A 121,896-nucleotide genomic window follows, 5' to 3' on the forward strand; every position below is an offset into this window, starting at 1 on the left:
CCTTTGGGGTTTTTTTTTTTTTTGGCTTATTTTGCTTAGCATGCTATTCTCCAGTTCCATCCATTTACCGGCAAATGCCATAATTTCATTTTCTTTATGGTTAAGTAATATTTCATTGTGTGTATATATAACACATTTTCTTAATCCATTCACCTGTTGAAGGGTACCTAGGTTGGTTCCATAGCTTAGCTATTGTGAATTGAGCTGCTACAAACATTGATGTGGCTGTGTTTCTGTAGTATGCTGATTTTAACTCCTTTGGTTATACACTGAGGAGAGGTATAACTGGGTCAAATGGTAGTTCTATTCTTAGTTTTCTGAGGAATCTCCATACTGCCTTCGATAGTGGTTGTACCAATTTGCAGTCTTACCAGCAATGTATGAGTGAACACTTTCCCCCACATTTTCGCCAACAATAATTGTTGCTTGTATGCTTATATTCTTGATAATTGCCATTCTGACTGGAGTGAGAAAAAATTTCAGTGTAGTTTTAATTTGCATGTCTTTAATTTCACCTGACTTAAAAAACAATATATAAGCCCTACATTGGTTTTAAAGATTATAATTTAGGTAAATGCAAACAGTTCGACCAATTAGGACACAGAGGAAATCGATTCTGCAAAGCTTAGGAATTACAGCCTTAGAAGAAACTAGGTATTCATTTTTTCTTAATTTGTTATGTATGACAGCAGCATGCATTACAATTCATATTACACATATAGAGTATAATTTTTCATATCTCTGGTTGTACACAAAGTAGAATCACACCATTTGTGTCTTCATATATGTACTTAGGGTAATGATGTCCATCTCATTCCACTGTCTTTCTTATCCCCATACCTCCTCTCTTCCCCTCTCTCCCCTTTGCCCTATCTAGAGTTCATCTAATCCTCCCATGCCCCGCCTCCAACCACAATATGAATCAGCATCCTTAAATCAGAGAATAGATATTCAATTTTCTCCCAGCTCTATCTTTGCCTTCTAATTTCTCCTTTTCCAAACTTTTTGAGTTATTTTGCAGGAAAGATCCATAAACAGCCTTGGTAGGATTTTTTAACTAGGCAGACTTCCAGCATCAACCAGGTGAAAGTAAAAGTTAGTTGACATTGCTCTGGACAGGGTGGTGGCATGAGATGATCAGAAACCTCTGGACCTACCATATCAGGAAAACACAGAGAGTCAGCCTTGCATTTTATAGGTGCCAGTGACAGTGTCACACTTTGGGGATGCCATTTGTAGAACAAAGTGATGGCAAAACGCCCAGAAATCTTCACAGTGATGAACTTATTCACCTGGGGAAATAGAAAGGAGGGATTTTTTTGGTTGGTTTGTTTTTTTGCACAGAATTCCTGCTTTCATAAATCAAGTGGAAGTCAGATGTTTGCATATGATATTTGGAAGGAAATTTGGGACCAATGTTCACAAACAGTTTCAATCTCTTAGCTTAATTCTATTAAATCAGAAATGGGTTTTGGTTTTGGGCTGCTATGATTCATTAAGGGAAAAAAGAAACTCGAGTGAGCAGAAACAATTTTGCTCGTGAAGTGCCGCAGTCTTGGCTGGGCACAGAATCACGAGTCAATCAAGCAGGAACAAAACTTTATTTTGAAAAAGCCGCTAACACTCTCAGCGCCAGCAAGTCAAAAACCGGTCCTCCCACGAGGGTGTCCGACCGGAACCGCGCGCCGACCGGAACCCCCCCCGTCTCCTCCCACCTCCTCCGGAATTCCCTCCTACTATCCTTCCCCAACCAATGGGAACTCTCCAGCAGTCCCGTAAAGTCCCGTAACTTGAGTCCGGTAGCAGGCCAAGGTGAACAGCGGGAGTCCAGTTTGCATATGAATGTAAATTTTAACATAATCATCTCAGTGGCTAGCTGGCGTCACTTTACAACCAAAGGTGCCATACATCGTATATATGCTTGTGGCTCCTAGCAGTGAAGTCAAAAAGTCATGTCTTACAAAGAAAGTTGGATCCATTTTAAATTGAGAAAATGCTAGGCCAATTTATGGGTACCTCTGAGCCCTCAATTCTAGCCCTGAGACAAGGACAACCTTTCCTGTAAAATACAGTTGGTAACATCTGATTCGCTCAGCTTTGAGAAGAGCCGTTAATGGCTGCCAAGCGCTTAGACATTTTACAAGCCTTAATGTTACTGTGGAACTCATTTCAGTTGGAGAGATTTTATAAATGACAAGATGGAAAATTAACCATAGCCAAACAATTTCTTAAAATGTGAGTGAACATCTGGAGATGTGAAAAGAATACTTAAAAAGCTCCCTATAAGTACAGCATTTTAATTGAGTCAGGTGCTCTGAAGCTGTAAGGTTTAGGTACGAACTTTCCCTTGCTCCCTGGAGTCTGTCCGCTGAGGTCTTCTGTACTCAATAATCTACTCCATTAGTGATTTGGGTTTGTATTTTTGCAGAACAAGGGGTTGAACTCAGGCCTCATGCATGCCAGACATGGGCTCTACCACTGAGTAATATTCCCAGCCTGATACTATTCTTTTTTTTTTTTTTTTTTTTAGGTAAAGTAAGAGGAAATTCTGACTTCAGAATACTGGGAAATTTGCACATAGAACCTTGTCTGAAACTTAAAAAAAAAAAAACCTACTCTTTACTTTCCTAACCCTCTAGAAATAAGCAGGACTTTTTCTAAAATTACCATCTAAAAAATATATGTAAGACACATGGCCACCACAGATGATTTTTGTAAATCCTATGGGAAGAGACTTAGACATAATCTTCACACAAAAGCCTGGAACAGCGTTGTCCAGTGGAAATATAAATGTGAGCCACAAGTATGAGCAGTGGGAATAATTTTAAATTTTTCTAATGGATATGTTAAAAACAGAAAAAGTTGGTGAAATTCACTTTAGTTATATAGTTTACAACCAAACATATCCAGATGGTGGTATTTAAACAAGTAATACATATAAAATTATTAATAGAATATGTTACATTTTTTGTACTAAGTCTTCAAAATCTGCTGTATATTTTATACTTCTAGGATATTTCAGGGATTCAATACTAAACACAGCTCTGTATAAATGATGTCCTGGATGTTGGTTGTTCAGTACGCCACCAGCACAACCATACACAGTGGCCCTAGACTACTGCAGCCCATTTTGTACACACACACACACACACACACACTGACACACACACAAAGTAACTATATATAAATCAAGAAAGTCTAGCACAGAGATTGCAGACTAGCAACTCTGAAGTATTTGATTTGGGTCTCTCAATGTTTGAATTAATTGCTAATTTTCAAATAGCAGAATATTTTTTCCAAAGACTTTGAATTTCTAGGGCTTTTTTTCTCCTTTTGAATAAAAAAATAAATAAGCATGCCCATATTCCCATGTGGAAAGTCTTTTGGTCCTGAGTAGAGGCTGCCCTTCAGGTAGGAAATGTAGTTTCTACCTGGTAGGCCCACATCTAAGTGATCTGAGTCTGTGATCCTTGGTCCTACAGAGATACACACCAAGTCATCAATAGGATTAAGTCCTGCACAGTGAGATTGAGGGGAAGAGGCCTTTCGCCTGAACCTTGTATACTTGCCTATTTTGAAACTGTTTTTATATTATGCATGAAATGATTTCCTTTTTTTTTAAGAGAGAGTGAGAGAGAGAGAGGGAGAGAGAGAGAGAGAATTTTCAACATTTATTTTTTAGTTTTCGGTGAACACAACATCTTTGTATGTGGTGCTGAGGATCGAACCCAGGCCGCACGCATGCCAGGAGAGCGTGCTACCGCTTGAGCCACATCCCAGCCCAAAATCATGCAAGATTTTTTTTTTAAAAGAGAGAGGGAGAGAGAGAATTTTTAATATTTATTTTTAGTTTTGGTAGACACAACACCTTTGTTTGTATGTGGTGCTGAGGATTGAACCTGGGCCGCACGCATGCCAGGCGAGCGCACTACCGCTTGAGCCACATCCCCAGCCCAAAATGATTTCCTAATAATATGTTTTTTAAAAATTGTTGTTTAAACCAGCTGCTGCTTAGCAAGACAAACCCATTAAGAAAGGTCCAAACATAGTGTGCCAAGTGAAATGCAGAACTGAAATAAAAAGTCATAACATCAAGGGGTTCGTGTAGACAGCCAAACGGAGCAACTGAATCCTTCCAATCCTCTTTTCCCATAATAGCATATTTTAGAAACTCAAATTATTGTTGTGACATAAGCAGTAATCCTAAGAATGATAAATTATTAAATAATACCCAAATTTCAACTGGATCATCAAGTTCCCCCTTTAACGGCCACATCCATTCCCTTATGATTTTTCCACTTTTGTCGGTCACTATGCCGCCATCCAGATTAAACATCATTGCTATTATTTTCCTATGAAAAAGAAAGAAATGAGACCTATTTAGAACAAGAAAAATCTGCGGCTCATTGATTTGGCTGAGGTGGTAGAAGTCACCAAGATATAGCCTTTAAGAGTCCAGAAATCTTCCAGGTGCAGGAGTACACGCCTGTAAACCCAGTGACTCAGGGGACTGAGGTAATGCTACTGTGTGCCTCGCATTGGGCTGGGTCATGGGGGCGTAGTTCAAGGGCAGCCTTGGCAATTTAGGGAAACTCTGTCTCAAAATTTATTTTTTTCCTTTTAAGTGTTTGAGGGTATTGCTCAGTGATAGAGTGACCCTAGATTAAATCCCCAGTACCACTGGGGAGAAGTTTCAAGAATAACTCCCCTGCTTCACTCCTGCCTGGAGGATGGCCACTCTGCGCCTGCCCTAATATCTATATCTCCTGGAAGGGAAGGCTGGTGCACAGGGCTGCCTGATTAGAATGCTCCTTCCTGGAGCCACACCCTTTCTCCCCATAACCCCGTCTAGAGGGTTATAGGAATGAGATCTGCCAATCACACATGTCATGCCTTGGCAGCAGTTAAGTCAATCAGGGGCGGACATTTGACACCGTAATGTGTTCCTAATGGATGGAATAACATATGTAGAAGGCCATGAGGAAGGAGGTGGGCACAAAGAATTCTATGGATTGAAAGAAAGCCAGAGTGACTAGAGTTGAGACTGGAGTGGGTGGCAGTGAAGGATCAGGTATGCAGGAATCTTGGGCCAACTCATGAACTTTGTTGGATGTAGTGGTGCATAGGGAATTACAGTGTAATTCCAGTGACTCAGGAGCCCGAGGCAGGAGGACTGCAAGTTCGAGGCCAGCCTCAGCAATTTAGCAAGGCCCTAAACAACTTAGCGAGACCTTGTCTCAAAATAAACACTAATAAGGGCCGGGGATATGGCTCAGTGGTAAAGCACCCCTGGGTTCAATCCCCAGTACCAAAAAAGAATTATGAATTTTTATCTTAAGAGGAAAAAGACATAGAAGGGTATTAATAACAAAGTAAGGAAGTGATGTGACCAAATGGTTTGGGGAGGAACTGAAGCAAATGCAGAGTAAATAATGTATTGTTTAAGGAATAATGACAAGAAGAAAAGCCTAAACATATTTGGTACAGATGAGACGTCATAGACCTAACTACATTTTCTAGTCTTGGTTGGTTGAGTCTGTGGAGGCAGAAGCCAAGGGTCATCTGTAGTTTATCATGTGCCATTCCCAGTACAAAAGGGGTAATTTTGGCTTCGGTAAGGGGCCTGCACTTTGGGCTGGAGGAGCAAAGCCACAAAGCCAGTGGGAAAGAACAGAAACAGCAGTCCCAAATGAGCCCTGGACACCTAGAGCACGTTATTTCTTGATCAGGGGGGTGGGGGGAGTCTGGCCTCTAATTGTTCTCATTTTTTGAGGGGCCTCCGGGAAGACCCTACCCACCTGCCTGTGAGCCGGGCTAAGGCAGCTGTCTCCCTGTCAGCCTGAGGTGGTTGCGTAGGCACTGGATCTGGACAACAAGGGTCCTGCGCACATCCCTCCTGTGTCCACCTTCCTGCTGGCAGGGCTGCTGCGTCTCCATTAGGGAGGAGGACAGAACTCCCAGAAGAGGACTGGTTGATAAGATGACTCACAGTTAATAATGAAATGCCTTTGGGAGCAGCTTGATGGTTGTCCCTTCCTGTCCCCACCCTCCTTCCTTCTCTTTATTTAACTTCTGTTCTGCTGAAAGCAGACCCCAACCTCTGCCAAGAGACGTCCCATGGTGCTCAGGATGGAATTGCCCAAGGGTGAGGCTTAGCACTGGGTCTTCTGTGAGAAGCTTCTACAGACATCAGTAGATGCCGTTGTCCATCTGCTTAGTTACCATTCTCTAAGAAGTGAGGGGAAGGTGAGGAAGACAACCACCTCAGAGGGGAAAGGGTGGGAAGTTTTGTTACCCCCTGTTTTGTGGATATAATTCTCATCCTGGACATTTTATTTATGTAACCAATAGTCAAAGGGACCTTTTTTTCCGAATGAACTTCACTCTTGGGCAATATTATAGTTTGACTAGAGCAGCAAAGTGTCTGGCTCCAATCCAGAAAGTAAAGATTTTGGATGCTCCTTACTTTCCACTTTAATTTTGTTGACTTGCAATTCTGCATGTCTGTATGTAAAGTTAGTCCTAAAGGAAATCTCAGCAATCACTTGCATCAACCACCAGCAAATAATTTTTTTTTCATTTGTAGCTTTTTTTTTTAAATTTAAAATTAAGAAAAATGGATAAAGCCTCAGAGCCCCCTAGGGCACCAGTAAGCACATCAACATTCACATAATGGTTGTACCAGAATGGAGACAAGGGAAGCTGACAGAGAAAATATTTAAAGAAATAATGGCCTGCAATATCCCAAATTTGATGAAAACCTAATCTATACATTCAAGATGTTCAAGGTAGGATAAAAATCAAAGAGCTCCCCATCTACACGCTTCAGAGTCAAATTTTGAGAGCCAATAGCAAACAGAAAATTTTGATAGCAACAAGAGAACAATCAGCTAGGCAAAGCAGTCTGACACATCGTGGGTGCCCTCAAAATGTTAATCATTATTTTAGTCAGCTTTTTTGCTGCTATGACTAAAGCACCCAATCAGAACAACTGTAAAGGAGGAAAGGTTTTTTAGGGTTCATGGTTTCAGAGGTCTTAGTCCATAGAAGGCTGGCTCCATTTCTTGGGGTTCAAGGGGAGGCAGAACATCATTGTGGAAGAGTATGGAAGAGGGAAGCAGCTCACAGGGTGTTCAGGAAGCAGAGAGAGACTCCACTAGCCAGATACAAATATGTACTCTATAGCCACGCCCCCAGTAACCCACCTCCTCCAGTCACCACTCAATTAATCCCATCGGGGATTAATTCACTGTGTAGGTTAAGGCTGTAACCCAATCATTTTTCTTACAAACCTTGCATTATCTCACACATGAACTTTTGGGGGACACCACATCTAAACTCTAACAATCATCATGAATTGTATCTTAAAATTTAGAGAAGAATCTTGTGCAAAAATATGCACAAAATGAAAATGTCAACCCAACTTCAGACAGCGCCTGTTCTGAGCTGCTTTTGCAACAGTGAGGATAATATATTATCCATCGTCGAAGCCAAGAATAGGCCAACTTCAACCTATAGGACGAATGTACCTGCTACCTGTTTATGAAGTTTTATTCGAACCCACATTCATGCCCATTTGTGTGTGGGCTCTTCCTGCTTTTCTGCTTCAAGGGTAGAGCAGAGTTGCAACAGAAACTGCACAGCCCACGAAGCTTAAAATGATGGTCACCTGGCCCTTTAATGAAAAAGTCAGCCAGTTCTTGATCCAGGTGTCTGCTTCATTCCCTCCATTAATACCACTATGGCTTTGGAAAGGCTGCTGCCACCATGCACCTACCCAGCAGGTCAGACCCCCAGAAATTGCTGCTGACCTGAAGTTCCCTCTGCTCCACTGTCGTTGCCCATCCAGCATCCATTCCCTGTACCTCCCTAACAGATTCCAGTTTGCTCAGCTCATCCCCCTTTGCTCATCTCCTTACTGAGTCATTCCCCATTTACAGGGTAGAAACTGAGTAGTCTAGGTCACAGGATAATGGCATTCCTTGGCAGCTGCTTTTAGGTCAGGGTTGGCTCTGGAACTAAGTTGGCCTAAAGATACTGAAAAGAAAAACATTTGATTATTTATTATTATTATTATTATTATTATTATTATTATTATACCAGAGGTTGAACCCAGGAATGCCTTACCACTGAGCCACATCCCTGGACCATTTTAATTTATTTTTTTGCTAAACTGCTTAGGGCCTTGCTAAATTGCTGAGGCTAGATTTGAACTTGCTTCTTGCCTGAACCTCCCAAGTCACTGGATTTACAGGTATAAACCACTGTGCCCAGCTCATTTATTCTTGAAAAAGAGTTCCAGGCTGAGGGTGTAACTTATCAGTAGAGTAGTTGCCTAACGTGCATGAGGATCTTGGTTCAATCCCCAGCAACACACACCTACACACACATACACACACACGCACACAATTTTATTTTATTTCTTTTCCCTATTAGGCATAAAAGGAGCATGTAGCCAGTGTCACTAGTAGTCATCTTGTAAACACCTAACCACCTGGGGAACTGCTCTGGAAGGAAGGAGGCCAAAGATAACCAAATGAAAAGAACTCAGTCCTTGATGACATCACTGAGCCATAGTGCTGCAGTCTGGCTGGGCACAAATAACCAAGCCACCAAAAAGCCTTGTAGGTTCAAACAGCAACTCTTTATTCCGGAACTCTCACCGGCACTCTACACACACTTCCTGGGAACACACTCCCTCCACCGGGCTCCAAGCGGCAATTCTCCCGGAAAGAACTCCAAAGTAGCAGGCGCCCGAGGCAGCAGGATCCGCCCTAATCCTGGAACCACCCTAATCCCAGAGCAGGGTCACCTTTCAACCATTCCCTCTAGCAAAATGCCAGGTGTCATTCCGACTAAACTGTGGCTCTCAACACATAGATTATGTGACACCTAGAACCCTCTGATCTTTGGTTTGAATTTTTTTTCCTGCTATAGCAAAACATTGTAACTCTGCTTTTGTGGGAAAAAAATCATTCTGCTGCTTTGATTACAATGTTTATTGCTAGGTCTCTTAGAACACTGTTTGTGCCAGCATTTCAAATCCTAATCCTGCACCCAATACCAGTTCCTGATAGCTTGACACGAATCTTCCAAAAGTCTCGCTTACTCACTATTCAACTACGTAACAAATATTTATTGAGCACCACTATATACTAAGCAAGTACCAAGTGTTAGAGATAGAGCAGTGAACAAGATTGACATGGCCCCTCCTACCATCTAGCTCACATTCCAGTTTCATAGACTCAATAAATGAAATTTCAACTTTAGATGGTGATTGGTGCCAAGAGTAAGTAAATAAAGCTTTAGGCTACAGTAATGGGGGGAAAGGACAGAGCTCCTTAAGATGAGTGATTACATAATCTCTTTTGGAAAATCATCTGAAAGTTGCTCAAAAGGTTAAAAATAGAATTATTATGAAACCCAACAAAATCCAACTCTTAGGTTTCTACCCAAGAAAAATGTCTATACAAAAACTTGTATGTGAATATTCATGTGAGCATTATTCCTAGTAGTCAAAAGAGTGGAAACAACACAAATGTCTATCAAATGATAAATGGAGAAAGAAAATGTGATATATATACACAGTGGAGTATTATTCAGCCACAAAGAGAACCAAAGTAGAAACTTAAAAATACTATGCTACATAAAAAACCAATCACAAAAGACCATAAATGCATTATTTAATTTATATAAAACATACAGGATAGGCAAATCTCTAGGTGGGTTAGTGGTTACCTAGTGTTCGAGGTGGGGGTGGGAAATGTTGAGTGACTGCTGATTGGTACAAAGTTTCTTTTTAGGTGATGAAAATGTTAAAGTTAGATTATGGTAATTGGAAAACTCTGTAAACATACCAAACCACTGAGTTGGGGTTGGGGTGGTGGCTCAGTGGTAGAGCTCTTGCCTAGCATGTGTGAAGCATTGGATTCGATTCTCAGCACTACATATAAATAAATAAAATAAAGGTCCATTGACAATTAAAATTTTTTTAAAACCCCACTGAGTTGTATGCTTTAAATGAGTGAATTTAGTGAAATGAAAATTATGTCTCAATAAAACTATTTAAGATAAAAAGAAAAGTAAGAAAAAATTTCTTCAAGGAGTTGACATTTAAACTGAGACCTGATAAATAAGAAGGAACAGTCATGCAGAGTTGGGACAAGAGCTCTCAATCAACTGGAACAATGTGTGCAATGGTGGTAAAGAGAGATCAAAGCCCATAAACAAGGAGTGACTCATAGGAGACGAGATTGGAAGGGCTTCAGAGCAAGCACAGTCTTCTGAAACTCTCCAGATCACCAAGTTCCATACTGACACAAACTCTTACCAGGCAACATAATTCATAGGAAAGTCAGTGTGAAATACTTCATAGTGAAACCTGTGGATGAAGCAGCAAATGGAAAGTTGTCAGTCCTAGATTCCACAGCTGCAAAATGCCCAACTGGGGAGAAAAGAAGCATCATTGAGTGGTTTTATTTATTTTTTTTCTTTTGTGGTGCTGGGGATTGAACCCAGGGCTTTGCACATGCTGGGCAAGCACTCTACCACTGATGTACATCCTGCATCATCAAGTTTTAAAAGAGACAAATCTGTTGGCGAGGATGTGGGGGGAAAAGACACACTCATACATTGCTGGTGGGAATGCAAATTGGTCCAACTCCAATGGAAAGGAGTATGGAGACTCTTCAGAAAACTTAGAATGGATCCACCATTTGACCCAGTTATCCCATTCCTCAGTTTAAGCCCAAAGGACTTAAAAACAGCATACTACAGTGACACATCCACATCAATGTTTTTGCAGCTCAACTCACAATAGTTAAACTATGGAACCAACCTGGATGCCCTTCAACAGAAGAATGGATAAAGAAAATGTGGTATATGTACATAATGGACTATTACTCAGCCATAAAAAAAGAATGAAATTATGGCATTTGCTGGTAAATGGATGGAACTGGAAAATATCATGATAAATGAAATAAACCAATCCCAAAAAACCAAAGGCCAAATGTTTTCTCTGATATGCGAATGCTAATTTTATAAAAAGAGGAAGGTCAGGGAAGAATAGAAGTACTTTGGATTAGAAAAAGAAGAATGATAGGAAGGGAGAGGGAATGGGAATAGGAAAGACAGTAGAATGAATCAGACATTAGAATCCTATGTGCATATATGATTACACAACCAATGTCATTCTACATCATGTACAACCAGAAGAATGAGAAGTTATACTCCATATATGTAAAATATGTCAAAATACATGCTACTATCATGTATAACTAATTAGAACAAATGAAAAAATAAATAAAAGAGACAAGTCTTTCTTAAGTTGTTGTGATGCTGGAGAATGAACCCAGGGGTGCTCTGCCACTGAGCTACATCTGCAGCCCTCTGTTTTCTGTATTTTTTATTGGTACACTATGGGATTTGTTGTTACCTATTCATATGTGCACACAGTATAATAATATAATTTGGCCAATATGATTTCCCAGTATTTTCCCTTTTCTCTCCCTTTCTCCCTCCACCCAGTCAATTTCCACTACTCATCTTCCTTCAATTTTCTAAGGTCACTCCCATCTTTTTCTTTTTTCTTCTCTAGCTTCCTTGTGAAAGAAAACATATGTCCCTTGGCTCTCTGAGTTTGGCTTAATTTGCTTAAAATAATGTTATCATGTTCCATCCATTTTCCTGCAAATGACATGATTTCATTCTTCTTTATGGCTGAATAAAACTCCATTGTGTATATATACCACATTTTCTTTGTCCATTCATCCATTGACAGACACCTAGGCTCGTCTCATAATTTGGCTATTGTGAATTGTGCTGCTGTAAACATGGATTTGCATGGATCGCTGTAGTAAGCTGAATTTAATTCTTTAGGATAAATACTGAGAAGTGGTATAGCTGGATCCTATGGTGGTTCCACTCCTAGTAAGATATAAATGTTTTAAGCAACACTCATACTACAGCTGAAGAGTCCACTAAATCACCCCAACATTGTTCTAAAAACATGTCTAGAGACATTTACAAGCTTTGTAACAAGCATATGAAGAATTCACATTTCTAGAAGGTTCTGAACATGTGGGATTCTATAGAGTGCCAGTCAGAAACAGAAATCACTAAAGTAGCTGGTATGATTGGAATGTGTCCCCCAGCTTCCTGTGCTGGGTTCCTCAGCCTGGCAGTGTGGGGAGGTGGGCCTAGTGGGAGGTGTTTGGATTAACACCTCTGTTCTCACTCCAGAGGGATGAGATTAGTTACCACAAAGAGTAGTTATAAAGTGAGGCTGCCTTTGTGTTTTGTCTCCTCCCACACAGGCCCTCTCACCCTTCTGCTTTCTGCCATGAGTTGAGGCAGCATGAGGCCCTCACCAGACACAGTTGCCTGATTCTTGGACCTTTGTGTCTCCAGAACCCTCAGCTAAAGTGAACTTCTTTCCTTTATATATCACCCAATCTCGGTTATTCTTATTATAGCAACAGAAAATGGACGAAGGCAGCAGTATAAACATAACCTTGTAGTGTCTGAACTTTGTGAATGGTTGTAGGTGAAAGTCGTGAGATCTGAAGCAGCCAATCCAGGTTCAACCAGCAGAGGATGAAAAAAGAGATCAGAAAATGATGCAGAATTCCAACTAAGAATAGAAGGATATCTGGATCAGATCCATAAGGGAGAAAGTAACCAATCTGTACACATTTTCATCAACATCCTCAACTAACAGACTAATATTGGCCTCATGATCCACCTTCTTCCATGTATTTATGCTTCTCCAAGTCTACTATAAATGATTAATCAAAACAGAATTAGAGGTAGAAAATAGTAGGGGGATAGAGAGAGAGAAAGCCTAATTTAGATTCAGGTGTCTCCCTTGTAATTGATTGATTGCAAAAAAAAAAAAAAAATGACTGTAATATTTTGCAGCATCGCATAAGAGTAGGTATCTGTTTCTCTACCCCTGAATCTAGGTCTGGCCACAGGACTTGTTTTGATCAATGAACCATTGGCAAACGTGATGCCAGAGGAGTCTCAAAAAGTGCTTATGCCCTCGAATTCTTCAGTCTTCCTGCTTTTGGAGTCTGGCCACCATGCAGGCAGCCTGAGCCGGGATGCAGATACATGACCCAATTGCCCTGTTGCTGTGGCCCAAAAGCCAGACATGTGAGTAAGTGTGCCTAGCCCCACAGCTCAAGTTCATTGTTGCTATTACCACAAGGAATCCTCCTTACTCACAGAGTGTACACCGAGCTCCAGACATTTCTGAACATGTTAAAGGTTGGGAAGGGCAAAACTGAAAACTGACTCCAATGCTCTTCTCTCCCTTGTGACCTGGAAAAGGAATCCATCTTCTCTGAGTCTCAGTTTCCTCAGTTAGAAATTACACCTAATCATTGGGCTCCTGGAAAAAAATAAAATGACTTCTAAGAGTGCTCTCTCAACTTAAAGTGATATATACCAAGCAATGAATAAGGGTTGATATTTTAATCAAGCTCACCAGAAACAGTGTCCAAAGAACTCAACTTCAACAATTCTTGGACAACCTAAGTGAAATACATTTGTTCTTTGGGAAAGCAATCGTCACTTTTATGTCTTGACTACTGTGTTCCAGAATAGAATGTTCAATTAAAATGCCATAAAATTACATCATGTTTCTTAGTCTTTCTTTCGAAACTAGTGAGCGACTATGGTTGGAAGACGAAAGGCTTTTTGAAAGGAAGTGCTTTCTCAGCGTTTGAAATGCCTCCAGATTCTTTACCTTTTCATCTCAACATCAAAGTTGGGAAAGACTCTGACACACCAAAGGCAGGTGTTTACAAGTGGCTCACGGGGCACTTTGTTAGCCTATTAATCTGTCTCTCTCTATGGATTTGCATCTTCGAAACAAAGCATTAGTCTTTTATTTCTTTTAACTTTTTGCTGACCTGTCCCCTCTTTACTGGCAAGCTGCTGACACATTTTGACAGGTGACTTGGCTCATAAAAACAAGGGAAGAAAACAGGGAGAAGGGGCTTCACAAGAAGTGTGGTCAGTTTATATGAAACTCTGAATGGGGCAAAAGCCCACAAATGAATATTTACAAATTAGCTAAGAAAAAAAGGTTCTTATTCTCTGGATGACCTAGTTCTCAGCTCTCATCACCTCGAAGCCAGGAGAAGTCAAAATATAGGCAATGGGAAGGGATACAATTGGGACTCATTTAAAAAAAATCAAATTCTGTAAATCTGGAGGGTGAGTTAAGGCACCCCCACTCAACAAGAGGTGGCCTTATGGGACAGTTATCATATCAATCTCTTCCTCAAGCTCTGAGAGCCAGAAAATATTTTCCAAAGCCACATTTCTTGCTTATTTTTTTGTGGTTGTTTGCTGCATTTAGATATTTGCAATGCCTTTGTTGCAAATGTTCCATCTACGATGCTTTTAATGTGTTACCAACTAAATTGAAATTGAGCACATGGAAGACAGGTAGGCAGAGGAATGGGGCAAAGTATATCCCAAAGAAGAGTAATACAGAGAAATAGAAGTTATGGTGAGTTGAATCTGTGCCCCCTCATTCATGTCCCCTGAACATGAGCTTATTTTAAAAATAATGCCTTTGTGGATATAATTAGTTAAGGAACTCAAGATAAAATTATGCTAGATTTAGGATGGGTACTAAATCCAATAACTGGTATCTTTACGAAAAAGAGACAGGTCACAGAAGGACACATCGAGAAGGTAGAAATGGGAAGGCAGAAGCAAAGATTGGAGCGATGTGTCTATAGGCTAAGAAATTCTGGCAGCTAGCAGGAGCTAGGAGAGGGGCATGGGACAAATTCTCTTTGAGCCTAGCCCTTCGTTTCTTTTTTTTTTTTTTTTTTTTTTCTCTCTTCTTTTTGGTACAGGGGATTGAACCCAGTGTGCTTAACCTCTGAGCCACATCCCTATCTCTTTTCTTATTGATGGGATCTCTAGATATTTATACTTTATCTAGAGTTGCTTAAGGTCTTGCCAAATTGCTGTTTGAACTTGTGATCTTCCTGCCTTAGTCTTCTGAGCCACTGGGATTTCAGGCATGCACTGCCACACCTGGCTAAGTCCTTCATTTCTGTCTTCTAGCCCCTTGATCTGCGAGAGAAAAAAATATCTGTTGTTTTAGGCCATTCGACTTATGGTAATTTGTAAGGGCAGCCCTAAAATATGGATACCATGGATCAACTGGTATCCTGCGGCCAATGATCTGGAAGAGACCGGCAGCTCCTGCTAGCTGCTCTTGGTTGGCGGACATTCTGACATTCTCTTCTGATTCCTTTAGCCCATGTTTGACCTCACCCTGACTGTCAATAACACTTAATGCCATTCATTACCCTCTTCTCCTTCCTGAACTCTGAGATATGATAGAGAGGGGATGGAGTGGAGGAAGGATGTGGGACATAGTGTTAATCAGGAGTAGCTCTGGATCAAGCATGGGTTAGATTCATGTTGGCACAGGGATAAAGGATCAAGGTCTAGCATTGTACAGTCTATCTAAGCAAACTTCATCTGGTAATATTGTTAAAAGTCCAAAACATGATTTACTGGGAAAGGTGGTGCACTTTTGTAATCCCAGGTAGGTTCTCAGGAGGCTGAGACAGAAGGACTGCAAGTTTGAGGCCAGCCTCAGCAACTAGCAAGACCCTCTCTCAAAAAATACAGCTCAGTGGGGTAGAACACTTGCCTATTGTGTGCAAGGCTGTAGGTTCAATCCCCAGGACAACAAGGGGGAAAAAAAGGCATTGCAGCAGAGATGTTGCCAAAACCCTCATTTGGTGTGGGTAGGAAGAAAAATGACACATTCACTCCAAAGATGGCCATGTCCTAATCCTCAGAACCTGTGAATCAGGTCTTTACAAGGCACAAGGGATTTTGTGATGCCCCTCAAGACAAAGACTTTGATATGGGAGATGATCCTGGACTATTATATGGTCCAATGTTATCCCAAGTTTCCTTATGAAAAGGAGGTAGGTAAGTCGAAATAAGAGCGGATTTGAAAATATGCTGCTGGCTTAAAGATAGAGGAAGGGGCCAGGAGCCAAGGAACAGAGGCTGCCTCTGAAGCTGGAAAAGGCTAGAAAATGGAGCCTTACTCGGTATGTTGCTTGACAGTCCAACGAGGCCCATTCTGAACCTCTAAAAATGTCCACAACTATAGGAGAAAACATTTATGTTCAGTCACTAAGTTTGTGGTTATTTATTACAGCAGTCCTAACAAATTAATGCACCTGTCCTCTCCTCCTGGGCCACCAGCATGCTCCCTGTGAGGGGGGCTGGTCCCTGCTTCCCAGCCTTCATCTCCAGGAAGATCTTCAGGAGTAATCCCCAAAGATGCAGAAAACCCGCCAGTGTCATAGAGGACAGGAGAAGTGTCCCTGGTGGGTCCCCACTCTTGGGCAGCAATCTGCCTCCAAGCTGAACCATCTCTGGTTTACAAAGAAAACATTTTTTTGCTGGGACGCATTTCCTAAAGCAGTATAGAAGCTGCAAAATTTTGAAACAGCAACTTTCATGTCCTCTGTGACAGTCTCTCTCGGTCTTATTCCTACCTGTGGGTTGTCAGATGCATGTTTTCTCAGCAATGTGTTCCATTACAGTTGGGGATTCTCAAAATATCCACTCTATACACCATCATCCCCTGAGTGGCAGGAAGCCACTCAGAATCACTGCTTGTGAACCTTTCAGATTTTTGACCTCCTACCTATCTCCATATCTATTTAGCTAGCTAGCTATTGTCCATCTGTCTGTCTGCCTATCTATCTAGCTCTTTTTTTTTTTTTAGAAAAAGCTACTTCCTTAAAGAATGACTGACATACAAAAAGCTATATATAATGCATGCAACTTGATGAATTTGGAGAGAATACATCATCACAATCTATACCATAAAAATATGTATCACCTCCAAAAATTATCTTTCGTATCTTAGACCACACTAAGTACTTCCATGGTAAATTTTTAATTTTTTTAGAATTTTAATATTTATTTTTTTTAAGCTTTTGGCAGACACAACATCTTTGTTTGTATGTGGTGCTGAGGATCGAACCCGGGCCGCACACATGCCAGGTGAGCGCGCTACCACTTGAGCCACATCCCCAGCCCGCAGTTTTTCTTATTTAGTCTCACAATCACCCTATGGGGGCAAGAACAATGTATACATGTGAATTTTTAAAATAATATTTGTTTTCTGATAATAAAAATATTGATACTTCTATACTTCCCAGTTAATTGACTGTAAATACTGTATATAGACTGTGTGTTCTTTATTGTATGTGTTCTTTATCATAATTTCCAAGTATTAACACTGTAACACTGTTGATATTCTTATCATCCTGAATTGGCATGTAGTACATAATACAGTGGGAGGTATTTGCAATGTCTTTTTTCCTTTTTCTTTTTTTTCTTTTTGCACAGGGGATTGAACCCAGGGGTGCTTTACCACTGAGCAATACCCCCAGCCTTTTTAATTTTTTATTTTGAAACAGGTCCTCACCAAATTGCTGAGGCTGGCCTCAAACTTGTGATTCTCCTGCTTCAGCCTCCTGAGTAGCTGGGATCACAGGTATGTGCCACTGCACCTGGCCCACCCCCCCCTTTTTTTTTTAAACCCATGACCTTCTGACACTCGATCAAAGTCTTGGGCATCACCTATGGCTTCAGAAAAAGTTTATGAGAGCTAAAGTGTTAAATTCTTGGCTTTTGAGATTGAAAAGTTGAGATGTCAAAAAAGGACAAAAAAGATAGGAAAGAATATGTAATGTCAGAGGCAGGTTTTTGCAACCCAAAGAGGTGGGAGTGGAGAGTAGTGTTGGAGGGTCAGGGTGTCAGGTGCTGGAAAGTCCCTGAGAAAGAGTCCTTTGTTATCCTCCTGAGGTCAAGCCACAGAACAGGGGGAAGTTACCAGAAGCCCCAGATCAGAAAGCCTGGGCAGGTCGTGAGCATTAGTGCTGATGCTAGACCCCACATGACTCAAAAGATGGTGACTGAACAGATGTTGGTGGGGGCTTCTACACGGGTGGGTATGGGCCAGCCTCAGTTTCCTCATGTTGAGCGTAGGACAGGAGCAGCCTAGTGTTTCTGGTGCGCCAAGAAGGACATGGAAGTGGCTCAGAGAGAGCCTGTTCCTAGAGACAACTGGAGGTGGGGGTATGGTGAGGGACACAGTCACGTGATGCAGGGAGCAATCGCTGCAGACCCCTTGGAATGAAGGGGCCTGAGGAGTGGACGACAACCCCCCACTGCCAATGCAGGTCGTTCATCGGTCCCTGGACCTGAGATGAACTCAGAGAAATGATGTCAGCTGTAAGCTTCCGCTGCTCACTGGGAGGGTCTTACTGAGAAATTACATTGAGCAATAAAAAAGAAAGTGGTTTTTCCTGCTCTGCTGGATGTGTGGCCTGAGATGAGTTCCAGTGACAGCAGTATCTTGTAGTTTACTCAACTGTCCTCAACCAGTGGATCCTGAGATTGCCCTCCCCCGTCATAGGAAGCTCAGAAGCCTGAGTCAAAGCAGGGCTCTCCCTGCTTTGGTAAGAACAGGCTCGCCTTTGTCTTAACAGCAGGTTGACATTTTGATGGCATTTTCTGGGAGCTGGAATTCTACAGATCAGGGTTTTGTTGGAGGTGTCAAGCCTGCTCTTAATGAAGGGCTGTGCTCTGGCTTTTCCCTCCGCCTGAAATACCCCACCCCCCACAGCCAGGTCTGTCTCTCACTTCTCCTATTTCTGCTTCAATATCCCCTCATCCAACAGGCCTCCCTTAGCTGTTTAATATAAAATAGTAGCTCCCCATGCCCACCACCTCTAGTCTCCCTTACCTTGCTTTATTCCTTTTCTCCACCTGATATAGCTTATACTTAATTATTAACTTGGTTTCCTTCCCCCGAAATGTAAGGGCTTTGTGATCCAAACCATCCCTGGGGATTAAACCCAGGGCCTCACAAATGCTAGGCAAACGCTCTATCATTGAGCTACACCCCAGCCAGAACCTTATTTTGTTCCCTACTATATACTTGGCGCTTAGATTAGATTAAAAAATCTTTGCAGTGTCCACACTAGTCCATGCTTTGCAAAGATTTTTTAAAAATATTTTTGTTAGTTGTAGATGGACACAATACCTTTATTTATTATATTATGATTTTTTTTTTAATGTGGTGCTGAGGATCAAACCCAGTGCCTCACACGTGCTAAGTGAGGGCTCTACCATTGAGTCACAACCCCAGTCCTCTGAAAAGATTTTGAATCAATGAAAACAAATATCGTCTACAGATAGGTTTTTATTTCAATGTCTGTATTTTTTTTCTTTTTTAAAATATTGCCTTTGTTTCTCTATAACACAGCTCTTGACAAAGAGGAACCATGTCTCATGCCACTCTCCAAATGTCTAGAATGGAATAGGTGTTCAACAAATATTTATTAAAAGAAAAAAAGAAATGTGTAAGCAAATGAACAAAACATCACAGCAAAGGTGTGGCTAAAGATCGCCTGAGGCAGCCAAGTGACCCCACCTCTCCTTTCTCTTTCCCCATCCCCCTGTCCCACGTCAGCTAGCTCAGTGAAAGTTGTCTGGTTTGGGGACAGAGCTATAAAGAGAGGAATTTGATCTTCCATTTTCTTTTTGTAAGAATATGAGAACATTTTGGGAAGAGAGGTATATGGAAAGAAAAGATGAAAGAGACTCCTAAAACAGAAAGGTAATGAAAAAAGAGGACCCAGGAAAGGAAAACATGACATATTGACAGCATCGTAGGATAGATGAAGGACTGGAACATTTAGTACACTTTATATTCCATGCAAGTTGTTTATGTGACTGTGCCATAAATTCCTTGTGACCCAAACCATCAAGAAATTCAGCTACCTTCACAGAGGCCTCACGTAAGTGGTTTTTATGTGTGAAAAATCAAAGAAAGGAGCTAATTTTCCAACTGGTTCAAATCAAAGGAGAGCCAAAATAAATCCACACGTTTTAGACACAGAGTAGAGACCAAGATTCTCGAAGGATGGCAAAATCAGAGGAGAACCCCAGGTCATAATCCCTGAAAACTTTGCAGAAATCTTGAGAGGGATGTGACTTTTCCCAGGCGTGGGATCTAGCTACCCCTGGTTCACCTACACAGTTTCCGAGTTGTGTTGCCAGCCTTTGCACTCCTGGGACCTGGTCCTCCTACACTGGAAGCCCCTCTGCACTGGAGGGCCATAGCATGGCTAGTGGATGGCACAATTGGATTGCGACTCATGGAATTTGACCTGTGCTAAATTGCAAGTCTGTACAAGGAGCAGCTTTGAACACACGTCTATCTTTCAAAAGCATTTCCTGCTTTTCCAATTAGGCTAACAATTAAAAAGATCCCTTTTCTGCATTTGCCTTTGTTGGCATTTGGCTCTTCCCTGGACAGCATGCTTATTTATGGGTTCTAGTTTATCTCACATACCTCTTAGGTAAAGAAATGCTACCACAGCCCAAGGGTGTAAAGCTTCCCAGGATAACTGGATCTGGCAAGTCACTGAATATGTTGGTGTACACACCACCCCAAGGGAGGTCAGAATAGCTTTGGCAGACAGCTAGGCGGCCAGAAGGATAGATAAAATCCAGGTCAAGGAATTGATGTTGGTAAAAACACAATAATGCTAATAATATTTGTCCTATAGAAAGACATTAACTCTATCAAACACACATTCTTCTTTTTAATTAGCTATTTCCTTATAAGGCAGTCCAGAGAAGATGACTCTTTCTGGTGGTCACAGAGCATGGTGGTGGTAGGGTTAGACAAGCACACAGGCTTCTGACTCACAGTTCCTCGATCTCCCCCTGTGTAAATACTCCTGCATCCTTGTTTGGCTCCACCTTCTTTAAACCAATCTGTGAATAATAACAGGGGAGTCTGATCAGACGGGTCCTGGTAATACAGAGTTGTTGGAAACCAAAGCTGCTTAAAGACAAAGCAGGAGAGTCAGGTCTCCCATCAACACCTGTGGACAGGTAGAGATATGGCTCTGGGAGTGATTTTACAACATCTGTACCAGCCTCTACGAAATGGACTATGGTGGACTCTCAGGGACTTTTTCCTTTTGGATAGGTAGGAGTTGATTACAAAATCAATCTTCTCTCTAAGATAGATTCTCCAGATACTAAATTTCCATGTGGTTCTAATAATCATGAAAATGAATTGGGGAGAAGTCCTTTTCTCAGAACACCAGCTCTGGGAACTTCACAAAAAATGTCAGGGACCACTAGAGCTTCCTTGAAAAAGAAGGAAGTTTTGAAAACCAGGGAACTTTCCCCCACCTCATTTTTGGCCTGACTTGTCCTGCCCCCAGTGGGAAGGAAGGCCGACGCTCACCGGAAAGCATTGAACAAACACGAGGCCTGAGACCTCTTTCCCCAGTGCTTCCTGGGATTGATTTTCTGCTGGATGGAAACCCCCACCTGTCAGCCCCTTCCTTCACATCCTGCCACCTTCACCTTCCTTTCCCCTTGGGAATTTCATGAGGATATTAGATGAGAGAGGAACTGTCTACCAGGGCATAATGGAATTTCTTCATCGTTGGGTTGGTCTTCCTGATAATGGGCATCTTAGGCCTCCTCTCCAGCAACTCCAGCCAGAAACTCTGAGAGTCTTGGGTACCCTGGCTCTCCTTCTTGCTTTCAGCTTCATGATAATGGCTCAGGATAAGTTGTTTGTTGAATCCTTCTTTTTTCAGCTTGGCTTCTTCTCTTTTTCTGTTCAAAAGAAAACAATTCACAACATGGCTCATTTCTTGATCTTATCTGGCTAGTGACTCTCTTAGAGGCCTCTGCGGCCTACCATGATCGCTCATGTAATAGGCTTTCTTTAAATCAGAAGAACTGAATTTTGAAATAGATTCACCCTGAGTCCTTAGCCAAGTGCCCATGGTGTGCTTACTGTTTTAAAAGGGTTTCTGAACATCTCTTACGTGCAAGCACTATACCAGAGGCTATAGGAAATGTAAGGACTAGTATACAGCCCCTGCTATCACAGGAGCAGCACAGTGTAGAGCAGGCTTTCTGTGAGAACTGAGTTCAATTCCTGACTCTACCACTTGGTACTGAACAAATGAGGCAAATTACTTACCTTCCCTGAGCCTTGGTTTCTTTTCTTTTTAAAAAAATTTTTATGTAGTTGTAGAAGGACAGAATGCCTTTATTTTATTTGTTCATTTATATGTGTTGCTAAGGATCGAACCCAGTGCTTCACACATGCTAGGCAAGTGCTCTGCCACTGAGATACAGCTGCAGCACTGAGCCTTAGTTTCTTTATAAAATGGGGATAATAAGATCTTACAGATATGTAAGAACTCTCTAATTAATGCACATAAACCCCTGAGCATGAACCCCAGTATTTCGTATGCACTAGTTGTAACGCATACTAGTTGCAATTATTTCAATTTAGTAGGGAATATACATATGTTCATTTGAAAATAAGATGGCAAAGGAAAAAAGGGAGGTGAGATTACCTTTAAGTTTCAAACTGAGTCCTGATAGGTAGTCTCTTGGAACATTCATTTAATCATTCACCATTATTCACTAGGGGCCTTTTACAGGCAAAAATCCTAAGATTCTTGTAAGATGGGCACTATTTATCACCATTCTAAAGAGAGGTGCCTGATTTACCCTGAAAGGTGGCATACACCTGTAATGTCAGCTACTTAGGTAGATACAGGAGAATCACAAGTTCAAGGCAAGCTTCAACAACTTAGCAAAACCCTGACTCAGAATAAAAAAAGGACTGGAGATATAATTCAGTGGTAGAGCACTTGTCTAGCATTTGGAGGTCCCGAGTTCTATCCCCAGCACTGCAAAATATAAAAAAATAAATAAAAATAAAGAGAGTGCCTGAGTGACACAGCTATGTGGTAAAGCCAGGATTCAACGGCATACATGCCAATTCCAAACTCACTACCAGATCCACCAGGGCTCTGTATCTAAAAATCAGCTAAGGAAGCAAACCTTCCTAGTTCTTTCCTAGTCTACTTTCTTGCCCCCAACATGCACACATGTGTGTGACACATTTTTACATGTACACACACACACACACACACACGCGCGCGCACACACTTAAGTACCCAAACATGGCAAGCAGTAGTTGTGGGCAACACGCCATTAGAAGTCTCAGGAGTCAAGATGGCAAAGCAGGGGGGTCATATACTAAAGAGACTACGTTGCCTGTTTCCTCTCTGCAAGGACTGGCTGACTTGCCCCACCCCATGGTCCCAGCAATGAAAGGAGGACAGCTGGCCTCCTATTTGTTAAGATGGAAGCAGGGATGGACTGGGCCGCTCTCTCGAGAATAATCCAAAGTGCTAGGATTCTCATTAGGAGAAACGGGAGCCAGCTTCTCAGAGAAAAGTCAGCACTTCCATTGTGGGCGTAGAGAGGGGCTCAAAACAAAATTCCAGCAACAGCATGAAAAAATGTCTAAGACCGCCCTTGGCAAGTCCCTTCAGCCTCAAAACAGATTTGATCAGGAGTTCCCTGGTGTTTTCATTTTAAGATGTACTTCAAATTTCCTAAAATGGAGCTGGCATATCTCAAGGAGGCTTTTAGTGTGTTTGGGAGAATTGGTATGTGTGTGTGTATGTGTGTGTATGTGTATGTGTGTGTCCCTGTAGCAATGTTTAAATGCATGCATTTATTTGATGGGTGCAGGATTTGGGGAGTGGGAAAAGCTATGCTGAAAGGAAATTTTAAAAGGATTAAGAATAAATCACTGGAAATACTATAGCTGATTAATGATAGGAGGAAGAGGTATAATAGCTGGGGGAGGAACGAGAGTGGGAAAGGTGGGTGAGAGCCAAATGTGCCACTTGGTAGCTGGAAAATGGAAACACATCATTAGAACAACTGCTCTCTCTGTATCGTTTTGTCTCTTCCCTCCTCCTGCCTCTCCTTCCTTTCTTTCCCATGTTCTCATAAAAATGTATCCCACTGTAAAAAAAACAAGGTGAGTGGGCAGCATTTTTGAACAATATGACAAAAGCAAAGCATTCATAGATTGCCTGTCTTCCCCACACCGGAACACAAGCATGCCATGCTGTTTATAAGCTGGCAGAATGTCAGCTTAACAACACATATTTATAAACCCAACCAGAAACCTGAGTCCAATTGCCAATTTCCCAAGCTCAAATCTCAGCCCTTAAATTCAATGCTGCTGAGAACTGATTCTATTTTTCTGTACCTTTCTGCAAATGAACCATTTGGATTATTAAAAGAACAGCAAATATGCCCCTAGAGTGTAAATCTCTGCAATTATTGGGAAAAGAAAAGCCATGCTCCCTCTCCTTACCAAGAAGGCCAAAATTTAAAACACAAAAGCTCTAGTGCAAAAAACTCCAAGGTATAATCTCACAGTTTATAAAGGCCTCATTAATCCAATACTTGGAGTAGGCAGCCATAGTTTGGGAAAAGTTGCCCATCTCCTTTTTAAAAGCAATGCTTCCTTTTCTAACCCATTTAGTAGGACGAGGAGTCTTCTTTTTGAATAAATACCAGTCTCCAATGCCAACAAAAATTGTCTTTTCTCCACCTTTCTTAAAGTGTTGGCAGCACAGTACTCTTGCCCTCCTCTTGCCTGAGGGCCAGAAGTTGACTTGTGGATTCCCTAGCAGTTGATAATTTATCTCCAAGTTCATTCATTTAACAAAGGAGCCCTAAAACTTGCACCAAATGGTTTCAGAAGGCTGGGAAGTTTTATGAGATTGCTTGTTTTTAGGAAAAGCCATTGCTAGATTTAAGGAATAGTCCTTCTTTAAATCAATTGTTACCCAATTGTCCCAGCCTTCTGGTATTGGATTACTCTAAACAGAGGCTGGAATAGATAAGAAACCACATCTCAAGTCATCTCACATCAAATCAGCCTAAGGATCTAATGCTAAATGCAACTTTTCGAGGCATTCATTGAAGGCAGCAACTGAAGGATGTGCAGAGAATCTCTCATCCCGTTCTATAGATGAAGGAGCCAAAGTACAGGAAAGAGAACAATAATTGTAGTTGTTGCTTAGAGTATTTGCCATATTGCATAGATATACTGTGTTATTGAGCTGCATGATTTTACTTAATGCTTTCAACAACCCTATAAGATAGAGTCTAGTAGGATCCCCATTTACATGAGGAAAGTAGGGCTTTTTGAAACTAAGTGCCTCTAATCCCATGGTTGGCAAAGAAACTGAAAGTTCTGTTTTATTTAAAAACTGCATTTCATCCAGCAAGCTTCATGTCATCTCCACAGTATCTCTAATGCCAGCAATCAAGGGATGTTAGAATTTGACTGCTTTTCTTGTAGAAGTGTTTTGTAATATATGTATTGCAAAAGTGCATGTGCTAATTTTGAAACTAGGATTCTGTGTATGACAGATCCCTTAGGGACTAATTCAAGCAACTTTAACAATTCTCATCGTTAAAAAAAAAATTCCTTGACATGGTTCATTACCATGGGTCATGTGTAATAGTCTCTTACTCATCCTGGCTGCTACATGCCAAATCCTCTTTCTCCATCTTATCCCCTGAGTGTCTTCTTAGTCATAAACCCATTTGTTTTCAAAAAACTGTCTCTGATGGTACTGGGTTATGATTTTTAAAATGCCTTTTACTAGCTTAGTGCTTTAGTGTCTATAAAGCATGTTTATGTAAATTGTGTTGAATTCAGCTTTACAACCACCTGCTGTTGTACAAACAGAAAACATATCATTATCCCCAAATGATTGATGACACTGAGGCTCAGAGAGTCCAAGGACTTATGCAAGATCCCACACCCATTGACTAATGAACGTGAGTGTTCTGACTCCAACTTTGATGGGCTTTTCTCTCTCCCTTCAATTAAAAAATAAATAGAATTAATTTTTTAGAGTAGTTTAAGTTTCACAGCAAAATTAAGCAGAAAGTACAGAGAGCACCCACTTCAAGTCTGGTGTTCCTTTCATTGAAATATACTATCTGCTCCACATCTCCCTGGAGGCCTATTAAAGTTGAAAAATGAGTTCTCAATTCATTTAGAAGAATAATTTGGTGAAAATGGCTAAGATGCTCTTACATAGAAAGAATAACCAGAGAGGATTTGATATAAAAATATTAAGATAATAATTAAAATTTATTAAATGCTACTTGAGTTAGAAATCTTACAACCCTATATAGGTAGCTACTATTATTATGTCTGTTTTATAGGTGAGGAAAGTGATACACAGGGAATTTAAAGGAATTTCTCAAAGTCATGTGAGTGGATGGAGTTGGGATTTTAACCCATTCAGACAGGAGTCCAGGACTCTAACACCATTCTCTGACATCCTCTCTTATTATAGCATCTGAATAAATAAAGCAGCTGAAGTCTTAATGAGTGAAGATAAGATGAACTGAGAACTCATATCAGAAAGTCAAATAAAGGGTGTTCCAAAAAGGCTCTAGAGAGATAAAAGAGAATTGCAGTTAAATGCACTGGCTTTGGAATCAGACGGACCTAAGCTTGTATAGCCCCTCATCCACCTACTAGTTTTACAGTCTTGACATAAAGACAGTCTCTAACTTGTGGAGGTGTGTGAAGCGCTTTATACAGTGCCTCACACAACACAAGTGCTCAATAACTATTATTATTGGCATTCAATAAATACAAGCTGTCAGTCCTACCAGCACAGAGGAATAAAGGTAGAATCTCACCACTTCACACCACATGCATGATTTTCAGTTAAATGTAGAAAAAGAATAAAAAATAGTTTAAAGTAAGGGAGGTCTATCAAATCTCAGAATGAGGACAGGTTTCTCTAGTTAGCAGAACAATGGGAAAAAAATCATGAGATGAAATATTGACAAACAATAATAAAAATTAAAACATCTATGTGTTCAGAAGCAAACAAATTGGAGAAAGAAATATTTACCACAAATGACAAAAAATTAAAATCCCTAGTATAAGTAAGATACTAAAACCCATAGGCACTCAATGAGAGTAGTTTTTTTTGTTATTGTTTTGGTTTATCAGTTTAGCAAAGTTGCATGAACATTATAATTCTTATTAGTGCTAAGAACAATGCTGAGATGAGTTAACTGGCATGATTTTTCTGTAAAGCAATTGGAAAACACTTTCTAGAACCTTAAAAATGTTCAGATCCTTTGAATAAGTTCCACTTGTAGGAATCTAGACTTAAGAAAGAACCAAAGAAGCAAAAAATTGTTTAGGACACTTGTATAAATGTAGATATTAAAAAATGGGAGAATGGTTTTTTTAAAAAGTCATGGAACATCCATGCCTTCAAATTCAAAGCAGTCATTCAAAATCTTGTTTCTGAAGGGTTGGGATGTAGCTCAGTGGTAGAGTGCTTGCCCAGCATGTTCTAGGCCCTGAGTTCCATCCCCAGTACTGGAAAAAACAAATATACATAAAGGAGGGGCAGGCACAGACCAAAATCTTGTTTCTGAATAACTTAATAACATGAGGAAATGCTCATGATCAAGCGAAAGAAAAAATAAAAGCAGGACAGAAGTATGGTATTCAAAAGACAGTTTTAAGACAGGAGGATAGGAAATTTGAGCCCAGCCTGGGAAGTCTAGCAAGATCTTGTCCCAAAATAAAATAAAAAGTGCTGGAGGTGTAGCTCAGTGAAAGAGCTTCCTTGGGTTCAATCCCCAGTAACACTTAAAAACCCATAAAATAAAAATGATAATTTTTATTTAAAAGAAGACATTTTATAGATCTATATACACACAAAATGCATAGTACAAAATACAGTTTTATTACACATATAGGGGGGTGCAGATGGGTGCCTGTGTATGTATGTTAGGAAAAAAAAGAGCAGAAGGAAATAGCCAGAATGTAAGAATGGTATTCTCTTTGTGAACACATGTGGGAGGCCATCCTCACGCGTGATTTGAGTTACCTCCCTGGCTGGGTGAGAAGCGCTTAGGCACAGCTGTGTCAGAGCTTTCCCCACCCTTCTCCAGGTCTGAGGGACAAGGGCTTGTCCGTGCAGAGGCGTGTCTGGCCACTACCCCAAAGACCCAATGGTTGCCCCTGACCTTGGGATGCTGCCCCCCTTAACCTTCATTGGATGGGATTTTCTCTGGAATTTTTTGTTCCCCAATAAAAGCCCACTCCCTGGCATGTTCTCTCTCTCTCTCTCTCTCTCTCTCTCTCTCTCTCTCTCTCTCTCTCTCTCTCCTGTAAGCCTAGCTACCGCATTAGGTGGCTGGAGGCCAGAGCTAGGAGAAGCCATCCTGGAGCTGGTATTAAAGGTAATGAGAGTGTTGTCTCTTTAATTCAATACTCTCTAGCATTTACTCATGAATCGAACCTTGTTTCATGAAGCCAGTGCTGGTCGTGTGGCAAAAACATATATGACTTAAGTTTGATGCTTTTTTAATTTTTTAAAAAGTTTAAATACTAAGTGTGTATTACATTTAAAATACAATCCCTAAAGCAATGTGGTTATTTTCACACCAGAGTCCTGGCGAGGAACACAGGCAGAAACCAGTCACCGAGGGGAAGGACCAAATGGTGGAGTTGGATGGGTCTGCCCTTGCCTTTTTCTAGCTGTATGAGGGTGACACATCGCTACACCTCATGGCACACTACTACTTTCCTCTTCAATAAAATGGAGGTAGCAATCACACCGCCCTGGGGGCTAGTGTGAGGAGTGCAGATGACACGTGTAAAGTGGCAGGTCAGATATCTAGCACAGGGTCATTGCTTTGCCTGTCTATTGTTATCATCACCTCCTAATCTTCGGTTGATTGTAACTTGCTGAGATGTTTAGGTTGTGGGTGACAAGTTCCCTGAACAGGAGGACTGGTTCTATGTTCCTTTAGAACAGAGCTTTGCCTTCAGCTGCCTTTTCTTTCCCTCACTTCTTCTTTTCCTCCCTATTTCCTCTCTGTCCTTTGGACATATATACTCCTGTACTAGTACCTGAAGAAGATGATGGACTGATGAGTTCATGTGCCATAGAATGAATTTCCCTTGTGTTACCAGGAAAAGAAGAGTCTGCGTGTGCCTGCGCATATATATATATATATATATATATATATATATATATATATATATATATTTTTTTTTTTTTTTTTTTTCCCTCACATTATAGACACAATAGACAGGGTGATAGAGTAACAGGATGATAAACATGGCCAGGGCCTCCACCACTCTGTGTTTATTCTTGCCTACCATGCCATATGCCTCATGATGATAAAGATTGCAGAGGGCTCCCTACATTTGAGTTATGGCTTCTTGCAGTCTCTCCACAGCAGTACTGAGGACAGTCATCCATTTCAGAATTTCCAATTTTGAGTAGGGATGCTTAAAGATCCAACCTTAAAAAAGAAGACACACATGTTGAATGCAGAAGGGATACTTCAGAATATACACCAAGTCAGTGCTCACTGGGTAAATTCTGGCATCAGTCTACAAAAGCCTACTTTAAGAAAGGAACCAAATCCACTTGTGTTAAACTAGGCATAATTATCAGCTCAAGGATTATCTCTCCTCAACGGGTTTTACCCTAGAATGGGGTCAAAGTTTTAACCCAAAGCTGTCTTCTCAAGTATTTGAAGTCTTTCCAGAATGCCTACATACCAACGGGACCTGCTGGTTCTTCAGCACCCCACAGTCTAGGGATGGACTGTCTGCTAGAAAGAACACTGTATCAGGAGTCAGTCGGCTTGAGTTATTTCTGACTCTCCCCTAATGAAATGGGTACTCAACATCTCTGAGCTTCGGTTTTCTCATCTGTAAAAGGAGCAGATCGAAGAAAATATCTCGATGGCTCCTCTGTGCAGTAACATTCTTCTCTTGTAAAAATTCAACCTTTGTAGTGAACAAATGGAAAGATTCGCAAGCAGCTTTCAGGAATTTGGGAAAAGAAAATCTACTATTTCTTTATTTCATCTCACCAAGTCTAGTCCTTCCAATACACAGCTGAATTACATATACATGAAAATTAGAAAAATATAGAAGAGAAAGGAAAAAAAGGAGAACATGGAATCCTACCACATAAACACTGATAACAATTGGTTTATCTCCATCTAGAACTTTTGACCTCTACATGGGGAACACTCACCCGAGTTGTAATTAGGATGAGCATACTATACTCCCTCCCTAGGTCTTTGCCTTTGCCTTGAGCTCTTCATAACCAAGACTCCAGGTGAAACTCTGGATCAGGGCGATGTGGCTCCTCGCCATGCTTAGCCCCAACTTATCCCTAGATGAAGGACAGGCTGACCCTCTCTTCCAAAACTATGGAATGGCTTGCATGCCTTTTCTTGGGATATCATCCTATACCATCACATGTGACTCAAGTTGGACTGATAATTAACTCCCTTGCCATCTATGAGCCAATGTCCCAAGTCTGACCAATAATATTACTCTTCCAGGCAACCATGGTTGGGCCTCTTCATTTGAGTAGACCTAATCAGAATCATTACCTGGGATTGACACATGACATTGGGAGAAAAAAAAATTACTTTCTTTTTAAGCAGGGAGGCATGTGAATCAAGAGGTGGCAGGGACAATTTTCTTCATAGAGTCCTTGACTGCAAAATGCATTCCACCAGAGGTGGTCAGAGATGAGTTCCTGCAGTGTTGAGTCCCACATCCTTCCCTGGACTCTGTTGCTGAAGCTGTTCCTTTGATCTTGCAAGTTACTCCCAAAACATGAACAAATAGTCATCTTGTCACTTAAGCTAGAGTGAGTTGACTTTTTGACACTCACCACCAAAACAGTCCTAATACAACCGGAATCACATTAGGTGCATCACTACTGGATCATGAGAATTGTCATAGCCTTAGACTGGAAGATTGAACAAGCTCCATCTTAATGTCCTTAAGACTAGATAATATCCTAATTGTTCCCAGCTTCTCAAACTGGGATTAAATCCTGCCCTTCAGTCACCAAGGCCTAGTTCTTTCTAGTTCTACCAAGACCTAGACCTGGAATGACCACTGGCTTGCCATTTTATTGCCCGCTGAGAAACTTCCAGTCACCAGATTGCCTATCTGAAATCCCAGACGTTCATGTTGGAGTCTCTGGACACCCAATTCTACTTGCTCTTTGCTCCGCTTACTGAATTTTGTTCTTATTAGCTTACACACCTGGGCCAATTTCCTCAATATCTGGCTTACCCCAGTGAGACAGTGCCAGTCCTAACTACTGATCTCTCGGGCCAACAACTAGAAGTATATGTAGAGAATTGGGGAGGTAGAGAGGGGCACCCCCAAGCATATTCTTCAAATCAAGAATCTCAACAGTCCTTAAGGTTGTTTGCTCTATGACAAAACACTAGAAAAAGCTAGTCCATGAGCCCCATCATCCCTAACTTCTATCATTCCCTGGGTCGTGGAGCAGTTGGCTATATCATGACTATACTCCAAGGGGTGGCCTATATCCTACTCACTTTATAACCTTTTTCAGGGATAGACAGTATTCTTTCTATATCTGTGCAATTATAATTTTTCCTGGAAGATCTCCATTATAACATTTAATCAATTTAACAACAAAATTTTGCCTTTTAACATATGAGTCCTTCGTCCTGATTCAGAGTGGTTTACTTTTGTGATGATAGGGTCCTGAGCTTCTCATCTAAAAATAGGAATATCATTGTCACCAAATTTGGTTTCTCAAGTTTTTAAAGGAAAAAATCCTACGGTGTAGGGTAGAGAAATCAGGGATGGCTGGGTCAGGGAGATGCCTCCGAAAAAACTGACTTGAAATCTGAGAACTTCAGTGTCTGGCTCTGATTATGGCTGCACTAAGAGGATGGCTGGAAAGGTGCCAGACTCAGGGACGGAAATGACTCTCATTCTGGCTGCTCACCAGAGTTGTATTTGGGTGGGTAAAGGGATCTTACCGTTTTCCAAACAGAACTTGGAGGACAGTGAGAAGTGGATGACAACAGGCAGATTTGCCTCCCGGAAGTTCTGTTTATGGTTGACAAAAGCTAGGAAGCAAAGGAGAAATGTGAGGGGGAGAGGGGAAGGAGAAGATAAAGAGAGCATTTTGCTAGATTATCACCAACAGAAAACCAAATTGCCAGTATATAATATTCTTGCCAGAACATTAGCAAAGATTTCATAAACACCAACAATAACCCATGAGGTATTTGCACCATTTACTCTGGAAATGAGTCAGCTTTTTAAACTCAAAACTCCTCTGCATAATTTCTTATTCTTCTGTCCTAAGATCTGGCCTTCCATGTAAGAACTACTGATGAAGCCCATTGCTGATATATATATTAAAAAAAAAAAGGGTGTCTCAGGACACGAGTCCACCAGTCCTTGCCATTCTGTATCTTTATCAAGTTTTGTGCTAAAATATAAATCTAAAATAAGAAACTTTATTAATTTGTGAAGTGGAATGAATCCATCCTACGAAGAAAAAATATAGATGTTTTAAAAGCTGTCCAAAAGGGAATAAAGGTCCAGGATTGGTGGTGTGTTCCTAGAATCACAACTACTCAGGAAACTGAGGCAGGAGGATCACAAGTTTGAGACCAGCCTGGGCAACTTGGCAAGACCCTGTCTTAAAGGATAGAGAGTGAGAGAAAGAGAAAGGAAGAAAATAAAAAGGTAACTTGTTGGAAAGAAAGCAAGACTCATGAGACACCTTAAACTTTATATATAAACCAGGAGTTCTGTAAATTCAGGATCCCATAAAATAGGCTGCATCTAGAAAAAAATAATGTAAAAAATTATAATGATTAAAAAAAGAAGAAAAATAAGAATATAGGTGAAAATGATCACAATAACCATGGCATATTCATTGACCACTCACTAGATTCTAAGCACTATGCTACGTGCTTGTATACATTATATTATTTAATACCCTCAAGAAAATTCTATCATTAATCACCCTGATTTTGCAGATGATGATGAAATCAAGACAGATTTCCCAGATATCCCCAAAATGATTAGTTGTACAACTGGCAAAGTCTTTTGGAGTCTTTCTCATTCAAAAGAATGTCATTCCCCCACCATATCATATTGACTATCATTAAAGTTAAAAATATAACCCAGAGAAAATATTCAGTGTTTTTCCAGCTCCCCCCAGATGCTTAAAACTATTGAATTTACTGTTGCTATGATAACATTGGCTGGGGAAGAGGATTGGTCACATTTCTTGGTGATTCTTTTGGATTCCCCTGTGTGTTGTCCAGATCTTTTGAAAACCAGAACTAATATGGGACTAGACATATCAGGGGAAATGCCCGAGAGGGAAAGTGGGGTGGGAGGTGGAGGAAGCTGGGAGAACCTCCTCTTAGTCTGTGATGTAGATCTGACCTCCAGGTAAGGGGAGAGAGAAGGCAGGAAGGTGGGGTAGCATCATCTTATATTGTAGTGAAGTCTGTCAGCAAAGCTCATGGAGAGGTTTCAAACCATAGCTTCCCAATAAGGAGTGTCCCAGGTCTCCCTGAGTCCTGCCATCGTCATCTACAGATTGTAGTCCATGTAAAACATGATCTAGTACAAAAGCCATAATGATTTCTGAGCCCAGCAGTTGGGGGTCATGAAACAATTCATTTCCTATTTTCCAAGACTTGAGAGGTACATTTTCGTGGCCACTGCCCCCCTGTGAGGCCATTCTAAACCGCCCTGAAGTTGCCCAACATGTTCCCATGGAAACATACATGGTAAATGCACACCAAATTTAACACCAAATATCAATTTTCACCTGCTATGATGCCCCCTGTAAAAAAAAGAAAAAAGAAAAGAGAGGACAGAATGGATATATAGTGGAAACACTACATAAGAACATTTAAAACCAACCAACCAACCACACAAAAAAAACTCTCAAACTTCCTGTTCCTCAGACTTCTCTTGTGCCTATGAGCCTATCTGTTCTCAGCTACTAATAGGACTTCAAGAAGCTCTGTCCTCAAAAAACTCACCACCAGAAAAATATATAATCTAATCAGTAAATGGGCAAAGGAACTGAACAAACACTTCATGGAAGAAGAAATACGAATGGTCAACAAATATATTGAAAAAAAGTTCAACAATTAATTTGCAATTAGAGAAATGCAATTAAAACTACACTGAGCAAGGCACTAAGCAACTCAATAAGACCCTGTCTCTAAATAAAATACAAATTAGGGCTGGGGATGTGGTTCAGTGGTGAAGTTCCCCTGAGTGGATCCCCGGTACCCCCCTCCAAACAAAACAAAACAAAAAAACACTACACTGAGATTCCATATCACTCCAGTCAGAATGGCAATTATCAAGAATACAAGTATTGAGAAATGTTGGTGAGGATGTGGGGAGAAAGGTACACTCATACATTGTTGGTGGGACTGCATATTAGTGCAACCACTATGGAAAGCAGTATGGAGATTCCTTAGAAAGCTTGGAATGGAGCCACCATTTGACCCAATTATTCCACTCCTTGGCATATACCCAAAGGTCTTAAAAACTGCATACTACAATGGCTTAGCCACATCCATATTTATAGCAGCTCAACTCACAATACCAAGCTATGGAAACAACCTAGGTGTCCTTCAATGGATGAATGGATAAAGAAAATGTGATATATATACACAATGGAATATTACTCAGCTACAAAGAAGAATGAAATTATGGCATTGTCTGGAGAATGGACATAGAACTGGAGAATATCGTGCTAAGTGAAATAAGACAATCCCCTCAAAACAACAACAACAAAAACAAAAAACAACAACAACAACAAAACAAAGGCCAAATGTTCTCTGTGATTTGTGGATGCTAATCCAAAACAAGCAAGGTTGGGCAGGTGAATAATAGAAAATCATTGGATTAGACAAAGGGAAATGAAGGGAAGGGAGGAGGCAGGGGAATGGGAAACACAGTAGGATTGATCTATCATAACTCTCCTAGCCTTGTATTTGTATACACAACCAGGGTAACTCCACATCATGTACAACAAAAGAGTGGGATCCTTAATAGAATAAGGAAGCAGCTATGTCCTGTGAGATCATAGGGACACATACAATTCTCTCCCACTCATAGTCACGGGTGTACTGAAGGGCAGAGCTGACCCTAGGAAATGCAACCCGTGCACAAGGCTATTCCTTCAGGGTGGCTGTGTTTCTTTCTCCCCCTTCCTTACTACCCTATTACAGCAGCCTCAACTGTTGCTAGAGACTGTATTTCCACACAGTGGATAAAGGGAAGCAAAAGGATCCGAGTCTATTGAACCTTCTTCAAACTCTGCAACAGTTACTAAGATTATTACTATAAGCTATGCCTACCACCTTATATTGCACACTGCAGACCGCAAACGCCTTCAGAGCCTAGAGTTATAGCTACTATGAATTCCACTTCTCAGCAGTTTTTAATTATAAATGGTTTCTGTTTGAATTGGTACAATAGCTTCCCCCCACCCCCAGTGTAATATTTCCCTTTTTCTGTCATAACTTTTAAAAATTAGAATAATTTATCAACTATGAACTCATTAAAAGCTTACAGCTCAGTGGTTTCGAGTACACTCAGTAAGCATCACTTCTACCTAATTCCAGAATAGTTTCATTAGCTCCCCCGGCCCCGAAAAAAAATTCCCCATATCTATTCACAATAACTCTTCATCTCCATGTCATTCCAGATCCTGACAACACTAATCCATTTTCTGTCTCTATGGATTTGCCTTTTCTGGAAATGTTCATATAAGTGGAATAATACAGTATTGTGGTCTTTTGTGACTGGCTTCTTTCTCAAGGTTCATCTATGTATAGCATATATCAATATTTTCTTTTTTATTCTTTTGCAGTGCTGACAATTAAACCTAGGGCCTTACAATTGAGTTATAGCCCCAACCCTTTTTATTTTTTATTTTGAGACAGGGTCTCACTAAATTGCTTAGGGCCTCACTAAATTGCTGAGGCTTGCCTCGAACTTGTGATCCCCCTGCCTCAGTCTCCCAGGTTGCTGAATATTCGAGGTCAGAATATTTAGATACATATATATGAAGCATATGATTTAATGTGTTCCTTTTTATGGCAGAATAATATTTGATTGTATGGATATACCACAATTTGTTTATCCATTCATAAGTTGATGGATATTTGGGTTGTTTCTGCCTTTTGGTTACTAGGAATAATGCTGTATGAAGATTTGAGTATGAGATTTCACATGGACATGTTTTCAGTTTTCTTGGGTATATTCTCAGGAATGGAATTACTAGACCATATGATAATTGTGTAACTTCTGAGGAAATGCTGAACTGCTCTCCACAGCGGCTGCACTATTTTACATTCCCAATTGATATATGAGGTCTCCAATTTCTCCAACATTTGTTATTGTCTGTCTTTTTGATTTAGCCACCCTAGCAGATTTTTTTTAAAAAAAATCTTTTATTCTAATTTGTTATATATGACAGCAGAATGCATTACAATTCTTATTACACATATGGAGTACAATATACAAAGTATATTCACACCAGACATGTCTTCACACATGTACTTTGGATAATGATGTCCATCTCATTCCACCATCATTTCTAACCCCATGCCCCCTTCCCCTCCCACCCCTTTACCCTATTCTAGAGTTCATCTATTCCTCCCATGCTCCCCCTCCCTACCCTACTATGAATCAGCCTCCTTATATCAGAGAAAACATTCGGCATTTGTTTTTTGGGGATTGGCTAACTTCACTTAGCATTATCTTCTCCAACTCCATCCATTTACCTGCAAATGCCACGATTTTATTCTCTATTAATGCTGAGTAATATTCCATTGTGTATATATAACACATTTTTTTATCATTCATCTACTGAAAGGCATCTAGGCTGGTTCCATAATCTAGCTATTGTGAATTGTGCTGCTATAAACATTGATGTGGCTGTGTCTCTCTAATGCTGTTTTTAGTCCTTTAGGTATAGATTGAAGAGAGGAATAGCTGGGTCAAATGGTGATTCCATTCTCAGTTTTCCAAGGAATCTCCATACTGCTTTCCATATTGGCTATACCAATCAGCAGTCTCAACAGCAATGTATGAGTGTGCCTTTTTCCCCACAGGAGAGGCCTAATTTTTAAGCTTAGTTTATCTACTAGTTATTTCAGATGGACTTCACTTTTTTTTTTCAGATATACTGTCTCCTCAAACAGCTCTGCAACAGAAATCCTATTAGCTCTCCAACCATGATATCAGGATGACTACATTAGGCAATAGCTAGACAGCTCTCTGTGATCTAAATTGCTATAACTGAACATGATTTTATTTTTTAAATATCAGTTCTTTTCAGGTTCAGCGACACATTCCTGTAATCCCAGCTACTCAGAAGGCAGAGGCTGGAGGGTCACAAATTAGAGGCCATTATCTCACTAAGGCCTCCACAACTTAGTGAGATAATGCTATTTGGCATATACCCCAAACACTTAAAATCAGCATACTATAGTGACACAGCCACATCAATGTTTGTGGCAGCTCATTTCACAATAGCTAAACTATGGAACAACTAGGTGTCCTTCAACAGATGAATGGATAAAGAAAATGTGATATATATACAATGAAATATAACTCAGCCTTAAAGAAGAATGAAATTATGGCATTTGCCAGTAAATGGATGGAACTGGAGACTATGATGCTAAGTGAAATTAGGAAGTGTGGAGTTTCACTGGATTGGACAGGGGAGAGCGGGGAAAAGGGAGGAGAGATGGGAATGGGAAAGACCATAGAATGAATCAGATATAACCTTCCTACGTTCATATATGAATTTACAGGACTAGTATTGGCTCTGCATCATGTACAACCACAAAAATGGGAAGTGATACTCCAGGTATGTGTGATATGTCAAAATACATTCTATTGTCATGTATAACTAAAAAGAACAAAAAATATTTTAAAAGAAAAATGCCTAATAGATGCTTTAATTAAAAACACTGTAAACTCTTGTATCTTTGTAACATCCATGAATTTCTCACTAGAATAATAAACACAAAACGTGTAATACAATGCTTTCTCAATATCACATTTACTTGCTGTTTTTATTCATTTCTTTGGGAACATTATTTATAAATCTAACTAGTAACTTCTACTTATGTATTTTTTCCATAGACTTAAATGATGTCATATGTTGATCATTTGGGGCTTTAACCAGGGAATTTTCCTTATTAAACTCTTCTCTTGGATCACTGACGATTTTCTGTTCCTTTGAGTCAACCATGGTTATGGAACTGGAATCTCCTGGCAAGGTCTTGTGTTGACTCGGCATTGAATATTTGGGTGCACACTCAAAAGCGCCCTCCGTGAGATCTTGCCAACTGAAATTCATGAGACTGACAATGCCCACAGGGAATGTAATGTTGTGCTCATCATATTTCTGCAATATTGTCTCAAGTTCACTCAGTGTTTCAGGAGCAGTGAGCATGTATTCTTCCAATAATTTCTTTTGCCAGTGAGTTTTGGAGAATTTAAGGTTTAGTGGAAGCTTGGATACACCTGATGGTTCTGAGATGCTGATTAACTGGAACTCATTCTTTTCCTTGGATGATGTGACTGCACTCAATTCAGCTTTCTTTAGTTCTTTAGATGTTCTATTTTTATGAGTGTAAACAACAAATGTGAACATTAAAGATAGTTTATACTCTTTAACCTTGTAATTTGACTTCTAGAAATCTATATTAAAATAACATCAATGCACAAAATGGCTTACTATAACGTTTTTAAATTAGAAGAAGTTTGAAAAGAGCCCAAGGGTTCTTAGAGATATAGCTAAGTACATAATTCCATAACCACAAAGAAGATAGCCATGAGGATCTGTTTGAAATGCTTTTAATATTTTTGGGAAAATGTTTTATGTTGTTATACTATGTGACAAGTGTACCTAATTCTATATATAGTATGATCTCCACATCCCCAGTCCTTTTTATATTTTATTTTGAGATAGGGTCTTACTAAGTTGGGGAGGGCCTCACTAAATTGCTGAGGCTGGCTTTGAACTTGAGATCCTCTTGCCTCAGCCTCCCGAGCTGCTCAGATTACAGGTGTGTTCCACCACACCAGGCACTCCTTTTATATTTCTCTAACTTTTTTTTACAATGAATGTTTATTATATTTATACACAGAAGATTAAAAATCAATGTTTTATTTATTCATTTATTTAATTATAAGACATGACAGAGATTGTTTCTTCCAGAAAGACTTTCCTGAATTTCTTTTTTCATGTGTATGGCCTTGGGAATCAAAATGGGAGCATGCTGGGCAAACACTGTACCACTGAGTCACACCACAGCCCCTGAATTTTATTTTATTTTTTTGTAGTGGAGATTGAACTCAGGGATGCTTTTATCACTGAGCAACATCCCCAGTGACTTTTATTTTTTATTTAGAGATATTTTAATATTTTATTAAATATTGTAATATTTTATTAAATAATAGAGGTCTTGCTAAATTACTAGGCTGGTCTTGAATTTGCATTCTTCCTGCCTCAACCTTCCAAGTAGCTGGGATTATAGCAGGCGCCTCTGCACCCAGCATGAATTTCTTAACATTAGTCTACAAACACATTCTATGCTGCCTTAGCTATCCTACACACCCCTCTTAGATATTATCATATTATACTAAAATACAGACAATAGAACAGACCCACAAAGGGACTAGGTATTTCCAACATCATAATTTTCAGTCACAGTTTGTAAACCTGCTATGCAAACCATGTTTAAAAATTACAAGTGGTATTCCTTTTTTGGCACCTAGGTAATTCAAAGTAACCTGTTCTTTGGAGGACAACCAGAAGTGGTTGTAAATGTAAAATGTAAAACTCATCTTTTAAAAATATTTTTTATTGCTGGGTGTGGTGCTCACCCCTGTAATTCTGGTGACTTGGGAGGCTGAAGTAGGAGGATCAATTGTTCCAGGCCAGCCTCAGCAATTTAGCAAGACCCTGAGCAACTAAGTGAGAACCTATTTAAAAATAAAGAATCAAAAGGGCTTGGGGATGCAGCTCAGTGATAAAGTAGCCCTGGGTTCAATCCTCAGTATCAAAAAAGAAAAAAATCTATCTATCTATCTATCTATCTATCTATCTATCTATCTATCTATCTATCTATCATCTATCTATCCATTTTAGCTAGGCATGGTAGTGCACACTTGTAATCCCAGCAACTCAGGAAGCTGAGATAGGAGGATCACATGTTCAAGGCCAACCTCAGAAACTTATTGAGGGCCTAAGCAACTTAGTGAGACCCTGTCTCAATATTAAAAAATAAAAGGAGTTGAGGATGTAGGTCAGTGGCAAAGTGTCCCTGGGTTCAATTCCTTATGCCAAAAATAAAAAATAAATAATAAGAATGGCTGATTCAATGGTAGAGCACCTCTAGTTTTAATGCCCAGTACCACATTTTAAAAAAAGGATTTTAATTGGGCTGGGGTTGTGGCTCAGTGGTAGAGCGCTTGATTAGCGTGGATGACACACTGGGTTTGATCCTCAGCACCATATAAAAATAAAGTCATTGTGTCAACCTACAACTAAAAATTTTTTTTAAAAAAAGGATAAAATTGACTGTGCTATGATTTGAATATAGTCTAATTGTGCATTTCCCAAAAGTTTTATGTATTAAAAACTTGGTCCCCAGGGTGAGACTACAGAAGGGGGTGGAACTTTTAAGAGCTGGGACCTAGTGGGAGGAAGTTAGGTAATTGGGGGTATGAGTTAGACCTTGTGGACCCTTTGGCAGTTCTTGTGAAATCCTTCAGTTCTCGCAAGAGAGTTGTTATAAAGGGATCAAGCCTGGCCCCTCCCATCCTTTCTCTGCTCCTGGTTTAAGATGATGTCACCTACTTATTCCCACCACTGCTATCTGCCATAAGGTGACATAGCTGAGACCTGAGCTAAAGTCAGAACCATGCCCTGGGAGCTCCAAAACTGTGAGCTAAATAAATCTCTTCTCTTTATAAAGTTAGAAGCCTTAGGTATTTCCTTGAAATAATTCAAATTGGGTGGAGGGCCTAGGGGTGCAGCTCTGGGGTGGAGTACTTGCCCACTATGTGTGAGGCCCTGGGTTTGATGCTCAGTACTGGGGGTGGGGGAAGATCAGACGGATTGGTGTATTTTTTTTTTTATTTCCACTTCACAAGTTAAGAAACTATAGTAACTAAATTGATAAAAAAAAAATGGAATGACTAGCTTCATTATTACATTCATCTCTGTGAACTTGACACATTCCATGATTGTTAATCACAAATCTTTATTAGGTCATTCTTTATATACATTCTATATACACCAAACACTATTTCAGGGACTGGAGATAGAGAAGTGAACAAGCATTTAAAAACTCCTGTCCTTGCTAGGTGTGGTGGTGCCCAACTACAAACCCAGGTACTTGGGAGGCTGAGGTAGGAGAACTTCAAATTCCAGAGCAGCCTGGGCAACTTCACCAGATGCAGCCTCAAAATAAAAAGGATAAAAAGGGCTGGAGATATAGTCCAGGGGTAGAGTACCTCTGGGTTCAATCCCCAGTACTACAAAAATAAATAAGTAAATAAATAAGTACTTATAATCTTTTGAGGGGCTGGACAGTAAACATATAAATAAGAATATCATTGAGAAAGCTAGAAAGTGATAAATACAACAGCAATATTGTTAGGAAGCGGGGACAGGAGTGCTAAATTAGGAGCAGAAAAGAAATCTAAAAATGGTAATTAAGAAAAGTCTCAAAGAAAGAAAGAAAGAAAAGTCTTACCACAAAGGTGCTATTTGAGTAGAGAATTAAAAGGAAGTGGGGAGGAAGCTACAGAATGCAGAGGCAGCACCTGGTGCAAACTCCCTAAGGTAGAGTGAGCAGGGTTTGTTGCAAAACAACAAGAAAACCAGGGTGACTGATGAATCGGACCAGTATGTTAGGTTAACCACTGATGTGACTAAAATAGAGCTCTCTGCATGATCTCAGAGTCGGGTTGGAACTGCCAATTCCTTGGTATAGTTTTTGTGGGGATGAATAAGGGGAAAGCAGTGACCTTGAACATTATACAAGCCTGTGCAAATGTACAATGATATCAAAAATTGAAGAGAAATTCCAAATGTTTTACCCATATTTTGCCATTAGTTGGGAGAACTCTTCTTCATATGTTTCCTTTTCCCATTTATTCCTTTCAGGTTTCAACTGAAATGAAAAAGGAAAAAAAAGTTTGTGATTAAGATGAAGAGGGAGAGGCTGGTGTTGTAGCTCAGTGGCAGAGCATTTGCCTAGCATGTGCGAAGCACTGGGTTTGATCCTCAGCACCACATATCAATAAATAAAAATAAATAAAGGTACACCAACAACTAAAAAAATATTTTAAAAAGATGAAGACGGAAATGTCATTCAAAATTGAAATTTTTTAAAAGTAAATTATTACAAGATGAAATGGAGCAATATTATTACCTGATCAAAGAAATAGATGGGTCCAGTGTCCAAAGGCTTATCTTTAATAGATGCCTGCATTCTTCCATGAGACCTAAAAAAAAAGAAATTGGAAATCTGAAGACAAGTTATCATGACTCTAGGTGAGATTCAAAGCATTCAGTGGTTTTAAACTTGATGTTTTTATTTTCAATGAAGTGTAAAAAATTTAGGGGATGTGGATTGGACCATTTCCTTATCTCCATTTTCATTTCATGGGCTACTGACTTGACATTGATACAATCAGGACTGAATGCTATTTGAAATCAAAGCAGTAACAGCGTGCCAATCTAGGCCTTCTCTATGCCAGCACTGCTGGCATTTGGGCCAATTAATTCTTGGTGGTGAAAACTGCTTGTACTTTGTAGGATGTTTAGCAGCAGCAACCCTGTCTCCACTTACCTGATGCCAGTAGCATACCCACTCATGCAGACATAACAGCACAAAGCGTCACCTGATATTGCCAATTGTCCTCTTGGGATCAAAATAACCCCTGGTTCATACTGTGCAATGACAGTAGGGGAGGGGGAAGTTTCTTGGGAAGGAATTAGTACCTGTGAGGTGGCAGGTTTATTGAAGCAGTGACACTCAAATGTGGTTCCTAGATCAGCAACATCAGCATTATCTAAGACCTTGTTAGAGATGCAAATCCTCAGGTCTTACCCAGACAGAAGGCATCAGAACCTCTGGCAGTGGAATCCAGGAAACTTCCCCCCACCCCATACTGGGGATGGAATTCAGGGACATTTTACCACTGAGCTATAACACAAAGCCCTTCTTTATCTTTTTATTTGAGACAGAGTCTCACTGAGTTGCTGAGGCTGGTCTTGAACTTACAATCCACTGCCTCGGCCTCCCCAGCAGCTGGGATTATAGGCATGTGGTACTGTGCCTGGCCCTGGGATCTATTTTAGACAAGCCCTCTCAGGGGGATTCTGGTGAATGTTGAAGTCTGTGATGTTTTAACCCGGGGTGGGGGGTGTACATTTTACTAAGCAAGTTGTGAAAACCACTCAACTTTTAACTGGGAGGGAAATCTGGGGCTAGCTAAACCAAAATTAAATGGTTTCATGGATTTGCCATGAATGTAATGGGCAATTAAGCAGAAGGAGCAACAGTATTCAATGAATAGGATGTATGGTGGACTGATGATCATTAGCTATTATCAGTATCATTATTATCAATGAAAATAATAATAAAGAAAACTTTCCAAGGCTCAGACAGAGCTATTCCTTTCTTAAAGAGAACAGGAAAATGTTTTTAAAATGAGATTTGAGAGACATCGAAAGCTTCTGCTTGGGCTGGGTTTGTGGCTCAGTGGTAGAGAGCTTACCTAGCAAGGCACTGGGTTTAATTCTCAGCATCACATAAAAGATAAATAAATAAAGTGAAGATATTGTGTCCATCTACAACTAAAAAAAAAAAAAAAAACCTGGGGGGGGGGGAAGCTTCTGCTTATCTGAACATCTCTCACTGTCCTGCCTCTGTGAGTGAAGACTCTACTTTGAGCAAATATGTGCCTCCAAAATCCCTGGTTAGAATGTAAATTCAGGCATTAATGCTATAACATGATATATTCATTCATGAAATATCTCATATCCTACAAAACTGTGCACTAAAAATAATAGAATATATGGCGGGGGGTGGGTGGGAAACCTGTTAGGAAAGACCATTTAAAGCTATGCCACTCTATAATAAGAATACAGGTAGCAGAATACAACAATTACTAATAGGGCATTATGTAAAATTGTGGATGTGTAACCGACGTGATTCTGCAATCTGCATTTGGGGTAAAATTGGGGGTTCATAACCCACTTCAATCTAATGTATGAAATATGATATGTGAAGAGCTTTGTAATGTTGTGAACAACCAATTAAAAAAAAAAAGAATACAAAAGAAAAATTGTAATTGGCACTCTGGGAGAAACATAGACCAAGCAGGCAGTTGTGGACATTGCTTCAGGGGACATTAAACAACAGAATAGAAATGCAAACTTATTGGTGCTGAGATAATGGTGATGGACGTGGAGCTGCCTGCCAGTGAAATCAACATCAGGTGGGGATGGAAGGAAGTGAAGCCTGCCAGAATTGAAGAGTTGTGGAAGTGCGTTTCAATGTTTTTTTTTTTTTTAAGAGTTGAAAGAGTTCCTGCCTGTGCAGTAGCTGAGCTGAAGTCTTCTTCCTTTTCTGCTAAAGTTATGTTTCTACTCTCTTAACTGTGCCCTCCATTTCATTAGGACAGTGGAGTATGCCAGCTTCCACATCACACTGACATCATGCTTTTATTTAGTAATCATTAGCTCATTTGCATTGTATAAACACACATTGTGGCAGAACAGAATGTAATTTTCTTTGGAGAGAGAGGGGGGAAGGGAGATAGCTTAAATAAATTTAGAGTGTTTTAAATGATGTCATTATCATCTTGAAACCTAGGGAGCAGTCCCTGAGGAAATTAGGAAGGTAGTGTGGTAAGAAGGAAGAAAAAGGAGGAGGAGGAGGAGGAGGAGGAGGAGAAATAATTAGGAACTGTCAAAAAACACAAGCATTGAGAATGCCCTGGACTCCTTTTTCATTTTTAGTTTCTCTCCTTCTCTCAGTACTGGGGATTGAACATACTGGGCTCTCTGCATGCTAGGCAGGCACTGTTACACTGAAGTATATGCTCAGTTTTCTAATTAATTTCTTAATTTAGTGGTACTGGGAATTGAACCCAAGGGTTCTCTATCACTGAGCTACATCCCTAGCCCTTTTTTAAACAATTTTTTGAGACATTTCATTCTCCAGAACTGTGAACAAAAAATTTCTGTTATTTATAAACCAGTCAGTGGAAGGTGTATTGTTGTAGCAGTCCAAATGGACTAAGATGTTCAGCAATGGTACTTCTATGTAGATAACCAAGAGAAATGAAAATATGCCCACACTAAAATTGCAAAGAAATGTTCACAGGCAGCATGTTTGTTTGTTTGTTTGCAACACTGGGGTTGAACCCAGGGCCTTGTGCATAGTAGGCAAATGTTTTCTATCACTGAGCTTCACCCCCAGCCTCTTTTTAAAATTTGAGTCAGGGTCTCACTAAGTTATCCAGTCTGGCCTTGAACTTGTGATCCTCCTGCCTTGGCCTCCCACCAGGCATAGTGGCATTATTTATAATAGCCAAGATGTAGACACCCATCCTCTGATGACTAGATAAGTAAAATATGGTATATGTATACAATAGAATAATATTCAGACTTAAAGTGGAAAGAATTATTGTTATATGCTACGACATGGATGAACTTTGAAAACATTTTGCTAAGTGAAAGAAAGCAGACACCAAAGGTTGTATATTTCATGATTTCATTCATATGAAGCATTCAAAATAGGTAAGTCATAGAGACAAAGTAAATGAGTCCAGAGGTTGGGGTAAAGAGAAATGAAGAGTGACTGCTAATCAGTATGGGGTTTCTTTTTGGGGTACTGAAAATGTTCTATAATTAGATAGGGATGACAATTGTATGATATGTAATTACTGAAACTCATAGAATTGTGCATTTTGTAATGTGAATTTTATGGTAGGTAAATTATATATAAATAGATTATATAGACATATATACATATCTCTATATAAAATTATATAGATATATATGTCTATATATATAAAATAAAATAAAAATTATACAGACAGTTCCAGCTTCTGTATCTATCAACCTAGTGACATCAACTGCCAAAGATCAGGTTCTCAAAAATATCCGAGCACCTCAAAAAGTACCTACCTTCTGTCTCACCAGCTTTTGTAAGTTTTCATACCCAAGGAATATTAGAAATCTATTGGTTCTCACCTTGGAATCACTGTATACCAGAGTTCCATTCAGAATTTCAAGACCAGTTAATTCCATGCAAGGCTTTTATTCTCAATCATCCTTAGATGGAAAGGCAAGTTTGGAATTTCTGAACCAAGAGAGTCAACCAAGAACATGCAAATTTCTTGTTGTTCCCAAAACCTTATTAAAATGATAGTTATAAAATAATTTAAAACAATCAATTCACAACAACACATGAATAGAAGCAGGATTTCAAGGAACACCAAATATGAAAGTTTTTCTGACTGAAGTTCAGTAATGGAGGGAAGATTTATGACACAAGAAAAAAGAGGCAAAACTCAGAGTTCAATAGAATAAGCTTCTGTTGAAAAGGGTCCCTATTAGCCCTGTAAAACTTTGGGGAAATCAGGTTCAATGACATGCCTGGAATCCCAGCAACTCCGGAGGCTGAGGCAAGATAGCCAGTTTGAGACCAACCTGGGTAACTTAGTAATACCCTCTCTCAAAATAAAAATGAAACGCTGTGGGGCTGAGATTGTGGCTCAGTGGTAGAGCACTTGCCTAGCATGTGTGAGGCACTGGGTTCGGTTCTCAGCACCACATACCAATAAATAAATACAAATTTTTTAAAAAATGAAAGACTTGTGGATGTAGCTCAATCCTTTGCTTCAATTCTCACTACAAAAGCAAAGCAAAACCAAAAAAACCTAAGGACTTGTAAACACTAAATATGCAAGAGAGTAGGACATGAGGCTTAAGACAGAAGGATTAATTTAAAGTCTATGTTGAGAATTATGTCAACAAGTCTACTCTTATAAGAGGTAATGCCTAGGATTCAGGTGCTTCATCATTTGCCAGGAAAAAACAAAACAAAACAAAACAAAAACCCCCAACCCAACCAACCAAAAGCTAACAGTTTTAGGCTTGCACCACCACACCTGGGCAGAAGGTTCTCTTCTAAAGAAGCAGAACAAATGATCTGGAAGCACTATCAAAGCCAGAAAAGAAGTTGACATCTGAGCACCAACTCTTCTACATTCTAGAGTTTGTAATTGTCAGATTTTAGATATCAGAAATCTCCATTTCTAACAATACAGAGAAGTGATATCATACATGTTTGGAGGTAGAGTGACTCTAGGATTGTCCAATTCAGTGGCTGAATAACATCATCAAGGGCCCAACATCACCCCATCTCGCTGTTCTCTGTTCTTATTTTATAGGGATCATTTTCACACTTGACAATATCAAGAAAATAAAGTAAAGGGACTATATTTTCTTTTTATTCCTTCCTTCCTTCTTTCCTTCCTTTTCTTTCTTTCTTTCTTTTTTCCTTCCTTTCTTCCTTTCATTCTTTTTTTTTTTTTTATTTTTGGTATGTGGTTGTACTAGGGATTCAACCCAGGAGTGCTTTGTCACTGAACTATGTATGAAGCCCTTTTTTATTTTGAGACAGGGTCTTGTTAAGTTGCCCAGCTGGTCTTGAATTTGCAGTCTTCCTGCCTTAGCTTCCAGTGTCTCTGGGATTACAGGGATGCATCACCACATCCGACAGAGCTACACTTTCTTTTGTCTTTTCTTTTTTTAAGGGTTAGGAAACCTTTTCCAGAAGTTATCATTCATTCTTCATTGACCAAAATTGTAACACATGCCAGTGTCAAAACAAACCACCCCTAGGGAGATGGGGCTTCTTTTCAGGATTTACCCTTGTGTCAAGGATAGATTCACTGGGCTAAATAAAGAAGGCTAGACACCTGAACCAAAGGAGGGTTATATTAACAAAAGAAAAACTAAAAGTGAAAAAAACTAAAAGTGAATTCTGTATGTGGCCTATTTGTGACAAAGTCCACAAACATGGAGTTCAGTCAGTTTCTCTACCACATCATCTTTTTTTTTTTTTTTTAAAGAGAGAGGAGAGAGAGAGAGAGAGAGAGAGAATTTTTAATATTTATTTTTTTTTAGTTCTCGGCAGACACAACATCTTTGTTGGTATGTGGTGCTGAGGATCGAACCCAGGTCGCACGCATGCCAGGAGAGCGCGCTACCGCTTGAGCCACATCCCCAGCCCCTCTACCACATCATCTTAAAATATGCACTAGCAAGCAAAGATCTCCAGATATGGAAGGAAAGCCAAAAAACATGGACATGAAAAATCTGCAGGAGGATTTCCATGTTCAACCATGTACAATATCAAACTGGCAAAATAAAAGAAGGAACTGTTTGTAGACATTAGTCAATAGGATTTCACATAGTTCTGATCTGTCTTTAGTGAGCTTTTGACATTGAAACCTACAAAGCTCTGTCCAATAAGCACTTACAAATTCTATGTAAGTAATGAGTCTACTGATATCTTGGTCCCAGGAGCATTGCTTCAAATCATATATATTTTTCCTAAAGTTCAGCCTCAATCCATGGAAATTATCAATACCCGGAAAGTATGGGGAAAAGGAAAGATGTTCTACTAGTTAGCAATGAATTATACTCCAGTTGCAAGAGGGAGATAATGATATATTGTAAGATAAAATGTAGTTTGAGATGTCAATGGACATGATTAAGATGGGGGGGAATTACAAAGCATGAGGGAGCTACATTTAGTTTTAAGAAGTGTCCTCTGCGGAACAATACAGAGGATTATTACAAGTCACTGATGAAACAAGTTGGAGACAAAGGATCTTTTGATCCTCCATGCATCCCAATCTCTTTCGAGTATCTTTTTTGGGGTATCTCCTGACAAAATTGCTCTTGCAAAGTCACCAGTGTGGCTTCCTAATGGCCAAAGTCAATAGTATCTTTTGAGAGTTTGTACTATTTAATTTTTCTTTTTTTTTAATTTTGTACTATTTAATTTTTCTATAGCAGTTAAACATTTTCTTTCTTTTTTTCTATAGCAATTAAACATTTTCTTTCTTTCTCCCTCCCTTCCTTCCTCCCTCCCTCCCTCCCTTCCTTCCTTCCTTCCTTCCTTCCTTTTCTTTTGGTTCTAGGGACAGGATATAGGGGCACTCTACCACTGAGTTAAATCCTCAGCTCTTTTTATTTTTTCGTTTTGAGACAGGGTTTACACCAAATTGCTTAGGACCTTGCTAAGTTGCTGAGACCAGCCTTGAACTTGTGATCCTCCTCTCAGCCTCCTGATTACAAGCATGTGCTACTGCACCTGACTATGAAAACATTTCTTCTTCTTGTCTTTCCATTCCTCTACAGTCTTCTTAACAGAAGTTCCCACCCTCCCCACAAACAAAACCCTCTTCTGAGTTGTGTTTTGTTTTTTGGTCCTTTTCTCTTCTCCCTGAATTACCTCCTTCATGGTCTTCTGCCACACCTAGGCCCCAGTGACCTAAACATCTGTATCTCTAGATCCATATTTCTAACTGACGACTCCTATCTTTGCCTGGATGCCCTGCAGGCATCTCAAACCTAGAATGATCAAAACTTATCTTTCATTCCACCTCCTCCAAAAGTCCTTCTCCTCCTTCATTCTCTATCTCAGGGAGTGGTACCACTCTCCACCCAGGAACCAGAGCCAAAAACCTGGGTGTCATCTTCAACCTCTCCCCCTCCAAGTTCAGTGGACCATAAAGTTCTCTTAATTCTACTTAAGAAATATTTCTGCCGTGCAAACTCTTCTCTCTAAGCTCCCAATCACAGTTTTGGGAAAGTCTCATCAATATTGTTATCAGCATAACTTGGCAGTTTTCCCACACACCAAGCTCTCCCATTTTCAATTCTTTCTTCAGAATAGAGAACATTATTAGCCTTTGGGATGTCACTGTTGAGAAAAGTTTGAAAATGGTTTCAGAACTGACATATTTTTTTTGTGCCAGGGCACAGAAACTAACGTTATCTACTCTCATTGTCATTTCATAATGATAATATAAAAAGACTGTTTACTTAAAAGGTAGAAAGTACCATACTCTCAGAATAGAATACAGGATCCAATAGGATGGGAACCATAGGTCTAGAATCTAGATTGCTAGAAGAGCAATCATTTATAGAGCAAGATGACTATATTGCTGTCCATCTTGACAATTATATTATGTAAATATGTTAATTTATCCACATAGTTTACAGGCATCTCCTTTTACTGTTTTTTAATGGCTATATAGTATTCATCATGTTGAAATGCTATAGATGTCTTCTTGTGATCTTTTATTAGGAATTTGAGATTTTTTCCAATATCAAAAATTAAGTGTTCTTTGCTATGTATCACCTATAAGCCTTATAATAAAAGTCATATTATTTAGGACCCTTTACAATCTGGAAACTTGGTTTATTCCTCAGCGAGTACTTTGTCCTAAGTATATCACATTCTTTATGCCAGTAGTTCTCAACTGGGGTCAATTCCCTCCCTCCCAAAAGACATTTGACAATGTTCATGTTCTAGACTGAATTGTGTCTCCCTCCCCAAATTCATCTGTTCCAGCCCTAACCTCCAATGTAGCTATATTTAAAGACAGGAGAGGTAATTGAGATTAAATGAAGTCTTAAGAATGAAGTCTTTATGATTGATATTACCATTCATTCAGTTTTACCTTCACAAACCTAAGTGGCCTCCAAGATATTTCCCTGTTCTTCAACCCCCTTATACAATTATTCACCAAGTTCTGCCCCTTTTAATCTCCCAAGTGTTATTAAATATATTCATTTCTCATCATATCCACCATCACTCTGGCCCTAGCCTCTATCATCTCTTGCCTGACTACACTCAAATCTCACTGCAGCCTTGATGATCTTTTCCATATCTGATTATGCTTACTGCAAATATTAGCAGGTTAACAGCCACCTCATCCATTAAAATTATTTAAGGGATTTCCTTTGCTCTTAGGCAAAGGACAAAGCCCTAAGTATCATTTGAAAGGACATGTAAGCACTCCTCTTACCATTTTCTTTCCTCCAAAGCCTCTACTTACCTTTCCAGTCTCAAGGTTCAAAAAGGTTGATGTGAACCATGCAGAGACACAAAGTAATAGTTAAATGACACTCTAATATTAGAATCCATGTGTTCTTTTAAAAATGCAATGAAGCTCTCCTCCCTTTCCCTTTCCCAGGAATGTCCTCTTCAAGCCTTTCTCTTCCTTGTCTACTTATCCTTCAGATCTCAGCCTAATTGCTACGTAGGGAAGCTTTACTGGACAATACTATCTAGGCAAATCCCCTTATTAATGAGCTGTTATATCACTAGTTGCAAATATCTCATTATTAGCGTAATCAGTTGGTTAATATCTATTTTTTTCTTAGTTGGCTTCCTGATGACAAGAATTCTGTTTTTGTCTCTCTGTATTTTCAGATCCAGGCACATATTAGACATTAAATGGATGGATTAAAGAATGAGTGATATCCATTAAAGAGAATGAAACTATGGCATTTTCTGGTAAATAGATGGAAATGGAGAAAATCTTGCTATGTGAAATTAGCAAAACTCAGAAACTCAAAGGTCGAATGTTCTCTCTCATATGCAGAAGCTAGAGTACAATGAGAAAAGGGGGAGGGATGGATAAGATTACATAAAGAATCAATTAAATACAAATTAATAGACAAGAGAAAGGAATTCTAGTAGAGTACAGAAGAAGAAGGGAAGGGGAAGACTAAAGGAAAAAGGGGAAGGGAAAACGGGATAATCATGAACTGAAATTGATTTTCATACATGTACGAGTTTGCTGTTATTGGTATCAGAGATTGAACCCAGGGGTGCTTTAACACTGAGCCACATTCCCAGTCCTTTTAAATATTTTATTTAGAGACAGGGTCTCACTGAATTGCTTAGGGCCTTGCTAAATTGTTGAGGCTTGGTTTGAATAGCGATCCTTCTGCCTCAGCCTCTCGAGCTGGTGGGATTATGGTGGGCCTGTGTCACCATGCCCAGATTGAATGAGTGAAGGTATCAGCCAGGCAAAGAACAGCCCAGCTGGAAGAAACAGCATGTGTGAAATGCTCCAAGGTCAGACAGAACTTTGTGAACTGTAGCTAAGAAAGGGAATGGAGAGTCTAGAGATATAGGTAAGGGCCAGATCATACTAGGCATTTTAAAGGATTGTGGGTAAATGGAGGTTACATCTACTTTTTTTAAACAACATTGCCAAAACTTTTTATTGGTGATATTACAAAACCAAGTAACTTAAAGTACCAATGAACAATATGCTGTGTGTCTATTTTCTTATGGTTACACTACAAACTAATTTTCATCTGTTCAAAAGCATAAATAAATATTTAAGCTATGAAATCATATACTGACACATTAGATTCATTCTGCAGGATAATCCTCCACACCAATACCAGGATTACAGGTTGTTTTTTTTTTTTTTAATACTAAGATGTTCTGTGGGACTTGCAATATTATTACAAACCAGTTTCCTCGTAACTGGTTGATAAGTCTACTTTTTTGATACTGTGTTTGGTTCATAGTTTTCTATTGTCACTTTTATATATATCAACCATAGGAAGGAATTTAAAATGTAAGTAGGGATATATTTCAGTTGAAAAATAAATATTTGTAAAGGTATAATAGTTTTTAGTAGAATTGCCTAGGTGTTGAACTTTTAAGACATGATAATGCTTTATTTTTATTTTTTATTTTTGGTGCTGGGGATTGAACCCAGAGCCTACAGCATTCTAAGCATGCACTCTACCACTGAGCTACACCCTACCCATCTGATATTGCACTTCAGGGGCTATGATCAGAGCCTGTGTAAGGTTTAATATAAAACTACTAGCAAGAAGGCCCTTACAGACATTTTGATGCCAACGAAGCTTGGTCCCTATATGTTCTTGGGTCCTATATATATGGAGATACTCAAACACATATGACATATATACCTTTATATCATTTTCCATGACACACCCATATAGGATAAGTATACATATGCACACATATGTATACACACACATACACACACATCCCCCATACCTTTAACTTTGTTGCTCAATTTAAGTTTTTGTAAACTTCTATGTGTGTCCTATATATGGAACATGGAAACATAATCGGTTAAAACTGATTAAAACCCCTAAATTCTGTCGGTGAACAAAGACCCATATTTGGTAGAAATTGAGGAATTGGCTCAGCCAGCCAATCACAATCTACTAAGGCCACATACTAAATCTCAAACTGCAAGGCTCTCATAATAAGATTAGAGAAAGAATAGGCAAAATTCAATTGCATTCTGGCTAATAGTCTTAAGACCAAAAAGAAGGGGGACTAGAAATAAAGACAGTGGCGTATGCATCAATGGGAAGGGCTGTGTATCCTCGTCTGTCAGAACCTGCAATTCTTGTCATGGACTGGAAAATAAGAAAAGCATGAGGGGCTCCCATCTTGAATCATCCAAGGTTTACAGTACACGAAACACGGAATTCCAGATTCCAACATGACGTGCCTAGAGAGCTGTGACTAACGATGCAGTCCTTGAGTCACACACACAAAAAGGGATGTGTTCAATCAAACGCATTTTTTAAAGCCATGCTCGCTGCTTCCCTTAAGATTTATAAATCAAGACTATTAAAATTTTCGGTTCCAGCCAACACGCCCCTCCTCCTGCAGGTCGCCCTCTCTACACAGCAGGCACGGGCTTCTCCAGCTCACACTGGTCCCCCTTCAAGCTGATGGTACGCGGGCAGATTTGTACCGGGAATGCCCGAGGCTTCGGACCAGTCAGGTGTCAGTCAGCCCTTAGCCCACACCAGATAGGCACAGAAGCCCGCACGCGGGCCGCAGGGAGCCCGACGCCGCAGTCCAGTCCTCCGCCGTCCCAGCATTCCCCGCGGCCCTACCATCGAGAGCAGCTTCCGGCGTCGCTGGTGTAGGTGGGTGAAGAAGGAGCGGGCCCTCGCCGCTCTGTCTCGCTCCCTCGCGCTCTCTCGAGCAACATGGCGGGCGTGGAGGAGGCAGTGGCCTCCGGGAGCCACCTGAATGGCGACTTGGATCCAGACGACAGGGAGGAGGGAGCTGCCTCTACGGCGGAAGAAGCAGCCAAGAAAAAAAGACGAAAGAAGAAGAAGAGTAAAGGGGCTACCGCAGGTAAGGGGAGTCTTGTTTTCCCAGTCCCTGCCAGGAATGGCCGAACGACTTGACTTAGGCTCGGCGGGGGTGGCAGGGACCGGGGACCCGGAGCCCTGGACTGGATTGATTCCCAGGCCTGAGAGAGGGGCAAGGCCGGGCTCCAGATTCCCAGGCTGGGGAGAGGCTGCTTCTCCCGCTTTGGGGGGCAGAGATGAGGTAGAAGAATGCGGTAGCCCTGGGATCGCGGGGCCGGCCCCCCCACCCCCATTTTTTTTTTCTACGGGGGCTCAGCTCCCACGCAGACCATGGCGCGGACATGAAACCAGCCACACAACACGGCTCTACCAAATTCCGCGTGGTTTGGGGCCCTCCTCAAAAATCTCCATGCTGCCTCTTTGCTGGAACTACCGGAGACGTATGGATGTCGGTGGGCAAGAGTATTGCCCGACCCGATGGCCCCCCACCATCCGGGTTTACATCGGGGTTGTTGTTGCAGGTTGCGCATTTGGGGTGTGTATATATGTCTGTATGCCCACACACTCGTGCCAGCGAGAATTTCTGGTTGTGGTGGTGCGAATTTTCGCCTGCCTTATTCCACAGCATCGTCCAGCATTAGGGCCTTTAGGCCTGAATTATGATGCCACTTTCAGGCAAATGCAGAAGGGATCTTCTTTGGCTCTGAATGGAACGTCTCAAGCAGTAACCTCCAAATCTACTGGTGAAGCAAGGAAAACAACTGAAAGTACACAGTTGGATCGTTTTATTAGCTAGGAACTCAAGTGTTTTGAGAAGTCACCGTTTTTGTTCACCAACTTCATTTTAGCAAAAAAACTGTTTTTAATGAAAATCAGAGATACAACGAAACAGAAACGGAGAGGTCAGAGTGAAAACAAGGATGCACAGGATGAATCGACCTCTTTCTGAAATTTTGATTAGATGGGAAGAGGGAGAGTTGTAGATTTGCTGGGTCTCTTCCAGAGCAAAATTTAATCCTAGGACATACTCTGGTGGCTGTTTTGGCTTTCAGATGAAATCCAAACTCCTCAGTTTGTCCTTGAAGGTATTCAGCAGAATAATCCTAATATATTTTTAACAGTTGTATCTCTTAATATAAATCCTTTTCAGTAATCAGAATGTCACTTTATTAAGTGCTACCTGGTTTTACTCTTTCTCAATGTATTACTTATACAGCTAGATTGTAATTACTTGCAGAGCATGGGCTTCATCTTGTGCTTAGATGTTCAAAAATTTATATTTTCACAATGGACTATCCTTTTTTGTTTATTTTGATTGATTTTCAAACCCAGTTCATTATGACAGCTGCTTTCTTCAGGGTTAGGGGTGTTCTGTCTGAATCCTTCTTAAGGCCTTCAGCACTATTGCCTGTAATAGATACTTAATTACTAGATAGGTACTTGCTAGTAATTAAAGAATTTGATGAGTGTGTTGAATACTTTTAAAAGTTAAAGTACAATAAGGATAGGGACCTTGAAGGTATTCTTATTTATCTTTACTGCTAGTATGTGTAGTGGATATTTTGTTGAATGAATTAATGAATGGATGGTACTACTTAGGTATGGAAGATTTTTTTTTCCTGCCATTTAACAAATTATATTCAAAATAATGTTTCTGTCTTTTGTTTCTGAGCACTTATCAAAAAGCACTTGCAAGCTGTCCAGGATCATTAGAACATATTCTAGTAGGAAAGTATCCTTATTACATTTGGTTCATGCTATTTTATTTAATCAGCAGGGCAACAGGAACCTGATAAAGAATCAGGAACCTCAGTGGATGAGGTAGCAAGACAGTTGGAAAAACAAGCATTGGAAGAGAAAGAAAGAGATGATGATGATGAAGGTAAATGGTTAATTTGATCTTTGTGATTATAAGATAGAAAATGTGAGGTTATTTGACATTTCACTTGCCAAAGCTTCAGTTAATGTTACAGATAAAGGAAGAGGCATTTATTAGCAACTCCTTAAAAAGTTGTGTATGTTGACTAGCTGCTCAGGTAGCACAGATCTTAGTTTTCAAAAATATACTTGAGGGGCTGGGTTTTAGCTCAGTGGTGGATCACTCGCCTTGCACATGTGAGTCACTGGTTTCGATTCTCAACATCACATAAAAATAAAAAAAAAAATAAAGGCATTGTGTCCATTTACAATAAAAAAGGCTTTTTTAAAAGTATGTACTTGGCAGAAGGCCAGGTAGAGGGTATTAATACGATAAAATTGAGAGGCTGTTTATTTGATATTTATTTAACAACTCCTATATTCTAGACATTGGAATACTTTCACTTACTTTAACCTCACAAATTGAGCAAAGTAGGTGCTACCATTTTACAGAGAAGTGGTAGTTATATGATTTGCTTCATGACACAGCTAGTATATATAACAGAGCCAGAATTTGAAACTTAGCACCTTATCTTCATGCCTTTTATTCTCTATACCAGTGCTGCCTCTCTTCATTCTTAAAGGAGCATATTGGAGTGCTTCTAAACTCTTTTGAATTCCCGGATCCTAGTTCTTTATGGGTATTTGAATGTTATAAAATTTCTTTTGGGGCTGGGGTTATGGCTTAGTGGTAGAGCGCTTGCCTAGCATGCATGAGGCACTGGGTTCAATCCTCAGCACCACATAAATGTAAAATAAAGATATTGTGTACACCTAAAACTAAAAAATAAATATTTAAAAAAAATAAAATTTCTTGGGCTGGGGATGTGGCTCAAGCGGTAGCGCGCTCGCCTGGCATGCGTGCGGCTTGGGTTCGATCCTCAGCACCGCATACCAACAAAGATGTTGTGTCCGCCGAGAACTAAAAAATAAATATTAAAAATTCTCTCTCTCTCTCACTCTCTCTTTAAAAAAAAAATAAAAAATAAATAAATAAAATTTCTTTTAAGACAGCTACTAGAATGCTAGTATTTGATGTAACTGTAAGACAGGAGGGAGAGAAGATTAAGTCAGAAGTCTATTATTCTATAGCCTGTTTTGGTACAGGAGGAAATAGGGATTTCCTATTTTTTGAATTTTTATTTATTTACTACCAGCACTGTCAGCCTGGGGCTAATACCTTTTAGCCAGTGGAGGCTGTACCGAATTATTTTGTTTGGGTAATCTAGAGTAGTTTTTTTTAGAAAGATATGTTCTTTGCCTTCAGGAAGCTTAAGTCACACCAGGTGTAGTGTGGTGGTGCACACCTGTAATGCCAGTTACTCAGGAACCTCAGGCAAGAGAATTGCAAGTTTGAGGCCAGCCTAGGCAATTTAGCAATGTTGTCTCAAAATTAAAAGAAAAAAAGAGAAAAATTAAGAAAGGTCTGTGGGTGTAGCTTTGTGGTACAATGTTTGTTTAGTGTGCCCCAGGGCTTGGGTTCAAGTCACAGCAGCATTTTTTAAAAAAAGCTATAGTAAACGTAAGTGGAAAAGAGGTGCCTAGATTGAAAGAAATCATTAGCTTTTCCTTTTCCTTAAGCAAACATCTTCTCCATTCTACTTTGGCTTATGCTTCAGATTATGAACATATTTTGAACTTTGAACAAGAAAGGAGTTTGTAAATTCAAGGTAATATAATAGGTTGTTATAGATACACTATGTAAAGAATATCATAGTGCTAATTTTGATGTTTGCTTTGTTCCGTTTTTACCTTTACAAAGTTCACTGAATTTCTTGACATGGAAAATGTTTTATGTGATAAATTAGAAACCTTCAGTGTGTTAAAGACAATTTTAGGAATATTGACAGTTTTCACCAATTTGAGCTGATTATTTTCCTAATTTGTTTTGATAATAAGGATCAATTAAGGGCTGGGGATGTGGCTCAAGTGGTAGCGCGCTCGCCTGGCATGCTTGCGGCCCGGGTTCGATCCTCAGCACCACATACCAACAAAGATGTTGTGTCCGCCTAGAACTAAAAAATTAAAAAAAAAAAAAAAAAGGATCAATTAAGTACTACTTATCTGTTATGAGTGCTCTTTGAGCGATGGAAAGCTATATTTTAGAATTTTTCTCCTAGAAGAAAACTGTTGGTGTATTGGAAATACCAAGCGAAAAGATATACAAAGTGAAAAGATATTCTGGTATATACACTACAATTCAATGAAATTTGGAGATGGAATTGTAAGCTGAATGCTAAAAGAATACTCATTGGAGGGAGTAAGACTTGATTAAAACCAAGTAGAAGAGACCATTTGAGAAGGGATAATGCTGAGAAAGTTTTCAGAGTATAATAAACAGCGCAAACTGGCTATAAAAGAGGATTCAATGAGGGAGCCTTTGAGCATTTTTAAGCATGTTATGACAAAATAATTAGACTTTATATTTGTGCATGATTATTTAAAGGAGAGTACGTATATGTTAAAAGCAAGTAGATCATTTTTAAGGCCACTTAGCAGAAGGCCAGGCATGTGGTGATGGAAGATTTAAACAAATAGTCAAATAGAAATGGAGAGGAAGTATCCAATAACAGTAATGGAGACTGTTGATGTGACAGAACATTAATGCTCTTGCCTGTAATATGAAGTCAGCAGAGAGCTGGTTAGATTTAGGGGAGGGACTTTGTAGGCAAAGAAGGAGATATTGAATTTAATTTTAGGTATGTTGAACATGAGATTGTTGGTATCAATGTAATAGTTGATCCTATAGGCATCTGGCAACATGCCAGAGGTAAATCATTCATTTATCAGGCTAATTAATTTGCCTAAAATAGTATTTTCCCCTTGTAAGTGTACTCTTTGGGGAGTTTTTATATTGAATTGTGTACCATTGCCAAAAACAAAGGTACAGACCATTTCCACAAAAATATCTCCACCAAAAAATTTCCTTTGTCCCTTTGTATCAAGTTCTGTTGCTCCATGCTCTTATCCTTGGCCACCTCTAATGTTTTTCTGTCCTTGTAGTTTTTGCCTTTCCTAGATTTTCATATAAATGTAATTATTCAGTATGCAGCTTGTTTGTTGGATTGTTTCACTTAATAATAGTTTTGACAGTTATTTAGATGTTGCATTCATTTTTAGGAATTAGTACATTGTTTTTTATTGCTGAATAGTATTCCATATTCATTTATCCATTTACCATTTATAGGATATTTGGGTTTCCAGCTTTTATCTGTTATGAATAAGGTTATGAACAGTTGCAAAAAGGCCCTTGTGTAAACATATGTTTTCATTTCTCCTGGGTAAATACCTACAAATGAGGTTTCTGAAACTGTCAAACTTTACCAAAGTGGCTGTACCATTTTGCATTCCTCTCAGCAATGATTGAGAGTTCCAGGTTCGTATTCTCATAAGCACTTAACTATTGTCAGTTTTTAAATTACAGCCTTTCTGATAGGTGTGATTGGTGGTACGTCATTATGGTTTCATGTTTTTATTTGTCTTTCATATTAATATCTATCTATTTATTTATTTATTTAGTGATACTGGGAATTGAACCCAGGGACACTTTACCACTAAGCTACATCCTCAGCCCTTTTAATTGTTTGTTTTGAGATGGGGTCTCACTAAGTTGCTTAAGGCCACACTAAATTGCTGAGTCTGGCTTTGAACTTGGTGATCCTCCTGTCTCAGACTCCCTAGTCACTGGAGTACAGGTGTCAACTAGTCTGTAATCCAGGCTTCATATATCTTTTTCTTTTTTTTTTTTTTTGGTGTGGAGGGCTACTGGGGATTGAACTCAGGGGCTCTCAACCACTGATCCACATCCCCAGCCCTATTTTGTATTTTATTTAGAGATAGGGTCTCACTGAGTTCCTTAGTGCCTTACCGAGGCTGAGGCTGGCTTTGAATTTGCGATCCTCCTGTCTCAGCCTCCTGTGCCACTGGGATTACAGGTGTGTGCCACCATACTGGGCTTCATATATCTTTTTTTATAAATGTTCAGATCTTTTGTGTATGTTTTATTGGGTTATTTGTCATCTTATTGAGTTGTAATAATAGTTCTTTGTGTATTCTAGAGGCACGTTACTGGATTCATGTTTTACAAATATTTTCTCCCATGCTGTGGAATGTCTTTTTATTTTATTGATGGTATTGTTCGTAACACAATTTTAATTTTGATGAAGTCCAGTTTATCCACTTTTAATTTATGCATGGTCATTTTCTAAGGTCATGAAGATTTTCTTTTCAAGAATGTTATATATTTTTACCTGCTACATTTAGGTCTGTTGTCCTTTTTGATTGTGTGTGTGTGTGTGTGTGTGTGTGTGTGTGTGTATGTATGTATGCATGTGTATGCATGTGTGTGCATGTGCATGTGTGCTGGGGATTGAACCACCAGAAGTGTTCTATCACTGATTCACATCCCCATCCCTTTAAATTTTTTATTTTTAAGACAGGGTCTCACTAGGTGCTTAGGACCTTTCTAAGTTTCTGAGGCTGGCTTTGAAATGGCAATTCTCCTGCCTCAGCCTCCTGAGTCACTGGAATTATAGGTGTGTGCCACCACATCTGGCCTTTCAGAATTTTTCTATTGAGCAAGGTAAAAATGGAAGGGTTTTTTTCCTTTCCTATGTGAATGTCTAATTGTCAGTTCGCCGGGTATCAGTTGATTTGGGCATAGTTTTAATAAAGAAATAAATATGAACTATCTTTACCTAATAGAAATATTTTGGGATGCTATGAAAGACAGACATATAAAAACATAAATTTCAATATGGTATAATGGTTGGAACTATAACTACATATAGCTTACTATTCAGATCTTGACTCTGCTGCCATCCTGGCACAAAGAGTTCCATAAGTGGTGGCTGTTACTCTATACTGAATCAGACATTGGACATTGAATAAGGCAGTTAGTTTCAGAAGGATGATAAAGTATCAAATAAAGATATTTTATTTATCCCATTTTTAAGATGAAGAAACCATTGTAGAGGGAGGCTAAAAAATTCACTAAAGGCACACAGCTGGAAAAATTTTTAGCATGTTTAAAATTGGCTTCATATCTCAAAATGTTTGTTTTAGGTTGAGTCTAGTGTGTGTAGCAGTATGCTAGACACTTGAATATTTTTTCATAACGAGTAAATCTGCAGTGTTTGTGTTTCCATTGTACTCTTCTACCTAGTGGGTTCTTGTTAATTTTATAAGATTGTATGTAACAGCCAGGTGTGGTGACACATGCCTTGTGTTTGGAAGGCTGAGGCAAGAGGATCATAAGTTCAAGGTTAGCCTTTGCAACTTGATAAGACTCTTCTCAAAAGAAAGGGGGGGGTGGATGGAGGTGTAGCTCAGTGTAAAACACTCCTGGCTTCAACCCCCAGTACCCCCAATAAAAGATTGGATATAAGAAATTTCAATTTTGTAAGTAAAAAATTGTCAAATACTGGCATTTTCATTGATTTTTCATAAATATTAACAGGATAAATTAAAGGGCCATTCATTCACCATGTTCTTGTCACTGTGCTTAGTTTTAAGATGTATAATCCTTAAGGAGCACACAGATGAATAGAGATCAGTTTAAGCCAATGATTGCAACTTTATATGATAATTAAAATAATATTGTATGTAGAATAGTGAGAGAATTGCTTTCATGGCTCTTCTTTAATCTGGGAGTAAAAGGGTGCACTTCAAGAAGAAAAATTTGAGACATTTGATGTTTTATAGGTGTGGGTTTTACTATCTAAAATTATTGATGTTACTACAGCCACTAGGTGGAACTTTCAAAAGAACACTTAAATGATGATGAGCATACTATTAGACCATCAACTAATATTCATCTGAGACAGCGTCATGTTCATTGCAGTTTCAGAGCAGTGTGATTTTTCTGGGTAGATTTGGAAACTTCAAAAGTAATTGCTGGAATTTATTGAACAGCATTTTTAGAAGTTCAGACTATTAGGTCTATACATTTATTTAAAATGTTCTGAGTCACTATTTCATCTTGTTTTTAATTGTATCCTTAACTTTTCTCAAAGTTTCCATCATAGATGGTTTTTATAAAGACTCAAACAGATTCATGGCTGTTTTGGGTGTTTCTTTGACAACTATTTTCCACCAATTTTTGGGCATCAGGCACTATAGAGACCCAGAACCATGAATCCAGGAAGAGTGTGTATATGTATGTATGTATGTATGTATGTGTATGTATGTGTGTGTGTGTGTGTGTGTGTGTGTGTGTGTGTGTATATATATATATATATATATATATATATATACCCGCTGATTTTTAAAAAATGTTTTTTTGTTGTTGTTGTTGTAGATGGATACAATATCTTTATTTTTATGTGGTGCTGTGGATTGAACCCAGGGCCTCACATGTGTGAGGCAAGTGCTCTACCACTGAGTTACAACCCCGCCCATGCCCACTGAGTTTTGCATAAAGTTTGGCCCAACTGCAGAATTCTTTTTCTGCTAACTGTATTAGAAAAGGCATTAAAAATAATGATACCCCACATAATCCTACTAGATTAGGAATCAATTGACATAATTATTGATCTAGTTATGCAATTTACCAGTAGGGTTGTTATGTGCAAGTACCTTAGACATTCCTTGTTACCTCACAGGGTTGCTTTGAGCATTGTATGAGGTAATAATGAAATACATGTGTTTAACTGCAAAGCACATGTGAATTGTTATTAGTGTTATTTTAGATGAAGTCACAGGGTCATTATTATTGATGTAATTTTTTTATAGTTATTTTTCCTAGCTTTTAAAAAAGAAAGTCAATACAGTTTTTATTCTTAAAGATGCTTTATTCAACAATGTGTGTTCAAGTAATTCAAAGTAAAATCTGGGAGTGTTTTTTGATTACATAAATGAATGTACTAAAAGCTAGTAGTATACCTTATCAAATGCTATTTAAAAGGCATTGTGTATATGTACACATTCATACACACCTGTCTCCTTGTGTTTTCTTTACCCCTGTCCTTATGATGTTTAAATGAATGTGTATTTGGAATTGTTTTTTCTTAGATGGAGATGGAGATGGTGATGGAGCAACTGGAAAGAAGAAGAAAAAGAAGAAGAAGAAGAGAGGACGTTAGTATCTTAAGTTAATCTTACTTGGTAATAGTAATTTTTAACCAACAGGTTTGAAGAGTAGTTTAGAAGTTTAAGGTCCTAATACACGTCAGAGAAACAAATTTAGGTTAATAGAGGTAAAATTTAGTGAAACTAATTATTATATAGCAAATGTTTTAGTTTAACAAACTTTTTGGTGTTTTCTATAGTGTTTATGTAAGTTGGTTGCATTTAATCACAAGTTAGGGGTGAGTTCCTAAAATTTTTATAAATTAAAACTTGCATAATACAAAGAATAATTTTGTCAGGGATGGCTAAGTTGTGGCCCTATGTTGTAATAGGTGAACATGGTTTGTAGTTTATCTGCCAGCTTTGAAGTTATGAGATTCTTAATGAACATTTAATGAGGAATTCCATTATTTTAAACTACGTGCATATGGTGGGATTTTATAAATAAATTTGTTATAATACTATTTTAAATATATATAAAATATGACCCTACTTAGATTGTATTTCTAAAAATGACAACCATATATCTTCAAAAGCCTAAAAACATATTAGGGAGGCTATGGGAAAGACTGTATAGTATTGAGGAATAAAGATTGGTTTGAGAATTAGAACATGTAAGTTCTAATAATCTTGGATGCTCTTTGGGCTATTGGGGATCATTAAATGTCTGGTTTTACCGTCCTTTAAGATATTTCAGGTTAAAATTTTATGAATTAGAATTTAGGGGACTTGACTTCCATTTTTATCTGTTGTTTAGAGAAGCTCTTGCGTCTGTCAGCCATTCCCCTAGTGTGTGTAACCAGGTAGAGGTGGGATAACCTTTCTTTTCTAATTTCCATACTTGCTAGATCCTTCCACTCGTGTATAAGGATGTCATTTCTGCCTCTAACTTGTGAGGACATATAAGTCTGTATTTAGTGAGCACAAGTTAATTTTACATTCCAGGAATCTTCTACATATTCTAATGTCCTATTCCCTATTCTTTCCATTCAAAATCATTAATAGTGTGCGTGTGAAGGGTTAGAAATGTAGCTCTCTGGTAGAGCACTTGCACAGCCTTGGGTTCTATCCCTGGTACCACTTAAAAAAAATAAAAAGTGACTGTGTAAAATGGTATTCTCTGAGAATGAATTGCAGATACCTATTTCTCCAAATACTCTAAAATTGCTCCCTAATGAAAGTAGATAGGTAAGGAGGATGATTATGGAGTTATTTTACACTTGTCCCTTTTAAAATTCTACTGACAGATGTTTTGGTATGATGCAGTTGTGCCTCCTGTTAGAATATTGTTGATTGAATTTATCTCTTGTACTGGGGATTGAACCCAGGTTCACTTGACTCGTGATCCTCCTGCCTCAGCTTCCCAAGATGCTGGGATTATAAATGTGTGCCATGGTACCAGATTTTGGTGCATTTCTTTTTTTCTTGCAGTACTGGGGCTCGAACCCAGGGTCTTGTATATGCTAGGCAAATACTCTCAGAACTATGTCCCCAACCCTTTCATTGCATTTCTTTATTAGCACTCTTTTTGTGTGAGGGGAGAGGTGGGGTTGAATCCAGGGGCATTTTATTTTGCCATTGAACTACATCCCCATTTCTTTTTCTTTTTTATTTTGAGACAGGGTCTCACTAAGTTGCTGAGGCCGGACTTAAACTTGGATCTTTCTGCTTTAGCCTCCCGAGTTGCTGGGATCAAGGCATGTCCCACTTCACCTGACTTTTATTAGCACTCTTTTAAGAGACCCTCTTTTTTCTGGTCTTAGTATCAAGAATATTTGTGTTTTTCCTGTATAGTTGATTGATTTTATCTCAAAAATACCATGAACTGTGAAAATAGTCTAGCTTTTTATTTATTTAAGGTTGGCTACTTGGGGGCCTAGAGCCAAATTTGTGATTTTTTTTTTTTTTAATTGGCCTTGTTTCAGGTTCTATTTCATATTCTTTTCCTTGTTTTGATTTTTGCTTTCTAATTTACTTTGAATGTCTCTTATTTGTGTATTTTTGATAAAACATTTCTGAAATAAGACATAATGTTATAATAATGCTACCAGGATTAGTTTACTTCCCTCATTTTCCACATCTATAAAGTGGGAGAATTATAAATAATAGCATGTAACTGCAATACATATTATTATAGCTTATTTATAGTTTTATATAATTTGGGGGGCATTATATAAATCTCAGTGATAGAGCGCTTATCTGCCATGTATGAGGCCCTGGATTTGAGCCCCCCCCCTCGTTCGCGCACGCTTGTGCACACGCACACATCCTCAAATACAGTACATTATGATACCAGGATTTCATGTGACTTCTTTTTGTAAATGAGATAACTGAGGCTTTTAGTTGTTTTGTCCTAGTCACAGCTAGTAATTGGTAAATGATAGACTTTAACTCTGCTCTGATATTCTAATTACAAATTCTCTCCCTCCCTCCCTTCTTTCCTTCCTTGCTTCTTCCTTTCTTTCTTCTTACTGGGGATTGAAACCAGGGGTGCATTACCACTTAGGCACTTCCTCAGTTTATTTTTTTATATAGAGACAGGGAAGTCTCACGAAGTTACTAAGGCGGACCTAGAACTTGCAATCATATTGCCTAAGCCTCCTGAGTAGCTGGGATTACAGATGTGCACCTCCTCACCTGGCTATATTTTATTTTTTCTGGCTCTTTTTGAGATCTTTAACATTTTTTAATTCGTAGGCAATATAGAAGGCATATTTATTTGTAATAAAACTTTGACCAAAAAAAAAAAAAAAGACCAGAATAAGTAGTCTTTAATTGGTGATAATATTTAAACAAAAATCAAGATTTTTTTGAACCTGGGATAACTGTGATAATAACCTGTTAATAAGGTTATAATAAGCGGAAATTTTACAGATACAGATATAAAATTAATATAGGGTGATTGGGATCCTTAGGAGTTTGAGTGTGAGGAGTCTTAAGTTATTTCAATAACAATAGAAATTATAAAACCCAAGTTATAGTCTTACACTAATTGTACCTAACTTGACACATTAATATAAGTCAGTTTTGGCTCCATTTAAAATAAACATTAACAAATTCAAGGCTGGCAAATTTGGATAAAAGTGATGAGATGGTCATATCCCTTAAAGTGGTTCCTCGTTGTAGGGAGGAATGAGTAGCAGTGGATAGTCAATTTTTTTTTTTTAACTTCAAAGAATAAAGCTGGGACTAATAGAGGAACGTGACACAGAGAGAGAGAGAGAGGTTAATATGGGACGAGTTTTCAGACAGTTACAGTGTTCCCAAAATGAATAGATATTAGCTTGAGAGATAGTGACTATCTCCACCATCAGGATTTCAGCTTCATCTGTAAGGAGTGTTAGAGGATTCCTAGATTGAATGTGAAGCTCAATTAGGTAATCTCTAAAATTTTTTTCATTTTATAATTCTGTTTCCTCTTAGGAACATGAGGAGAAAGTGTTTCCCAGTTTTCCTTGCCCATATAACAGTTTTAAATGTTATCATGTAAAGAGAAAGAACAAGCTGGCACTCATGAGATACTACTTTTGGATTGAAGGAGTGAGCCAAAAAGTGGTTCCTTAGATAATAATTTGCCTCATTAAATGGTCATGTTTATGTGCCTTTTTTTCCCCTTTACAGAATAAAAAAAGGAAAATATGTGTAAAATTTAAGAAAAATTTCATAACATGAACCACTTACTCAGTAGTTGGTAAATGCTTCAGTTGTCTATGCGGAAAGTCATATATTGCTGCATAAATTAGCTCTCGTGCAGCTTCTTGGTATTCCTTGGGTATAGCATTCATTACTAAAAGGCAGATCTTCATATAGTAAAGAACTACATGGTTAGTTCTTATGTATTTTTAAAAGTTTCAAGAGAAAAATTTATATTTTCTTAAAGCATTTTGGCGACTTTACAGGTTGAGTATCCCTTATCCAAAATGCTTGGGGACATCAGTGTTTTGGATTTTTGAATTTTTTTTCCGCAGAGTTTGAACTACTTATTTGTACATAATGAGATATTTGGGAATAGGTCCCAAGTCTAAACAGAAGGTTCATTTTATGTTTCATATACACATTTCCTGAAGGTAATTTTATACAATATTTTTAGCATGCTTGTGTTTTGATTGCACCCTGCCACATGAAATAAGGCGTAGAATTTTCCACTATGGCAGTATCTCAGTGCTTAGAAAGTTTCAGATTTGGGGTGTTTTGGGTTTTTGGATTAGGGATACTTAAACTTTCTACAATTTGGGAAATAATGTCTAAGATGTTTGCTAAGTGCTATAACTTTTTTCATGTACCTGGAAATTTTGCATATGGCTAACTCAAGATTTTCAGCATAGATAGTTTACGCTCTTAACTTTTACTAATTATTCCCTGGGAATAATAGTTTTTCACTTATTAATATGTAATAGGACTTCTTATTTTCTTGTTACTTTTCTTTGTGTGTGTGTGGGGGGGGTTACTGGGGATTGAACTAAGAAGTACTCAGCCCTTGAGCTACATCCCCAGCCCTATTTTGTATTTTATTTAGAGACAGGGTCTCACTCAGTTACTTAGTGCCTCATTTTTGCTGTGGCTGGCTTTGAACTCATTATTCTCCTGTCTCAGCCTCCTGAGCCGTTGGGATTACGAGCATGTGCCACCATGCCTGGCACTTTTTTGTTTTTTTATTTGTGAAAGCCAACTTCTGTGCTCTTACCTCTCTGGCATAGTAAGTGGGGTTGAAAACATTAGAAGTGTGCTTTTTCTACCAAAGCATATGATGTTTTTATATGTTTTAAATACATAATGGAATCTTGAGGAGTTAAAGATGTCTTTTTAATTTTATTTTTTCATTGATTCTAATTAGGTAAATACGACAGCAGAGTGCATTGATTCAATGTATACAATTGCAGCACAACTTTTCTTTTGGTTGTACACTATGTAGATGTAGCGTCACACCATGCAGTCACACATGTACCTATGGTATTAAGATCATTCCACCATGTAGCAGTAAGTCAGGAAATGGCCTGCATGTTGAAGTGTTTTCTGTTTTTTTTTAAAAGAGAGAGAGAATTTTTTTAATATTTATTTTTTAGTTATCGGCGGGCACAACATCTTTGTTTGTATGTGGTGCTGAGGATCGAACCCAGGCTGCACGCATGCGAGGCACGCAGGCTACCGCTTGAGCCACATCCCCAGCCCAGTGTCTTCTGTTTTTAACTGTAATATGACATCGGGGAAATTAAAATGAGGACATATAACAATCATTAGAACAGAGAAAGCCATAATAACTGCTTACTTTTATATTTAATTATAGAAGTTAACACTTTATTTGTGTTTCACAGCAAGAGTTCAAACAGACCCTCCCTCAGTACCGATATGTGACCTGTATCCTAATGGTGTATTTCCCAAAGGACAAGAGTGTGAATACCCACCCACTCAAGATGGGTAAGGATCATAAAACAACTTCTAGTTTGACTTTTGGCAATTTTAGTTTAGCAATCAAGCAGGTTTGATTTTTATCTAAACTTTGAACTACTGCTTTATTATTAAAAGCTTATGAATTTGTATACAGTAGAAGCCCTCTTATCCAAAATGATTGGGACCTCTTGCAGGTTGATTAATAACAAAAAAGTGGGACTCTCCCCCCAAATAAATCTTTTTAGATAAAGGATAACTTAAATTTGTTTTTCACTTCTCAGTATTTTGGCATGGACTTGCATTGGATTTTACTTTTTTCCTTCATAAACTATTCATAATGCATTACCTATGATGTCTATGTTGGATTTCTCTGGAGAGGAGTAAGAAAGAACCAAGTGAGCTGAGGATCGATGTCTGTATCTTTACATTTTTTCCCCCAAAACATTTAAATTTAATCTTATCTAGAGTTATTTTGACAAAAGTGTTTTTATTTTGTTTGGTTTTTGGTGCTGGCGATTGAACCTGGGGGCCTCTACCATTGAGCCACACCCCCAACCATATATATTTTATTTAGATTTTTTTTTTCCCTTCCTGGAATTGAAACCAGGAGCACATTACCACTAAGCTATGTCTCTAGTCCTTTTTAGTTTTCATTTTGAGATAAGGTCTTGCTAAATTGCTTAGGGCCTTATTTTATTGCTGAGGCTGGCCTCAAACTTATGATCCTCCTCTCTCAGCTTCACAATTCACTGAGATTATAAGTCTGAGCCACTGTGCCCCATTTGACAGAAGTAGTTTTTGATGGTTTATCTTTATAGGAGACTTTCAGAGTAGTCATTTTAGTTTTCATAGAAACAGTTATTTTTATATAGTGTATTATTGAATTATATAATTACAGTAACAAGTACAGATGAATTTGTATACAGTAGAAGCCCTCTTATCCTCTTACACAGGTTTGGAAACAAACTCTCCCAATTCTTAGAAAATTGTTTTGTGAGGATAGTTTCATCTGGTCAGCAGATGCTCATAGTGGTATTATGTAGACAGCATGGAAATTGGGACCAAACTACCTGTATTTAAATCCTAGTCCTAACAACCAGATTTGTGACTGGGGCAAGTAATTTATTGTGTCTGCTTTCATTTCCTCTTCTATATAATGCACACTTTGAAGATTGCTGTGAGGAACGATAACATATGTAATGCACTTAAACAAGTAACAGATGCATTGTGAGCATTAAGTAAATTAGCTGCTATTATTACTTCCAGCATAGTAACCTGTCAACTACAAATATTCAGAATACCATGGTCATTTCAATCTGTTTTACAGAGGGAATCAAGAGCATTGAGTAAGCCGGGCGTGGTGGCTCATGCCTATAATCCCAGTGGATCGGGAGGCTGAGGCAGGAGATCGTGAGTTCAAAGCCAGTCTCAGCAATTTAGCCAGGCCCTAAGTAATTTAGTGAAACCCTGTCTCTAAACAATATATATGTCTCTAAACAGTATATGTGTGTGTGTATCTATAAATATATTTAGAATGGGCTGGGGATGTGGCTCAGTAGTTAAGTGCCCCTGGGTTCAGTCCCTGGTATTAAAAAAAAGCATTGAGTGACTCAGTGGTTGCAATAGTTGGTTAAGAAAGCTTCTACTGTAGTTTTCTTTCTTTCTTTCTTTCTTTTTTTTTTGTATATAAAGACATCCTATTTTCCTTTAAACATAAAACATGATGTTAATTTCACTTCCTTTATTCCCAAATGTGAATATTATTAGGCATTAAATCTGTAAAATTGAGGATTTTATAGCACAGACATCTTTTCTTTGAATGTGAATTCACCATTTGCTATCCCTGTCTTAAAAGATGTACTTTTTAAAAAAAATATTGTTTTAGTTGTTGCTAGACCTTTATTTTATTCATTTATTTATATGTGGTGCTGAGAATTGAACCCAGTGCCTCACACATGTCAGGCAAGTGCTGTACTACTGAGCCACAGCCCCAGCTCAAAAGTACTTTTTAAATGTCATAGATACAGGGCTGGGGATGTGGCTCAAGCGGTAGCGCGTTCCCCTGGCATGCGTGCGGCCCGGGTTCAATCCTCAGCACCACATACAAACAAAGATGTTGTGTCCGCCGAGAACTAAAAAATAAATACTAAAAAATTCTCTCTCTCTCTCTCTCTCTCTCTCTCTTTCTCTCTCTTTCTCTCTTTAAAAAAAAATGTCATAGATACATGCAATTATACATTAATCACATAAATTCTCATAGTACATATGTGGTCACATACACCTTTAAATTTATTTATTTATTTATTTTGCTTATTCCCTCTTCTTTCCCTTCCTTCTAGACTCATGTTAACCACCTAGCAGGTAGCTTTTCATATTTTTCTTTGCTCAGATATGTGTACATCTGTGTCTTTTTTATATAAGGGAGAATATTTTGTCACTGTTTTATAAAAATGGAATCATAGGCACACTTCCTTTGCTTTTCTTATTCAGTGCTACCTCTTGAAAGTCTCTCCAAGTAATTAGAATAGTTCTATTATTTTTTTTTTTTTTAAAAGAGAGAGTGAGAGAGAGAGAATTTTTTTAATATTTATTTTTTAGTTTTCGGCGGACATAACATCTTTGTATGTGGTGCTGAGGATCGAACCCGGGCCGCATGCATGTGAGGCGAGCATGCTACCACTTGAACCATATCCCCAGCCCCTCTATTATTATTTTTGAATACTTCATAATATTCAGTGGTGTGAATGTATTATTTTATTCCACCAATCTGTAATTGGCGGGCATTCTTTTTGTCTCTAATATATTTTGCCACTATAAATCATTCAGCAGTTAATTCTGTCTATGTAGGTATATATGTATTAAGTAAAAATAATTTTCAAAGAGTCGGATTATTTGTTGTTTTATTACATCTGGATTTTTTGTGTACTCATTTTCTTTCAAATGGATAGCTGGTTTATTGGTAAATAATTCATGCTACCGAATTAAATGACCATCTTTGTCATATCATATATTCTTATATATAATGGAATCAATTTTTGAATTGTTTGTTCTGCTTCACTGATCTATTTGTCTATTCTTATGCTATTTTAATATGATATTGAAACTTTCAAATAGGTCATAAACTTTGTAATATAATAAGTTGATAAGACAAATTATTCTCCCCAGTCACACACATACATACTGAAATGTCATTGTGAGAATTCTGATTAGAATCACATTGTTATTAGTTTCTGAAATTTGGCAGTTTTATTGCTGTTTTATCCATTGTCCTGGTATGCTGTTTTTCACTTATTCATTTTTTTTTTCAGATTGATTTTATCTGTTTCTTGTTAAATTTGTTCTTAAATGTTTTATGGTTTTTGTTGCTGATATGAATGAATTTTTATGTGTTTTTTTAAAGTATTTTTTTTTTAGTTGTAGATGGACACACTAGCTTCATTTTATTTGTTTATTTTTATGTAGTCCTAGGGATTAAACCCAGTGCTTCACGCATGCTAGGCAAGTGTTCTACCACTGAACCACAGCCCCAATGAAATGTTTTTATTCTATTTCTATCTGCTTATTGTTAGGAGAAGAAAGTCATTGGTTTCCTCTGTTTGTTAACATAGTGTTAATAATTTAATGTGAGTCTTGTGGAATACTTGAAGTAACTTGAGAAAAATACTGAGTCTTTTTTTTTTTTTTTGTAGTGGGAATTGAACTCAGGGGCACTAAACCACTGAGCCACATCCCCAGCCCTATTTTGTATTTTATTTAGAGACAGGATTTCACTGAGTTGCTTAGCACTTCCCTTTTGCTGAGGCTGGCTTTGAACTCCTCCTGCCTCAGCCTCCCAAACCTCTGGGATTACAGGCAAGCTCTGTGGTACCTGGTTTGAGATTTAAAAAAAAAAAAAATCTCAAAAACTACACCTTTCCTTGCTGTTAGCTTCTATTGCAAATTAAATATAGGTAGAAAGAATTCTGGTTTAATGGAGGAAGCTGTTAATTATATGTTGAAATACTTTTCAAGGTAACAGTTTTCCTAAATATTGCAATGTTGTGTATTATCCTGTAGAAATACAAATGGTTATTTGTATGGCTGTTTGCTCTTTTCTTTTATCATAGAAGTAGTTTTTAACCGTTTGCAAATAAATTAGGTTCTTTGTAGATTCAGTGTAGGAAAAGAGAGTGACTCCATGATATTTTTGTCCTTCATTTGGGCCTTAAATTATAACAAGAGGCCCTTATAGTTGATTTCTCTATGATTGCTGATAATTTTTAATTCAAACTCAAGACTTCAAACAAGAGTTTCTTTAATCCAGTTTCTGATTGGTAGTTCTTTGCCACTGATGGAGATCATTCTATAACCTTTGTGGTGATTGTTTTGGTGCAAGGGATCAAATCAAAAGCTTCATCTCCATGACATTCCATAATCTTGAAGAATCTACTCCTCCTATGAGTGTAGGATACTCATGAGATTTCCTGAGTTCAGTATTGGGGGTCTTTATTACAGCATATTCTGATTCTAAAATTTAGAATAGTGCATTTGAAATTTAATTATACTCACGTTTTAGCCTTTAAGAACTAAGTGTTGGATGGGGGGGCAAGAGTTTGAATTAATAATAACTATTCATTTTCACAACCTAGATTCATGATTTCCATTAGCTTCCTGTGGACATGCTTTTCATTGATGTTTTTTACTTGTTGAGGCAAGTGATGCTTAAACTTGACTACCAGCTACTGCCGTGGTATATGTGCTAGAATTATGGCGATGTAAGAGATGAAGAATTATGCTGTGTCTTTTTAAAAAATTGATTAACTATTACCTTCATGCCTGCCTGAAAATGATTTGTACTTAGAATATCCAGGTTCTTAGTTCTGTTCCAGCTTGGAGTAAGCAACTATTGTATTGTAGCATATCGAGCCACTTCTTGAGAGTATTCTTTTTAAAGGAAGGATCTTAACCTATTACTTTCTAGTCTGATGCTTTTACCATATATAGATAGGATGGTCCATTGTATATTTTGAATAAAAATTGCTTAAATTTTCACTATTTCTGTAAAAGTAATTCATATACATTTAAATACTTATGGGGTTAAAACTGACTTTATATTGATGGTACCATATTATTTTGATTATCTGATAACATTAGTAAACAGATCTCAAATACATTTCCAAACAGAAAACAAGCCAAAGAAGTCTGTGTGGTGCTCTGCCAAATAGGACATCTCCTTTGGGCCTTTGCAAATTAGAGGTGCTAGATATTGGCACACAAGTAGCAAAAACAGTAGGAAATGAATGTGGTAAACTTGATAGTAACACACAGAAGAGGTCAGGAAGCATTTTAGAGCATTAACTTAGAGGCCTGTAATAAAGAGCAGACTTGGGTATATTTTTTCTATAAAGGAACGTGTACTAAATATTAGGTCTTGAGTGTTACTCATCTCTGTTTTAGCATGGAAGAAGCTATCCACAGTACATAAATGAATAGGTACAGGAATGAAATTTTATGTACAAAACAGATACCAGGTTGGATTTAACTGAGAGCCGAAGTTGGCTGAGCCACTGGCTTAAGAGGCAAATAAGGGTAATTCCTTGAAGTAGCCTCCTTTGTACTCTCGTAATCAATGAGTTGTGAGCTATATACACAATATTACTGAAGAATGTGTGGAGGTTAGACAGGTGCAGTGGTGAATGCCTGTAACCCAGCAACTCAGGAGGCTAGGACGGGAGGTTTGCAAGTTCAAGGCCAGCTTGGGCAATTTAGCAAGACCCTGTCTCAAAATTAAAAAATAAAAAAATTAAAAAGGGATGGGAATGTGGCTCAGTGGTAGAGTGCCCCAAGATTTGATTCCTAGCACAGACCCTACCCACCCACCCCCAAATTATGAGGATGTTCTAAAAGATTTTTAAAAGATTTTTCATTCTAAAACAGTTACTATTTTTTAAAAATGTTCTGCTTAGAGGGAGTCAATGGCTTTCATTCCTAGATATTAAATATAAAAATTTGTTAACCCTGGCAGTTTAAAAATGTGTGAGCCATTCCTTGAAGAGAAACATTACCTCCGGTATCTTATACAATCAGAAAAATCCTATACAAGCACATAGTATAATGTGTTTTGAGGATAGTGTAAACACATTTCCAGTTCAGGTCTTTGGATTAATAGTTAGCTCTTGCTATCATTGGGTTCTGTGCCTGTGGATTCATCCAACTACCAATCAAAAATATTTTTTAAAAAATATATCTGGAGTTAGAGATGTGACCCAGTAGTAGAGCACTTGCTTACCATGTGAGAGGCCCTGGGTTTGATCCCTAGCACTGCAAAAAGAAAGAAAGAAAAAATATGGTGAACACGTACAATGACATAGTATAACACTTACATAGCATTTACATTTTATTAGGAATTTTAAATAATCTAGAGATGACTTAAAGTATACAGGAGAATGCCCATTGGTTGTATGTATATACTACACTACATCATTTTGTATAAGGAGTTTGAGCATTCATGGATCTTGGTATCCCCAGGGCATTGGATTTGTTCTGGAACCAGTTCCCCAGATATGCAGGACAATTTTACTTCTCTCTTGGCTAATTTTTGTTGTACTCTTTTGAAATCTGTAAGTATATATCGCCTCAAGTGGAAGTATGACCTTTTCTCTCCTACCTGCTTGGTTTCTAGGACTCTTATATTATGTCTTTTCTGGTTTTCTCCTTTTTTTGTTATTTTATATTGCCAGTATATTAGTCTGACTATGAATGAAATCACTTGAGGTGTTTTTTCCCCTTAAGAATCTTTAAAAAATGTTTAACTTGATTTGGTTTGATTACAGGTATGTGTTTTTGGTATTTCAGAAAGTTTGTTGACATACAGAAATTGAATGCATAATATCCTTTATCTAAAGTATCTTGTATTATTATCTCCCTCAGCTTTTATGCTTGTTCTGCTGTTTTTTAAAATGACTCATAGTATGCTATGCCTATTCTAAAGGCGAACAGCTGCTTGGAGAACTACAAGTGAAGAAAAGAAAGCATTAGATCAAGCTAGTGAAGAGATTTGGAATGATTTTCGAGAAGCTGCAGAAGCACATCGACAAGTTAGAAAATATGTTATGAGCTGGATCAAGCCTGGGATGACAATGATAGAAATCTGGTAAAAGGAATACGTTTTTGTAAGAACATGATAAAAAAATTTTTATTTAAATACTAACTCTGCAGTTATAATGTTTGGCTTTCCTTAACTGTTTGCTCATAAAACTATTTTTAAATAAAGATTCTATAGTATCTACTAAGTTCTTGTATCACTATAATGAGGAAACCAAAAGAGGAACACACTTGTTTTGTACCGTGGTCTCTCTCTTTTTTTGCACGTGTATATTCAGGTGCACATGTATTCATTATTAATTTTTATATTCTGTGTAGTAATCTCTGTGATTTAATAATTCATAATAAAATAAAAATTCTTAGACACAAAGCATAATTATAGTGCAGTGAAGAAACCAATAAAATTATTTCCCTAATTTTTCACCTTGAGAAATTATTAGTATAAAAGACAGTTCTTTGATTTAGATAATTTAAAAAATATACATCATGAAAAAATAAAATCAACATAGAAACTTATCTCCTAGTAAATAAAATTGGATTGTTTTCTCCAGATATGAAATTTCTTTGTCTTTTATAGATGAGCTATTTTCATATCGTAGTAGAAATTGTTACTTATTTATATCCAGAAAATACTGAGATTGTTCCCAAAAAATAATGTAAGAGTTTTAGAAACATTCTGGCCTTAATGATCTATAAGATATATAAAGGTAAGAATCTAAAAGTAAACAAATTTCATTTTCTTTTTGTTTAGTGAAAAGTTGGAAGACTGTTCACGTAAGCTAATAAAAGAGAATGGACTAAACGCAGGCCTGGCCTTTCCTACTGGGTGTTCTCTTAATAATTGTGCTGCCCATTATACTCCCAATGCTGGTGACACAACAGTATTGCAGTATGATGACATCTGTAAGATAGACTTTGGAACACATATAAGTGGTGAGTTCATGGATATAATTCCTATCTTTTACTCCACCCCCTCGGGAAAAAAAACCAGCCACTCCAGATTTATAGTGTTAGATGGAACTACAAATATTGAACTTCCCAAATTCTGTTCTTGTCTCCTTTTCAGTAGAGATGTGTTGAGGGAGATTTTTTCTTTTCCTTTAAAGCATCCAACTGAAAATGAAGTCTATTGGGTAATCAAGGTTTATTTTCTTTGTATTGAAGCATGGAAAGTATCCTGTGTTTCTTTAGTCAGGTCATTGTTATATACATTATCTATTCAAATAGTAGAGGCTTTAATTTTGTCAGCTTTGGGGTATTTGTTTACTTTTGTAAACTCTCCCCAAAACCCCAAGTACCTTATTTCTTACTTAACAGGCAAGAAAGCAAACTTAGATGAACTACTTACCTAAGGTTTACTGAATTGGATAGGTAGGATCCAGTGGTTCTATCAGTTTGGTTTATTCATTTTTTTGGCCCTGCATTGTTCTGTATTTCATTGTCTTTTCTTTTTTCTTGCTTTATTTTTATTTCTGTTTGTTTACATAGCTGTCTGAGAGAGTAGTGAATTAATATTACAGTCTAACAGATGAACTCAGGAATTACACATTTCAGTCTGAAATCTTTGTGTACTTCCTCCCCCCACCCCCTTTGGTTATGAATGATCTCTGGAAACTTAGAATGCTGCCTTTCTTGAGCCCATCATTATGTTTTCCTTTTAACTATCAAGGTTGGTAGATTAAATGCTATAAATTAAGTAAATTGAGTAACTGAAAATAAACTTACAGATGAATTGTTGTTCTTTCAGGTAGGATTATTGACTGTGCTTTTACTGTCACTTTTAATCCCAAATATGATGCATTATTAAAAGCTGTAAAAGATGCCACTAATACTGGAATAAAGGTATGTGAACTGTAAGCACCGTTTCATAGAACATGTTTTAAGCATTTTATACTCTGTTTTACAGTCTGTGGGTAGTTAAGGTGAATTACTTATTTCAGTGCCTCTAGAGTCTTAAGTGTGTAATAAGTATACCAAAGGCTTTTTTAAAATTCACCTTTTCTAGTATTTATTAAAACTTAGAGTTTGAATCTATTTTTGCCTGCCAAGTTGGCTGTTTTTTGTTGTGTTTTTTTTTTTTTTGTAAATACCTTCATTTTTTGAGCAGTTTTAGAGTCACAACAAAATTAAGCAGATAGTATAGAGATTTTTCATGTATTTCCTTGCCCTCACCTATGTACAACTTCCTCTACTGTCGACATCCCCCAACAAGAGGTACATTTGTTAAAACCAGTGAACCAACATTGACATCATAAACATTCAGATTCCTTAGTTTACATTAGGCTTCATTCTTAGTTTTGTACATTATTGTCTTTTTTAATATTTATTTTTTAGTTGTAGTTGGACACAATACTTTTAGATTTTATTTATTTTTTTATGTGGTGCTGAGTATCAAACCCAGGGCCTCACCCGTGCTAGGCAAGTGAACACTCTATCTCTGAGCCATAACCCCATCCCCCTTAGTTTTGTACATTCTGTTGTGAGTTTTTGTTGTTTTGTTTTTCCGAGTTTTTTTGGATTGTATTGGATATTGAACTGAGGTCCTTGTACATGCTAGGTACTCTATCACTAAGCCATATTCCCAGCCCCCATTTTGTGGGTTTTTACAAATATGTAATGACATATTCACCATTATAGTATCATATAGAATGTTTTCACTTCCCTTCAAATCCTCTGATCTGCCAGTTCATCTTTCCTTCCTACAAATCCCTGGTGCAGCCTAGCTTCCCCCAATCACCACCATGTAGTGTATGAATATGTGTGTGTGTGTGATAATACATACTACATAACATTTGCCATCTTAACCGTTTCTAAGTGTACAATTCATTGGCTTTAAGTACATTCACAATATTTTGCAGCCGTTACCAGCATTCATTTTCATAACTCTTTTCATCTAGTAAAACTGAAACTTCATACTTATTAAATAGTAGCTCCTGATTTTTCCTTCTTCACTAACCCCTGGCAAAAACCACTATACTGTCTATGATTTTGACTAATATAAGTGCTTTGCTGTGTAAATGGAATCATAGTATTTGTTTTGTGATTAGTTTATTCACATAGCATAATGTCCTCAAGCTTTACTCACGTTGTGACTTGTGTTAGAATTTATAAGACCGAATAATTTATTGTATATGGGGAACAGTATTGACCAAATTATATTGTTATATTTTTGAGTGTATGAATATGTAACATTGAATCCCATTTATATATAATTACAATGCAACAATTGAAAATATAGAAAGAAAGAAAATTTTATGTGTGTACCACATTTGCTCATCCATTCATGTATTGATGGACATTTGGGTTATTTCCTTGTTTTAGCTCTTGTGAATAATGCTGCTATAAATATGAGAGTACAGATATCTTTTTATTTTTATTATTTATTTTAATTAGGTATATGACAGCAGAATACATTTTGATTCATTGTACACAATTGCAGCACAATTTTTCATTTCACTGGTTGTACACCATGGAGCATTGCACCATATGTGCAGTCATGCGTGTACCTAGGGCAATGATGTCTGTCTCATTTCACCATCTTTCCTGCCCCCAGACCTCCCTTCCCCACAAGTACAGATATCTTTAAAACACCTTGTTTGTCAGTTCTTTGGGTTATGTACCCAGAAGTGGAATTACTGAATCATATGGTAATTTTTTTAAACTTTTTGCCATATGGCTCTACATTTTACATTTCCACTAACCTAACAGTGCATAAAGAAAGGTCTGTAGCTCAGTGGTAGAGCGCTTGCCTAGTATGTGTGAGAAACTGGGCTCAATCCTTGGCACCACATAAAAATAAATAAATAAAGGTATTGTGTCCATCTGTAAACAAAAAAGGTTCCAGTTTCTCTGCATCTTTAACTTCACCTATTATTTATCTGGGTAGTTTTTTTGTTTTTTGTGTGGGGGATTATTTTTTGTACTAGGGATTGAACCCACGGGTGCTTAACTACTGAACCATATCCCCAGCTCTTTTTATTTTTTGAGGCATGTTTTCACTAAGTTGCTGAGGGCCTCACTAAATTGCTGAGGCTGGCTTTGAATTTGGAAATTCTCCTACCTCTGGGATTAGCCTCTAGGATTACAGGCATCTACCACCATGCCTGGTTCTTTTCTTTAATAGTAGTCATCCTAATGAATGTGATGTAGTGTCTCATTGTAGTTTTGATTTTCAGTTCCCTAATTATTAGTGAGGGGAGCATCTTTTCATTGCTTCCAAGTCATTTGTATATCATCTTGGGGAAGAGATCTATTCAAGTCCATTGCCCATTTTTTTAATTAGGTTGTTTTGTTGTTGAGTTTCAGGAGTCCTCTATATATTCTGAATATCAATCTCTCATCAGGTGATTTGCAAATATTTTCTTCTACTTTGTGAGTTGCCTTTTTATTGTGTTCATTTTGATGCATAAAATGTTTTCATGAAGTCCAGTGGTTTTTTTTTTTTTCTTTTGTTGTGGATTTTTGGTGTTACATCCAAGAAATTATTGCCCAAATCCAGCATTTTGAAGTTTATGCCCAGTGTTTGCTTCTAAGAGTAATTTAGGTCTTAAATTTAGGTCTGTTATCCATTTTAACTTTTGGATATAGCGTTAGGTGAGGAAGGGTCCATCTTTATTCATTTGTATATGGATATCCAGTTTTCCCAGCAGCATTTGTTCTCTAAAGACTGTCTTTTCCCCATTGGGCAGTCTTGGCACACTTGTTCAAAATATTTGACAGTCTGTATGAGTGTTATTTCTAGGCTTTATTCCATCCGTCTATGTCGGTTTTATGCAAGTCCCACACTGTATTAATTACTGTAGCTTTGTAGTAAGTTTTGAAATAGAAGGTATGAATCCTCCATTTTTGTGCTTATTTTTCAAGATTGTTTTGGCTATGCAGCATCCCTTGGGGTGCCATTTGAACTTTAGAGTGGAGTTTTTTATCTCTATGAAAAACACCATTGGGATTTTTTTGTTGTTGTTGTTGCTGCGGCTTTGACATGCTAGGCAAGCCCTCTAAAACTGAGCTACATTATAGTCCCACCATTGAGATTTTGATGAGGATTGCATTTAATCTGTAGATGGCTTCAGGTAGTAGAAATGTCTTAACAATCTTAAGTAATACAGTTTGTGGACATGGAATATGACTTCATTTATGTCTCTTAAAATATCTTTCAACAATGTTTTGTAGTTTTCATTATATAGGATTATTTCCTTGCTTAAGTTAATTTCTTTCAGATCGTTGTTAAATGTATAGAAATGCAACAGACTTTGTCAACTTTATATCCTCTACTTTGCTGAATTTGTTAGTTTTTATAGGGTTTTTATTTATTGTTGTGGAATCTTAGGGTTTTCTACCTGTAACATCATATCATCTGTAAACAGAGATAGTTTTACTTTTTTCTTTCCAATTTAGATACCTTTTGTTTCCTTTTCTTGCTTAATCTGATTTGAACTTCCAGGGTTGAATAAAAATATCAGTGTAGTCATTCTGTCTTGCCTTACTTTTGGTCTTAGAGAAAACATTTTTGCTGTTGAATATCGTGTTTACTGTAGATTTCTTATAGGCACCTGACTTTTCATATGTTGAAGGTGGTTTCCTTCTACTCTTAAATATATACATATTCTTTCCTTCAGTGCTGAGTATCAAACCTAGGGTCATGCACGTGTTAGCCAAGCACTCTTATCACTGAGCTACATACCCAACCCTCCTTCTGTTCTTAATTTGTTGAGTATTTTTGATCATAGAATTACATTGAATTTTGACAAATGCTCCCTCCTTCCCCCCTTTTCAGTATTGGGTTGGAGATTAAACCTAGAGTCTTGTACATACTGGGCAGGTACTATGCTACTGAGCTACATCCCTAGTCCATTTTGATTTTATTTGGAAACAGGCTTTTGCTGAGTTGCCCAGGCTGGCCTTAAACTTGCCATCCTCCTTCCTTAGCCTTCCAAATAGCTGGGATCATAGGATGTGTTACAACCACCATGCCTAGCTGTCAGATGCTTTTTATGCATGGAGATAATCATGTACTTTTCTCCCCTTCAAATCTGTATGTTAACATTGATTTTTATATGTGGAACTACCTTTGCATTCCAGGAGTAAATCTCACTTAGTCATGTTGTGTAATCCTTTTAATATGCTGTAGGATTAAGTTTGGTAATATTTGTTGAGGATTTTGTATAAAGTGGTTATTAAGAGATAGTGATCTGTAGTTTTCTTATAGTGTCATTGTTTTGCTTTTATATCAAATTAATGCTGATCTCATAAGATAGGTCATTCTGTCCTTTTCAGTTTTTTGAAGAAATTTGAGAAGAATTGGTATTAGTTTTTGTTTTGAGGTTCTGTGGATTGAAACCATGACCTTGAGTATGCTAGCCAAGCTCTCTATCACTCTGCTGCACCCCCAGTATTAGTTGTTCAAGTGATAGAATTCACAGTGATACTATCAGATCCAGGAATTTTCTTTGTCAGAAGAATTTTGATTACTGGTTCAGTTGCCTTAGTAGTTACAAGTCGATTCAGATTTTGTATTTCTTTATGATTTAGTCTCGGTAGGTTTTGTGTTTAGGATTTTGTCCATTTCATCCAGGTTATCTACTTGTAAATGTGTGGTTGTTTGTGGTTCTCTCAGAATCATTGTTTTATTTCTGTAGAATCAATAATAATATTCCACTTTCTCATTTTAGTAATTTAAGTTTTTTTTTCCTTAGTCTATCTGGAGAATTATCAGTTTTTTTTTTTTTTAAGATTTTTTATTTTATTTTTTTTTTTTTTTTGAGAGAGAGAGAGAGAGAGAGAGAGAGAGAGAGAGAGAATTTTTTAATATTTATTTTTTAGTTTTCGGCGGACACAACATCTTTGTTTGTATGTGGTGCTGAGGATTGAACCCGGGCCGCACGCATGCCAGGCGAGCCGCTTGAGTCACATCCCCAGCCCCGAATTATCAGTTTTGTTAATCTTTTCAAAGAACTTAACTTTTGATTTCATTGATTTTTTTTTTTTCTATTTTCTCTAATTCATGTATCTCTGCTCTAATTATTTCCTTCCTTCTGCTAGTTTTGGGTTTAGTTTGTTTTTCTTTTTCTAGAAAGTTCCTTAACTGTTTTGTCCCATTGTCCCAGTTGTGGACAACCTATAGAAACTTAAATACAGTATATACTACATAATAATAATGAATGTAATTATAATAATATATAAGCTCTAGATTATGATTTTTAACACATTTTAGTGCACCTGTGTCTATTTTGTTGAAATAGTCACAGAATTGAAAACTTGACACTTACTGGGTTAAATTATAATATTATGTTATTGATTTGAGATCTTTTTTGTTTTGTAATGTAAGCACTTACAGCTATAAATTTATCCATTAGTACTGCTTTTATTGTATCCCATAAGTTTTGGTATGTTGTGTTTTCACTTTGCTTCCCCCCCCCCCCTTTTTTTTTTTTGAATCTCTGTATGTTGCCCAGTCTGGCCATGAACTTCTGGGCTCAAGTGATCCTCCTGCTTCATTCTCCTCAGTAGTTGGGACTACAGGCGTGTACCTGCACCGGGCTTGTATTTTTATTTTCTAATTACCCTCCTGATGTCTTCTTTAATCTATTAATTTTTTAAAGAATATATTGTTTAATTTCCACAATTTTGTGAATTTTCAAGATTTAATTTCATTATTAATTTTTCTTACTTCACCTCATTGATATTGGAGAGGATAACTTGGATGGTATCTATCTAATCTAAATTCTAATGAGACTTAATATATGGCCTAACCATATATTCTATCTTGGAAAATGTCCTTTATGTACCTGAAAAGTATACATGTGCTCTGTTGTAGAAATTCCAACTGTGTATGTATGTCTGTTAGATCTAGTTTATTTATTAAGTCCTCTTGTTTATCTTCTGTTGGGTTTGTTTTATTTGTTAAGGAGAGTATAGTATTGACATTTCCAGCTGTTATTGGAGACTTGTCTGTTAATCCTTTCAGTTCTGTTAGTGTTTGCTTTGTATATTTTAATGGTCTGTTATTGGTGTTTATAATTGCTATATCTTGTTCCATTGAACCTTTTATTGAAATTTGATGTCTTCCTTATCCCTCCTAGCCTTTTTAAGTTTTATTTTGTTGGATATTAGAGTAGCTGTCTTGGTTACTGTGTGCATAAAATGTCTTTTTCTATGTTTTTACATTCAGTTTATTTATGCCTTTGGAGCTAAGCAGATTTCTTAGATATATAGCATGTAGTTAGATCATGCGTTTTTATGCATTCTGCTAATCTGTGACTTTTCATTGAGAGTTTAATCCATATTACTGATAAAGGAAGGTATGGTTTCATTTTGCTGTTTTCTGTATAACTTGTAACTCTTTTGTCTCTCATTTCCTACATTGCTCTCTTTGTTTAATTGATGTTTTTGTAATGAAATGTTTACTTCTCATTTCTTTTTTGTGCCTATTCTATAGATATTTTCTCTATGGTTACTATGAGGATTACACTTAATATTTTAAAGTTAAATCCCCAGTGTGAATTTTTTTGAGCCATGTATACATTTTCCAACTTAAATTTTTACCACGATACATATCATAATAACATTTAGATTAAAACTAAGTTTTAAAAAATATCTTAGTTATGTCATGTAAAAAAGAAAAAGTGGAGTTAGAAATCATCATTAGACTAATGGTAGCAATTAGTTCTTCATATGATTGAGCTACTATCTAGTGCCCTTTCATTATATACTTTGTGGGACTTCCTTGAGCATTTCCTGCATGGTAAACATAGTAGTAATAAACTCTGTCAGCCTTGTTTATCTGGGAATGCCTTTATTTTTCTACCTTACTTTTGAAAGACAAGTTTGCTGGATATAGAATTCTTAGTTGACAGTTTTGTATTTTTTAGCATTTTGAATATATAATCTTACTGCCTTCTTGCCTCTGGAATTTCTGATGAGAACTCTGCTTATAATCTAATTGAGGATTCCTTATATGTACTGAGTCATCTCTTTCTAGTTGCTCTCAAGATTCACACTGTCTCTAGAAAGTTTTTATTACAGTATGTCTTGGTATATAGGTCTCTGAGTTTATCTCTTGGCATTTATTAAACTTCTTGAATATTTGTGTCTTTCATCAAATATGGTAGGGAACAGACATTTTTTCTTCACATTCTCTCTTTTCCCCTGTTTCTCTCTCCTTCTGAGACTCCTACAGTGCATGTATTGGTCTAGTTGATAGTAACCTATCGGGTCCTCTTATCTTCAGTTTTGGTGATCCTTTCTTTGTATTTCTGCCAATGATGGACAGTCTTTGTTAATATGATGCTATTAATAAACATTTGTGTACAAGTTAAAAAGGAATCCTTCTCACTAGAAAGATTTTCATTTTGGTTACTGCACTTTGTGGCTTCAGAATATTTTTTGGTTTCCTTCAGGTTTTTTAAATCTCTTGATATCTCCATTTTGTTCATACATTTTTTTTGCTGGACTTCATATCTTCCTTTAATTCTTTGGACAACTTTAAGATAGTGATTTTACCACCCTAAGATACCATCTCACTCCAATAAGATTGGCAGTCACTATGAAGTCAAACAACAACAAGTGCTGGCGAGGATGTGGAGAAAAGGGTACACTTGTACATTGCTGGTGGGACTGCAAATTGGTGCGGCCAATTTGGAAAGCAGTTTGGAGATTCCTGGGAAAGCTGGGAATGGAACCACCATTTGACCCTGCTATTGCCCTTCTCCGACTATTCCCTGAAGACCTTAAAAGAGCATGCTACAGGGATACTGCCACATCGATGTTCATAGCAGCACAATTCACAATAGCTAGACTGTGGAACCAACCCAGATGCCCTTCAATAGATGAATGGATAAAAAAAATGTGGCATCTATACACAATGGAGTACTATGCAGCAATAAAAAATGACAAAATCATAGAATTTGCAGGGAAATGGATGGCACTAGAGCAGATTATGCTTAGTGAAGCTAGCCAATCCCTAAAAAACAAATACCAAATGTCTTCTTTGATATAATGAGAGCAAATATGAACAGAGCAGGGAGGAAGAGTAGGAAGAAAAGATTAACATTAAACAGAGACATGAGATGGGAGGGAAAGGGAGAGAAAAGGGAAATTGCATGGAAATGAAGGGAGACCCTCGACAAGGAGAGAAATGAATTACAGTAGATGGGGTAGAGAGAGAAGATGGGAGGGGAAGGGAGCGGGGATAGTAGGGGATAGGAAAAGTAGCAGAATACAACAAGTACTAATAGGGCATTATGTAAAATTGTGGATGTGTAACCCACGTGATTCTGCAATCTGCATTTGGGGTAAAATTGGGGGTTCATAACCCACTTCAGTCTAATGTATGAAATATGATATGTCAAGAGCTTTGTAATGTTGTGAACAACCAATAAAAAAAAAAAAAAAAGATAGTGGTTTTAAAGTCTTTGTCCAGTAGATCTCCCTCACGTCTCTTTCAGAATAGTTTCTGCTGATTGATTTGTTTCCTTTGAATGGGCTACTTTTTCCCAATTTGTATGCAAACTGATCCCCACCCCCCTTTTTGTAGTTATAGATGGACAGAATGCCTTTATTTTATATGTTTATTTTTATTTGGTGCTAAGGATTGAACCCAGTGCTTCACACATGCTAGGCAAGCGCTCTGCCACTGAGCTACAGCCCCAAGCCCTCTCTTTCTTTATTGCAAGTGTTCCCTGTCAAGAGTCCTCCTGCTATGTAAACTTAAGGTCTTCTCAGATTTTTTTCTGGGCATTTCCCCCTGGGTACGTGTGCTCCCCTTTTAATGATCTCATATATTGTTTTGGATGTACTGATCTTTAATGTTTAGCTCCTAAAAGAGGAAAAAGACAAAAGTGAGGAAGTCCAAGATATTTGTGTGTGTGTGTGTGTGTGTGTGTGTGTGTTTGTTTTTGGTGGTGGTGCTGGGGATTGAACCCACAGCCTGGAGCATGTTAAACAAGCAACTCTACCACTGAGCTGCGCCCTCAGCCCCCTCCAAGATATTTGAGACAGTTTCTTTTCTGCTACTTCTGGCTTAGCCCAGCTGTGTGGAGGTTATTATAGGAACCACCTGATGCTTCCCATGCAGGTTTTAACTTCAGTAGATTTCCAGCATTTCCATAGGTCCATCAGATAGATTTTGCCAATGCTTTTGTTGTCTGGGTAGGGACACAGATTCCTGGTACAAATTCCTGATTATATGTTCCTTACATTGCTCAGAAACAAACCACATCATTAATTTTATTATAGTCAAAGAAACTTGGGTTTACTCCTGGTATTTCTTATTTCACCATCTTTCCAGAATATTCCCCAAAGTTTTTTATACAGGTATTTTTGATGTACAAAGCAGTTTTTCTGATTGTCCTTTATTTTTAAATACTAAGAAATTAAGTCACTGCATAACTTTGTGAAAAACAAAGTTTACTTTATTCTTTTTTTAGTGTGCTGGAATTGATGTTCGTCTATGTGATGTTGGTGAGGCCATCCAAGAAGTTATGGAATCCTATGAAGTTGAAATAGATGGGAAGACATATCAAGGTATGGTCTTTAAAAATGTATCTTATTTTGAAATTAATTTTTTCCAACTACTGTTGATTGCTTTCTTTGGATCAACTCTTAGGTGCATGCTAGAAGTACTATGGTCACTGACAAGTCATCTGGGAAATTATTCTAAGGTAGCCAAAATTTGAACTAATTTCTATAACTAGTAAAATCAAGGATTAGGGAAAAGCCAGAGTCCCTTTCTACAGATGATTCTCCAATATTTCTGGTGTGCTGCATTCATTTCCATCAGTTCAGCCGTCTTCCAGCTCCCAGATTCTATCTGACCATCCCCAGCCATAGTTCTTCCTGATCTGTGCTTATGACTCTATAACTCTGTTCTAATAATTTTCTTGCAGACTATTTCTTAACCACGTCTGTTTGTCATTTGTGGACTTTTGAGTGGAGGCTCGTCCTGCTTCCTTGTCTCTCAGTAAATTCATGTCATTCAGTCATGTCATCCCTCTAGGTATTACCAGTTACCTGATAACTTAGTGGCTCTTGTGGCTCTCGCCTCCATAACAGTCCTTTCCCATGTGTGAATACTGAAACCACCAGTCTTGTTCTCTTAGACAACTATTAGTCTTTTTTTCCTCCAGCTATTTAATTTCCCTTACTGTAAATGTCTTCCCGTTTCCTTTTTTATAACCTTTGGGGACTAGGGGTGTACCTCAAGTGGTAGAACATGTATGCTTAGCATGCATTAGGCTCTGGGTTCGATCCCAACACCCCCTTTCCCCCCCCAAAAAAATGTACACACACACACATATCATTCCCTCTGGTGGGACACTCTCACGGTTGCATCATGGTTGAATGTCCTTTCTCCTGCCTAGCCCTCATGTCAGTGTTAATTCTTCTCTTTCATCTGTACCTTCAACTTCATTATTTCTATGACTTTCATGCACATTTAGTCACTAGCCCTCAGAACATCAGTTGAAGCCATAATACTCTAAGGCTGTTAACCCTTGGATAGGAAATATTGTGTGATAATGAAGAAACAAACTTTGAGGTTAGACATGTCTAACTTTGATCTTAGATAAATCCTATAACCTCTAAGTACCCAAGTTTCTTTGATTATAGGATTAATCATGGGATTTGTTTTTGAGAAATATAACAGTTCCTGGAACTTAGGCACTCAGCAAATACTTGTCATTTTTCCCTATTCTTTCCCCCAGTTCTGGGATATCTCATGAATATGGTCCTTGGTCAAGATCCTCTCAAGTCTTTTTTTCCTTCTCTCAGGAAATTACCTTCTTGAAGAGAAAAATAATTAAAGAAACCAAATATCCCTTAATTTTTGCCCTGATGCAAAAAGAAAATCATACTTCTTCTCTGTTCTTATAATTTTATCACTCTTATTTGAAGAAAAAGGATTTTTTACTCAGCGTTAATCCTGACACCTTAATAGCCCTCTCCTATGTTCTCTGTCTTTCCCCAGAAGCTCAACTGAAAAAAAATATTTGGAAGAGCTGAAAGTCATAGGATTAGATTACCTCCCATAATTTATATATTTTGTTTCTGGCTTTTATTATGTGAAATTTTTAAAAACTTAATTCATATGAAAAGCAGTGGATTTAAATTAGCTCATCCCTTAGTTAAGGGTGAAGCTTCTTTTCCAGGTTGCTTTTCTTTGCGAAATATTGTTTTTCCGGTTCTTTTTAAGAAGTTAGAAACTGTTTTAGGATTGGCTGTTTATGTTATGCACGAGCTTCCCAGAAGTATTTTCTGTTCGTGGATAAAACGGAAATTAAGAGAATAAATGCCAAATTATTTTGAGGTATTTGTGGGTCTGTAAGTTTGGCCTTCTGGTTTCTAGGTTCGTTGCCATCATCTAGTGAAGAGTATTTTTTTCTTTCCGAATTTGTGACTCTTGGCAGCCTGTACTGAATAGCAGTCTGTGTGAAAAGTACTTCTAGACTGAATTGAGAATTTGTGAAAATTCTTGGAAATTCCAATATTAGCCAGCATTACACTAATGTCCTCCATTTTTACAGTTTGTTCTCTCATAGCTCTACAGTTTGTTGGCATGTGATCTGCCTTTCAAGTTGTAATAGATGACAATTTGATTTACTGTGTAGTTCCAACCTTCATTGTTATTAGGATCCTTAATATCTGTTTTCTTGTCTCTTTCATTAAGCTAATACAACAGTTTAGGTTGTATTATTTCAGCACCTATTTGGATACTTCTTAGGGTATTAATAAAGGTTCTTAGTTAGAAGGCAACAATTTATTTTTACTAATTTAAGCAGAAAGCATATTAGAAAAATAATGATAATAGAAAGATAAAGAAATAGACTTTTTTCTAAATTTTTAGGAGTACTCATTCCAAAACCACATAGCAAAACTGGGTCATCAGGGAAATGCCTTTGATCAAGAAACCAAAGGATTGGAAAGTTACTTTTAAAGCTATTGGCATCAGAATTAGTCTACTTCTGTCACAGCATGTATAAATAAAAATGAGTATCCGTGTACCATTTCTCCCTTTGAAACTGGTATATTTTAGGAAGGTGTAGCCAAGAAACTTCTTAAGATAAAAATGTTTTTGATAGGCTTGTGTGGTCAGTTTGCCAGGTCTTTAGAGTAATGAGGTTTAAATTTTAAAATAAAAATAGATTATTTTGTATAAGAGGAATTAAAAAGCTAATTTTTTTTTTTAAATTTTACATAACCTCCCCTAAGTTTGTATTTTACACTTCATTTAACTGTTAACAGTTTTTAAAAAGTCTTACTTCCTGGGCCAGGGATGTGGCTCACTGGTAAAGCGCTTGCCTAGCAATGCATGAGGCACTAGGTTTGATCCCTGGCACCACATAAAAATAAATAAAATGAAAGTATTGTGTTCATCTACAATTAAAAATTTTTTTTTAAAAAAATCTTACTTTCCATTCTACTCCAGAATAAAGGTAGCTTTATGCTGGAGATTCTAGAACTATAGAAGTAGATTTTTCTAAACTTTTTTTTTTTAATTGTGAAGTGTAGTTCTGTAAATGCACAAAACAAAAATTCAACATCTCAAATACCAAAAACTATGATCTTCTCCTTTGAAAGAAAAGACTATTACCAGCATCTAGAAGCCTCTCAATCCCGTTGTCTCAGTCTATTTTGTGCTAGTATAACAGAATACCTCAGACTAAGTAATTTTTATAAAGAAATTTATTCATTTCTCATCATTTTGGAAGCTAGGAAGTCCAGGATTAAGGGGCCATCATCTAGTGAAAGATTTCTTGTTGTGTCAGCCCATGGCTTGAAGGGCAAAGGGAGGGTGGGAACAGAGCAGTGTACACACAGAAGAGGCCTTTTTATAAGGGCCCTGATAGTGGTATTGACCTGTACATTCATTAAGGTGGTGTCACCGTGACCAAATATCTTCGATTAGGCGCCACCTTCCAATACCACCGCATTGGTGATCGTTTCCAAATATATGAACTTTAGAGGACATTCACACCATAGCACTCACTCGCCTTTCCAGTTGCAACAGTCTTCCTCTAGTAAACTTCCTCTAGTCTTAGGAACTGGAGTATTTTATTTGCTTTACTAATTATTCATCAGTAAACAGATGAAGTATGCTTAATTTTGAACTCATAAAAATATGGAATTGCAGAGCATATATATAGTTGTCCTTTTTGCTCATTTTATCTTTGCATTTCTTCTACTTATTAAATGTATCCCTAGCTTGTTGCTTTTATTGTTGTATAATATTCCTTTGTATAACTATGCCATAATTTGTCTATTCTGTCACTGATTTCAGGACATTGAGATTTAGATTTTAATATATACATATATATATATTTTTGAAATGTTGATGTAATAATAAAATTTAACATTTATTAAAATTGGCACAGTATTCTTGCTTTTGCCATAATCATGTAGATAAATATTTTTGGTTTTTAATCATTTGCATACATGGTAATTTTTTAAAAAGTATTTTTTAGTTGTTGGACCCAATGCATTTTATTTATTTATTTTTATGCAGTGCTGGGGATCAAACCCAGGGCCTTGCGCTTGCTAAGCAAGCACTTTACCACTGAGCTACAACTCTAGCCCACATATGTGACACTTTTATATTGATTTATAACTTCTTAGATGACTCCTAATGTGTCATCCTGTAATTTTTTTTCCATTCCCTCTTAAATTCTTTTAAATTAATAACTGCAATAAACTGCATGTTCCACTAGAGTCCATTTTATATCTAACTACTTTAGGTGTGAGGTTATTTAGTAGAGCCATTCCTTATTTTTAAAACAATGCCTTAACTCTGTACCCAAAAGGCCAAGAATCTGCTTGTCCTACTAGATACCCTGAATAACACTTACTTCCCTATTTATTATGACAGTGAAGCCAATCCGTAATCTGAATGGACATTCAATTGGGCCATATAGAATACATGCTGGGAAGACGGTGCCCATTGTGAAAGGAGGGGAGGCAACAAGAATGGAGGTATGTAAATCATTAACACTTCCATGAAAAGTATTTGGATTTTTTCTTCTTTGGGGGGAGTGTGTACTGGGGATTGAACTCAGGGGCACTCAACCACTGAGCCACATTCCCAGCCCTAGTTTGTATTTCATTCAGAGACAGGGTCTCACTGAATTGTTTAGTGCCTCGATTTTGCTGAGGCTGGCTTTGAACTCAAGATCCTACTGCCTCAGCCTCTTGGGTTACAAGCCAGTAGATTTTTTTCTTCCAAAACTCATGGTAGGTTAAATACATGGCATATTGAACTAAATGAGTTTACTGTTCATACTTGCCTGGACAGAAATTAGGATGTTTGTATATATGCATGTGTGTAGAACGTCTATCTAATCAGATCAGAGCCCAGTCTGCTGTGGAAGCTGGGCCTTCCAAAGTGTTGTTTATTCAACATTTAATGAATGTTTACTGAGCATCTCCTAGGTACCAGTCTCAAATTTATTTCACGGTGCTAAGGATTGAACCCAGGGCCTCATACATCCTAGCCACCCACTATTATCACTGAGCTCTATCCTCTGCTCTTTTTCAGATAATGTCTTAGTTGCCTAGGCCTTGAACTTGCAGTCCTCCTGCTTCAGTCTCTCAAGTACCTGGGATTACAAGCAGATGCTACCATGCCTGGGTCCAATCTTTTTAGTAGGCACTGGTGATATAGCAGTAAACAAAATTCCCTGCATTTTAATAAGGAATGCAGAAAGATCAAAATTTGCTTAGAGATAAGGCAGGGAAAGGTTGAATGAAGACTGCTGCTACAGGATGTTTCATGTTGCATTAGGTGGGAAGTCAAGAGATGGTAATTGCAACTAGTTCTGAATTTTTCTTTTTTCCTTAACCTGTATGTATTTTCGAAGGAAGGAGAAGTGTATGCCATTGAGACCTTTGGTAGTACGGGAAAAGGTGTTGTGCATGATGATATGGAGTGTTCACATTACATGAAAAATTTTGATGTTGGACATGTGCCAATAAGGTGAGAGACATTGATTTATAATTAATATATCTCTTCTCAATTAACAGTATTTCTAAAAATAATGACAAACATAAGGGTATACATTTGTAAATGTACACTTATGTAAGTTGAGTTTCTACAATATAGTATTAGAAAGATTAGCCTGTTAAAAATTTTAATCTGAGATGAAAGTTATATAGGCAAGTGTCTGATAATTATAATAATGTCCAATTATTTTGCCTAGCTAGTTAGTATTTCCTAGGTTTTTGGTCTTAATATTTTCCCATTGTTAAAGTTATTTCAATTTACATTGCCTTTTTTTTAAACCTTTTTATATAAGATGATTAAAGGTTGGATTTGCACCTCCTTTTATGTGTGGTTTTTGAGCTTGGTGCATAAAAGGGAACTTCCATGACTCTGTAGACTAGTACACTAGGAGTTTCACACACATGTCCATACACATATAAGATAGTCTATAGCTGGTTTCCTAATCAGCTGCTGTATATAATTAGGGATGGGCTATTACACATTCCAGCTTTTGATTGTTGAAAGAGTAACAACAAGTTTCTGAAGACTCAGCTAAGGTTTGGGTTTTTCCTAATGGGGAAAAAGAGTTGGTAATTCTTGCCAACCATTAACATTGGACTTTCTTTTCTTAGGCTTCCAAGAACAAAACACTTACTAAATGTCATCAATGAAAACTTCGGCACCCTTGCCTTCTGCCGGAGATGGCTGGATCGTTTGGGAGAAAGCAAATATTTGATGGCTCTGAAGAATCTGTGTGACTTGGGCATTGTAGATCCATATCCACCATTATGTGACATTAAAGGATCATACACAGCGCAGTTTGAACATACTATACTGTTGCGTCCGACTTGTAAAGAAGTTGTCAGCAGAGGAGATGACTATTAAACTTAGTCCAAAGCCACCTCAACATCTTTTATTTTCTAAGCTTTGTTGGAATACATTATACCAGAATTAATTTGCAACATGTTGTCTGTTTTAACAGTGGACCTGTGTAATACTTTTATTCATGTTTAAAGGAATTTGATCAAAGGCAAGCTGTCTAATGTAATTAACCAAGGAAAAAGCTTTCAGGACTTTACAATGTTAACTGTCCCCCCACCCCCCTCTAGGAAATGCTATAAAGCTCAAATTAGTTAGGACTGACTTATACATTTTGTTTTGAACACCTAAGAGATGCTTTTTGGATATTTATATTGCCATATTCTTACTTGAATGCTTTGAATGACTACATCCAATTCTGCACCTATGCCCTCTGGTATTGCTTTTTAACCTTCCTGGAATCCATTTTCTAAAAAATAAAGACATTTTCAGATCTGAGAGCTACATTTCAATGTCTGTGGTTATAATTTGAACAGGAAGTAGCTAAAACTTTCAAGGCATTTTATCTGGACTGTAGATACTACACCGAGAGGTTCTGACATAGTGGCTAAAATAAGATCTTCATGTGTATTAAATGGAACAATAATCTTTTCATTCACCTGTATACAGTTTTATAAGATTTTACCTCTTATAGAACCAGATTAGTACCTCTCATTTTTTTCTGATGTTGGAAAAATGTACTAATTGAAACATGACCAAGTAGGAACATTTCGCCAATTTGAGAATCATTGATTAGTGAAAAAAATCTACAAACATTTCATTCCTTTGCTTAGTGGTAGTTATCAGGAGGTGTTTTAAGCTTATATGAAAAGGGTATTAAAGCTACAAAAGCAAAGGAAAAACTCCCATGTTCAGATCTTGTTCTAGTTAGAAAGGTGAAACTGAAATTAGGGTTTTTCATTAGTGAGTCAAATGCTGTTAACACTCTGTTCCTTAGCTGATTTGGATTCTTAGTATCGAGATTGGCCATTTCAGGAAATGAGGTTACCAGTACCCTTCTTACAGCAGCTAAATGCGTTAAGTTGAATGTAAGGATGCATAACATTTACTTGTTTGAACTGGACCCCACTACTGATTCCTTAATTGCTTGAATTCTTCTATGTGATTTGTTCCAGCATAATTTCAATATTGTTATGTGCCAAGGTAAAGCCTTAATGAGATTTTATTGCCTCTGGGATGCTTGTTTAGTTTGTATTTTGTTTACCTTTTTCTCTTAAGGAGAAAGCTATGACTTATGTACTTTTAAGATTGTTACATTGAAAAGCTGCTTTCAGCATTAGAGCTATAAATGAATGTTATCTTTTGAGAAAAACAATCTAGTTTTTAGCTGTAAAAGCTGTGTTTATTATGGTGCTAATGTAATAGCTACCTTTGAATAATTTCTTCATTTTCTGTGATGCTGTTCAAGCAGCAGAGCTCACCAGTTTTGTGTGGACACATTGTAGGGCTTGGGCCCTCCAGCTAGCTCCTTTGGGGTTTTGAATCCATATGTTTATATGCTTTGGTGGGAAATACAAAACAAGTATTTTGATTTCTAAACCCAGGATTTTAAAAACTGATCCAAGGAAGAATTTCGGAGCTGAGAGACCTTTTTAGCAGTAGTGATCTATAACCTATATATGCTCCATGCTCCTTTCCCAAATAACTAGTGGGAGCTGCCCCTGGAATGGATTCGATCTTGTAAATAGGAAAGCTGTCACTTAAAAAAAAATTGTATATGTTTGCCTACTAGCCATGTATCTCAATCATTTTGTTATGTGTACAATGATGTACCTTATTGGTAAAATAATTAGTTTGATGTTTAACAATAGTGCCTTTAGTAAATTATTTTACAACCAAACATGTTGTTTTTTGTTAGACCAATTTAGGAGAATGTAGAAACCCATGTTGATATTTGAGATATTTAGTGAGAACTCTAAAATTTGTTCATTTAAAAATAGATTTTAGTTTCTTGTTTGCTAAAATATTAAAATATTAATTTTTAGAGCAGTTTTAGATTCACAGCAAAATCTTATGGAAAATACTGCAGATTTCCCATATACCCACTGTGGTCATACAGGTATTAAATTTTAAGACTGCTGTGTGTGTGTGTGTGTGTGTGTGTGTGTGTGTGTGTGTGTGTGGAGTACTGGGCATTGAATCCTGGGCCTCTCAATGCTAGGCAAGTGTTCTAGTGCTGAACTACAACCCTTTTTTGAGAGATCTCGGATTGCTCAGGCTGGCCTGGAATTTGTGATCCTCCTGCATCGTCATCCTGACTAGGGATTTCCAGGCATGTACCACCACAACCAACTCTTTCCCATGTATTTTTACACTGAAATAAAAGCAACTATACCTTTTTTTTTTGGCAGGTGGGTAATTAGGTATTGAATTCAGGGGCACTCAACCACTGAGCCACATCCCCAGCCCTATTTTGTATTTTATTTAGAGATAGGGTCTCACTGAGTTGTTTATTGCCTCCCCTTTGCTGAGGTTGGCTTTGAGCTCAGGATCCTCCTGTCTCAGCCTCCTGAGATGCTGGGATTACAGGCGTGCGCTATAAATGACATAACCTTATTTATCCTAAGAGCCCATTAAAATTAGGTGCAAAAATATAGCCTTTTAAAACAGTACTTGAAATCAATGGATAAACTCAGATAACTTGACCACATAAATCTTTAATGAGGTATAAGAATACATAACAATAGAGGTAACAACTTGCATAGGTTTTCAGAAAATGAACAGTTTTAAACCTAGTCATTTATGTTCCAGCTGTATTTTTGGCACAAATAATTTGTTCAGTGATAAATTCTCATAGCACTTTGTTATCAACTTCCCCAGATGACATGTGAAATTTAAATGTGCTAATGGAGGTCTCTTTCAAGTTTATACTTACATATAAGCACTAGTGGCCAAGAGCATTCTACAGGATGATATTTTTCATTAGATTTCAAGCTGCAAATAAACCCACTTAAAGGGACAAATCATCTTCTAGCAATTAACACTGCTTAAGAGCTTACAGAACTGATGTGCAGAGTTTAGTGGAGTGAAGTTCCCTTCTGAGTAAGGGAGCAGCAGTAGGACTTAAAAGACATCTAGTGAGATTATTAGAGAAGAGCAAAGTGAGTGTCTCACAGTTTTTAGTAAAATTCAAGTTCAGGTAATTTTTTTTTTTTTAAAGATTGGGGCCCCATGTTTAAGTGATTTCCAGTAGTCACATAATCCTAGCAAGAGTAAAAAATCCAGGCTTCTGTTTTTTAGAAAAATGAGACACTAGGTATATAAACCAGTTGCCAATTTTGAATTTTCCTTCTCTACCTATGCAGTTTTTTGAGACTTCTTATTCCTCTGAACTAAACATTTCAAGTATACAAAGCTTTAAGAAATCTAATGTTATCAAATATAAAATAAACATATACCCAGGATAAACTACATTTGTATTACATCATATTGTTTTGCTAAATTCAATTTTTTAATGACTGCTTTATTAGAATCTGCCTTATTAGAACCTGTTTGCTGCCGACAAATCATAAGTCCCAGCCATCATTTTTTCATGTCCTTAGTTGCAAAGTTCACTTAATATACCATTTGTAAATCTGCCATTTTCATTTAAATGCAGATTGACTCTGCCAAATAAAGAACAATTACTAAAACAAAATTTACAAGATATCTTTTGAGCCCTGTAATGCATGAAGCCTCAGGAACATCAGTGAGTATGACTGCTGAGTATTAAGATGATATCTGGATATTTTACTTTCGTTATATAGTTTAATTCTCTTCAAGGGGCAGATATTCAATACGCAAATAGCCTGAAAGAAATAACTTTGTTTGGTTAAGACATTGTGAAGAAAGTGTCTAATTTTCAATCTATTTTGAATTTGTATAGAAAATAGTTACAAAAGGTAAGTAACAAATGTATATAAAATGCCTCCCAAATTTTTTTAATAGATTGCACAAATTCATGATATGAGCCAGTTAAGACATCAAAATAAGAGGTTAACACTAGTCTGAGGTAAACATTAAAAGTTTAAAACTCTGAGTACTTGAAAAAAGTTTAGTTCCCTGCAGTTGATACACTGTCTCTGTAAAAAAAAATAAAAAGTTGTCATAAATACAAAATGTAAATGTAGTGTGCACTGATTTCAAAATAAAAAAAATACAATGAAGCTCAGAATTTTAAGCCAGCCCTTTTAAAAAGTATATATACAAATTGCAAGAAGAAAGCCCTACTATCTTTGGATCAGTTAAGGATTTCATTAGAAGTGGTATCAGCTTCTTCACTGGTATGTTGGCTACTAGACAGGAGCTCTGGAGACAAGAGTTTAGAATGTCCATTCTCAGTAACTCGCTGGGTATAAAACAAGATATAAGCTTGGGCCTTGCATACTTCATCCATAGTGCACATGCTTAGCTTGGAATCATTGCAGTGTACCCAGAACCCTAGAGTGAAGCATAGAAATAGGATGTTTATAAAGGAACCTCCGAAGTTTCTAGTATAAAAAGCTAAATTTTACTGAAAGTTAAGCTTTTTCTGAAAGAAAAATAATTTTCTCAGCAATTTCTCCAATGAGAAATACAGCTCATGTAATATGTTACAGTATGTAACTAACTCCTGGTAATTCACTGTTGAATTAATTCCTTTGTGGATTATCTGGGCTTTTTGTAGAGGGGTGTGTATGTGTGTTGGTCACATTATTTATTGTGTGGGTATTGGTGGTGGTGGTTCATTCTTTATTCAGGTACCAAAATGGGAATAGTGAAATGTCTAATCCAATCACTTCTGATAGGATTATACTGTCCTAGAAGGGTCGTGGAGACAGCAAATAAAACTAGATTATGTATATTAAAGTTGTACTCTTTAAGTTTGTTCTGTATATCTGTGATCTGTGTGTTATATGTTAACAAAATGAACTAAAGTAAAAGGAATAAACATAGGACCCTGCTATTGGAAGCATGTCTTTAAGAAAAGTATACATTCTGACTTTTAATTAGCAAGACCACCTTCAGTATTGTGTCCCCCAAACCCTTAAATCCTCAAAAGTATTTTGGACTTTCAGAAAATATACTATTACTGCAAACCTTATGAAAATACAATTATTTTCTACACAACCTCTCCTCACCCCACCCCATCCCCTTTTTTTTCCCCCCAGTGCTGGGAATTGAACCCAAGGTCTTTTTGGTACTGGGCATTGAACCTAAGGGTGCTCTACCACTGAGCTATGTCCCTAGTGCTTTCTGAGGCTGGCCTTGAACTTGTAATCTTGCTGCCTCATCCTCCCTAGTCCTGGAATTTCAGGTGTGTGCCAGAGCCCCTGCCTCCCACCCCCTTTAAACTAGCATACTTAAGAAACATTCTTTCTTTTCTCTCTCTTTTTCTTGGAATTGAACTCAGGGGTACTTAATCATTTAGCCACACCCCCAGCCCTTTTTTGCATTTTATTTAGAGACAGGGTCTCACTGAGTTGCTTAGGGCCTTGCTAAATTGCCGAGGCTCACTTTGAACTAGCAATCCTCCTGCCTCAGCCTCCTAAGCCGCTGGGGACTACTCCCAGCACTTCAGAAACATTCTAAGGAGAAAAGTGGTCAGGTGGCTTTGTTTAAGATTATCTAGTGGCCAACTTACAAATTGCTAAAGCCTGAATCCAGCGTCCAAGTCTAACCCAAGATAAAATAATTTTTCCTATCTATACCTCCTTCAGAGTTATAGCAGTAGGCAGTGTAGTGTCCTGAGCCGAATCCTTTCCCATGGTGCATTACTACAGCAGATAAGTCATAGATAAAGCATTCTGGTTTGAGGGATTTCAGGGTCTCCCTGCAGCAATATGGCTCCATGTTTAAAGTTTCCTCAAAGCCAACATGAACACCAATCTTCTCTCGATTATTACATCCTGACCACCTGAGAACAAAGTAAAATAATCAGCAAAAGGAAGGAAAATTAGCACATACTAGGTCCAGACAGTTGCTTAACATTAAGACCTCAGAGAATGAGAAACAATATATGAATTTAAAAAAAAAAACCAACAAAACATGTATATAATGTCCTTTTAATGATGAGTTGGGTATAAATGGAGATATTTAGGTGTTAAATAAATCTAAAGAGGTCCAATCAGGTTTCAAAAAACATATTTGCCTTGTGAGTTAGACGACATATAGGAAAATTAGCTCTTAGAAAATTATATAGCCCTAAGGGCATTTTTCTCTTCTAACAAATAAAGTCAAGGCTCCAAAGAGTTTTTTAAAATTCCTTATTATCTCTTATTGTCTTACTACAGTATGGAAAGGGTACCCCAGATGAGAGACATAATACACATTTTTCTTGGCCAGATGAGAAGTAAAGAAAACCAAACAGGGAAAAATTCATTTTCTTGGAACATTTCAGAGCTCTTTAAACTAAAAACAAACAAAGAAAGAAACATTTTGAAACTGACCTTGCCTTTATGTAAGTCAGGATAATATCCATTACTGATAGGATTCTAATAATGTCCCTATATTGTGATTTTCTCAATCTTCTGGTCATGCCTCCCATTATTGGATCTAAACGTGGCAAGTAATGTTTTTCTTATAGGCATGCTATGAATTGGAGCTACGGGGTGGGGGGATCATGTTCTTTAAAAAGAACGTAATCCGGTTTGGGAAAGGATGACACTGACAAACGATAAATACATGGAAAGTATTAAAACTTGAAGTTCAGACAAACAATAGAAAAAGGGCAGAGAATATAGACAGGGTTTAGAAAGAAAAGTAAATGTTGAAATGCTTAGTACTATGTCAAATGGTGTATTTCTGTGATATTGTGAAATATTCTTCCTTTCACTTACTGACATATAGCTTCCTAAGACTTTGGAATCCTTCCAGTGAGTATCTTGAATACCAACAAGATGACTAGTGGCTAGAAGCTCCTAAGTAGCTTCAGCGATGGGTACTAGTTGTGTCTTTCAGACCTATCTCCTGTCTCCAGGAAACTGAACACTGCTAGCTGGTAATTTAATCAACCAAGCCTCCATAAAAGCGCAAAAGGAGTGGGTATGGTGGTGCACACTTGTAATTCCAGTGACTGGGGAGGGCTGAGGCAGGAGGATAAGTTCAAGGCCAGCCCCCACAACTTAGCAAGACCCTATGTAAAAAAAAAAAAAAAAAAAAAAAAAAAAAAAAATAGAGCTGGGGATATAGTTCAGTGGCAGAGTGCTTGCCTGTCATGTGCAAAGCTCTGGGTTTGATTCCCAGCACTGCAAAAACAAAAATAAAAATGAATAAAAAGAGGACTATGGATATCACTCAGTGATAAAGCTCCCCAAGTCAATCCCTAGTACCCAAAACAAAAAACTCAAAAGGGACTACAGCAGCTTCCAAATAACTAGATGTGGATGTTCCCAGAGGGTGATGTGCCAGGGAGGGTACGGAAGCTCCTTGCTCTGCACATCTCATCCATCTGGATCCTTTAACATAACCTTTGTGGTAAATGGGTAAACTTAAATATTTCCCTGAGTTCTGTAACTCTGGATTTGTGACTAAAAGAAGTAGGGGCCCATCTGTGGGGCTAAACTCTCAACCTGTGGGATCTGATTCTATCTCCAGTTGTAGTGTCAAAATTAATTGAACTAGAGGACACCCAGCTGGGGTCTGTTGTAGAACTTCTTTCTTGATGGGGAGAAATCCCCATGGATTTTGGTAACCAGAAGTCACAGAAATACTCTGTGTGTGAGAGTACAGAAACTGCCAGTACATCCTGTCTATGAAATGCATAAATATCCTGCATCCAAGGCACCTAGAACTTTAATAAAAGGGAAGATCAACACATAAAATAATGGGACTTGGTTAATATGAGAAGCTTCTATCATTTATCCTCACTTTATGTATATCTTTAGCTTTACCATAATATTCAAACCTTGTTACTTTTCTGTATTAATTTAAAACACTAGTAAGACATCTGAATAGAAAACATCTACTCTCCTATTGATAACAGATTGGCTACCCAAATTTTTATGCTGGTAGAAATAAAACAAAATGATAAAGAACAAGATAACACTACCCAGAATTCGTAATAGCTTTCTTCTAAGAGGTGAAGAAAATAGGACTGGGAGGTAGACACAAAGTATTTCTAAGATATATGAGAAATATTTCACTTCTTATGTTTCTTCATAGACTTCTGCTGCTCTTCCCAATCCCACTCTTCCCTTTTCCCCAGAGGCAATCACTATTTTGAACATTACTTCTTTCTGTATTTTAAAGATACATTCATTATTAAACAAAATTTTGTAACTGTATATATTTAAATGTGGCTACATACCTACATACATAAACACACACACATGAGAAAGATCAGGACATGTTGAGAGAGAAGTTTTCCATTTGCATTTAGAGTTGTCAACCACAAGATGATGAAACCAAAGAAGCCAAGCCCACAGCAACCTCCCATCCCAGCTCCTTTGGTAGGGGACTAAACAACATGAACCTGCTGAAAATGTAAAAAGTTTACATCTTACCAAGTTTTTTGACAATCATTAGTAAAACTTGGGTTGCTTTTCAAATATTTTAGAATTGTATTTATTCCTATTGTAACTCATCACTCAAAAGAAAAAGGTATATGAATGTAATAGTAGGTTCAAGTTTGCAGAATAGATTTTTTTTTGCGGGGGGGGGGTGGGTGGGTGGTGGTGGTGGTGGTGGGTACTAGTAGTGAATCCAGGGCCTCCCACATGCTAGGCAAGCACTCTACAGAGCTCAATATTTTAAAGACCGGTTTATATTTATATATCTTTATATCTTATATATTTTTATATCTTTATATTTTGCATTAGGGATTTAACTCGGGATGCTTTACCACTGAGCTACATTCCCAGTTCTTTTTTATTTTTTGTTTTGAGGCAGGGTCTTGCTAAGTTGTTCAGTGTTGCTAAGTTGCCCAGACTGGCCTCAAACTTGTGATCCTCCTGCCTCAGCCTTCCCCAGTGGCTGGGATTATAGGTGTGAACCACTGTACCATTTAAACTGCTGTAGAGAAAATTATCTGGAAAATTCAGAAATTAACACTTATTAAATGCTTTGGGTGAAGATTTTACTTGGCTGCAAAGATCATTCACAGAATGAAGATGAACTTTTTTTGTGTGTATGGTGCTGGGGATTGAACCCATGGCCTTGTGCATGTGAGGCAACTGAGCTACATCCCCAGCCCCCCTTTTTATATTTTATTAGAGACAGGGTCTTGCTGAGTTGCTTAGGGCCTTGCTAAGTTGCTAAGGCTGGCTTTGAACTTGCAATCCTCCCGAGTCACTGGGATTACAGGCATGTGCCACTGTGCCCAGCTGAGGATGAACTTCTTATGATAAACTTTTTTCTGCTTATGTAGCTAAGTATATACTATATTGGTTTGAACTTCTATTAGAATTTATTAGTTTTTCCCCTGTGACTGGCTCTGTAGTGATGTATATCAGGATGCCACTTTTAAGGTTATTTTTTTTAAATTTTTTTTCTCTATTGTTAGTGAAATCTTTTTCTTTATGCATGTGGCAACTTGGTAATTTATTCCAACATACTATAATTAGGTGTCTATTTGTACTGCCTGTATAGACAATTATTCAAATTTATATCTTGGCTTACTTTTTCCCATTGTCCTTAATATAGAAGTATGGTACTGGTATTTGTGTTTTACAGTGTAATCTATAAAGTGTGGGGCCCTCAGTTTCTAATACATTTGTGGAGTTCTGTCACTTTCTATACAGAGCATCTGAATACAATTACTAAAACTAATTGTGACAGTTTTTAACTATATATTTTTGCTTATTTACAATATGAGTAAAATGTTTCTCTCTACAAAGCTACTTTAAAATCATATCTAATTCTTGGAGAAAAATGACTGTGTGTCCCTCCTAAATAAAAAGGTCCATTAAAAACTGGGATTTATCTTTTATACATGTTTTATGTTTTATCTTCTGGAAAATACAATAGTACTTTGAATAGATGAAGAGAACAGAGAAAGATAAATGCAGTAGAGACAAGATAAAGTTTCTAGAATCAAAAATGGTATTAAGAGTTAAAAATATTTGGGTAGAAGATGAAGGGACATGGAATGTCAAACAAATCTGAATTAAGATCTTCAAGTTTCAGATTAAAGAAGTACCCATGATGGAATTAAAGCAGTAATTAGAACAGGAAATCCTTCAATAGTTTATAGAAACCAACTAAGTACCAATTTAAATCACAAAAATTTAAATCTTTTCAAGTTTATCTTTGCAGAATGTTATATATGTACATACATTGTCCCTCCAATCTCCACTGCCCTAGGTAAACTTATTTTCAGTCCGCATTATTTTATACACAATAATAGGGCTCATCTAATTTTTCACTAAACCTTTTCTTGTAAATTCTACCCTATTCCTTCATTCATATCTTTGTTCATGTGGCTCCCTTTGACTAAAGTGCTCCTCCTTCTGTATATACCCCATTCATTTGCTTAATAAATATTTTTGGGCTCACTATGTGTGGACCATGGTTCTGGGCCTTGAGATATTAGGGATGAAAACACTAAGTCTACTGAGTTTGTCCTCCTGGTAGGAGGAGAGAAATAACAAACAACTTAATTGCAGAGAGTAGGTTTTGTTGTTAAACAAAAATAGGATACTGTGACAGATGGCTGGTTGGGTGCTACTTTAGAGAGGACTTCCCTAAAGATGCCACAGATGAACTGGGACTTGAATGAATAAAGCCCCAGAGGAACCCTCAGAAAGGCTTTGGGAAAGTTTTAGACATCTGCTAAATCCCTCCCTCCAAATCTCTGATAGTATATTTATATGCAGTGTATATATTTCTACTGAATCATTATTTCTGTGCATGCCTGAATATATGGAATATAGAATATCTTGAATCAGAAAGCACTCACATGCTGGGCATGATGGTACATGCCTGTAATCCGAGCAGCTCGGGAAACTGAGATGGGATTGTGAGTCAAAGCCAGCCTCAGCAACTTAGTGAGGCTCTAAGCAACTCAGCAAGACCCTATCTCCAAACATTAAAAAAAAAAAAAGGTTGGGGATGTGGCTCAGTGATTAAGTGGCCCTGGGTTCAATCCCTGGTAACAAAACAAAACAACAACCCACAAAAAATTCTCTAAACTTTCACATGGTATTTGCTGATTATATTTGTGGTATTTGTGGTACTGGGGATTGAATTTGTATGCTATGCCACTGAGCTACATCCTGGCTTTTTAAAAAAATTTTGAGATAGGGACTCACTAAAAGTTGTTGAAGCTGACCTTTTCCTCCTGAACACCTGTAGGCATGCATTACTGAGCCTGGCTGCTGATTAGACCTTTAACAGCAAAATAAATAACTGAATGATTAATGTTAAAGTAATCAATTCTGGGAAGTAGTACTGAGGAGAGAGAGGTAATTTTACTATACTAAAGTATTTGAATTTTTAAAAAGCAGGTATTTTGGGGGGCTGGGGATATAGTTCAGTTGGTAGAGTGCTTTCCTTGCATGCACAAGGCCCTGGGTTCAATCCCCAGCACCACACACACACCAAAAAAAAAAACAACAAAACAAAAACAAACAAAAAAAAAACACAGGTATTTTTTAAATTACAAAGACAAATAGCAACAAGTAATTTGTCATGGGCTAGACAGCTTTCAAACCATTGCATGTTAAGTAACTTCAGAGGGTCTCATTCCTTAAGAGAAAATACCTCCTCAGGTTAATGCAGTTCACACGAAGAATAAAGTCATTTACTCATTAACCAACAGATTTGCCAATTAATTTACCTTATTATTTCAGAAGGCGAGGATTTTGGCTTTCTAAAAACCACTTTGAATTGAATTGCTATCCTTTGGGGGGCAGGGTTGGTGCTGGGGACTGAACCAGGGGCCTCATGCATACTAGGCAAGTGCTTTACCACTGAGCTAAATCTCTAGCCCAAATTGCTATGCTTTTGATCACATATTTTCCAAGCACAAAGTATGTCAAACACTCCAAAAAAATTATAGGTTAAATTTTTAAAAATTATACTTGAGGGCTGGGGATGTGGCTCAAGCGGTAGCGCGCTCGCCTGGCATGCGTGCGGCCCGGGTTCGATCCTCAGCACCACATACCAACAAAGATGTTGTGTCCGCCGAGAACTAAAAAATAAATATTAAAAATTCTCTCTCTCTCTCTCTCTCTCCTCTTTCACTCTCTCTTTAAAAAAAAAAAAATTATACTTGAAAATGCTGAACATTAAACATCATTAAATTTACAAGCATATAGTTGACCAAAATGTAAGGATACTCCTCAGTAATGCATTCTACAAAGAAATGCTAATAGAAGGTTAGTTTTAGCAACAAGGTTAGCAACACGTATTAGTTTTTTTCCTTAGTCATCTGCTAGCCAAGTATACAGTATTAAAATTTAATCCATCATATGTGTTCTTTCGAGTTTTAAAACGTTGTAAGAGGCAATAACCAAGTTAGAAGTGTGAAATTAGTAGGCAACTGGTACTACTTCTACTAACCTGAATCTTTTGAGGTGTAGTCTGAGAACCTGAGGTAGGTGGCATATCATAAGCTGTTTTTGGGCTTCTGTGAGTACAACTGGTTTTGAGGAAAATCTTCTACGCTTTGCTATAATATCAAAGAAAGAATGAAAATCAAATTAAAGATACAAGGAAAATTTGCATAAATCGTTTTTACTTAACTCGGACATGAACTAATTAAACACTTACTGTGCTACAGCTGTTGTACTGTGCTAGTGATAAAAACATGGAACTTATGATCCACAGTTTAAAAAATGAAACAAGCTAGACAAGTTAGAAATAAGCACATGATTTCATAAAAATTATGCAAATGAAAGAATGAAGTATACTGCCACATATTTAAAAGTGGCCAATTAGTAGGAAAAATCTAAAATTTTCCTTCTAAAAATTTTAATACACATTTCCCAAACTGTTAAAAAATGTGCGGTCACTTGTTTACTGAGGCTAATCAGGACCCCAGGGGGACAGGGTCCTTACTGTCCAGAACAACCCTCCACCCTTTCTGGGGGTCTACCCCAGTCCTGGCTGTTGGCCTCAGAAAGTGGACCTTTTCCAGCAGAGCATTCAAGGGTTCCCTCACTCAGGTATCTTATTTTTGCTCTTTTAGCATCAGATCTTAGACAAATAGAATTTGAGATTATTTTTGTTGTCCCTTCCACTTCTCTAGTGTTCTTTTTAGGGATTGATTGTGTCCTGGCTTTCTGGTGGGCCATTGCCTACCAAAGTTTGCTCTTGATGTCCAGGACTTTTCCAACTTGTACATTAACTCTGACTCCAGACATGGCAGCAGCTGCTTCTCATGTAGGAGGCAGAATTAGTCCACCATAAAGCTGTGTTCTAGCTGTCTCTTCTGACCACCAGAAATCTTTCCGCCATGTCGATAAGTACCCCAAGATCAGGTACCTGGCTACTGATGAATATCCTATTCCTACATCTTGATTTTCTCCTACAACCTTATGGTCCACAAGTAGCTATACAAAGGATGCCAACTTCTTGACTCATATATTATATATATATATATATATATATATATATATATATATATATTTTTTTTTTTTTTTTTAAACTGGTGATTGAACCCAGGGGTGCTTAACCACTGAGTCACATCGCCAGGCCCCTCCCCCTTTTAAAAAATTATTATTATTGAGACAAGTTCTTGTTAAATTACTTAGGGCCTCATTAAGTTGCTGACACTGGCCTTGAATTTACTATCCTTCTGCCTCAGCTTCCTGAGTCTCTGGGATTACAGGTATGCACTATCTCACCTAGCTGACTCAATACTTTCATCCTCTGCCTTTATGTATTCGAGCAGCTCTTCTAGGCCACCATGTGGTAGCCCCAGTAGATATATGCGAACTCAGTATAAAACTATAAATATCAGTCTACCCCAAATTTGGTGATGAAAGCATCTGGGACTGTTAACACTTATGTGCAAGAAAATACACACTTCATCATAACAAAATTGACAAAGGTGTAGTCAATTTTTTCTAAAACTTTATACATTTTTTTTCTAAAACCTTATACATCTTAGACCACTTCAGAATAGAACTCATATTAGACAGTACGCAGAAAAACATGAATTAAAGTCATTTTAGAAAACTATCAATTAATGTGATCTTATCACATTAATTGATAAGATCAATGATGAAACTTTTTTTAGATGTCCAATTTCTCTAGCAATCAGAGAAATGCAAATTATTATTTTTTTAAAGAAAGAGTGTGTGTGTGTGTGTGTGTGAGAGAGAGAGAGAGAGAATTTTTAAATATTTATTTATTTTTTGGCAGACACAACATCTTTGTTTGTATGTGGTGCTGAGGATCGAACCTGGGCCGCACGCATACCAGGCGAGCGCGCTACCGCTTGAGCCACATCCCCAGCCCCAATGCTAAAACTTAAAATCTTTTCCATTAAAAGTTTATCATCGGGGCTTGGGGCATACTTATGGTTTGAGTGCTTGTCTATCATGTGCATAGGACCTGGATTCTATCCCCAGCACTGCAAATAAGAAAAGATTAGATTCTAGAATCTTTTTCCGAGACATGGAAATTAGGAATAATATCTGAAAGTGTATAATAAACACTAAAATATCATGTATATGTTGACATGTATGTATCGATGTGGTTTTAGATAGTATTTTCTTGGAATAGATGCTTCTGTTTGAGACAGCTAATTCATCATCATCATCATCTTTTTTTTAATATATATTTTTTTATTTGTAATTGGACACAAAACCTTTATTTTATTTATTTATTTTTATGTGGAGCTGAGGATTGAAGCCAGCACCTCTCCGGTGCTAGGTGAGCATCCAATAGCCACATCCCCAGCCCTAGCTAGTTCATCTTCTAATGTGGGGTTCTTGTGTGCTCCTGAGAGTTATCATATTGGAATTATTATTATTATTTTTGCAGTGCTGTTGATTGAACCCACACATGGTAGGTAACCACTCTACCACTGAGCTACATGTCTACCTTGTTTAAAAATTTTTATATAGGGTCTTGCTAAGTAGCCCAGGCTGGTCTTGAACCCATGATACTCCCAAGCTGCTGGGATTACTGGGGTATGTCACTGCACCTGGTTCATAATGAATGTTAATTGTCCGTTTCCTCCACTAGGAATGTGAGCACTGATTAACTCTATATCCACAACAGTTACAACAATGAATACAAAAGAGACAGTAGATGGTTCTGAATCTGTTTTTATGAAGCCAACTGACATAGTAATAATTTAGCTACATATTATTTTCTAATAAATATGTAAATACATAATCTATATAACAATGTTTTGATATATAGCAAAACTGTCATAAAGCAAATTTCATTCATGTGGTATGCTTTCCTTTGCCACTTTATTGTACTCTACATGTCAAATTTAAATTTCTTATTTTATGAATTTCTTCTCTCAATTGACTATAGGATAAAAAATTGTTTAATGTCATCAATAAGGCAAAATAGTTCATAAATGCCAACTATATAGTAGAGATGTCTAGTCTAATTTCTTCTGATGAACTAAAAACATGAATTTTCACTTAAGGAATTTCTTCTAGCTTCTTCTCACTTGTGTTAATCTTAGAAAAGCAGAAAATATTCTGTACTCACAGTTACACTGGTCACATACGTAGATTTTTCCTTCTAAAACTTCAGTTTCTGTAAATTTGGCCAACATTTCAGTAACCAGACATGGCTGGGAAGCAATATCTTTTCCACTGAATTGGTATCTTTCTGGAAATTCTAGTGACAAATCCCAGAAAGGTTCTATAGTATTTGATTTGTTGTCACATGCAAGACATGTAACCTGTAAATACAAATATTAGTTACTCAGATTACAATTCTGTTGAAACACCAATTCCTTTCACTTAGAGGTCATTCATTGACAATTCATAAGTATTTCTTCTAAAATGCACCATTAAAATGCTGAATTACTGGCTTTATATTCTTGTTAGAAAAAATTCTAATTTTTCTTTCCAAAAGATTATCATTATACCCATTATGAACTAGTGTGCTTCAACTATGAGGCCTTTAAAAAGCCCCAATGCAAGTCAAATCTAGAACTTACGCAAAAGTTCTAACTATAAGCTCATTTGATAGGCATACATTGTGTCTGTGTACACATATCGTGTGTATACATATATACACATCACAAATATATTTATATGCACTTAATTTAACATATTTTATGTTATTAGGCACCAGGTCCTTTGCCCTTTTTCCTTCATCTTCTACTTATTGTCTTTATCACCCCAAATCCTATAACCTCTAAACCCACTCATCTTTTATGGGGGGCAGGGTGCTTGCTGGGGATCGAACTCAGGTCATCTCACATGGTATATACTCCAGAACTGAGTTATACTCCTAGCATTTCAATTCACCATCTTAAACACAGTACAAGTAAAACACTATTGGTAAATTTCATTATGCAGATTTTGAAGCCCTATCAACTAGTAATTTCAAAAGAATACATATAAATAATATTATCATATTTTCACTTAAGTTACATATAATCCCTATCCAAATATAAAAAAACCTAGAAAGGGTTGGGGATGTAGGCCAGTGGTAAAGCATTTGCCTAGCTTGCACCAAGAAGGCCCTGGGTTCAATCCCCAGCATGAAAAAAAAACCAAAAACAAAACAAACAAAAAAACCCCACAAAAACCACAAAAAAAGTATTCTAACAACTTATATAGCAACACAGTAAATGGAAGGGAAGGAAAAAAAAAGTAACTTCACTGAAACATACAACAGGATTTAATGCCACCAATCCTGCACATAATTGAAGACAGACTAAGGGCTAACAATAACAAATATCACAAAGGAACTCTTTCATATAAGCTACATTCCTGGCATGGGCAACAAAAAGAAGAAGCCAGTTCTACTACAGGTTTTAGATATAACAAACTGACACAAAGAATACTCTTGGTGTTTAGTCTGGGGACTCATTAGCACCAGGCTTGACCTTTTGAGAAGTTTCTTGAATAAAAAGAAAAGAAATAAAAGCCATCCCAGCAACTGTTGGAATCTCCTGTGAACCAGTTTTCTGAGTTTATTACACGTTTAAAAGGAAAAGGGGCTTGAGGTGTAGATTAGTGGTATAGCATGGGCTTAGCATGTGTAAGGCCCTGGGTTCAATCCCCAGCAATTGTCCTTGCTCCCAATATGGGTTAAGAGAAGCAAAGTTTGTGTAACAATTTTCATTAATTTCAAAGTTCATTTATAAAGGAAAAAGAGGGGAAAAACAGACATTCTCACACTCCTGGAAATATAAAATGGTAAAAATCTTTCTGAAAAAAATGTTTTCATTAAGTATCAAAAGTCCTAACGTTTGATAAAGTACTTCTATTTCTAGGACTCTGTCATAAAGAGATCATCAGAAAAACTACATTAATTTATCATGATATTATAATAATGACAAAATCTGAAAGTCAAATAGGGATTAAAGTTAGGGTACAAACAAACATATAATGGACACTAAAATGTTTTGAAAAGAATGATCAATTCATGTGTGTGAGGGAGGGAATACTTGGAATTTAACCCAGGGGTGCTGCTTTACACTCAGCTACTACATCTCTAAGTCCTTAAATTTTAAGACAGGGTCTTGCTAAGTTGCCTTAGCTGGCCTTAAACTTGGCTAACCTTTAGCTGCAGCTTCCCAAGCAGCTAAAAACAATGATCAAATATTTTTAATGACTATGGAAAAGCCTTACAATATTAATTTAATATTAATATTAAATTGAAGTCAATTATGGTACAAAATATGTGCAGGAAAAAAGATTAGAAGGAATTATGTCAAAATATTAAGTTTTACCAATTATGCTGTTATGGGACAAGGAAGGGAATGTTTTTTCTGCTATATAATTCCTATATTATACAGATTTTCTATAACTATATTTTGCACTTACAGATATTTGAAAGCTTTTGCATAGAAAAGATAAAAATGACTAGCCAGGTGCAGTGGTACATGCCTTAATGTCAGCAGCTTGTGAGGCTGAGGCAAGAGGATCACAAGTTCAAAACCAGCCTCAGCAACTTAATAGAACCTCTCTCAAAATAAAATATAAAAAGGGGCTGGGGACATGACTCAGTGGTTAAGCAATCCTGGGTTCAATCCCTGGTACAAAAAAAAGGAGACTGACAAAAAAGTTAGCCCTTATTTGCTAATTGGTATAATGTTGAATCTTTATATTTCTGAAACATTAAACTGAAATTTCAGTTATTCCTTACAAGAACTGCATCTGAACTATTTAAAGAAACATTCTAGAAAAGTGTTCTATAAAAACAAAAAGGAAGGGGGCTGGGGATATAGCTCAGTTGGTAGAGTGCTTGCCTCACATGCACAAGGCCCTGGGTTCAATTCCCAGCACCATAAAAGATAAACAAAACAAAACAAAACAAAAAACCCCCAAAAGGTGGTATCATAATGGAAAGTTGAACTGAAAAATACAGCTAGGTGTACAGGGGGAAGAAGATGACCTAAAGGCCTAAATTTTTCAGTTAAAATAAAAGCAAAGCTGTGTGCTATAGAGAAGAAGAGAGTCCACTTCTAGTAACAGTTCATTCATTATAGAGAGCCTTCAATTAGAATCTGTGTTTGTAGCTGAAACATTTTACAAGAGAGGAAACTGTTATAGCAGTAACTAAAATAGAGGAAAACCCATTTAGGATTATTACTCTAGATAAAATTACATTTGTCCATCTTAAAATTTTCCTACCTACTTGTAAAAGACTCTGACCCTCTGACTTTACAGAAAGTACTCCAAGGATCCCTGAACTTGCTCAAGTATTAGCTGGGCAGGGTAGCACACACCTGTAATCTCATGACTTGGGAGGCTGAGGCAGGAAGATCACAAATTTGAGGCCATCCTCAGTAACTTAGTGAGACCCTGTCTCAAAAATAAAAAAGGGCTGGGGCGTAGCTCAGTGATAGAGCACACCTGGGTTAAGTCTCCAGTGCCACATACACTGCCCCACCCCCACCCCCCAAAAAGAAAGAAAGAAAAGAAATTGCTTAAGTGTACACCACTCGTATTACAGAACATTAGTATCTTTAATCCCCTGGAATGAATGTATTATTATTTACCTAGAAAGTTCTGTTTCCTAATTTCCCCCTCCCCTCAAAAAGCTTCTCATTCCATGAACACATAACTATTTTCCAACGATACATGAAGGAAAAAACTGTAAATGACTTCTTTATACACACTCATAAAACCAATCCATTTTGACCTGAAGTGGAACAAGCTCAACCTTGATGCATACAGAATATGCATTTCTGGTACTTTACGAATTCAAGATGAAAATAAGATTTAAAAAAATCCTTACCTGACTAAGAAGTTGTCCATGAAAAATATTATTTACGACATTTAGAACCTGTTTGATAAGTTTCCTTTGGGAAGTGGGGATGAGAGCTGGTAACCTGGTACCAGTTGTCTCTAGTTCATGTTGTATTTTATCCAAAAGTTCACAAAGAAATTCCTGAGCATCTTGTTGGGCATAACCACGAAAAGCAGGAATTACCCTCCACACTGAGTGAAGCATAGCAAATGGTGAGACCAGCGCCCACTTTCCAGACCACATGACTTGAAACAAAGTATGCAATTCATGACAAAGAGAAATGTACTGTGAACTTGGCTCCCTTGGCTGAATAAGTTCCATATTTCTACTTTTTGATGCCCCACCACTTAGTCCTGATGATAAACTTGGCTGTCTGGAGCAAACCAAGCCTGTATCTTTTTCTTGGCATTCATTCATTTGATATACTACTGTATCTGTTATGGGTGGATGCTTATAAGATCTTGTGTTATCACTAGCAGTCACAGTCAGCCATTGGTTCAGATCAAGTTTTAAAAAACACTGTCGAAAAATAAGTAAATGACTCAATACCTGAAGAACAGAATTCATATAGCAAGTATTTCCCAAATTTCTCAATCCTGTTACACCAGGAGTTCCTATTGGTCTTCGTTTGACTGGAGAGTCACTGCCTTTTTTAAATCTCACATCTTCTGAGGTAGAAATGACTTTATCTTTTGCTGGTGATAGTGGAGTTTGTGGTAGTACTTCAACAGGAACTATTTCAATGGTGGTGGACTGAACTAGACCTTGCAAACGTAAACTCTTTCTTGGAGGCATACTATCTAATTCTGCTTTCACTTGATACTCTAATTCCTGGTGTCTTTTTTTCACTTCTCTTTTTGCTATCTTTTCCTGAAATTGTTCTTGCCTTTTTTTCCCAATGGGTGATTGTTCAAACCAAGTTCGAAAAATTTTACCCATGAGCATTCTTCTTCTGTGCCAAAGGGCAGTACACATTTGATCTTCATTCTGAAGCAGAGATTGGGTGCCATCATGTAAGAAGAAAGAATTGTCACTTGTATCCACAGACCGTAAAACTCTTCCACTACGAGTTGTACTGTGATAATTTTGGCTTTTGATTGCACTTAAAGTACTTCGTAGTAACTTCAGGTCTCCAGTTGCATTATCATTAAGAACATAATCATCACAAAGATAACAAAAAACATACATCTCATTCACTTCCAGTGCAACAGGATGACTGCTTTCTTGAAAGTGCTTGAGTGCATGCTCTTCAATATATCGTCCACAGGCAACATGAGAACAGCTGAGGCAAGCCCAAATAGATTCAGTTGTATTGCAGTCCACACAATACCATTTCTGAGGGTTGAGGATGGAATGGTCTGGAGCAAGCTGCAACTGCCCAACGTGTTTGCACTTATCCATTGTTAGCATTTATTCAGTCTGTCTGAGAAACACATAATCCAAATGACTCTCTGTTCACAACACTTGAAGAACCTGAAAACTAAGCAGAACAATGTCAATTTTTAATAAAAGGCAAGTCAAGAATATTCCTTTTTTATAAGGTATATTCACAAGAATAGTATAAATCTGTTCTGCTTCTAATTTCTGAGCTGCTTGTCATAAGATCGTATGTAATTTTCCCTCTCCCCTTACTCCTGGTTTCCCTAATCTCTCACTCACTTTGCTCTTAAAAAACACATACTTTGGGCCCGGTGCAGTAGTGCATGCCTATAATTCCAGCAGCAGGAGGATCGCAAGTTCAAAGCCAGCCTCAGCAAGGGTGAGATGCTATAAGTAACTCAGTGAGACCTTGTCTCTAAATAAAATACAAAATAGGGCTGGGGATGTGGCTCAGTGGTTGAATTCAATCCCCAGCACCACCCCCTGCCCCCCCCAAAAAAACCCCAAATACTTTGGTATTGTATCTACAATTAAAAATATAAAAACAAAACAAACACATACTTTACTTTCCCTTTAAAACTTTTGTGTTTAATTTTCTGCCACCATCTAGTGGTGAAAAATGGGTAGTGGCCACTTTTCACTAAATCAGAACAAGATCTATCCTCTTTACCCATTAGTTTGCTGGCAGTTCCTAAAACATTGCTCTTCTTAAACACTGGGGATGGCAAAACCCAAATATATCTCTCAATGATATTTACTAACATTCTGAGGCCCATGTGGAGTTACCAAAGAATAATCATAGTTAAAAGCATGTGTTGGAATTCTATTTGTGATTCATATTTTAAGAAAGTTTTAAAGTTCAAGAAGGTTTTAACGTTTCTAAACTTCATCTATTAAAAAAAAAAAAAGAGAAAAATCATCCTGACTTCATTAGAACTGTTCAAGGATTGAGAGAGATAACAAACGTTTATTTGACTCATGATAAATACTCCATAAACTGTAGCTACAGTGAATAAGTCTTAATATTCTATTTATTTAAATTAAATATTTGACTTAATTATATTAAACTTGTCTTTCCACTTAGTAAATCAATGATTACTTTTAATTATGGCTGCATAACATACTCTTATTTGACAGACCTGACAATTTGCCTTCAGGAGGAAGAGAGTATGTTTTTATGTTTGAATATTCTCAGGAATGTAAAAATATGTGTAAACAAAGAGTAAAGAGAAAGAATATGAAGTGGATGGCAATATAATGAGCCATTACATTTTAGCAAGACTAAGCATATCTGAAATTAGAAGCGTATTCCTTTTTCTTTTTTAACAGTGCTGGGGATTGATTGACCTCATACCTGCTAGGCAAGGGCTCACCACTGACCTACATATTTCCCCCAGCACCCCCCCCCCCCCTTTTTTTTGACAGGGTCTCGCTCAATGGCTGAGGTTGGCAATCTTCCTTCCTCAGTCTCTAGCCGTAGCTAGGAGTACAGGCATGCACCAACAAGCCCTGTTTATAAACTTTTTGTTTTAAAGGCCTACATAATTTTTAATATACAACTTGCTCCTTTATAAGTTAAAGTCAGGAGCATTTCTGTTATAGATACTTAAAATAATAAGAAAAAAATGTATTAGAAACTAGTGATAGGGTTAGGATTGTGGCTCAATGGTAGAGCACTTGCTAGCATGTGTGAGATCCTGGATTCAATTTTCAGCACTGCATATAAATAAATAAAGGTTCATTGACAAATTAAAACAAAACAAAACAAAAAAACCAAAGTAGTGATTATGAGCCATTTTTCCATTGGTTTAACATAAATTGAAGCCAAATTTCAGGGTGCAGATGAGAACCTAGATAGAGAAAATTAACATCATATGTAACATGACCATGCTTTAAATTTTAAGGGCAATAAGATGACATGAATTTCAATGGTACTTTCAAGTGCCATCTCCAGAGCCCTATGAAAACTGCAAAGGTAAAGCTGATTTCTGGTCTCTCCTACTTCTCTTTGTAAAATCTCCTAGCTATCAGAGCCTCCTTTTAGATATCAGTCCTACTAAGCATGACTTAACTCATGCCAGTACCAACTCGCGCATGTGAACACATTTCAAATACCCATTTTAAATTCACTTCTCTCCCCTAAAAATTTCCTGAGTTCTGGTCGTAGCGGCGGAGCGGAGCCGAGCTGATCTGATCCAGGAGCGCGGTTATCCGACCGGCTGGGTCTATGGTTGCTCCGCGAGCCGCTCCGCTGGCTGGTGCTTTTTTATCAGGGCAAACTGTGTTCCATGGCAGGGAACTTTTGGCAGAGCTCCCACTATTTGCAATGGATTTTGGATAAACAAGATCTGTTGAAGGAGCGCCAAAAGGACTTAAAATTTCTCTCAGAAGAATATTGGAAACTACAGATTTTTTTTACAAATGTTATTCAGGCATTAGGTGAACATCTTAAATTAAGACAGCAAGTTATTGCCACGGCTACAGTCTATTTCAAGAGATTCTATGCCAGGTATTCTCTGAAAAGTATAGATCCTGTGTTGACGGCTCCGACATGTGTCTTTTTGGCATCCAAAGTAGAGGAATTTGGAGTAGTCTCAAATACAAGATTGATTGCTGCTGCTACTTCTGTATTAAAAACTAGATTTTCATATGCCTTTCCAAAGGAATTTCCTTATAGGATGAACCATATATTAGAATGTGAATTCTATCTTTTAGAACTAATGGATTGTTGCTTGATAGTGTATCATCCTTATAGACCTTTGCTCCAGTATGTGCAGGACATGGGCCAAGAAGACATGTTGCTTCCCCTTGCATGGAGGATTGTGAATGATACCTACAGAACGGATCTTTGCCTACTGTATCCTCCTTTCATGATAGCTTTAGCTTGCCTACATGTTGCCTGTGTTGTGCAGCAAAAAGATGCCAGACAGTGGTTTGCTGAGCTTTCTGTGGATATGGAAAAGATTTTGGAAATAATCAGGGTTATTTTAAAACTATATGAACAGTGGAAGAATTTTGATGAGAGAAAAGAGATGGCAACTATTCTTAGTAAGACTCCGAAACCAAAACCACCTCCAAACAGTGAAGGAGAGCAGGGTCCAAATGGAAGTCAGAACTCTAGCTACAGTCAATCTTAAAACATTCCGAAGAATTCCGTAGTGGACCACTTGGAAATAAACCATTGGACAGATTTCAGTAATGTCTTCAGTGGAATACAAATGAAAATGAATAGCTTGTTTCTGTCAAGCATATTGGGAATTGATTTTATTTTTGCAAAATAAGTTTTTCTTTGCCTAATTTGATTCTAGTACATAATTGATAAAAATCTCTTAATTATAAAAGTTTGGAAAGGGGAACTACAGACACACATACATAGACATTTTATGATTAATAGCTTTTGATTAGTATATTTCTTAATTTGGATGAAAGACATTGTAGCTTTTTATTAAGCCAGAAAACATGAAACATTTTATTTAAAATTCTGTGGTCATTGAGGGACCAAAAAAGGACATAAAGTCAATATATGAGGGTTCCCCCCCCCCCCGGAAGTTAAACTTTAAAACTGTATTTAAGGAATAAAATCTTACAAAATCCTGGAAGATTTTGATAATGATGTTGATAATTTCAGGGAAATCAATCAAGTACCCATTGATTTTAAAATGTATTTTATTCAGTAGTTTGGATGTCTTGCCATGGAAGATAATAGCCCGGCCTAGCAGAAAAGTGCAATATGTATAGGATACTTTGACATTTTAGAAGCTATATTAATTCCGTAACCATTTTGAAATGCTGGGCAAACTTTTTTTAAAAAGTGAATCATACATGAAGTTATTTGCAATTAATTCAATTAATGAGACATTTTGAAAGTTTAATTGGATAAAATACCATAATGAGGTTGAAATTTTGATAAATTTTTAATGTTGATTTTTAATCTGCTGTGAAATTTTTTTTTTTTATAAGATACATGCCCTAGTTTAATTTTGTATCTTCATGTGGATTTACATATTTACTGCAGGTATCCTGAGCCAGGAATACAATCAGGTTTCAGGCCAGTTTGAAACTGGCTATTCTTAATTTTCATGAGTGTAGGACCATCAGATTAAATGTTATGTCAGTGGACTGCGCTGTCTGTGGAATTTAATAACTTAATCATTTTCTTCAGACCTGAAGGAGAGTGATAAAACTTGGAGTCATAAGATATTAATGTACAATTTAAGGATTAAAAAATTTTCTATAAATAAATTGTGAACAATGGATTATTAAATGTTGACTTCCTTCCTAGTATAAGACTGCAAGAATAAAAGTAAATTCTTCAGCTATATTAAAAAAAAAATTTCCTGAGTTCTAAAATCTGGTCATACATACTATTTTATTAGAACTCCTAGGATTCAATAATGGTTGCTAATGAGACATCAATGACTAACATACTCTGTTATCTTATATCCTTCCAGTAACTAAAGCAAAATACCTTACAGTCATACCTGATTTTCTCTTCACACCAATCCTTCAGGAAAAATGGTTCGCTCTACTTCCAAAATATATCTAGAATCTGCCAGGCACAGTGGTGCAAACCTATAATCCCAGTGGCTTGGGAGGCTGAGATAGGAGAATTGAGAGTTCAAAGCCAGTCTAAGCAACTGCAAGGCACTAAGCAACTCAGTGAGACACTGTCTCTAAATAAAATACAACACAAGGCTGGGGATGTGACTCAGTGGTTAAGTATCCCTGAGTCCAATCCCCGGTACTCATCTCTTTTTCAACCAACCTGATCCAAGCCACAAACAAATCTTACCTGGACTATTGCAATGAGGCTCCTTAAATGGTCTCTCCAATTCTATCTTTACTGCCATGGAAGTTTACTAAACACACACAGCAGCAATCTGCTTCTAGACCCAGACAATCGGGGACCAAAAAGGAAATAAGGTCAGTAGACCCTTGCTCTGAACCTCTCCCACTTACACTTATGTGGAGTCAGCAGGGCCAAGAGGATGTTTGAGCCTTCACATACTCCAAACTGCCCTTCTAGACTCACTCCCTGGTACCTGGGTCTTGGAGATTTGCTCCTAGGCTGTAAGGGCAATATAGAGCCACTGAAAAATTCTGTAGTGGAGAATTGACATGATCAGATTTGTAGGTTACAAAGAGATCTGAATGGCGAACAGGTCTGGAAGAGGGATGAAAGAATAAAGAGACTCTACAAATCCAGAAATTATAAAGAAATTAAAGCTGTAGCAGTTTTGAAAAAGGGAGCAGAGGTAGACTCAGTGCTTAAACACTGCATAAGGGAACTGATTCAATTTGGAAGTTAAAGGGAGAATTTAAGTTTCTCTTTCCATTCAAAATGTACTGAATTAAAAATGCAGAGAAAATTTATTTAAGCATTATGTTTCTGGCAAATCAAAGACAATAATTACTTTAAACATTTTCAGAGGAGAAAAGGAGAATGCTATTTATTTACATGCAAAGAAAATTATTTAAAAATTTTTTTAAAGAGGTGGAATGAGTTAACAACGTATACACATTCAGAAAAGAATAGTGAGTAGAAAAATGCCTAGAAAGAATATACATATTTATTTTGGGGTTACTGCTGGGTAATGAGACAAAAAATTATCATATTTTCTCTTTATTAATCCAAATTTTCAAATTTCTAAAAAGGATCAACATGTTAGTTGTATGTTTTAAGTAAAAAAACAGTTGAAAAAGATAGTGCTGTAAATAGAGGCTAAGTTTTCCCTAGCCTCTTTATTTCCTTTTCTATTCTACAAATTTATTCCCTTAGTTACAAGGAAATTTATCTGTTTCACTGAAATTGTTACTAAAAAATATATTTGGATGAGGGCAAGGTCCTTGACCTTCAACAGGAAATGGTATCTATAGTTGAACACATGAGTCTACTCAATGCAAGACTGTGAAAAAGAGTGATATCTTGGTGACATATCATTTCTTTGAGAGGTGCTGTAGTAGGGGAGAGGTATCTCAGCAAAATGGCTGAAGGGCATGCTTTGAAATCCAAATGCTTAAGTTTAACCCTTGGATGCATTTACTACATGTTCTACATACCTTTTTTTTTTTTTTAGTCTGTAAAATACTAGTAATAATACCAGTAGGTTGTTGAAGGAATTTATATATATATATCCATTAAAGATTTCTGACATTTAATAATATGGCCCTTAATACATTGTAGCTGCTAGTAATACTAATACTAATTCTAGTTTTGAGTTGATCACTTTTAGCTATGAGTCCATTCTCAGCCAAGTAAAATACTGACTGAAATCAAGATGTTAGCTAAGAACTAAGGTCTGACCTCTCCCACACAAATTTACATTTTAAAAGAGGTCTCTCAAAAATCTTTTTAAGATCCAAAGATGTGAAACCAGAATGACAGATCATGAGATTATTATTTTAGAGGAGGGGGTCCCACTTATGCCCTCCACTTATAAATGAAGCCAGTAGGGGGGTGAATGACTAGAGGAAAGGCAGGGAGCAAACAGGTGCTAAAGAGGTAGGCAGCTGCCCCCAAAAATCTGTTTGCTTTCCTGCCTAGAGCCAATGCTCAGAGACAGTTAGGATGGATGATATCCCCAAAGAGGCCTCATCAAAGATCTAAAAGCTTAGAGGAAAAGCAAGGAGGATGGTAGTATTAACTTGACACTTCCTATTTTTCCCTACTGGATCTAGAGCCCTTTCTTTTCATTTGTTAATTCACTGCTGGGAAGCTATTAACTCTGGCTCCAGCACATCAGATTTATGATTTTTTGGCAGTATATTCATTCTTTTAAAAAATATTTTTTTAATTGTAGATGGACACAATATCTTTCTTTCTTTATTTTTATGTGGTGCGGAGTTTCGAACCCAGTGCCTCAGGCATGCAAGGCAAGCGATCTACCGCTGAGCTACAACCCCAGTCCCATGGTATATTCATTTTAAAGAAATATAATAAAAACATTTCTATATGCCGTATGCAGATTCTGACAAAATATTATTTGTACCTATACAAAAGCATCATACAATTAAGATATTCTGAACAATCTCTATAGTAAGAATTTAAATTATCTGTATTATCTTTTCATGCATTTAAAAATGTTTCACACTTGAAATTCAAAATAGTAGCGACTGAATGGCTTTTTAAAACCATATATGCTGGGCTGGGATTGTGGCTCAGTGATAGCAGGCTTGTGTAGCATGCGTGAGACACTAGGTTCCATTCTTAGCACAGCATATAAATAAAGTAAAGGTCCACTGACAACTAAAAAACATATTTTTAAAAAAACCCATACATGCTAACTTTAAAGACCTTGCCTCAAAAATAAAAAATAAATAGATAGATAGACAAATAAATAAATAAATAAAATGAACAGGGCTGGTGATAGAGCTCAGTGATAGAATGCCCCAAGGTTAAAATGCCCAGTAGCATTCCTCCCCCAATTTAGAAAGGTAGCTAAGCTTTCTTACTTCAAATATCAATATTTCACTATAAACTCTAGTTATCTTCAAACTAATGATTTTTTTTTCAGCTGACCACACCTTTTTACTTTAATATCTTAAAAACACTTGGAAGGAAAGCATGGAATGGTAAAATACAGTTATAAGCATTGGAGATTCCTACAGGAGAACGGATGTCAATAGTATGAATCACATAATCTAATGGCTCAATTTTTAGATTCCGTCCTTTAAAAAAAATGTTTAAAGGAATATCAGGCAAGTTACTGTGAAAATAAACCCCAACCAGAAGAACTAAATTACCATTTAATAAAGTGAAAAGAATGAGGATAATGGCTAATGCATCTTCCTAAAAAAATTAAAAGTAAATAA

At 37.5% G+C, this 121,896-nt stretch overlaps 3 protein-coding genes across 4 annotated transcripts; 2 read left to right on the forward strand and 1 right to left on the reverse strand.

Moving 5' to 3' along the window:
* Nucleotides 1–53,918: 53,918 nt before the first annotated feature.
* METAP2 (methionyl aminopeptidase 2) lies at nucleotides 53,919–93,645 on the forward strand. Of its 2 annotated transcripts, none has more exons than XM_081311066.1 (11): nucleotides 53,919–54,141; nucleotides 55,876–55,980; nucleotides 63,027–63,092; nucleotides 68,396–68,498; nucleotides 75,442–75,603; nucleotides 76,306–76,487; nucleotides 77,302–77,396; nucleotides 86,981–87,077; nucleotides 91,414–91,517; nucleotides 92,402–92,517; nucleotides 93,156–93,645. In XM_081311066.1, exons 1-11 carry the CDS (start codon nucleotides 53,991–53,993, stop codon nucleotides 93,406–93,408), a joined length of 1,434 nt encoding a protein of 477 aa, XP_081167192.1. In that variant the 5' UTR covers nucleotides 53,919–53,990; the 3' UTR covers nucleotides 93,409–93,645. The 2 variants fall into 2 exon arrangements, with proteins under 2 accessions (XP_081167192.1, XP_081167191.1); XM_081311065.1 differs by having other exon boundaries at nucleotides 53,920–54,141; nucleotides 55,873–55,980.
* Nucleotide 93,646: 1 nt separating this feature from the next.
* USP44 (ubiquitin specific peptidase 44) lies at nucleotides 93,647–114,114 on the reverse strand (the record flags this gene model as incomplete). Its single annotated transcript, XM_081311064.1, has 5 exons — nucleotides 93,647–97,821; nucleotides 99,072–99,277; nucleotides 105,862–105,970; nucleotides 108,979–109,174; nucleotides 112,693–114,114. The coding sequence occupies 5 exons, from the start codon at nucleotides 114,112–114,114 to the stop codon at nucleotides 97,622–97,624; spliced, it is 2,133 nt and encodes a 710-aa protein (XP_081167190.1). The 3' UTR covers nucleotides 93,647–97,621.
* Nucleotides 114,115–116,250: 2,136 nt separating this feature from the next.
* LOC308658340 (cyclin-C-like) lies at nucleotides 116,251–118,417 on the forward strand. The gene has a single exon (XM_081310899.1). It carries the CDS (start codon nucleotides 116,373–116,375, stop codon nucleotides 117,219–117,221), a length of 849 nt encoding a protein of 282 aa, XP_081167025.1. The 5' UTR covers nucleotides 116,251–116,372; the 3' UTR covers nucleotides 117,222–118,417.
* Nucleotides 118,418–121,896: the final 3,479 nt, after the last annotated feature.

Source organism: Spermophilus citellus (genome assembly GCF_964194105.1).
Source record: "Spermophilus citellus genome assembly, chromosome: 10".
Lineage (NCBI taxonomy): Eukaryota > Metazoa > Chordata > Mammalia > Rodentia > Sciuridae > Spermophilus > Spermophilus citellus.

Bases quoted from the DNA above. Each gene is read 5' to 3' on its own strand.
- METAP2 (XM_081311065.1), top strand. From the start codon at position 53,991: ATGGCGGGCGTGGAGGAGGCAGTGGCCTCCGGGAGCCACCTGAATGGC. The intron at 75,604-76,305 runs GTAAAAGGAATA...CTTTTTGTTTAG, and splicing joins ATGACAATGATAGAAATCTG to TGAAAAGTTGGAAGACTGTT. The intron at 91,518-92,401 runs GTATGTAAATCA...GTATTTTCGAAG, and splicing joins GGGAGGCAACAAGAATGGAG to GAAGGAGAAGTGTATGCCAT.
- LOC308658340 (XM_081310899.1), top strand. From the start codon at position 116,373: ATGGCAGGGAACTTTTGGCAGAGCTCCCACTATTTGCAATGGATTTTG.